The sequence below is a fragment of the Rhyacophila brunnea genome, unplaced genomic scaffold (genome assembly GCF_057557595.1).
Source record: "Rhyacophila brunnea isolate RB1 unplaced genomic scaffold, BYU_Rbru_1.0 scaffold_13, whole genome shotgun sequence".
Taxonomy (NCBI): Eukaryota; Metazoa; Arthropoda; class Insecta; order Trichoptera; family Rhyacophilidae; genus Rhyacophila; species Rhyacophila brunnea.
In genome coordinates, this window is record NW_028232785.1 from 14,107,267 (window position 1) to 14,243,644 (window position 136,378).

The following is a 136,378-nucleotide window of genomic DNA, read 5'->3' on the forward strand; positions in this document are numbered from 1 at the left end:
TTTACTAACACATATTTTTGTGATTTTCTCAAAGCCTGTGTGTTTGCGATTTCACTTATATTATGTACTTCACTACAATTCGGCCACATCATGGCCTGTTGTAATGTTTTAATGTATGAATAATTGAACACCGTTGAGTAGAAAGGTGCAATGTAGGTACCAAAAATACAAAAAAACATAATTTACGTAGAATCAATGACTTTAATATGGACGAAGCATCTGGAAAAAAATTACACTCACTTTTTTGTCGGGTCTGCCGAATGGCATAATCTGTTCCAACGCTATTACAATAAAGGTGATGTTGCTATAAATTCCCGATGCTTTTTGTCGGGTCTGCCGGATGGTTTGGTTGGAACGGGTTCGTTCAAATGAACAATGACACTAGAAACATTGTTCTAACGCCATTACAATAAAGGTCATATTGCTATAAATTTCAGATGCGTGATATGATATCGCATAATGGAAATTTCGTGACGTCTACTTATACATGTGCGAATGTCGCTATGCGCGAATTTACTTGCTAGCTACTGTATTGAGTGCGTTGTCCATTAATAATGTCATTGCGTATAATGGTATAATTATCATGCGTTAAATTGCAAAAGTGCTATGGCTCCAGAAGTAAAGAAAACATAATATTTATGATCGATCAACAAATGGCAGTGCCCTGTGTTGTACACCGTTTTTAATTTCATTTTTTATTATTTTTTTTCGTATCTATTATTGTTAAGTAGGTATATTACTTTTTTAAGTATTGTAACATATGAAGCAGAGGTAATATCGGAACTGCATTTTAAGTTTAAGTACTGAAAAAAATGAATAAATGTTTTAAACAAATAAAGTGTTTATGTTAATATCCTACACTTTTTATTTTTGGCACATAGCACCTTCCTACTCACAGTATTTAACTGAATTCATTCGGTTGTCTTACTAAAAATAATAATAACGTTGACAAAATATCTCGGTTGACATTTAAACACACATACCTACATAATGTTTATTGTTTGATTGAACAAGTATTTGTACAACAATATATGTCTTTAAATGTATAAAATAAATCACATCTGACAATTAAACTTGTTTGAAAAACTAACCTCAAACGTGTAGCTGTCATCGTCGCCAGACTCTTGTTTTACAGAAATATTAGCGTCCGAACTGTTTCTAAACGATATAGGCACATCTTCACAATGCAGCCCCTCTGGGTCAGTTTTAAATACACTTGGTTCGCATTTTATATCCATTTTTGTAAAAAAAAATATGTAGTAAGTATGACAAATTTCCTAGTCGGGTTGGGACAGCGCCATCTTTAGACCCTCGCCTAGCGCCTCTTGAGTCGGCAATAGTTTATGGTATATTAGTATATGGTAGGAGCCGTCAACAAAGTACCTAGTAGGTACCTACTTATTGATAATTCCATGTACCTAACCTAAAGCCTCAATTACATTGAGCTTCTTTACGAGCTGTTTGTTGGCGAATTTAAAAGCGGGCGATACAGCTACTGCGATTTGATGATTACACACAAAATTTTCCATTCGCTGAGAAGCCACAAGCCAACGACTATTTTGACAGAACGTACCTAGTTCGTTTTTTTACCGGGATGTTGCTATTGCGCTCTACTGCGCAGACGCAGTAGGCCGACACGCCGGCGTGTAGCTTGTAAAGTTAACCGGCTTTCAACTTTTCTCGGTAGATTGTTTACAATCTGCTTGTTAGCTTGTTCGATAATGACACCGGACGACTTTACAATCCGATAATAAATTCGCCAACAAACAGCTCGTAAAGAAGCTCAATGTAATTGACGCTTAACCTAACCATAGATACCAAATACCAGTATCAAGTACCGACACGTATTTTATAAATAACGACAAATCGCTACTACTACGACTCCTTTCTTAGTAATAATGGAGTTTTTTTTTTCTTTCATTTATGGTAGAATAATATTGTTTTGGAGTATGTACCTATGTGGGAATGTATTCATTTATTTGCAATTAGAATTTTTAAATCACTTAATTCCTTTTGGCTGTCCAAAAAAATATATTTTCATAAAGAAAACAGCGAACTGTTTTTTCCCCCGTATTTTATTCATGTTTTTTGTTTGTATTTTCTGTTAGGTATGTCATTTTAATTTTGTTACATAACGTAGGTACGTTAATTTCTGGGTTATTATCACTCACAACCAAATTGAAATTGAAAAATCGTAACTCTGTTTGCAATCAATCGTGAAGAACGTGCTTTTGCCAGTCCGTAGATATTTTTTTTGAAAACCTAACCTTACCTTACCTACTTACGTCCCACAGAACAGATTAATAAATAGGTATAATTCCGATAGGCTATATCCCAATACACTACATTTTGAATGTGTGAGTGTCCTACAAAAATGAACAATAGCAATAGTGTGTGTAATACACCAATATTAACTAAGCGTCAATGCATAAACCGAGAGCAGTTCGCAGCATTTATCGTGCTTTCACTGGTACGCATTTTTGGTCGGAAGAGGTAAGTTCCTAGGTGCAGAATTAAAAAGAGCCTCAGGATTTGCTACATACTCAATTCTTTATTGGGAGTAAACAAACAACCAATAGGTACATTTTTTTAACATGTGAGTACCTACCCGTAAAATGATAATAAATTGTTGCCTAAAATACTAACTTTTTCACGTTTAATAGGACGACAAAAAGATGGCAACACAGTCTCAGACTGTCCATGGATCACTGTTACCAACCGTACTATAGTTATAGTATTTGTACTATAATTTTGGTCCGCGTGCTATGTACGATATAAAATAGGTATAGCCCAAAATACTATAATTTTGAATATCGTACTATAATTTAATATAAAAGTACTATAATTTCGCATTTGCCATTTCGCAATCGACTCTTTCGGAAAATAGGGAACCTGAAGCCCGCGCCGAATATTTTTTCTTAAAACAAACGAGCTGATTATGAAAAATAGGGAACCTGCGGCCCGCGGCGAAATATTTTTCCTAAAAAAAACGAGCCGACTATGGAAAATTGGGAACCTGCGGCCCGCGGTGAAATATTTACACATTCTACAAAATTCTCCGTTTTTTTTTCTGAGAAACAAAAAACCTATACATTTTCAACAGATGACATTGCGTACTATACTTTATCCCCAAATACTATAATTTTGGAGGCTCTGTACTATAATTCCACTTTCAAAATATGGCAACACTGCTATGGATACACCACTCATTGTCTATGAACCACTCATTACTGACACATGCGTACCGTCTAAAGTCGTTCACGCGTTTTGTGTTAAATAATCAAAATGGACGTAAAACGCGAACCAAATGTCACAGAAGAGCAGCATTGCTTACTTAATATGCCAATAATGCACCCAAACAGCCCGGACATTGACATCAATGTAAAGGAAGAGAGTGTCGTCGATAATGGCAGTTGCTCTTTTGAGGTTAGTTTTTCTAAAGATTACTATAGTGAAATTTTGTTTATTAAATACATTTGAACATTGTCCACCACCATTGTAATTCACAGTCCTACGATGGCCGCGTGGCTAAATGGCCTACATGCGCCACATAGATCAAAATTGAGTTTTATGCCATTTTCAGAGGATATCCCTGGACATTCCTTAAACGTTGTAGATAATCTATTTAGGTATATAATTTTGAAGCCTTATTATCCTTTATATTTATTTTAAACATTTGATGACTGCATAAAGTATTTTTATTAAATAAAATAGGATTCTTTTAAACCTCTTTATAATGTTTTCGACTGTCCATGTGCAGTGGTGTTATGATTTTTTATATTTATTATTTTTTAAAAGCATTTATAAAACTATTAGTAAAATTTATGTCGACATTATTATGGTGAAATATTTACGATCAAAAATTATAATGATAATCTCTGTGATCCCAAATTTGACTAGAATTAGGCATTTTATTATTTAAAAAATAGGCAAGATTTACACATTTAAAGATAACTCCAAAGATACTGATTATAAGCTATGTTTTTGACCATTCAAATGTGATAAACATTCTACGAATAATGTTTGCTTTATAATAATTATTGACCTAAAAATAAGGTAGTATTTTTTTGAAATACGCCGTTTCTATTGGCATTCCCCAGTGGTTAAGCTACAACATACGGCCGTAGCCATACTTTGACAAACGATAAATAAAGTAGGGAGTAAGACCACGGTAACGCGCGTGTTTGAACATGTACCGTTTTTAAAAAAACATTTTTTTTCGCTTAGGTACATGTTCAAATAATGGTTATAATAATAAGGTTGTTGCTATACATCCAGTAGGGTAAGCTAGTTCGCATTAGGTGTGGTACTGCCACACCATCTATGATATCGACATTCCTTTCAATAATTATTTTATTGTTTATCTTTCAAATGTAATTAAATGGATCGAGTAAATTGGCTGTGTATTTAATCTAGTTGCTATGTGTTTTAGATTATGACATGTCAGTATTGTCCGGCAACTTCATCTTGGCTACGTGGCAAATCTGTGAACTACGTACAGCTAATCGAACTTCCGGTTTCAAATTAGGAACGCCCCCAAATTTTTCATTACATTTTTGACACTTCGTATTGGACGCATCTATCAATTTACGTAATTTGAAGCTTTTTATATTCAAAAGATGTCTAACACAATACGAAATGATGTTAGAATTATTATCAGTAAACTTTTGATTTATTGCGAAGAAGAAAAAGAGTCGTATTTAAAAGGTGAGCCTATACAATACTTTCAACAAGCCCATTTTACGGGTTCCTGTCATGTCAGGTATGTCAAAATTCAGTGTTGTAATACTAGAAATATTTCCCCAAATACTGGAAATTATGTTTGTATATTATAAAGTTATGTGTATCGTAATCTATTTTATTAATATTTTTAGACGTATAATAATTAAGTATAAATGATCATTAGTTAGTTAATGAATTGTCCTATTTTTTCCTAATTTTTAAACCGATAAGTAGGTACATATTGTTTTAAAATTTATGTAAGGTGGATATAATTTAATTTATAGAAAATTATTTTCACAGTATGTGTTTCTACAACAATTTTACTAAAAATACGATATAAAGACATCATTTGTAAATTATAAAACATGTGATTGGGTCATCAATATAATATTGAATATGTTATATCTTTCACTTCTACTTTTTTGCTCATAATTTGTGTTCTAGTTATTTAATTGATAAATACCTGCAGCAATATTATCAGTTAATGTGGGTTCAATGATACATTTTCTTCCAAATTCAATAATTACGCTGTAATAATTAACCTAATATAATAGTAATAATTAAGAGGTGAAATTATTTGAAAAAAAAATTCTATTGATATTTATTGAACAATAATTAGACTTATAAATTAATGTACTTATAAACTTACTGAGAATAGAATTGATATAAACTTAAAACCTAATTTCGCGGGATATGTTTGCTCAAAAAATGACAACACTGTGAAATATTCTATACGCGATAAGAGCGACTTCCTGTTGTTGCCTAAATAATGTTGTCGTACAGTAGTTAATATTATTAAGTTAATAGCAGTAGTTAATGACTTTTACGCAATTAATGGTATTAACGTTGTTTTTTGTCATTCTCTTCATAAACGAAAATCTGTTTTCACTCTTTGATAAATCATTATCATCATCAGCCTGAATCTATCCACTGCTAGATGAAGGCCTCTTCAAACTGCTTCCACTTCACTCGGTCCTGTGCATTGCGTTGCCACGTACTTCTGCAGAACTTTACCATTTCATCGATCCAGCGGCCTCTAGGTCTACCTTGCGGACGTTTATCACTTCTTAGATACCACTGGATGACTAGATTTGTCCAACGACCGTCTCTTCTTCTAGCTATGTGTCCAGCCCATCTCCATTTTAGGCTTTTAATAAACTCTATTACATCGCAAACCCTTGTCTGCTTCCTTATCCACTCATTCTTCTTTTTGTCCTTTCGCGTTATGCCCAGCATGCACCTCTCCATACCACGTTGTGCTACTCTCTTTTCTCTCTTTTACTTAGGGTCCATGTTTCACACGCATATGTGATCACGGGAAGCACACACTGGTTGAACACTTTGCGCTTTAGGCACAGTGGAAGGTCACCCTTGAAGATAATATTCAGGCGGCCAAAAGCTCTCGAGCCTAGCTTTACTCTGCCAACAATTTCATCAAATATACATCCATCTATAGACACTTGTTGTCCCAGATAAATGTAGCTTTTCACCTGTTCGAGCTGAGTGCCATTGGTGAGGATCTCTTTTTGGCCTGCAAAGCAGTTGAACATGACTTTCGCCTTTGTTACATTTATTTTCAAACCTACTTTGTTGCTTACTTATAAATACTTATATATTTAATAACTATTTACGTTTTGTTTGTTTTAGATAACCCCTGTATGCACCACTACGGCCAACGACCAGACTCCCATCTCGTCGTGGAAGATGACAGATGTAGAAGCACTTTACGATGACATACAGAATGACAAACAAGACATTAAGATAGAAATAAAAGAACAAAACAAAAAGAAAAAAAATCAAAAAGCTAATTATTATACTAGTAACGATTATAATATCCAGTATAGCCTTACACACCCTAAATTACTACTAAAAGCTGTTGTAAGGGTAGAAAATACTAGTTTTTATAAAGAAAATTTTGTGTGCTGTGTATGTTTTAACTTTTTTGCTTCTTTAGCATTGCTAAGTCTTCACAAAGCTCTTCATAAAAAAACAACGGTGAAAAATAAAAAGTTAATCTCTATAAGCACCATTAAAGCCAACGACTCGACTCCCATTTCGTCGTGGAAAACGGCAGATGAAGAAGCACTTTACGATGTCATAGAAATTGACGAACAAGACATCAAAGAACAAAACAAAAAGAAAAAAAATCAAAAAGCTAATTATTATACTAGTAACGATTATAATATCCAGTATAGCCTTACACACCCTAAATTACTACTAAAAGCTGTTGTAAGGGTAGAAAATACTAGTTTTACAAAAGCTCTACATAAAAAAACAACGGTGAAAAATAAAAAGTTAATCTCTATAAGCACTATTAAGGCCAACGACTCGACTCCCATTTCGTCGTGGAGTATGACAGATGAAGAAGCACTTTACGATGTCATAGAAATTGACGAACAAGATATCAAGAAAGAAATCAAAGAACAAAATGAAAAGGAAAAAAATACTAATAAAACTCAACATAAAAACACAATGTTAAAAATAAATAAGGATTCAAGCAAATTAAGTTGTGGAAAATGTAGTTTCTCATGTTCAAATGAAAGTACAATGCAATACCATAAAATAAAACATGCAGGAGGAAAACAATTTAAGTGTGATAAATGTAACCTTTCCTATAAACATTTGGCTTCCATGAAATCTCACCGCCGAGAAGTTCATTCTAGAAGAAACCCAATAAAATGTGATGAATGCAGTTACTCTACTATAAGGTGGAGCTACTTACGAATACACCGAATGACTCATTCTGGAGATAAGTCAATAAAATGTAAAGAATGTAATTACTCTTGTAGAAAAAATATTGACCTCGAAATACACCAGGTTACTCACCCTGCAAAATATCCATGGGAAGTGGTATCCATTGAGTTTGTGGGACCATACCCCATGACTTTGAAATGTAACTCATACCTATTGATCGTGACCGATACTTTCAGTAGATGGGTGGAGGCCTTCCCCGTAAAAGAGGCCACGAGCGCTGCAATCACAAAATTACTAGAGAACGAAATGTGGTGTCTGCACGGGTATCCACGAGTAATACTGACAGTCGGCGGAGTACAATTCTCCAACCGTATTTGGTTCGAAGCTCTGACCCGGTGGAGAGTCCAATACAGGACCGGTTTAAGACACCTATTTGACCAAGACGACCAAGAAATAAAGGAATACCTCCGCGTACACCTTATGGGCACTGATCACACCGATTGGGATACCCGCGTATCAGCAGTAGCCTACGCTCTGAGAGGACGGCCGAACTCCGTCACCGGCATGACTCCCAGCCGGGTATTACTAGGATACGACATCTTCCCACCAGATGAGTGGCAAGCCCTAATCAACCCTGAGGCCTCACGAAGCCTCGAAATAATAATAATTGACTGAATAATGAGATCACAAATGATATAACACCATTGTCAAAACCAGTGGCGAAGGGTGACTATTTGAATGAGGTAGGCTGTGGGAGTAACCATGCTTGTCAGATATATTTGCGGGAAATAAGAAGATAACCCAATATTACTACTGACGAATAGGTACGCTAAAACGAAGAAATTTCCAAAGCTTAATTGGTTTGTTATACTTAGTTCATAAAAATAAGCAATTAGTTTGAATTACTTATGTATCTAAACATTTATAAACGTAACATACGCTCAAAATATATAACCTATATCTATTAATATATCCGTTGTTGTATAATATATATTATGTTCCACAACAATTTATAATTTAATCCGTAAAACTAGACATTTTAAAATACTTATATATTTAAAACACAGACTTAGGTAGGTAGAATATCAAATTGTCTAATGAGTGAACTAATAAATAAATTAAAATCACGAGATAAATTATTTTATATTTTTAACAACATTCAAATACATATTTATGTAATTGAATCTCATAGAAATTATTTTTTAAATTATCTTCTTATTAATTATTTTGAATAAATGTGCTCTCGCGACATAAGCGCTAACGAAACAGCTTGTACATTTGTATGCGGAACGCCAGACATTTTGATATAATGAGAAAAAAACTTCATATTGAAAAACCCTTCTGTTCACGTGAAAATAATCTTATACAATATGTGAAGCGAAACGCGGTGTGTTCTATTTTTTTTAAACTTTCGAGAGATGCCATAGATGGTACTGATAGAAATAAGGGAAAAGATCGTATAATTATGACAATTATACTATAGATGTCTTTGGGCATATTGAATATATTATTATTTGTGATTATAATAAATACGTCAACATGAAAATAAAAAATATTTTTCTTAAGAAGGTAGACTTTAAATAATCGCCTAGTATGGAGTCTTCGCCACAGGTCAAAACTAGTATTGTAAAGTCTGGTATCGGTTTTAGATCCATTAACGTCTGAGGCGCCGACAAATTTGGAGGTCGTCTTGTAAAAATGTTGCCTCGCAATAAAGCAACCATCATTGAGTGTTAAAATAAAATAGTAGTTCTGATACCAGATTTTTTTAATTTATTGATTTTTTTTAAACTCAGATTTTTTAATATATACACCATTTTATGGTTTTCGTATTTGTTGAAAAAGCGATCACCTCATCTGGTTCATGAGAAACTGACACTAAAAATGGAAAACTTTCGAATAAATGCTCTGATAATTAATTGATAAAGACATATTTATTTTAGTATTTGTTTATACTGATAATTTTGCATTAACTAGTTATACGTAATATTGGTATGTTTTTAATCAATATTTGTAAAACAGTTTTAGCTCTTACTGACAAAAGATAATCATCTAATTATAATGTTATTCAATTTAGAAGTCATTGTTGCTTAAGAAACGACAAATTTAGGTACGCAATCATTTAAATAGTTCGGAAAAAAGAACCCCAATCTACGCATATGGAAATGTATAAAAATTTTAATAAAAAAGATAATCAAATATTCTACATATTTTTTTTGTAGTAGTGAAGTATCTCCGAATCCCTCGGCTAGCTCTGAGGGTGGGAGTGAAAGTTCATCAATGTATTAGAGCGGTGTAGTGGTCTCTCAGGATGGTCTTTTCACGAAGGGTCTGTTATGTTCAAAATGAACAATTATTTGATTCACTTATCTTCCAATGTTTCCTTTAAAACTTAGCTGCTTGCCGTTATTATAGTATTTCCTTAATAACCTGTTAATGTAATATTCTTGTTTTTTGCTATAATATAGTTTCGGTCAAGTACATATTTTGCTCTTTCATTTATTATTTCCCCTTTATTCCACACTGCTATATAATTATAATCTTTCACGGTAACAAGACCGTGTGGCGTCCAGGACTTTAATAAGTACATCTTTAATCATAGATTGCACGTGCCTTCAGCCGTGCAATTCCTTTTTGTATTCTATTTTAATTTTTTACAGTTGTCAGTTGCGAGGTTACGGAAGTAATTATTGTTCAGCTTGAAAAGGATGCACGTAACCCATTGCCTTTGCTTATCTCTTAGCTCAGCTCTTTAACTTTATACTTTATTCCATCCCATCTAGAGAGACGCTTTTCTCTTTTATTTTGTAGTTGTGACGATAAGGATCACAACTACAAAATGATAATATATCAGGTCTTCAAATAAAACTCGTTGAAAACAAATGCTTATATTGTCCACAGTCACAAATAGTTAAACAGAAATGTTTTAGTACCTATAGTCAGAAAATTGATTATTTATTCACAGGAATTAAATTGTTACCCGGATTTAACAAAAATAAAGTTAATGTTCACAGATTGTTCACAAGTTATTTAAAATCCACATAATACAAACAAAGTTATAATTATTGTTATTACACTAAATTATAATTAAGCGCACGGAGCCAGGAAGAAAGTCATTTTCTAACCGTCCTATAATACCTAATTGTAGTGTTTTTGTCAAAGAGATTAAAGGGAGGTGTCCATTTTTTTCCCGGCGCTCCATTGGCACGCAAGTCAGACGATTTACAGTCTTCGGACTTTTTTTTCGAGTGGAGCACCCCAGATCTGCGACCCCAGACCAGGCTCGTTGGATTTCAAACATGTTTGATATTTTACTCTCCGAGTTGCCAGACTTCGTCCGTCGATCACTATACAAATTCGATTTAACATTAATAAGCGATCATTCGGACCGAAAAAATCTGTAATTGTTTTAAACATTTTCATTGTATATTTTGTTAATAATTTACACATTAGAAAATGAGAGATTTACCAATATTTTTTTATTTGTATTTATGATGATTAATTTGATTAAACTGGCGCTAAGATCCATTTAGGTCCATGGCCGACTGCACAACCACCCTCCAGAAGTCTCTGTCCAGAGCTTCTCTTTTCCAGTCGGTCGCCGTTCAGCCGGAAACCCACTGGGACTCCCTACTAGACCCTGTAGAGAGCTCTGCTTTCTTCGCACCTTACAACGTGACCGGCCCATCTCAGCCTTCTTGCCCTCAGAATATTTCTGATCTTCGGCTTGAAAGACTCGTAAAGTTCGGCATTCTTACGAATGCGCCACCCTTGGTCCTCTTTAATTGGTCCAAGTATTCTTCGGAGAATTTGGTTTTCAAATACTTGGATAGCCTTTTCTTGTTTCTCCGTAATGCTCCAGGTTTCGCATCCGTAGAGAACTATAGGTTTTACGATCACGTTGTATACCCGAAATTTCGTTTTTCTGGACAGCAGTTTGGACCCAAATATGCTCTTCAATGCAAAGAACGCTCTATTTCCACTCTTCAGTCGGCAGGCAAGCTCTGTGTCAAGATCATTTGTTTCAGAGATCCCAGTTCCTAAGTACGTAACGTAAATTGTGCTACTTTTTCAAATATGGAATTGCCAACAATTACAATATTTACTGAGTTTCGGTTTTTTCTCGACACTCTTAGGTACTTGGTCTTCTCTGCGTTAACATGAAGATTAATTTTCTTTGTCGTGGCCTCCAATGCAGTGAAAATATCAACTTTATGTGCCTGATCATCGCCCAGGATCACCAGATCATCTGCATAGCCAAGAACTTTATGTGATCCATTCAGGTCGACTCCTCCGTCACTTTTGAGAGCTTCTCTCACTGCTTTCTCTAATGCAAGATTGAAAAGCAACGGTGATAGAGAATCGCCCTGCCTCAGCCCACCTGTCACCTCGAAGGATTCCGATACATCTCCTTGGATAAGTATCCTGCTTCGCGATCCTTCTGTACGTATCCTAACCAAATTGATAAGCTTTTCTGGAAACTGAAACTCTTTAAATATTTTCCAGAGAGTTCCTCTATGCACAGAGTCGTATGCAGTTTTAAAGTCAACGAAGAGACTGTGGACATCTTGGTTATATTCCACCTCTTTTCCAGTATCTGGCGCTGTTTAAAAATCTGATCCATTGTTGCTGCGATTTCTCCTGAACCCACACTGATAGTCACCCAGAGCAGCTTCTGCATAAGGCAACATTTTTGCTAGGACAACACTTGAGAGAACTTTATTCACTGTCGGTAGGAGAGATATGCCAAAATAATTTGTGCAGTTGTGCTTGTCTCCTTTCTTGAGGATTGGGCACACCAGTGACTCTCTCCATTCGTCAGGTATTCTCTCTTCTTCCCAGATTTGTTTAAACAACCCCAGCATGGAGTTGAGAAGAGCTTCCCCTCCGTGCTTGAGTAGTTCCGTGGGGATGTTGTCGTTGCCCGCCGCCTTATTGTTTTTCATTTGCCGAAGAGCTCCTTTGAGTTCTGCTCTGCTGGGTGGTGTAATAAGTGGTTCAGCTGTGTCAACAGTTGGAGATTCAAGTGAGATGGATGGATTGGAGCTTTGCAGTAAATCTTGGAAATGTGTTCTCCATACATTAAGAACTAAGTCCTTTTCCGCCACTATACTTATGAAATATTATTATTTATGACATTCATAAAATAAAATGTAAAAATTTTGTTGCTTTCAATGCTATATTATCGGAAGACAATATGTATTACGATAATCGCAATTTCTACTTTTGACAACTCGACTTTTTTATTCGTACGTTGATCAGTAGCAGAGCGTAGACAAATCGGACGTTTTACTGTCCTCGGACCTTTGGCTCGCCAATGGAGCGCTGGTATTAGGTTTTTGTACTATAAATTTCATCCACGTCATACTTACTAGGTATAGGTATAATAATTTTGAATTTTAGAAAAAAATGAATTTTTATCTTAAAGATTTTTTTTCGACATTAAAAAATACGCCAAAAGTACCTACTTAAATTTTGAAATATTTCCGAATTACCAATTGGCGCAAAGCAGTTAAAGCTAAGCTAGAAAGAGTTAAATAAAGCTAAAAACTATGTATATTGTGATTTCGCTGTTATTAATAAACTCATTTCTTTTTTGGGAGCAAAGAACAACCAATACATTTTTAACATGAATGTGAGTACCCGTACAATGATGATAAAATTGTTGCCTAAATACTAACTTTTTATAGATCACGTTTAACAGGGGACAAAAAAATGGCAATACTGTCTCAGACTGTCTATGGCAGTGATGCCAACCGTACTATAATTATAGTACAATATTATAATTTTAATTCCCCGAAAAATGTAAAATACTATAATTTTACACCAAATATACCAAAATACTATAATTTTAATGGATTTAAGACGAAAAATGTTCCCGTACTATATATTTTTCAGAAATACTATAACTTTTACGTCTTTGTACTATAATCCGTATATAAAAAGATGGCAGCACTGGTCTATGGATACACCCAGTGTTGCCAACCATACTATAATTATAGTATTTGTACTATAATTTAGGTCCACGTACTATGTACGATATAAAGTAGGTATAATACGCCCAAAATACTATAATTTTGAATATCGTACTATAATTTTATATAAAAGTACTATAATTTCGCATTTGTCATTTCGAAATCGATTCGTCTTCGGAAAATACGAACCTGCGGCCCGCGGCGAAATATTTTTCCTAAAAAAAACGAGCCGACTATTGAAAATTGGGAACCTGCGGCCCGCGGTGAAATATTTACACATTCTACTAAATTTTCTGAGAAACAAAAAACCTATACATTTTCTACGCGTACTATATTTTATCCCCAAATACTATATTTTTGAGGCTCTGTACTATAATGCCACTTTCAAAATATGGCAACACTGGATACACCACTCATTGTCTTTGAACCACTCAGCTCATCTTCTTATCTATGTCTCTGACACATGCGTTACCGAGTAAAGTCGCTCACGTGTTTTGTGTTAAATAGTCAAAATGGACGTAAAACGCTAACCAAATGACTTAGAATCCAACACAGAATAGCAGCATTGCTTAGATAATATGCCAATATTGCACCCGAACAACCCAGACATTAGCATCAATGTAAAGGAAGAGTGTGTTGACAATGCCAGTTGTTCTTTTGAGGTTAGTTTTTTGAAACATAACTTTGATGACATGTTTATTAAATATGTTACGCCGAATGTGCTAAATTGTCTATTACACGGAATGGGCAAAATTTTGCCTAATTCATCTAATAGTCAAGCCCGTTGCCTTATTCATAAATTAGGTAAATTATCTGCCGAGTGCGTGAATTCGCCAGGGTATGGAATTCTTAAACTGTCAACATGACAGTAGAAAAAGTAAATTTAATACGGATGGTTTTATTAGTTATAATTGGACATAATATAATATTATTATTATTAGGTTAGGTTATGTAATTCTGAATTCAACTGAATGTCCATTTTGAGGTTAGCTAACAAGTGTCAACAAACTATCAAATCATACTATCACAAACAAACAATCAACCATCGCAAGATTGATAACCAAGCACGAATCAAATCGCGAAAATACCTTTTAATAAAATTCTTCCGTCATCATATTATAGTTCTAATTTTTTTTGGGCATAGTAAATGGATATGAACCTCATTTAGTTATTGATTGGTATATTTTTATAATATTATCTATGACATCTGACACATTTAGTTAGTTTGATTAGTTGCAAAATACACCACCGGAGTGCGACCATCTATTTTGACCAATGCATGAGCATTTGACACATTTGGTTTAGTTTAAAAAAACACTACCGTAGCGCTATTATCTAATTTGCCCAATGCGTGAACTAGGCAGAAAAATTTCGACCGAATTCACGCACTTGGCAGATATTTTGCCCATTTCATGAAATAGTCAATTTCGCACATTCGGCGTAACAAATACATTTGAATATTGTTCACCACCATTGTAACTCACACCCACGATGGCCGCGCGGCTTAAGCGTCGGTCAATCGCATCATGGTTCCCAGGTTCGAATCCTGGATCTGGAAAGTACCTACACAATATATTGTTTTTTGAATTTTTGTATGAGTCAGAGTATGGACCTAATAGGTTGAGCGAGTGCCTGACATCCGTTTCTCATAAAAACAAAATCTGTTAATACAAACCTCCACTCTGTGGAGGCCCATAATATGATCTCATTAGGATCGAACGTGGTCGGAAAAAATGTAATTCACAAACGCCAAATTGCACGAAAAATGGAATTTAGACGCTCCTTGGTCAGTTTTGAAAAGGCTCAATATCTTAAAACTAACTCGTATAATCGTCATAATGACAAATTTCATGCTTTTATACATAAGTACACCGTTGCGTTGACGAATATCATATTTCAATATATTGTATTTTCAGTACATTGAAAAGAATACTGCCAATAGACATCTCGATGTCAAGGATGAACGTATTGAAGATACATCACTCCAAATCGATCATGATGACACACAGCCGGGTTGCTTTCATTCGGAATACAGGCCAGTAAATCAGGTAGGAAAAGTAAATTACAATGTTCGCTTTTAGGGCTTGTCCACGGCTCTAGACTAGGAAATCCAATCCCGGGATCCCGAGCTATCTTCGATACCTATGAATCCCGGGATTGGTAAACATAATCCCGAAGATTTCGGGATTGAATGTTTTATCAATTTTTATGGAAAATAAAATAAAAACGAAAATATAACTGAGAAAATACTTTTAATAACAAATAACTAAATTAGAAATAAACTGAGTTTGAATGAAGTTTCATTTATACCCATACGCAAGTTGCCGATTCATTTAATTTTTTCACATAAATTAATAGAAATAAGAAATATTGGAAAAAACAATGCTTCGCATTTTTAACAAAGTAATTCCACCATGATCTCATACGTTTTACGGCAGTTTCATATTTGGCTGACTAATTAGATTTATGAAGCGGAAAGGCCATACACCACGATTTGCTTTACTATTTTAAATCTCGCTAACCCATTCATTAAGTCTTTAACATCAGAAACAGCAATCTCATATTAAATTTATATTATTATTTATATTACAATATTATTTACTTCATTTTTACTTTCACTGAAGTATATACTCTTTAGTAACGCACAAGCGCATTTTTTTTGAAATGTTAATATTATAATTGTATATACCGTCACAGTTCTGGCAGAAGACACCAATTCAAAAAAATGACATATTGAGTTAGTACCAAAAGGTTCCTTATTTCAAACTTTACCGTCTGGAAACCTTCTTAATAAATAAACAGTCTTTATTTTAAAGTCATCCCTTTTACGATTACTTAATAAACTCACACGATAGACCATTATTTCAAACTTTTTAACAACTTCAAAGTCAAATTACCCAAAACTAGTATTCTCCAGTTAGTGTGTTCTGCCAGAACAGAGACGAACATCCACGTTTTAAAAAATCTTGTAAAAGATCTTCAGTATTATTTCTATCAAGTACAATTTTTTTGATCGTTTAAGCTAGTCAAGTCAAGTTTATATGATTCAACAGAAAATTTAAAAACGCTGTTTATAAAATGTTCTTTTTAAATATGTACCTATGAATAATTAATATAATAAATGTATTTTTAATTTCCAATATCGCCAATCCTTCATGCTTTTTAATATTCTTAATTCAGATGTATTAAAATAAATAAGATAATCTCTTTTTAATGTTTATAAAACCAACGATTGTTTATGAAAAACTCAAAGTAGTCATACATGCTAGTGAAATTTAGTTAATATTGTAGGTTTAGTAGGTTTGGAGGTATTTTCCTTTGAATAAAAATGAATAGCAAAGCAGGATACTGTATTAAACGCGCGGAGAGGCAAATCATGTTATTGTACGAAAAATACCACTAGAGGTTTCCCAAAGCTACGTATTTTGAAGGGCGAGGGGAGCAGTCAATTTTGTTTGGCATGCCGTTCAGTTTTGCCAATTATACTGTAATTATAGTATTTCTACTATAAATTTGGTCCGCGTACTATATACGATATAAAACAGGTATAGTACGCCTAAAATACTATAATTTTTAATATCGGAAAAAATATGTAAAAAATACTAAAATTTCGATATTTCCGTTCGATAAATTGGTGCAAAGTACTATAATTTCGCAATATAAGAATATTAGGAGAATTTGGAAAAGAATTGCTCGAAAAATGTAAAAAAATCGCTTGACTTCGGTTTTAAATGACATTTCTTGAATTCTTCGGTAAGCATTTTTGGTCGGAAGAGGTACCTAAATAAAAACGGGTCTCGGAGTTTCTTAAATTCTCCGTTATTTTTTTCTGAGAAACAAAAAACCTATACATTTTCAACAGATGACAACGCGTACTACTATTTTCCCCAAATACTATAATTTTGGAAGCTCTGTACTATAATTCCACTTTGAAAAGATGGCAATACTGATGCCGTTCCACGACGTTCCAACCTCTTCCAAATTCGATTGTCTACCGCAGCACGCGCCGCGCTAACGAGTACCAGCCTCATAGTGGCTCATATGTTTGTCTTGCTCCGCTCGACGTGGCCGCCCGTAGGCGGGACACGGCCTTAAGCCGAGCATTCACCATCTCAATTATGAAGAAATGGTAGAAAACATTCTTCAGACCCATTAATTGTTATCTTGCACTGAATCAAATGTGAACTTTTGCTAGCTGCTGGACTGCATTTATGAGCCACGGTTTACAGATACCACTCTACAAACGAGAACAGATTAAAAAAATTAAATGTAAAAGCCCTCGCCGTGGGCCTATATTTTGATGCAGGGTATTTTACAGCGATCAAGCCGTAAAACCCAAATATAACAAAGCACTTCGACGGCACTCAATATTGGATGCACATCATATTTACGTAAATACTGTAATGCATATTATCATTATTATACAGACGTAAGTATTGAAAATAGCATATTCTAACACATGTCAAAGATTATCTCATATTTTCCACACTCGAGATCCGTTGCCTGCTATACCACATCCCTGTGGCGAAGGGTGGAGGTAGGCTGTTAAGATCCGCCATAAATAGTGCACATTAAACTTTTTCAGACATACATATTTGTTTTCATTGAAATAAGACTACAATTCACAGAAAGTGTTGGTTAGTTTTTAAAATTAAATTAAACCCTGAGAAACCAAGCCATAATAGATAATAGTCAAAAAATACATGTCTATCTATAAAATATCTAAATTATGCAATTAAATCATACATATTTGAATATTTTAGATAGAACAATATTTTTTAGTTATTATAGTTTCGATTAGGCAGGGCTTAATGAAATAAAAAAAAAATGAACCAACAATATGTGTAATAATGTATTTTTAATCCAACGAAAACAAATAACTATGAATGAAAAAGTATGCACAATTTTGTCGTATCGCCCAAATTAGACCCAAACTATTATGGTTTCGTTTAGGCAGGGTTAATTGATTTTTAAAAACTAACTAACACCATCTGTAAATTGTAGTCTTAGTTCAATAAAAACAAATACATATTATGACTAACAAAGTTTAGTGTGCACTATTTATAGCGAATCTTAACAGCCTACCTCCACCCTTCGCCACTGCCACATCCAGTAGGGTAAGCCAGTTCCCATTAGCTGTGGTACTGCCACACAATCTATGCTTCCTTTCAATAATTATTTTATTGTTTATCTTTCAAATGTAATTAAATGGATCGAGTATATTGGCTGTGTATGTAATCTAGTTGCTAAGTGATTTAGATTATGACATGTCAGTAGTTAATAATATCATTGCCCAAAACGTAATAAAAAGGCCATATTACCTATATAGTTAGAGAAAGGTCACCTCTGCTCAAGCATACGCCACACGTATCCTGAGTTCTGTGATTTTATTTTTAAAAAAATCTGACGATTATAATGGTTTGCTGTGTTGTTAGCGAAGAAGAAGTTTCGTGACTTCATTGGTAGATCACCCATCTCGAGGCAAGCCAAATAATATATCAAACCAAAATTAATAATTTTTACGTTATTAATGGTATTAGCGTTGTTTCTTGTCATTCTCTCCATAAACGTAAAATCTGTTTTCACTCTTTGATAAATATTTAATAACTGTTTGCGTTTTGTTTGCTTTAGATAACCTCTGTAAGCACCATTACGGCACTCGACTCGAGTCCCAAATCGTCGTGGATGATGACAGATGTAAAAGCACTTTCAAATGACACAGATTGACGATCAAGGAATCAAACACGAAAATGAAGAGAAAAAAAATGTACAGGCTATTTTATCTACTAGTAACATTTATACTATTCAGTATATCCTTACACACCCTGAATTACTACTGGACGCTGTCATAAGGGTCGAAAATACTAGTTTTTATAAAGAAAATTTTGTGTGCTGTGTTTGTTTTAACTTTTTTTCATCGTTAGCATTGTTAAGTCTTCACAAAGCTCTACATAAAAAAACAACGGTGAAAAATAAAAAGTTAATCTCTGTAAGCACCTTTAAGGCCAACGACTCGATTCCCATTTCATCGTGGAGGATCATCCAGAATCAAAAAAGAAATTAAAGAAGAAAATGAAAAGAAAAAAAATATACAGACTATTTTTACTACTAGTAACAGTTATAATATTCAGACAGGCCTTAAACACCCTGAATTACTACTAGAAGCTGTTATAAGGGTTGAAAATACTAGTTTTTATGAAGGAAATTTTGTGTGTTGTGTTTGTTTTAATTTTTTTGCATCGTTAGCATTGCTAAATCTTCACAAAGCTCTACATAAAAAACAACGGTGAAAAATAAAAAGGTAATCTCTATAAGCATCATTGAAGCCAACGACTCGACAGATGAAGAACCACTTTACGATGACATAGAGATTGACGATCAAGACATCAAAAAAGAAATCAAAGAAGAAAATGAAAAGAAAAAAAATTTACAGGCTATTTTTTCTACTAGTAACAGTTATAATATGCAGGCAAGCCTGACACACCCTGAATTACTACTAGAAGCTATTATAAGGGTAGAAAATTCTAGTTTTTATGTAGAAAATTTTGTGTGTTGTGTTTGTTTTAACTTTTTTGCATCGTTAGCATTGTTAAATCTTCACAAAGCTCGACATATTAAAACAATGGTGAAAAGAAAAAAAAAAGCGTACAAGCAAAAAGAAAAAACATTTTGCAAAATATCCATACAAAGCTCCACATAAAAAAAAACGGTGAAAATTAATAAGAAGGTTTCAAAAAAATTAAGTTGTGAAGTATGCAGTTACTCATGTACAAAATCTATTCGTATGATACATCACAAAATGAAACATTCTGGAGAAAAACCTTTTAATTGTGTTGACTGTAATTTTTCTTCTATATATTTGAATTCTTTGGAATCTCACCAATTAATTCATTCTGGAGATAAGTTAATAAAATGTGACGAATGTAGTTACACTTGTAATACGTATGGTGATCTCGAAAAACACCACGTTACTCATACTGCAAACTTACCATGGGAAGTGGTATCCATTGAGTTCATGGGAACGTACCCCACGACCACGAAATTTAACAAATACTTATTGATCGTGACGGATACTTTCAGTCGATGGGTGGAGGCCTTCCCCGTACAATAGGACACGAGCGCTGCGATCACGCACTTATTAGAGAACGAAATGTGGGCCCAGCACGGGAACCCCCGACTTATACTGACTGTTGGCGGGAAACAAATTACCAACCCTATTTGGTTCGAAGCTTTGACCCGGTGGGGAGTCCAACACAGGACCGGCTTAAGACACCTATTTGATCAAGACGACCGAGAAATAAAGAAATACCTACGCGTACACCTTATGGGCACTGATCACAGCGATTGGGATACCCGCGTATCGGCAGTAGTCTACGCTCTGAGAGGACGGCCGAACTCCGTCACCGGCATGACACCCAGCCGGGTCTTACTAGGATACGAGATCTTCCCACCAGATGAGTGCCAAGCTCTAATCAACCCTGAGGCCTCACGAAGCCTCGACACAATAATAATTTACTGAATAAAGCATTTACTTATAGATAGAGTTGGGTATTTCCCGAGAAAATCTCAATCTCAAGATTCGGGATTTCCAAAAAAGAAATCTCGGGAATTCTCGAGATATCGGGAAATTTAAAAAAACCTGTAAAAATCCTAAAATCAGTGTAAAAACAGACAACTTCCAAAAAAATATGATTTTTTTCTATTTATGTAAGAAGACAAACAAAATAGAAGTAGGAAAACAAAAATAATTAAAAACATTTATTATTAAAATGAAATTTCAAAAAACACAGTCTGTCAATCGCTGCGTCTGACAATCGCGTACGCTTTTGAGACACAAACTTCCCGGATGGTGCAAAAATTGCGCTCATTTTGAGTCGACGTTGGCTTAATTGTGTCAAATGCCCCGATCAGTCTTTGAACGTTTCGTGTTTTTTGTCAATCTTTTTCATATAGTAAATCGTTTTTTCAATTAATATTTGATAATAAATTCCCAAAATGTTAAAAATTTCTATTCTCAAGTTTCAGGATGGAAATTTTCGAAAATTTCTCGAGAATGCCCGTCTGGAAATTCCCGAAACCCAACTCTCCTTATATATCAAAAATGATATAACACCATTGTCAAAACTAGTATTGTAAAATATGGTGTCGGTTTTAGATCCATCAACGTCTGAGGCGCCGACAAATTTGGAGGCCGTCTTGTAAAAATGTTGTTAAATAAAGCAACCATCATTGAGTGTTAGAATAAAACAGTAGTTCTGATGCCAGATTTTTTTAATTTATGGATTGTTTTTTTAAACTCAGATTTTCGATCACCTCGTCTGTTTCTTGAGAAACTGACACTAAAAATGCAAAACTATCGAATACATGCTCTGACAATTAATTGATAAATACACATTTATTTTAGTATTTGTTTCTACTGATAATTTTGCATTAACTTGTTATACGTATTATTAGTATGTTTTTAACGCTTTCGCTGCTGAAGAGATAATGAGATTTTAATTGCCCCCTTTAAAATGCACGTTAATTACATCGATCGGCCGCATGTGCGTGTGCGGGCACCGTGTGCGTCTTCCGCGTCCAAAGTATTAATCTATATTTACAAAAAACAGTTTTAGCTCTTACTGACAAAAGATAATCATCTGATTATAAGTGCTTACTGAAAACAGTTATTTTATTTTGAACTCATTGTTGCTTAAGAAATGACAAATTTAGGTACGCAATCATTTAAATAGTTCGGAAAAAAGACCCCAATTGGACATAGTTATGCAGAAAGTAGCCAGTCTACAATAAATAAAAAAATGAGATATGATATAGATCAGATGCTAGAAAGTTTTCTCTACGTTCTGCTGAAAATAGCCAAGCCGCAAAAAAAATATTCTTGAAATAAAATACTATTTACAATTTTGCATTTTACATACATTTTTAATATCATGTTTTTGCTAAAGTGCACTTTATCTCAGCTCGACATTATTGTGGACTGGCTACATTCTGCATAACTACATCCAATTTAAGCCTATGGAAATGTTTCAAAATTTGAATAAAAGTGATAATCAAAATAAATAGTCTACAGACTTTTTTTTCTAGTAAGACTTAATTTATTGGCAGTTTGTTAAATTGACGATCGCGCCCCCCTTTACTTGTATCATAGTAGGTGCCTACTTATACAAAATAAAGTATCGTAATATAACCAGGGCCCAAAATGGACCGGAACGCACCGGAGCGCTGTTCCGGTTCATAAAATCTACAAAATTATCGCTCCGTCTCGTGGAAATATTAATTTGACCGTCTGAGCTAGATATTTCACATAATAAAAAAATAACACACTTATTTTTATAAATCACATTTACAATGAATGTAGTATAGTATAATATAGTTGATATTTTCGTAATTATTGAGCACTCCGGTTCGTAAAATTTTCCATTTCGAGCGCTGAACATATCAGTGAATATATCAATTTGTAAATATATATGCCGTGTATATTTATTATATTTAAGGCTATACCTCAGTTGAGGCACGGTCTAAAAAGATCGTGGCTAGGCGATGCGCGGATTGCGGGTCGCGGGTGCAAATGACGCATGCCAAACGAAATATAATTTGTCATATAAATCCAACATGCATCGATTTAATGTTCTGTTTATTGTTCTATTAGTAAGGTTGAGACTGAACTGTCGAGCCGTGCGGACGTGTTTTTGCATCGCTATTATTTCGCTTTCGTTATCTTCAATTTTGACCCTGCTATTCACAAGTTTTTGATCCCGTTTCTTCACTAATACCTTTGCCTGCCCTTGGAATACGATTTGTGAAACTTGTGTCTGTTTTCCCCTTGGACTTTCCCGGGAATTGTGACTTTTAATTCGTTTAATAATAGTTACGTAATTACTGTAACAATAATATTTATTGTGCGATAAATCTTCGACGACTCTGCTATAAGGTTTTCTCGAGAGGTGACCTACTTGGGGGTCGTTCTGGACGAGAAGCAGACCTTTTTGAAGCATGATAAAGTAATTGTGGCTAAGGCCAACTCAACCTATCAGAAGGTTGCTCGCCTGGCGGGCAACAATTGGGGCCTAAAGCCTCGGGCCCTGAGAATCGCCTACGAGGCTATATTCATGGGCATCGCTGGCTATGCCTCCAGCGTGTGGCACACCAAAGCCTCGTTGACAATTGTGAAGAGGGCTCTGCTAAGCGGACAAAGGGCTGCTCTGAATGGCCTTACTCAGGCCTATAGGACCACATCTTCGGATGCCCTGGCGGTCCTTGCGGGGGTCTTTCCCCTCGACTTGCGCGTTCAAATTAGAGGATCGATCACTCTCCTTATGAGGAGGATCAATACAACTCTTGCCGGTGTCCCTCTGACACCGCCATCGAGAGTGGAGGGCGTGAGCTACAGAAAGACTATCTGAGCTGGTCTACAAGACCGCATATGCGGCATGGCAGGCGAGATGGGTGGCCTCCTCTAAGGGCCGCCAGACTTTTCTATACTTTCCAGATGTCTCGGTGAGACACATGATGAGGAGACTGGTGCCGACCCACTGGACTAGTGAATTCATGACTGGCCATGGAATCTTTGCGGCCAAACTGCAGGGGTTTGGTTTGGCAGGACATGGGTCGGGTTGCTCATGTGGACACGACCAGCAGGACGCAGAGCACGTCCTGTGGGACTGTCCACTTATGAACCACGAACGAGCGGAGTTGTTTGCCCGGGTCCAACCCCATTCGGGCCCAATAGGACATGCGGGCATGGTGGCAACCGAGGCCAATTTTGCGACCTTTACTAAATTCGCCAGAGCGTACGGGGGGCGGGACACTCTCGACTCCCCTTGCGACTCTTCAAATTAAAGTCACTCTGATAGTTGCCATATAAATTAACATCATGCATTCGCACTTCGGTGCAAGGTTGCATCACCAGTCCCGTGCGGCTCTGCTTGGGACAAAATGAGGGCTTAAATTCTTTGATCTGGCACACGTAAGGGTTATGTTAGCCGGCCGCGTATGACGTGGCTGCATATACATAACGTGAGCGGAGGTGGGAATTTTACACACCATGTTCTATTAGTAACAATAATATCTAATATATTCATTGACATGTTTTCTTTTTAAAGTAAATTAGTAACGTTTTTAGTCATCTTTACAAGATTTAAGAATTAATACGCCCGTCACCATCACGAAACAAAGTGACGTGCTTCTAGCTCGACGTTCTCTCTCAGAATGCCAGCGAGTCCAAAATTTCGTCGCGCCTATAGTGGAAAATTATTTGTCGTTTCACTGATGTATCACCTTAACTAACCGATTCGTGAGAATATTTAAAAATGAGCTTTAAACCTGCCACTCAGATTAAAAAGCTTCAATTATCTCATGAACTGAGTAAAAAGTAGGTATTATTTAAGCCATATAAAAATCCTGTTTTAAAGTATAGGTTCTAATAATTATTTCTCTTGATTATAAGTTAAAATTTGTTAATAATTAAGTAGGTAGATGTGAACAGGGGCGTAGTAAGATATTTTTTGACCAAGAAAAATGCGCTTCCTATGTACCTAGGTACCTAATAATTATTGTTCACTTAACTTGTATTTAGGTAGGTAGCTATATTGTACGAATTCGCATTAAGTATAAATATTAAGATATGAATAAAGCTACTATTTACAGATATAAATATAATATAGACACTTATTATATTTATATTCATTCACCAACAATTTTATATTATGACTTCACTCAGCGCACCACCTGAGTTCATCGTCCTCCAGGTATTAATAGGTACATACCTACTACAATAATTATTACTACACTATTTAATGGATACCTAATAAAAATGTTGTGACCAACAATATAAGTTCTTTGGCCGATTCTGACCAACAAAAGTGGTATGGTTTTTTCGTTAAGTAGGTAGGTACCTATATCTGGACATCAGCAAAATGTCAACCAGTAACGTCCCTAGACAAAATGCCGCCCCTCCTAGGCAGGGCCATAATGTAGCCCCATTTTTTTATACGACATTTTTTATTATCCGTGCTCGTGTCGTTTCTGGTCACCAAGGACATCGAAGGGCAACAGAAGTAAACTATTCATCGCAAACCCGACAAAAAAATCAGTCCTGTTAAACCTTTTACGTTAATAAATACAATATGTTGTTTTCAACCAATGCGATGAAATTTTGTAAAGGAAAGATATCATCATTATTAAGAAAGTACTCGATATAGTTAGCTTATTTCTATATATTGTACCTGTTGGGAATAGTGGATTGTTTTGAGGATCGTATATAAGCAACGTAATTTTAATATGCAATTAACTTTATTTATATTCAACTGCATGAATATTGTTTATACAGAAAGATTACATTTTATATGCGCCCGTTACAAATGACCGATGAGAACTAATTAGTATCACGCCGCACAAACACAGGTGCGGCGTAAGAGGGGGTATCTAGCAGCGTCAGCGACAGCTAGATGTAAACACGTACGTATTATTCTTATATTATTAATAATATTATTCTACTTGACAGCTATATTCTCTCAACAGTACCAAATTATTCTCCTCGATTTGCCGCTCTTTGAGTAACTACCGCCTCCAAGCAACGCTCAATCTGCCTACCCCCATGGGACGTCACTGAGATGTCAACTGTCAAGAAATGGAAACAAGGCGCCACGAATATAGGTACCTAATATTTTTTAAATTCGATTAGCTTCACAATATTATTATTATTATAATGAAATTACCACAATGTCATTAGACGCCAAGCAGCCTGCAAAATCTGGCCATGATAATATTGTAATATAATAGTATTATTATAATAGGTATGTAGGTATATAATAATATTTATTTGACTGATTTTGTTTTCTTCCATTTCGTATTTTGTTATGAGTTGTCAACACAGTGTGTAGGTATGAGACATCTCTGTCATTTTGTTTGTATTATTGTTCATCATTCTCGATTTTTGCTGTAAATTTTACGAAACCTGATTATCGTAATTATTTGTAATCAAAAAGAGTGGAGGTCCTTTTATAATAATCTTTAATCGGTTGGTGGTGAATTGATTTCTTACAGTTTTATCTAGTGGCAATACACTACGCAAATATTGTCTATGACATAATTTACGTATCAGCTTATCTACGACTCCGTTATTGTGACGTAACACGATATTCTTTCAGAACGAACGCTTTCAATGCGCAAAATGGACATAAAACGTCAAGGAGGTGACTTCGAACTGATGCAGATGGACTTACAGGGAAATAATCCAGAGACAAATAATACTCTGATCACACAAGAGTATGCAGATGATCCCAGCCACGCTGCTGAGGTTAGTTTTTCAAAGGTTATATTATTATATACCTGATAAATTGGTGTTTGTTTTTAGTCAATCGATAATATGTGTGTTATTGTGATCTTTTTTTTAGGATACGCATTCTCACAGAAAATCAACAAATGACGCCAGCGATATAAGTGAACAGGGAAAAAGTGTGTTTCCGAAAGAAATGTGTGGTTATTTCGGAAATGAAATTGGGAATTATTCAATAACCGTGAAAGGAAAGTATTTAACATTTTCACCGATTATAAATACTGTAAATAATTCGCCAGCAATGGTTATACCGTTGGATTTAGATAATGTAAGTTCGTTTTGACAGTATTACATAGTTTTGATCCATAGTCTAGAATCTAGGTAGTGCAATGCTCCCTTATTTCGATATAAGATGGAAATAAAACTGTAATAAACAAGGTGAAAGTCTCGATCACACTGGTAATATTAAGATTGTCATAATATATGGTGATTGGTATAAATGATAATATTATAAAGTGATGATCACGTCATAATATTATGTAAATCCCTTTTCATTGTCGTCAAATAATTCAAGCCGAATTCGCATAATAGACGTGAAATTGGCTGCGGAAAGCAAACCTATGTGCCCAGTCAATAACTCAATAAATATTTATTGGGAATACTTTGTCCGATGCAGTGTTGCCATACTTTTCTATGCTGATTATAGTACAAAGGCGTAAAAATTATAGTATTTCTGAAAAATATATAGTACAGGAACATTTTTAGCCTTGAATCCTTTAAAATTATAGTATTATGGTATATTTGGCGTAAAATTATAGTATTTTACAATTTTTGCGAAATCAAAATTATAGTATTGTACTATAATTATAGTACGGTTGGCATCACTGGTCCGATATTGAATTCTATTATAAAAACACTGTACCGTAGTAAAAAAATGGTTTTAGTTTATATTATCTATTTACTTATTTATTTATTCAGAAAAAGAGTATTACGGCATTCCAGCGATTGGCCAATGCGCCATAATACATAATAAATATAAAATTATGAAAATATCTGAATTAAGTACAAATTACAACTAATATAACAAGAAAAGACAGCATGTGTTTATGTAAATATTAAAGAAACGTGATAATATATACAATTATAAATTTAACCTATTTAACACGTCCACAAACATTATATAGTTAATAAAAAATAAATCAACCTTTATGGTGCCATCAATTAAGTTAATCGCACGATACATAGCATCATGAAACATAACATCTGTCCTGCGACGAGGTATCTTGAAGACCGTAGAGTATTTATATATAATTATTCAGTTTATACTGTGCAGTTCGGTTACTAATTCCAGACTTCTTGAGAATAAAATTTTTTGTAAGTACTTATATTATATTATAAGGGAATAAATATTTAAAAAAAGTGGCTATAATGCTAACGTGTGACGCGTTTGACGTCATAAAGAAGGTTCGTATCATTCAACCTGAATAAAACAAATCATTTAATGGGAAAGCTTTTCTGACGACTAATTGGTGATGCCAGTACTTAAAATTAATTAAATAACATATTAGTCTCTAAAACAGAAACACACTTTATGAAACGTCAACTTGTTAAGAAATTCTAGCCTATTGTTGTCTACAATAACACAGATTTAACAAACTGTCGTATTCATTTATTTTAAATGTACAAAATATAAATATTGCTTCAGGAATAGGTAGCCATTTAGTTAATTTATAAGATTTATAAGTATCACAAAAGTTTTTAAAAATAACTTGCCTAAAGCTTTTCATAATTGCCCACTTGTTTGATTGTATTCATGTCGACAGTATGATAATATTGTGACTTAGAGTTGACAATTGAACATATAAATTGATAAAATTTGTTAGGTACCTGATAATATAAAACCTGATCATTCCGGGTTGATTTAAGACAGTTTGCAGTTTAGAATCTCCGTTACAAAATATACCTAAATAAAATGAAAATAAATTTTTTGGTCTGACATGATAATAATTATTATAGGTAATGATATTAAATTGAACTCTTTGAACAGAAAATATGACTGGATTTTGAGATAATAAGATCAAAAGCGGCTTCTTGTTCGCGTATGGTTAGTTATGAATAATATGTATTGATTAATAATCTATAATATACATAATTCAAGTGATCTCCTATGGTGTAAATGTCTAAAATATTAATATGAACATCTCATGTTATATAAATGCCGAATAATGGTTATGATCACTTTGACAGATCGTCATTAGTCTAAGGATCGTCAGAATTGGTTTGACGTTTCATGTCAAACCATTTCTGATGGTCCGAGAACGGTTTGATTTTCAATGATACACTGAACCAAACGTCAAATCTCAAACCATTACCGGTGTACTTTCTACTCATACAATTTGTACGTCTATGGTTTAGTTTGATTTGTTTTGTTCAGGTTGAATGATACGCACCTAAACTAACAAAGCTGTGACGTCACTAATATTTAATTTTATGCATGCAAATTGGCATTATTTAGATTGAAGGTATTTTGGAATCTCATGCATACGGCTGTTATAGGATAAACTGATAATTATAACATACATGTTGATGCAGTAGGGGAATATCATATAATGTATTGTATTTTCAGTACATAAAAAATAACATTGCCAATAAACGAATCGATGTCGTGGATGAACTTTTTGAAGACACCTCACTCCAAATCAATTATGAAGACACACAGCAGGATTGCTTGCATTCAGAATACGGGCCAGTAAATCAGGTAGGAAAAGTAAATTACCATATTATTCGCTCCTAAGCCGAAAATTTACCATCTTAATTGCGAGAAATTGTAGGAAACATTCTCCCAACTTATTAATTATTGTTATATTGCACTGAGAAAGTGCCATCTTAAGATACAAAGCCTGAGTATATTTTTGCACAAGCATATTTCTCAAACAAGTGGTCCCACTGTTCAGCTGTCAAAATCAGATCCCAGATTACACACCTACAAATTTATCAGAAGAATGTGATGGGGGAGCCACTGTCGAAAACTACCCAATCACGTCTCGCAACTGGACAAAACCTGACATTCGAATTCTATTTTCAATATGGCGTCCTGTGGTGGTTTATAGTTATATTTTTTGTCATTCTTTATATAAGTTTGTAGGTCTATACCTGACATATTGATTTGCAAAACCACATAATTTTAAGCTCTCGTTTCGAATTGTAAATTTTAATACTTAACTTTCAATTTTTTTTATTTATACAACGTGATAGTTGCGAAAGGGCTTTTTCATAAACATAACGTCTAACTGGTGTAAAACAACATTTATAGAATTTTATGAGAACTTCAACGTCTTCGCCGAAAATAATATTTATTGATAATTACTAAAAATACGGTATATTTAACAATATTTAAGTCGTTTAATTAAATTTTGATAATCAAATCAGTGTCAATCAGTGACAAGGTTTGTCATTTTGAAAAGCATCTCGATAAAATAATATTAATATTTTTAACAAAGTATTTACGTAGTTGAAAATAATATTATCTATTCTGTTTATTATATACCTCCCAAGCGTATTTTGATATTCTATAATGTAGACTGAAGAGTATAAATAAGTTATTAGTTATTGTTGTTTTGAACTAACTGTCAATTTAGTAAGCATCTTACTGTAGGTATTACGATCATGCCCCCATATCCTGAAGCAGCCCCCTAGGCGGAGATGTTTGGCGGGCCCCCTACCTATCTCTAAGGTTAAAAGCCGTGTAATGTGCTACAATAGTGATCCCCAAATCGTATTCTGCGGAAATGCAAGCTTCTGGCGAAATAAATAAACTTGTAGTGTCGGCACGGTATCATATTAGGAAGCAATGATCGCGATCCCCTTTTTGTGATAGCCAATTAGTAACATGCGGCCTTTTGCCGTACTGGATAAATAGTCGTTTTATTAGCCAGGAAGCACACTAAAAATAATTGATAAAAAATAAAATTTATACGTGAAATAGCGCCGCAGGCGACTTTTTTACTATTAGCGCGAATTTGTAGTGTATGTTTATCTCGCTTAAGTGATTGACCCGATACGCCTGGCCCCTTCTAGCCCGGGCCCCCAGGCCCTAGCCCTGTCAGCCCCCCCTTTATGGGGGCCATTATTACGATATTATACACAGAAGAAGTTTACTTACTTTGATCGTCACTTCCAATTAATAATAATACAAAACCACCAAATCACATGAACTCCGATGTCTCCAAGATACGTTCATATAATCAGTTTATAACAGAATCAATAAAAATGCTCAGACAAGTGAACACGATAGACACGTGAGTATAAGCACAATGATAGGTCACCCATAGACAGCAGTGTGAAGGGGCTGGAGAGGTAGTACCACTCGTTATCGCCAAGTTTGCGAATACTTCTGCTTGTCCTTGAGTCGGCTGTGACTGAATCCAACGTACATTGAAAAACAACACGTTCTTTTGCTGGTCGCGAGATTGCATATTTGACCCACGGCTTACGGATACTGCTCTACCAACCAGATTACCGTATGTGCTTGAAACAACCTATGGTATGGACATTCCTTTCAATAATATTTTTGTTTATCTTTCAAACGTAACTAAGTCGATTGAGTATATTGGCTGTTGATGTAATCCAATTTCTATGTGTTTTAGATATGTGTCAGTAGTAAATAACATTGCTCAAAACATAATAAAAATGCCATCTATATACTTAGTGAAGTGGCTCCTTTTCTCAAGCACACGCAACATGTCATCTGCAAGGATGTAGCTAAATAAAGATCCCTTCTATATGTTAAGCTACAGTATGTAAGCATCCCTAAGAGAAAATTAGTCGGATAGAGCCACGGATAATATCCATACAGCCGAAAGTAAAGGAGTCTTAAAAATTTCTTTTGGACTCTCCACCATAAGGCCGTACTTCAACTGATGCGGGGCCCAAACGATAGACCCACTCTCAAGTCTGCTTCTGGAGATATAGAGAATTTTTAGTACTCTAGTAGTAGATCTCTAACAGATGATATACGCGAGAGAACTCTGCCATGCATCGAGTACTGAAAAAACAATACTCGTGAGGCTTTAGTAAACGATAAAACATTGCATTTATCAATATTGAAGTCCAGCTTGTTACGCCTGCCCCAATAAAATATATTATCTATAATATGAAGTTGGAGTTGACGACAATCGTCCAAGGTGACAACTTCCATGAAGAGTTGCAAGTCGTCAGCAAACAACAAAAACATAGCATTTTCAATTACAAATGCTATGTCATTTATAAAAATCTTGAACAGCAATGGCCCCAAGTTTGAGCTCTGAGGCAGACCAGAAAATGTTACAAATGTCTGTGACTGATGGTTTGCTGTGTATTAGCGAAGTTTTGTGACTCCATTGGTAGACCGCCCAGTTTAAGTAGGTTTTTACATTATATTTGGTCATTCTCGTCATACACGTAAAATCTAGTTTTCACTGTATTATGATATTTATACTTATACGTTTTGTTTTTTTAGTTAAGCTCTGAAAGCACCATTACGGCAATCGACTCGAGTCCCGAATCGTTGTGGATGATGACAGATGTAAAAGCACTTTCAAATGACATACAGATTGACGATCAAGACATCGAGAAAGAAACCAAAGAAGAAAATGAAAAGAACAAAAATGTACAGGCTATTTTATCTACTAGTAACAGTTATAATATTCAGTCTAGCCTTACAAACCCTGAATCGCTACTAGATGCTGTTATAAGGGTAGAAAATACTAGTTTTTATGAAGAAAATTTTGTGTGTTGTGTTTGTTTTAACCTTTTTGCGTCGTTAGCATTGCTAAATCTTCACAAAGCTCGACATATTAAAACAATGGTGAAAAGAAAAAGAAAGATTTCAAAGAGTTTAAATTGTGAAGAGTGTAAATACTCTTGTAGAAAAAAGTTTCTCCTCATAAAACATCAAAACACAAAACATCCTGCAAAATATCCATACAAAGCTCTTAATAAAAAAACAACGGTGAAAAATAAAAAGTTAATTTCCATAAGCACCATTAAGGTGAACGACTCGACTCCCATTTCGTCGCGGAGGATGACAGATGAAGAAGTACTATATGATGACATAGAGATTGATGAACGAGATATTAAGAAAGAAATCAAAGAAGAAAATGAAAAGAAAAAAAATGTTCATGCTATTTTATCTACTAGTAACAGTTATAATATTCAGGCTAGCCTTCCACACCCTGAATTACTACTAGAAGCTGTTATAAGGGTAGAAAATACTAGTTTTTATGAAGAAAATTTTGTGTGTTGTGTTTGTTTTAACTTTTTTGCATCGTTAGCATTGTTAAATCTTCACAAAGCTCGACATAAAAAAACAGCGGTGAAAATTAATGAGAAGGTTTCAAAAAAAATACGTTGTGGCAAATGTAGTTATTCATGTTCTCAATTTCCGACTATGAAACGCCACAAAAGGAACAGACATGAAGAAAAACCTTTTAAATGTGTTGAATGTAGTTACTTTTGCACAAAATACCCTGACCTCAGAAAACATCAGGTTACCCATCTTGCAAAATATCCATGGGAAGTGGTTTCCATTAAGGTCATGGGACCATACCCCACCACCACGAAATTTAACAAATACTTATTGGTCGTGACGGATACCTTCACTCAATGGGTAGAAGCCTTCCCCATAAAAGATGACACGAGCGCTGCAATCATACCATTACTGGAGAACCAAGTGTGGGGTCGGTACAGTTACCCACGAGTAGTACTGACACACAACTCTGAACGATTCATCAATCCCAGTTGGTTCCAAGCTTTAACCCTGTGGGGTGCCCAATACTGGACTGGCCTAAAATACCTGGCAAACCAAGCCGATAAAGAAATAGAGGAAGGCCTCCGCGTACACCTTATGGGCAGTGATCGCACCGCTTGGGATACCTTCGTACCGGCAGTAGTATACGCCCTAAGAGAACGCCGGAACGCTGTCACTGTTATGACACCCAGCCTGGCCTTACTTGGAAACAAGATCACTCGACCTAGCGAGTTGCAACCCCGGCTCACCCCCAGGGCCTCACTAGAACTCGACTTCAGGAGAGACACTATAGAAAACCGGGCAGCGTACCATAAGAGGAACAAAGGGTTGGTGAAGCCGGATGGTCGAGAGGCTAAGGCATATAAGATACTATCGGAGGTTGATGCCGATACGTTTTGGATAGACTATAAAGGACGACCGACTATGTTTAACAAAATCCAAATGTATAAGGGGCTTCCCACAGTTCCACCAGCAGACGTGGCACCAGAAACCGATACTGCCCCGACACCAAACCGGGCCTTACTAGGATACGAGATCCTCCCACCAAACGAGTGGCAAGCCCAAATCAACCCCGAGCCGAGTAAAGAACAGCCGACTATGTTTTACGTGACCCAAATGCCTGAGGCGCTTCCCACAGTTCCCTTAGCAAACGAGCCACCAGAAACAGACACCGCCCAGACTTCGAACGACCCTGCAGAGCCGACCACCCAAATCAACCCCGAAGCGTCACGAGGACTCGACTTCAAGAGAGACACAGACCTCCGCCTTAGATTAAACCAGGCAACGTCCCATGAGAGGCACCAAGAATCAGTGAAGCCGAATGCACCGGAATTCTCCACAAACGACGAAGTGTGCACCCGAGAGGCTGGGTCATGCAAGACATTGAAGGTTAATGCTCAAACGTGTTGGTTAGACTATAAAGGACAACCGACAATGTTTTACGTCATCCAAATGCCTGAGATGCTTCCCACAGTTCCCCCAGCAGTAGAGCCACCAGGAACAAACATCGCCCCGACTTCGAACGACCCTGCAGAGCCATCCACCTCTCAAACACAATCAATAGATGCGTTGAAAATTGTTTTTTCAATTTAAGTTAAATTATTGCCTCCTTCATATAACTTATGTGTTACCTATTCATTCTTTTTTAGGCGCTAGTTATAATGTGCACGTCTGCGCTAAATAATTTAACACTCACATCAATAATGTCTACCAAAAAGTATCGTGTCAACCTTCGGGGATCAATACCTATTCAAATACCGCTTTCTACTCACTCACACCAATAAAAGTGTCTCTACTACCAAATAATTTCTCCAGTTCTAGCAAAATACTGAAAAATTTCGTGAAGATGCGACGTAGTGTAAAGAGTCGAAAGAGATGAAGCACCCGAGACTGCGGGTCGAGGGAAACAAGTTAATATGAAAGTAGGTACTGTCATTTCCCTCCATTTTGGTAAGTGAGAAACAAACTTTCACTTTTATTTTTAGTATGGTTTTTCGTCTGGATTTTAGGATTTGGAGGTGAACAAATAACACACCGGAATTGTTTTGGAAACGGCAAGGTATATTTAAGTTAATATTATATAATAGTTACATTTTTAATAATTTAATTTTACGGAGGATGAAATTGGCGTGTTCGCGATTTAGCTCTTTGTAGCGTTCTGCGCGCCACCTTGTGTTTTCGCTTTTCAACGAGAGCCGTTGGCAAAAGACGGCGACGTTGCAATATCTCCAACGGTCATAATTTACGGGATATCCGGCTCGGCTCTGTTATTATTATTTATTTTCGTAATCAGCGCTTTACTATTTGTTGGGTTTGATACCGATTCGGGCCTTTCCAGATACACAGAGACATCCCCAAATGGGGTCCATACGGAGGTGCCACAGTACTTACTACTTTAATTACTAACCGACGTCACGGATCTCTCCAATATTTTTATGTTGTAACTTACTAATTGAACTCGCTAATAATTTTTAATTAACTATTTCTTTTATTCAACGAATAATTCACAAGATTTAAGAATGTACCATTTGACTCGTCACTGGTACATCCGCTAACCCTCTATCCTGCTACCTCTCTTATGGCTCTATGACATTGAGCTACTTTACACGATGCTCAGAAACCAACAAACTAGCGAGTTGAAACCGTCATTTTTGGTACTATTTTGACAGGATTTATTGAGTAGTTCGTTTTTTACCGGGAGTTCGCCACTATCGCTCTACTACACACGCCAACGTGTAGCGTGTAAAGGAGCCCGGCTTTCAACTTTTCTCGATAGATTGTTTACAATCTGCTTGTTAGCTAGTTCGATGATGACGCTGGGCGAGTTTACAAGCAGATCATAAATTCGTTGGCTTGTAGCTTGTGAAGTAGCTCAATGTCATGTCGGGCGCCAGTGTGCCCTCGGAGAATATTTGATGCGCCCCCAAGATACCATCAAATTATAATACTGTCACTCCACTGACAAGTTGAATTTCATAAACAATTGAATTTTACGAAGAATTAGAAAACAAAGTTTAGTTAATCGACCTCGGGTTTCTTACAGACATAATGGGCAAGTTTAATGATGTAAATCTAATGATGCAAGAAAAAAACACCACATTGCTGATATGATCAGTGCAGTAAATGCATTTAAATGTAAATTCGTCGCTATAGGATTGGTTTTTCGAATATCCGTTTTTGTCGAATTCAACCATTTAATAAATGCAGAATGGTTTTTTGTATATAAATGGACCAAAACCATCATTTTCTTTAAGTTGCTTTGTAATGAATACAGCATTCATATGTTGTAAAAACAACAATATAGGATAATGAAATTTGTTTTTCATTAACATTTTACATTATATTTGGTCTATTCGACAAACAAATCCTACAGAGACGAATTGGAATTATGAAAGAATAATCCAATAAAAAAAATCATTATCACATTTACCAAATCTTAAACATATTATTGAGAAATTGGGAGAAGAAAACTTTATTTGTACATCATATTATATTATAAAGATTATGATACTCTCATAAGAAAGCAGTTTTCTTCTACATAGATTTGAAGAATTTGTGTTTTTCGAACCAGTGGAGATGTTTTATAAATCCATTTAATATAACTGAAAATGATATACCCAGTATGATTTCAACGTATTTTGAAATTATATGTACCGAAGACCTAGAATTGGAAATAATAAATATACAACATGACACTATAAAGCACATTATAATAATATTTTTTTTTTGGAATATAGTCGAAGATAATAGTTATCCTAATTTAAGACAATGTGCATTAATAATATCTTCATTCTGTGCTACGACATATTCTTGTGAGTCTCTGTGTTCTAACATGAAATACTTTAAATCAAAACATCGACCAATCTGCACAGACCCTCACTTGGATAATTGTGTCCCTACATTTCAAAATCAGCCAAGTCCACATTTAGGTATTTTTTACTTTTTTGTTAATTGCTGAAGAACTACTGCTTTCTAACATTTCTGCATTATCAAATTGTGGAATTTATTAATTTTATTTTAAATATTCTATACTCGAAATAATAATTATAAACTTTCACCTTTGTGACTGTGTATTTGAGAAAACAAAAAGCTGTTTTTCTCCTATTCATATATTATGGACTTGGCTGATTTTGAAATCTAGCGACATAATTACTTAAGGACGGGTAATTCTAATTATGTACCTACCTGACTATTATAAGCTAGTTGCAGATTTACAGTACCAAGTGTCGCATTGATTTTTTTTGCATAGCATGTTTTCGTACTTATATAAATATATTAAGTAAGTAGTATGTACATTTAAATATAAGAACACCCATTTAAAAAAAAATAATAACAAATTTAAATTTATATTAATGTTGACAATTTGAATCTTGGTTTATTGTTTAACTTTTTTAGTAAGTATTTGTATTTTTTCATTTTAAAGTTTGAAATATTAGTTATAGATTTATGTAGATATGTATGTATCTTCTGTTAAATAAAAATAATTTATTGATTAATATGGTGTTTAATTTATAGTACTCCATATTATAATAATGCACATTTCTGTGATTTTCGGGGTTATTTATTTATTTATTTATAAAATAGTACTACGGCATTACAGCTATTGGCCAATGCGCCATAATACATAATAAATACAAATGTGTAAAAATATCTTAATTACAAATAACAATAAAAAGACAGCATGTGTAAATATTAATGAAATATGATAATTTATACAATTATAAATTTAACCTATTTAACACGTCCACAAACATTATATAGTTAATAAAAAACAAATCAACCTTTATGGTGCCATCAAATAAGCTAATTGCACGATACACAGCATCATGAAACATAACATCTGTCCTGCGACGAGGTATTTTGAAGACCGTGGAGCTACGAGTGATATTGGTGGGAAGATGAAAATTAATATTTGCCAGTATATAATATACGGATTGTAAATGAACCCACGAAGAAGTAAACAGAAATGCTTTAAAAGAACAATCACTCAATATCAAGATTTTAAGTTCTATTGGGATTTTTAATAGTTATCAGTTTTAAATAAAAAAAGTATTTATATATATATATTAATATGTATAGATATATTATGCGCCACCGGCGATGTTCAAAATTTGTATTGCACTCTTCGTGGCAACAAGGTTGCCGATCCCTGCACTAGACACTCTTAGCAATGTATTGATTTGACTGGACTTGCACCATTAGGATTCGACTTCCCCGAAGGCGTTTCAAGTCTTAGAGGATAAATTGATATTAATAATAATATCCATGTTGATGCATTGGGGGTAATAATATCATATATTATAATGTATTGTATTTTCAGTACCAAAGAATACTGCCAATAGACAAGTTGGTGTCAAGGATAAACTTGTTGAAGACACAGCACTCCAAATCGGTCATGATGACATACAGCCGGGTTGCTTGCATTCGGAATACAGGCCAGAAAATTAGGTAGGAAAAGTAAATTACAATGTTTGTTCTTAAGCCGAGTATTCACCATCTAAATTGCGAGAAATGGCAGAAAACATTCTCCCGACCTATTAATTGTTATCTTGCACTGAATCAAACATGCACTTTTGCTAGCCGCGGGACTGCATTTAAGTGCTCAGCCGTAGTGGTTTGGCGGGCGCGGTGGCGTCTTGCGAAACTCAAAAGTATAACCGTGTGTGAAATGTTCAGTGTCTTGTCTTGTCTTTTTGGGCATAATACACACGGTTATACGTTTGAGTTTCGCAAGACGCCACCGCGCCGCGCCCGCCAAACCACTACGGCCGAGCACTAAGAGTCACGGTTTACAAATACCACTCGACAAACCAGATATCCTTAGGTTCTGACCACAGAACACATTTAAAAATTCAAATGTAAAAGTCATCACCATGGACCAATATTTTGAAATAGGGTATTTTATAGCGGTCAGGCCGTAAAACCCAAATACCATAAAGCATGTCGACAGCACTCAATATTGGATGCACATTACTTTACGTAAATCAGCGATTCCCAAACTGGGGGGCGCGCCTCCCTCGGGATGCGCCGACTGTTGCAAAGGGAGGCTCAAAAAGTTTAACACAATAATGTAGCCACAGGTTTGCAGTCTGCAAGCGCATAGTTATAAGACGGCAGCTAGTTACAAACTACATAAAAACATACCTATAAAAGTTAGGTTAGGAAAAGATAAGAAGACTAATTTTATTATACCTCATTTCTATACTTACTATTGTGCATGGCCCCCACAAAAGGGGGACTGACAGGGCTCCAGCCTGGGGGCGCGGCATTGTGGATCGACCAGTTAAGTGAGATAAACACGCACCACAAATTCGTTCTATTAGCAAAAAAAGTCGCATGCGGTGCTCTTTCTGTTATGGAATATTAACATTTTATAATAAATGTGTATGTGTGATACAATTTGATGTGATTGTGTGGTGTGTGTGATAGATGATAATTCACACGTAGAATTTTATTTCATAATTATTTGTAGTGTATTTCCTGACTAATGAATATGGCTATATGGAAACAAAAACATTTGTTCAATTTCGGTTCAATCGAACTAAAGAATAAAATGATACTTTGTCAAGAAAAACAATGCAAGTAGGTACTGCTACCATTCGTAAGATCATATTTATGCGAAACGGAATTTGCTGCATTATATGCAATGAAATCCATATATCGAACCCGTTTATTAGAAAAAAGCACTTTGTGTAAGAATGTATTTAATGAAATAAAGGGGGGGCGCCAAGATTAGATTGTTTTAAAGGGGAGGCGTAGAACGTAAAGTTTGGAAACTACTGACGTAAATACTTTGATGCAGATTATTGTCATACAGACGTAACTATTGAAAATAGCATATTCTAACACGTCGCGAGTGGAGAACTACAAGGTTCTAAGTGTTTGTCCTTGACGAAACAAAAGTAACAATGTGGCGGCTTAGAATACTACTTCATTGTTGAGTTTGTTTTTTCAAGGACGAACACTTAGAACCTTGTAGTATTAGGCTCGCGACGTGTTAAAGATTATATTTTCCACTCTCGAGATCCGTTGCCTGTTATACCACTCCCAGTAGAGTAAGCAAGTTCCCATTTGTTGTGTTTCCTGGTACTGACACACAACCTATACTCTATAGACATTCCTTTCAATAATTTTATGGTTTATCTTTAAAATGTAATTAAGTGGATTGAGTATAGGTATTGGCTGTGTGTAGTACAGTTTCTATGTGTTTTAGATATATTGTCAGTAGTTAATATCATTGCTCAAAACGTAATAAAAAGGCCATACATGTACTTAGTGAAAGGGCGCCTTTGCTATACGCCATACGTATCCTGAATTCTATGGTTTTATTTTTAAAAAATCTGACAATAAAATTATAATGGTTTGCTGTGTTGTTAGCGAAGTTTCGTGAATCCATTGGTAGATCACCCATCGCGAGACAACAAGCCAAAAAAGATATCAAACCAAATTTAATGATTTTTACACTATTTATGGTATTAACGTTGCATTTTGTCAATCTCTTCATAAACGTAAAATCTGTTTTCACTCTTTGATAAATATTTAATAATTATTCACGTTTTGTTTTTTTTAGTTAAGCTCTGTAAGCACCATTGCGGCCCACGACCTGACTACCTACTATTTTTTCATCGTGGAGCTTGACAGGTGTAGAAGGACTTTACGATGACATGGATATTGACGAACAAGACACTAAGAAAGAAATAGAAGAACAAAACAAAAAGAAAAAACATCAAAAGGCTAATTATTATACTAGTAACGATTATAATATTCAATCCAGCCTTACACACCCTGAATTACTACTAGACGCTGTTATAAGGGTTTAATATCTCTTCAGTCGATGATTGTATTGAGTTACAATCTGACTTAGATAGAGTGTATAGATACTGTCAATTAAATCACCTTTATCTAAACGTCAACAAAATGCTTGTCAATAACATTCTCCAGAAGTATGAACCCCATCAACACAGAATACAAACTAGGAGTCGAACCCTTGAACCGCTGCTCTAAAATACGTGATCTGGGTGTCATAATGGATAATAAGATGAATTTTAACGCACATATCAATGAAACTATCAATAAAGCATTAAAATTACTAGGTTTTATTATTCGGATCTCTAAACCATTCAGATCACCTGATGTTCTGAAGGTACCTACTTTATTTCTCATATGTTAGATCCATAGTTAAGTATGCTTCTGTAGTGTGGAATCCACAGTAAGTTACATACATAAATCGTCTCGAAGCGGTATAAATCGATTTCATAAGTACGTCAATTTTAAAGTTTACTGTTATGATTAATCTAATAATTCTATTTCGACCGCTGCAACTTTTATGGTACCATCTTTGGAAAGTCGACGTTCTATATCTGATCAATATTTACTTTTTATAATTATCAATGGTTTTGTTGACTCACCAAACCTACTCGAAAGGGTGGGTTTCCATTGTCCATGGAGATTTACGCGAAACCAAACTTTGTACCATATCAGTCGTAGCGGTTCTAATTATGCACAAAACTCTTTTATTCGACGCTCTTGTTTAAATTATAATATGTATTTCTCCACCGTTGATCCTTTTAATTATTCACTTGTTTCATTTAAGCGCGCTATCTCCAAAAATTTGTATAAATATATATACTTATAATATATATTTTTTATGTTACTTTTTTTTGTAAGTATATAATTTAATTATTCATTAGTCTTCCTCATTTTTCTCATATAATTTTCTTATGTAATTTCTTTATATTTAAGCTCTATCTTGTTAGGCTTAACTATATTATAATGTATATATGGAAACTTTGCTGGTTGTAATAACTTTTCATTATTATATTTTAAATTTTTGTAATCAATATGTAACTGTTTGTTTCCTTAATAAATAAAATAAAAAAAGGTTGAAAAAAACTAGTTTTTATGAAGAAAATTTTGTATGTTGTGTTTGTTTTAACTTTTTTGCATCGTGAGCATCTTCCCAAAGCTCGACATATTAAAGCAACGGTGAAAATTAATAACAAGCATTCACGAAAATTAAATTGTGAAGAATGTTGTCTCTCATGTTCTCGAGTTCTTCGTATGAAATACCATACAAAGAAACATTCGGGAGATAAACCTTTTAAATGTATCAAATATAATAGCAAAATCGAATCAGTTGAAAAATCATAAAAACAATCTTTCTGTAAAAAATCCAATTAAATGTGATGAATGTAATTACTTTTGTGTTCGAGCTATTCAGTTAAAATACCACAAAATGAGACATTCTGGAGAAAAACTATTCAAATGTGGAAAATGTAATTTTACCTGTACATCTCCGAGTCAGTTGAAAAATCACCAAACGATTCATTCTGGAGCAAAACGATTTAAATGCGTTAAATGTAATTTTACTTGTACATTGGCGAGTCAGTTGAAAAAACACAAACGATTCATTCTGGAGCAAAACAATTTATTTAAATGTGTTAAATGTAATTTTACTTGTACAATTGCGAGTCAGTTGAAAAAAAACCATATGATTCATTTTGGAGATAAGTCAATAAAATGTGACGAATGTATTTACTCTTGTATTACATATAGTGACGGATACTTTCAGTCAATGGGTTGAGGCCTTGCCCGTAGAAAAGGCCACGAGCGCTGCAATTAAAAACTTACTGGAGAACGAAATGTGGTGTCTGTACGAGTAGTGCTGACAGTCGGCGGAGTACAATAATTCTCCAACCGCATTTGGTTCAAAGCATTAACCAGGTGGGGAGCCCAATACTGCACGGATCTAAGATACCTATTTGAGCAAGACGACCAAGATATAAAGGAAAGCCTCCACGTACACCTTATGGGCACTGATCACACCACTTGGGACACCCGCGTATCAGCAGTAGTCCACGCTCTGAGAGGACGGCCGAATTCCGTCACCGGCATGACTCTCAGCCGGGCCTTACTAGGATACGAGATCTTCCTACCAAACGAGTGGCAAGCCTAAATCAAACCCGAGCCGTCATGAGGACTCGACAGCAGAGACACTGACCTCCGCTTTAGAGAAAACCAGGCGAAGTACCATGAGAGACACAAAGGGTCGGTGAAGTCGGATGCTCCGGAATTCTCCACGAACGCCTAAGTGTGCCCCTGAGAGTCTGGGCCGTTTAAGACAATATCGGTTGATGCCCATACGTGTTGGTTAGACTTTAAAGGACAACCGACCATGTTTTACGTCATCCAAATACCTGAGGCACTTCCCATAGTTCCCTTATCAGACGAGCTCCCAGAAACACACCGCCCAGACTTCGAACGACCCGGCAGCCCGCCAAGCCGCAAGCATCTTCCGCCATAAAAACCGCGTCGGCAGTCCGCCAAGCCATAAGCATCTCCAGCCAGAAAAAACCGCGTCTACACCACACCCCGCCTAAACGACAATACCCTGCATAACTACGATATAATAAACTTTTTGCTAAAACTAAAACTTTTGATAAATTGCTCGCAGACTTTCTGTCCAAATCTGCAACTATCTTTTATGTTTCTATTTTTCGGCTACTCTAGTAAAATCACAATATTATAAGCATTCATTATTGCATAGGTACGCTGTTTTGTAACATGTATCAACTTATTGAAAATGAAAAACGGTGTCACTCTACAGACAATCCGTTGTTGTTCTTATGACCCAGGAGCCACATCTGCGGCACATTATGATCTAATCAAGCAGTCGCGTGAGATTGGCTCGCCATCATTACGAGTAGGTAACAGGGGCATTGAGTTAGCAGCGTTTGTGAGTGTACGAGACACGATAGATTAAAAATCTATATTTCCTTACACACTATGCGCTTCGCTATATTACAAAAGGTGCATTTAGACCAAAAGAGCTAAAACGTAGAGCCAGAGAATTCTGCTCCTGCTCGTTTGGTGTAAATGCATAGAGAACAATATCCGAAAAGTGCATTTAGACCAAACGAGTGAGAGCTTGAGTATTCTGTTCCTGCTCGTTTGGTATAAATTCATAGCGAATGCTCTGCCCTTTTCCCTCGTGTTCTAGGTACCTAGTTCCTTAATCTATCATTTATTTGTTCGCTCGGCCTATTCGCGTTTTTGGCTGGTCAATTTTTATTATCGTGATGACGAAGATTTAGGAATTAATAGTGCTGCTTTTATTGCCATAAGTACACCAATTAAACAAAAAAAAGAAGAAAAAAAGACGTTGGTGGATGACGTCAATATTGAATCGTAGAGAACACGTGGAGAATAATAATATTATGAGTGACATGCGTAAGCAATAAGAAAGTGGACAGTTTCGAAACTTCTGCAGAAAGCCATCGGAAGATTTTGACTATTTATAGGTACTATCTTAGATTGAAAAAAACATTTCAAAATATAATACTTACAACACAGAATCGATATGTGCACAGCAAAGGTAGCACTGACAAGGTATACGATTTTTTGGCAACTAGAGATTCGTATACAAACAGCATAACCGAAGTGTGTACTCCAATAACCGAAGTTTTAAAGGATTATGTTAAGGTAGGTTATATTAAAAGACGATATTTTAATGTAATAAAATGGACATTTTAATCCAATACAATAATCACAAAATTCAGAAAGGAACAGAAAACTATTTTTTCATTCGGTGCTAAAATTGTTGAGATATGCTTGCATGTTAACATTTTGAGTTATACGCAAGTTTGTAAATTATCTGCTGGCTCAAGTACAACAGTATTGTCTACCGATTAGGTTCTCCGTGTCTCCGTGTTAGCATCCTTTGTCTATCCTATCCACAGTTGATTAATTTTTTCCTTCGTTTGCAAGCGAAAAAAGTGAGTCTTACCAAATTGATACCTGGGACACTTATACAATAAGGAAGGTTTTTCATATTACATTATTCTTGTACATAAGTCAGCTATAGCTCCCTTTTGCAAACCTGTGATCAGTAAAGACATGAGCAGTAACATAGTAGTGCGTCATATTATGTTAAAAGTCATATTCACCCGCAAGACTAAACATACAAAACCACCGATTTGGGATCCAAGAATAGTCGTTGACTAGGTACCTCAAGAAAACAACACCACTAGTATAATATACAACTCATATGAAGTTTCACGCAGAACAGCTATAATATTATTACTTGCATCGGGACGACGGCTTCATGAACTTAGCAGATAATGGCCTAGTCGGTAATGGCGACCATAATATAATAATAAATTATTCTATGGCCAGTGTTTGGTTCCAAGACGGACACACAAGGCACCGTTAATCTGGATGGAAATTAAACGCTTCCAGTTGCCAAAACATCGATCAAGTATTTTTGCTACGGAAACATAAATCTGCGTTTCCAATTAGAGAAGAGAAAAAGGTGAAAACATTCCGGCATTATTTATTTCGTCAATAGGCCACACAAAACCTGCGACTCGAGCAGTCATCGGAAATTGGGTGAAGTCAGTACTCGCTGATGCAGGGGTACAGGAATCACTAGGCAGTAGTTAGAAAATTAGGTAGGTACCTACCCCATAGATGACATAGGTACTGCAGACATGTAATAATTGGCACCAGGAGGCTACCTTTAAATTGTTTTACCAGAGACCGATGGACACAGACTTCTACAGAGGGGAACGAAATATATTAACCTCTTTGTTCAGCCTGGTGCACTGGGTCTAAAAGCAAGGAATATCTTATACCTAATTCCCATGTTTGGTTTCATCCATTTTTATCTTGCAGGATATATCTTGCTTTACCAGGTGATAACAAACAGATAATATATCTCAAGGGACTTCGGAGCCAATAGCGAATAATGAAAGGAGTTTTACCTACCTACCATTACAACTCTTATTATTCTTGTTGACTCCAGGTGACCAGAGAACACCTAGCTGGTTTCCTTGAGATATATCAAAATGAATAGCACAGACAAAAAGGACGCCACCAACGAAAACATCAGTCCTGTCAGTCTGCTAAACAAGATGAGCACAGAGACCTCAAGAAAAAGGGGGTAAAAAGAGCCAGCAGAGAAGCACACAAGGCAAAAAATACGATCAACATCTCAAAGAACTTCAGAGTCAACAAGAATAATAAAAGTGTTAATGGTAGGTAAACTCCTTTCATTAATCAGTGGGTAGTTATTAATTGTAATATAATACCTACAACATTGATTTCTTACATTTTTATCAAGTGGCAATAATATCAGCTAATATTGTCTATGACGAAATGGCAACAAGGGTCCCAACACTTAGCATAGCATTTCTGGACTCCGTCGCTCACGCATAGTTATTGTGTTAAATATATTAATAAAAATGAACGTAAGACGCGAATCAGACGACTTAGAATCCAACACAGAAGAGCAGCATTGGTTAGATAATATGCCAATATTGCACCCAAACAGCCCGGACATTAACATCAATGTAAAGGAGGAGTGTGTTGACAATGAAAGTTCTTCTTTTGAGGTTAGTTTTTCGAAACATAACTATGATAAAATGTTGTTTACATTTGATATTATATTTTCCACAACCATTGTATTTCACAAACGTCAAATTGCAAGATGTAAAGTTTAACTTCGAATTAGTATTCAAGATCATTACATTATGTCATATTCCATCTGAAAATTGATCAAATCAAATGAAGTAAATATGGTAAATTGGAATTTAAGGGCTCCTTGATCAGTTTTTAAGCGGCTCAATATCTTTAAAATAGCCTAGACTACGCTCTAGATCAGTGATCGCCAAACGGGGGCATTTTCGGTAGCTCGCGTAGTATATTTTATCATATTTATATTACATATTGCCTCAACTGTAGAATCTGTATGGCATTTTGTCCCAATATAAAAGTATCCAATTTTAGTTCGAATTGCGCTCAAAATGAAGGCATGGTTTTGTTCTACCTTCTCATGTGAATCAACGTTTTCCACTATGAAGGTGGTTAAAATTAAATATAGAAACCAACTCATTGATGTACATCATGATATTTGCATTCAGATGGGAGTGACAAGGTACCTCCTCACCTAGAATTGAAAAATTGTGAAGGAAGGTGAATGCCATTCTTTTCACTAATTATTTTTACTTTACTCATTAATTTCAAGCTATTTTTCAATTATTATTTATTTTAACAATAAATAATTAAAGTACGGATTTTATGTTTTATTGGATGCCCGATCTCCTAATTTAATTTAAATAGTACTTATAATATTATTATGTATTGTATGATATGATAAAGGACGATTATAAAGAAGGAGTATGTATACGTAGCTCACCAGATAATTTCAATTTCTCAGTCACTTCTTCTTCAAGTAGCTCACATCCTTATTGAGTTTAGAGGCCACTGCTCTAGATAATGATTTTTTAACGACCTTTAAAATGCACGTCAATTACATCGATCGGCCGCCTGGTTATTACGCGCCAGGTGCGTCTTTAGCGTCCTAAGTACGGCGACGGGGGTATTACTTCTTAAATCGTGTAAGATGATTAGATGACTAAAAAATGTTAGGTACCCATTTACTTGAAAAAGAAAACGTGTCAATAAATATATTATTATTGTTACTAATATAACAATGAACAGAAAATTAAATGGACGCATGTTGAATTTTTGTGACAAATTATGTTTTGTTCTGCACGCGTCGTTTGCGTAATCTTAGCGTCGTAGTCACGATCGTTTTAGACTGTGTCCCAGCTAAAGTATAGCTTTAATAGATAAATACACAGTTATCACATAGTCACAGATACCAGCTATAGATATCTATTAGCGTGTTACAGAGTAGTCTTAAGGTTCAAATAGACTATATGACGATTGGGCACATATGTGACAAGAGCGTTTTCGTGTCTATGATCATATCTATGCCATTCCGTTTACACATGAGCCAATATATGTCAAAAAAATCTATGACAGAGGCATGGGCATAGATTCTATGACACCCGTATGTGCCAATCCGTTTACACACGATGCCGTAAAATCTATTGTGTCACATATTTGCCACTGATAAATACTACCAACATGACGCTTGACAAACTTTATGGTTGGTACGCCTTCATAAACGTCAAACAGATAATAATTATAAAACGAAATAAATCAGTACCTACCTAGGCTTGTTAGTGAGATTTTAAATTTATTTATCTATTTGGTTCCTGTCCATATCATATTATAATGCCGGCGGATGGAGCTACTGCCGCGGCAATCGTGGCATATTTATTGTTGGTAGACAATAAAAAACCAAGACGCAGACGAGTTTGGGTTCGTGAGTGGATTGCAAGACGGGAAACTCTCGGATGCTACAGTAATTTAATAAGAGAGCTAAGAGCTGAGGATACGGCAATGTATAAAAATTTTGTACGCTTGTCGCTGGAAGATTTCGATGCATTGTTGTTAAAGATACACACGAAAAAAACATCAGGAATCAAGAATTGAGATCACAACGATATGGAGTAGAGTATCTTTACCTAGCTTAATAGCCTAAACAAGTCATCAATTGAAAAGAGAACTGAGACTGAATGGTCATAGGATAATATTGTGTTTAATTTCACAGAGCATCTGTCTAATATAATACCAAGTTTCAGGAAGGAACGTACCTCAAGGCTGTCTACACTTTTGTGGATAGGTACCTAGGTACCTTTATACATTTCATAGAATAATAATATACTTTAAATACTTTGCAAAGAGAGCTCGTTATCTGAATTGGAATAGCTAGCCGCTAGAGAAACACTTAACTCGATGTGGAATGTCTAATAAAAATCGTTGCGATACTTGCTAAATTTGAAGTAGTGACGACAGCTATCGAGTCACAGCCAAGGAACTTCAGGAGGCCGAAAAACTTTCATCTCACGTGGTACCTGTCGCTGGTCCCTTGGCCACTCTTTGACGCCTTTTCCTTATTTTTATAGTCTTTGTATTGGCACCGCAAACTCTGCCATTTACGCGTGGCATCATCCACCGAGTACTGAGAACTGCTTTCAAGGCCCAAATCTTGTACGATTTGGACCCTGTTTTTATAATCAGTCAGTGTACAGTCCCACAATAGTGGATTACCTTCTACCAATCCAATTAAATTAATGATTATTTCATCCGTCCACTCCAACACGATTTTGCGACTTCTTCTGTCCATTTTTTACTAGGTATTGTTTCGTTTAGTAGTCAAGATTGTTAAGATGGCGTTTGAAATCAAAGACAGAAAAACACTTCCCGCGCGATCTATGACCCATAAACAATAATATATGACAACATGTTCGGCATAGATGTCACAGACATAAACTAGTGTCACACAAAATTACCGAGGTGTTTACACTGAGCCGAAAATCTATGACATAGAAGGCCGTCATAGATCGTTTGACATATATGTGACAGTCTATGACATCGTATTTACACTCTATGACACAGGACGCCAACATAAGAAACGGGTTTTTCGACATATATGTGACAGATCGTCATATAGTGTATTTGAACCATTAGCGATAGTGCCCATGAAACGGAGCGGATCGCGGCGACCGGGGCGCAATCGGCACGAGAAGCGTGAATACATAACCGTTATCACACGCCTCTTGCCGCGCATTACCTCTCACCTATGTAAAAAGTGGCGAATATAAACATACATGATAGATTAATGTTTGTTTTTAGTCAATCGATAATATATTTGTGTTATATAATATTGTGATCTTTTTTAGGATACACATTCTCACAGAGAATCATCAGATGACGCCAACGATATAAGTGAACAGGAAGAAAGTGTACTTCCGAAGGAAATATTTCGTGGTCGTCGAATTGTGAATTTTTTAATAGACGTGGAAGGAAATTATTTAACAATTTCACCGATTATAATTACTCTAAATAATTCGCCAGCAATAGTTAGACCAATTGATTTTGATAAGGTAAGTTACACAGACATTATTACAAGATTACTAAAAATATTCTTAGAGCTTAAACAATATAAGTACCTAGTAGGTAATTGAATTGTTCGATATATTTGAGTATAGATTAGTTTCCTCCGCTTAAAGAACATTATTAACTAATTTACCAAATATATTAAATAATTACAAGATTAAAAAAACTTTTTATATACAACGTTTTTCAATTTTCGTTGACTCACATAAACTTGACTTGACTAGCTTAAACGATCAAAAAAAATTGTACTTGATAGAAATAATACTGAAATGTCATTTTGACATTCATATTGATTTCCATAGTAACACACGTATATATTAATAATTTAGTTGCTAGGACCCCAGATCCATAGCAACCAATAATGGTGACGAAATAACTTTTCATACAAAACAGAATTAACTTAAAATGAATTCAATTCTACTTAAAGATGGCTAAAAGTATTAAAAAAATGCATTAGCATTGTGTTCTGATATATTCTCAAAGTCTCAAATGTCTAGCTAGCCTGGAACTAAGTTAAAAATCGTTTGCACCGGATAAACAACCACCGGACAAATAAGAATACGTCTTAATAAAAACGTTGGAAAAATATATTTTTATTTAATTTACCTATTAATAGATGACATGAATTAACATGACTTGGCATTGTTTACACTAGAGGTGAGTTGGAAATACTGTCACCAGTTTGTGTACTCAAGTATCGGATAAAACTACCCATACTCAGTACTTGTGGCCCAATACACTTGTGATGATATCATTACGAGCCCCTCGCTAGTTGGTACACTTTCAATGCTATTTACAATAAAAGCGTGCGAGCGAGACAGCACTTGAATACAATTATATTTTAATTTATTAGTCTATGCATGCGAATGACATCATCTTATATATAAACAATAGGTCATAAACTGTGAGGTGACTGAGTGACAGCAGTTTAAAACAATATATATATATAGATTATGTACAGGTATATTATGCGCCCTCGGCTATGTTCAAAATTTGTATTGCGCCCTTCATGGCAACAAGGTTGCCGACCCCTAAATCACTAGACACTCTAATGCCTCAAATACACTCTATGACGATCGGTCATATATATGTCGAAAAACCCGTTTCTTAAGTTGGCGTCCTGTCACAGGGTGTCACAGAGTGTAAATACGATGTCATAGCTGTCAAACAATATGTATGTATAATATGTCGGAAGGCATAGATTTGATCATAGACACTAAATCGCTCTTAGCATATATGTGCCCGATCGTCATTATAGTCTATTTGAACCTTAACAACGTAATGATTTGACTGGAGACACGTCGTCGCTGTAGGATTGGTTTGTCGAATAGACCAAATGTCAAATGTTCAAGAGACGAAAAACAAATTTGATTATCCTACATTTAAATACATGAAGGTATTTAAATTGTTGTTTTTACAGCATATCAATGCTGTTTTCATTACAAAACAATTTAAAGATAGGGTGGTTCTGGTCCATTTAGATTCAAAAAATCATCCTGCAATCAAATGTCGATTTCGACAAAACCGGATATTCGACAAACAAATCCTATAGCGACAATGTGTGACTTGCATCGTTAGAATTCGACTACTACTGAAAGCGTTTCAAGTCTTAGAGGATAAATTATTATTGATAATATTAATAATATCCATGTTGATGCATTGGGGTAATATCATATTATATTATAATGAATTGTATTTTTAGAACACTGAAAAGAATACTTCCAATAGACAAGTCGACATCAAGGATGAACTTGTCGAAGACGCACCATGCCAAATCGATTATGAAGACACACAGTCGGGTAGCTCGCATTCGGAATACAGCCCAGTAAATAAGGTAGGAAAAGCAAATTAAAATGTTCGCTCGTAAGCAGATCGTTGACTATTTTAATTATTGCATTCTCCCAACACATGAAATTGTTCTCTTCCACTGAATTCAACATACAACAACATGCACTTTTGCTAATGGCGGGATTGCATTTATAGCTCACCACTCACAAACACCGCTCCGCAACCATATCCTAGTACAGGGGTGGCGAACCTATGGCGCGCGAGATGAATTTGCACCGCACGCGAACGAAGAAACAATAATGACGACATTTGAGAAAATTGTCCAACCTGCGGCCCGCGGCGACAATATTTTCCAAAAAAACGAGCCGACTCTTTGGCACGTCAGACAGTCAAAAAATATTTTTTGGGAAATGTTGGCACGCGTATGCAAAAAGGTTCGCTAACCCTGTCCTAGTAGATACGGACACACAACCAATGTTATGAACATTCCTTACAATAATAATTTTCAATATATCTTTCAAATGTTATTAAATGGTTATGTAATCCAGTGGCTATGTGTTTTAGATGTACTCGTACCTAGTCAATAACATTATTAAAAAAAACATAGTAACGACACCATCTATATATTTAGTGAAATGGCGCCTTTTATCAAGCATAGTCAGTACGTATTCTGCAATGATCCAGAGTTCTATGATTTTAATGATTTGCTGTGTTGTTTCGTGACTCCATTGGTAGATCACCGACATCAAACCAAATTTAATGAATTTTACTCTATTAATGGTATTCTGGTTGTTTTTTTGTCATTCTCTTCATAAACGTAAAATCTGTTTTCACTGTTTGATAAATATTTGATAATCTTTCACGTTTTGTTTTTTTTTAGTTAACCTCTGTAGGCACCATTACGGCCAACGACCCGACTTCCATTTCGTCGTGGGTGGTGACAGATGAAGAAGAACCTTACGATGAGATAGATATTGACGAACAAGACATCAAGAAAGAAATAGAAGAACAAAACGAAAAGACGTTGTCGGCATCGTTAGTATTCTTAAATCATCACAAAGTTCGACGTAAAAAAAGAATAGTGAAAATGAATAAGAAGGCTTTAAGGGAATTAAGTTGTGAAGAATGTAGTTACTCATGTACATATGAAATTTCTATGAAATACCACAAAATGCAACATTCTGGAGAAAGACCATTTAAATGTGATGAGTGTGATTACTCTTGCATACGACCTAGTGAATTGAAAAAGCATCAACGGATTCATTCTAAAAACTATTTTGAAGATACTTATTCTAAAAAAAGGTTAAAATGTGTTCAATGTAGCTACTCATGTACACGGTCTTGTGTTATGAAAAACCACGAAATGATTCATTCTGTAGAAAAAATATTAAAATGTGGTAAATGTAGTGTCTCTTGTAATACACCAAGTGCACTAAAACTTCACATGGTGTCTCATTTGATAAAAAAAAAATTCAAGTGTGTTAAATGTAGTTACTCTTCGAAATTATTACGTCAATTGAGAAAACACGAAATGATTCATTCTGTAGAAAAATCATTAAAATGTGGTAAATGTAGTTTCTCTTGTAATACATCAAGTGCACTAAAACTTCACATGGTGGCTCATTTGAGAGAAAAAATATTCAGTTGTGTTAAATGTAGTTACTCTTCTAAATTATTGAGTCAATTGAGAAAACACGAAATGATTCATTCTGTAGAAAAATCATTAAAATGTGGTGAATGTAGTGTCTCTTGTAATACATCAAGTGCACTAAAACTTCACACAATGGCTCATTTGAGAAAAGAGCTACGAACATTCAGTGAAATGATTAATTCTGAAGAAAAATCATTAAAATGTGCTGAATGTAGTTACACGTGTAGTCGAAATAGTGATCTCGAAAAACACCACATTACACATCCTGCAAAATACCCATGGGAAGTGGTATCCATTGAAATCTTGGGACCATACCCCATGACCTCGATATGTAACAAATACCTATTGACCGTGACGGATACTTTCAGTCGATGGGTGGAGGCCTTCCCCGTAAAAGAGGCCACGAGCTCTGCAATTACAAACTTACTGGAGAACGAAATGTGGTGTCTGCACGGGTACCCACGAGTAGTGCTCACGCACAACTATAAACAATTCTTTAACCACGATTGGGTCGAAGCTTTAACCAGGTGGGGGGCCCAATACAGGACCGGTCTAAGATACCTATTTGACCAAGACGACCGAGATATAAAGGAAAGCCTCCGCGTACACCTTATGGGCACTGATCACACCACTTGGGACACCCGCGTATCAGCAGTAGTCTACGCTCTGAGAGGACGGCCGAACTCCGTCACCGGCATGACTCCCAGCCGGGCCTTACTAGGATACGACATTTTCCCACCAGACGAGTGGCTAGCCCAAATCAACCCCGAGGTTTCACGAGAACTCGACTTCAGCAAAGACACTGACCTCTGCCTCAGAGCAAACCAGACGGCGTACCGTGAGAGACAGCAAGGGTCGGTGATGCCGGATGCTCCGGAATTCTCCACAAACGGCGAAGTGTGCCCCCTAGACGCTAAGGCGTCTAAGATACAAGGACAACCGACTATGTTTAACGTCATCCAAATGCCTGAGGCGCTTCCCACAGTTCCCCCAGCTGACGAGCCACCAGAAACAGACATCGCCCTGACTTCGCATGACCCTGCAGAGCCGACCACCCGCCAAACACAATCAATAGACGCGTTGAAACTACGGCGGAACTCCATCACAGGCGAGTGGCAAACTCAATTGTTTCCTGAGCCCTCGGTAGGACTCGTCATTAGGATAGTCACAGAAGACGCTTCCTTATGAGCAAGCCAGACGGTGCATCGCGATAGGCTGTAAAGCCGGAAGCTCTGGAGTTCTCCACGACCGTTGAAGTATACACCGGAGAAACTGGACCATGCAAGATACTATTGAGGGCTTATCCTCATACCTATTATAATAAAATTAATTGGACGGACGATTATATTTTACTTCGACGGAATGTCGAAGACGCTTTCCATAATACAAACCTCTAGCAAACTAGCCACCAGAAACCGACACTGCACCGACTTTGAACGACCCTGACGGCTACAGATGTAGCTAGAAGAACTGTATTTAGATTTAAACCCTCCTCCCCGCCCTGTGAGTTACCCTTTCTTTTTTAGGCGCTAATATTGTATACGTTTCCGGTTATTCATTTTACTATCCGGAGAATTAAATTAAAGCGATGTCATTATTCTAATTACGAAGGAAATGTGACCGTTAACACCATATATTAATATTTAATGCAGTCTTACCAAAATAAACATCAAAAAGTTTGGCCCTTTGGTAGATGTCAGCAAAAAAAATATTTTGTCTGAAAATTTCAGTGCTGCAAATAATAATTATTCATTTACATTTTCTCATGTAAAAATATTACCCCATATTTACAATTCCAGCATGTAAAATTATTGCTTATATACCTATATTTATTTACTTATATATACAAATATTTGCTATTTTTTTTTAAATAATTACAATATTTTATTATACCGTATTATTTAACAGCTTGAAATTAGTTTTTTTTTTTTATATAAGTACTTACCTATTTTTTATTATTATCACTCCCAAACTCTCATCACATGTTTCAACCAAATGTGACAGAATAGCGTACCTAAATTACAGTTATTTTAATTAAAAAAAATATATATGAAATTCAAACTTCAAGACACCATTAAAAATAAAAATTGCGTTATAGTGAATATTTTTTTTAGTTAACTGTATAAGCTGGCGACCCCACAGAAAACCCGTCGCGACCGCCTTCGCGAAGGTTGGGAACCCGTGGTCTAAACAGTCATCTCGCTCGAAAGTTTAGCTTTGCCAAGAAAAGTGCTGTTAGCTTATTACCTTCCTCAGATAGCGGCGGGAAGCGTCTTGCGTATAGAATAGACACGCTGGATCCATACACATGTTTGTGAAAAGTGGTTTAGGTTTAGGACTCAGGTTATAGAAAGTATTGAGAATACTAGACTTGTTGAAAATAAATCTTAGTGAATATCGTCACCATGGAAGTGAATAGAGGTAATCCACATAAAATTCAAAAACGTTTTTATTTGACCAAACAATTTTTAAAATACTAAAGAATATTATGGTGAAGAAAAATAACTGATTCTTAACAGGAACATGTATTTCTATCAAATTTGGTAAACAATCTAATACACAAATGACATTCGTGAAGCTCTATTCACTCAACATGAAGGTTTAACATGACTGTATTTTTTTCGGGTTTGCGATGTCTAGTGTACTTCCGTGGTCTTTGGACATCACGTTCTTGATGACCAGCAATGACACGTGTAGTTTTGCGAATTATATTTGAATTATAGCTAGATTCTAAATTATCTTTTGTATGCAATTTTATATGTTGTTACTCTGTACCGGGACGCCAGAGGTAGGCAAAGTAGGAGAAAATGAATGCAAAACGGTGTGATACGAAAGGGGGTAATATTAAGTTATTATAAGTTTGTATAAGTACATTGTTGAATGTACCTTTTGTGGATTCAACGATGGTTTATAGTTTAAGGGCTTTCCAGTCATTATGCCTTCAGAAATCTGCAAGTCGTGGGACTTGAAAGCCGAGAGCGAAATATCACTACCACCACGGCCTCGAACATGACTTTAGGCAAATTGTTGAAGTTGTACTTCGTCGTGACCACAACGTAACTCTATAACGAAATACATAATTATGATACTGTTTTGTACTGGGGCATTGCCGACTAAAGTAGAAAGCCGATACATTCACAACGAGTGGTCCTATTTTTTCCGCCCCTCGTTGTTGTCTATGTATGATCTGTTATGGTTCTATAGAGTGCTCATACTGACGCGTCTGTCGTCTTAAAAAAATGGCCGTCCAAAGCGGTTATCTGATGAGAAAAATGCCATAATTGCCGTTTTAATTGCGGCAGGACATTGCTGACTCAAGTAGAAAGCCGAAACATTCACAACGACTGTTCTTACTTCCCCCCTCCCTCCCGTTGTTGTCTATGGGTGACCTGTCATTGTTCTATAGAGTGCTCATACTGACGCGTCTGTCGTGTTCACAGGAAATGGTTTGATTTGAAAAGATAAGTAACATGATAAATGATACACTAGCATTAACACCTTCTACAATGTACTTAATGCATAGATCAATGCTACCTACATATTTTTTGGAAATCGATATTACCACCGGTTTTTGTGTGAAGGACTAGTCTGACTTTGACAGCTGATGATATTATTCATAAACAATACTGATAGTTAATACCACATTTCTGAGTTCCCTGGTTAATACATTTGATTTGAGAATTTTTTATATTTCAATTTGAAACGAGAAAAGGCGAATCAATATTTCAAGGAATCAAGGATCTGATTTTGACAGCTGAAAAGTGGACCACTCGTTGCTTGTGCAAAAAGGTATGCTTAGGCTTTATTAATCTAAAGATGGCCGTGACTGGGGGTTGCAGGCAGTACATAGAATCTAAGTTTTCTATGAATAGAGTGCGTGTCTGAATTTTGGCGGAGATATGGGGTTCCGAAAAACACGCCCAGCGTGAATATTTCAGAGTCCAATTAAAAGTTACGAATTATTGCTAGAATCACAGTGTTGAAATTGATAAAAATTAAGTAATAATTTTATTTTGGAAGCGTTTTTGTATAAAACTATTTTATGCTTTGTTTTTTTTCTCTACTTGTTTTTTCTCCAACTGATTACTTGTACTTTTTACAACGTTTTTATTAGCTCGTATTTTTGTTTGTCCGGTGGTTGTTTGTCCAGAACAAATCTTGCAATCAATTTTTAACTAACTTCCCGACTAGCTAGACATTTAAAACTTTTAGCATATATCAGAACACGATGCCAATGCATTTTTTAATACTTTTGGCCATCTTTAAGCAGAATTAAATTCATTTTCAGTTAATTCTGTTTTGTATGGAAAGTTATTTCAGAAAAATCCGTAAAAAGTAAAAGACTATTATTGCTTGCTTAGGTGGTGGCTAAGTAACGTGCGTTACTATGGAAATCAAAATCACATTTCAGTATTCTATATTTGTTGGTTTTTTATGTACTTCATATCAAGTACAAGTTTGAGCATATTAATTCAATAGAAAATTTAAAAACGTACATAAAAAGTTCTTTTTATCTTGTAAATATTATTCTAAATGTCATGTTGTGAACTTCCTGAATCAATAATTCGTAATGTACCCAACGTGTATTTTTTAAATAAATAAATAATTAATTAAGTGTCCACGATCAAGTATTGAATAAAAGCCGCATATTATTAATAAAAAAATTATCTATAATTAACCCATCGAATAATGCTTGAATACTATTATAAAAATAAGTAAATGAATATTGTAACAAGTCAGTGATATTAAATAGTATCCGAACATTATTTAAATTATGCAGCTTTACTAGAATAAAATAAAACCAATGGCTCCCCAAATGTGGCCCAACTACGGTTTATTATGACTATAAATTGTGTAACTAATGTGACGTGTACCATTAACATAAACTACATTCGACAGAAACTAATTTCGACAATTCCTGATAAAAATAAAAACCATTTATTATTTGTATACTATCCGTGTTCTGAAAACAACACCAGGGCTAGCTAAAAACGCGAGATAAGTCAGTAAGTATGAACTAAGCTTAACAACACATTACTGGCGGACCCAAGTTTGGTTGAGTTTTAACCATGAATTGATACATTTTGATCTTCTGCACTTGTTTACAGGCAACACAAAATGATCCACTCCGGTGAAAAACTATTTACATATTCTGTGAAAGTGATTACTCGTGTAGGTAGGTACTTAATCTAGTATACTAATATTACATAATAGGTCTGGAGAATAGCCTTTAAAATGCAGGTTTTATGTTCACGATCATGTGGCATGAAAATATTACACAAAAGTAGGTACCTATTAGTGTTACCATCTTTTCGAAGTGGAATTATAGTAGAGTTTACAAAATTATAGTATTTAGGGAAAAAATTTAGTACGCGTTGTCATCTGTTGAAAATGTAAAGGTTTTTTATTTGTCAGGAATGAAAAAACGTACGATTTGAGAAACTCCGAGACCCTTTTTTATTTAGGTACCTCTTCCGATCAAAAATGCTTACCGAAGAATTCAAGAATTTTCATTTTAAACGAAAGTCAAGGGATTTTTGTACGTTTTTCGAGCAACTTTTTCTAAGTTCTCCTAATCTTTTTATATTGCGAAATTATAGTATTTTTTACATATTTTTCCGATATTTACAAATACAGTATATTGGGCGTACTCCTGTTTTATATCGTACATAGTACGCTGACCAAAATTATAGTACAGATACTATAATTATAGTACGGTTGGCAACACTGATACCTACTCTGAAAAATCTTTAACAATAAACAATGCAATTTTTATCATCTGGATTCAGGATGCATAAAATTCCACAGAATGACAAATTCTAAAAGATTGAAAAATACATTTCCTTGGCAGGTGTTAGGGGTGAATTAAAATACGGTATATTAGTTGCGGTCAGAATTCTATTCCGCTAATCGTATATATTTATAAATAAAGACTCAGTACAGCGAAACAATTTTTTTACTGCAGTATATCGTCCATTCAAGAAACGGAAAAGAGGCGTGAAATATTACCTATAGATGAAAATAAAAATCGTGCATTCTAAGGTAAAATTATTATAATGCATTATGTTAATAAACCTTACCTATTCATTATCAGGAATTTTATTTACATTTTAAATTTGATACATTTATTATGGATCAACTAACATGGCTGACCTCAGTCATGGCTGAGGATTGTGACAACCCTAGCCACCAAAACTTTCAGTAAACTTGGTCGCTCCAGCGCGCCAACGCGCTTCCTGTGCTTCGCTTTCTTTGGAGGCTACCCACAACCAATTGTCTCTCCAGGTCATCGGTCCGCACCGAACAATATGTCCAAAAAAACTGCAGAATGCGTCTCAGATATACTGTCGAGAGCTGCTCCTGTGACGTTGCAGACGTCACCAACGGGCTAATTAACATAACATCATAATTAGTGGAGAGGTTTTTCTCTCGCGGGCAACACTAAAATCCTGCGGTTGGCACTTCAAGCTTCCGGGTTGGATAAGTGGTGGGGGGATCGATGTCAGGCGATCGAATTTTGTTTGGATCTCTTTCTTTTCTGGTTGACCCTTGGGAACGAGAGGACGTGGGAGGAGCGATTCCCGCTTGGCGGGAACGCCAAGTGGCTGTAAATACATTTCAATTTCATTTTTTTAGTATTAATTAATTTTAAGTATTTGTTTTAATTATAACCTCACTCACATGTGGATATTTTGGTTTAAGTTAGGTTGGTTGCTGAGAACTTATTGTGTTAATATTTTAGTTTGCAGACGCCAATATTGTGTCTTTTGTATAACGTAAATATTAATGTATTTTAACATCGTCGTTTATGAACGGTGGTGATTTTTCTATGGCGTCATGTCGCCATTTTTGTACCATTGACTTTTAATTACATTTTCATTAAATACAGTGAGGTTAAATTATCACGGTGTTTCATTTAATTTAATTGTATCCCATAATATTATGTTCTTTTCTTTCATAGAAAAGGCTTTGGCGTCCAATAGAGTCAAGTTTTCAGTGCTCGCAATTAACTCCTGCAGCGGTATGGTAAACATTATCCATCGAATACCAATTGATTTCGATGGTCCTTTCCGTAACAGGATTGGAATTCATCAGATAGATAGTGTGGAAACCCAGTACCCTGAGCTAGCGGTGCCTGTTATCCACATAGCTTGGATACCAGTGTTAAATGGTGGTCGGTTGTTATTTTTCATTTAACACTCCTTTATCTGGCGTCTCTGGACAATTGACTGGTTCGTCCTGTGCTCGGTCGAAGAAATACGAAGCATTGTCATTGTCAATTTTACAAACGATTTGTTTTAAACTTCCAGTTGTTCACTCTTGATTTTATTATTTTAATATGAAACTTTACAAAAAATGTGAAAATTCAACTCTACCAATAGGTAATTGTAAATCATAATTAACTTTCACGGTGAAATATTAAAGCTATACCTACCCATAAAAATAAATCCCTCTGGGTATTTTACATGAATTTGGGATATCTTATAATACCATACCAGCCATAAAATAACATAATATTCACAATATTTTCCCGAACATTCAGAATGAATTACTTGATTTTTCAGTTTTACATTATCGGAACTGTCAGTACAATTTTACTGCTAAAGCCTGTTTTATTACAATAAAACTACTACCTATAAAATAACAATTTAAAAACATACAACAATGGCAATGTTTTATATTGTTTCACCACAGATAAAAAAACATGTGTAAATACACTGACGTGTAGACGTTTTTACCAGTAAAAGTTCACTCTTTCTACCAGAAGCGCAATGATACTACCGTGAAATTAATTTTTGATTAAAGCGCACAAACTACTAACGAAGATATCGTCGTTAGCAGGTGTCAAGATGCGTTGAGTTTCCTACCAGTGCCTGTGAATCAGAGCCTTATGCGGAATAAATTTAAATGTGAGGTACAAGTAGCGCTACGTCCAATTTTATTTTACCTATATTTATTACATTTAAGAGTTTATCGGCTGAAACAAATTGCCATTTGGTTCTAATTTCGACATGGAATACAACGGAAAAAATAATCTCACGTTAAAACAAATAATTGAAACTTGAAACATAAAAACGTTGTTTCCCGAAAATATTGAATTGTGGACTTGTCGCTTTTTGTAATAGACGTCTCATTTATATATGAGAATTTCCATACGTGGAAAAGTTTACAAACAATTGTAAAGGTTGTTTCCGGGAAGATGTATACATATACCTATAGTTTCTGACTTAATAGTGCATAAAATAATAAATATTGTAAGAAATAGTACAACATTACACTTCATTGTCAGGTAAATTAAATTTATTCATGTGGCAGCAGTTTGTCACGACAAAAACACAACTGACACGACAAAATGCCACGCAGAATCGGTCTTGTAGCCACCTTATTAAAGTACACTTTGTTTTGTTATTTGCACTGCCAAAACTGGGAGATATTAATAATATTTCGTCTCTAATTTAGCGACATATATTTTAAGTTTACTGGATGATCAATTTCGTAGGCGCTATCAAATCCGAAAACTATTTAAAACTGTTTTAGGGGAAGAGGAAGCTTTGTTATATGGATTTTATTTAGGGTTGTACGAGTGTTTATAATAATTTATCACCAAGTAGATTTTTATATTATTAATTATAACAATAAATTATTTTTACGAGTATGTGTGAGTTTGTGTCTTTTTAACGTATTAGACGTTTTGCACGAAAAAGAGCATTCATCACAATTATAAGGTTTTTCACCAGTGTGCGTCATATTGTGTAATCTCAATTGACTTATCCGCACACATGTATAAGAACAAACATCGCATTTATGAGGTTTTTCACTTGTATGTGTAATTTTGTGCTCATTCAGATGATACAATTGCGAACATTTATAAGAGCACACATCGCATTGAAAAGGTTTTTCATCGGTATGTGTCATTTTGTGTAATTTTAGTTGACTGATTCTGATACATTTATAAGAGCACGCGTCGCATTCAAATGGTTTTTCACCAGTATGTGTCATTTTATGTGTCTTGAGACTATTAATCCACGAGGTTCTATAGGGGCACACATCGCATTTAAATGGTCTTTCACCGGTGTGCATAATATTATGTATTTCTAACAGTCGAGAATTTTTGCATGTATACGAGCATTCGTCGCATTTATACAGTATTTCACCAATATGTTTCATTTGATGTCTTTTTAATTTATCAGCCGCTTTGCAGGAATATGAACACACATCGCATAAATATGGTTTTTCACCAGTATGGGTCATTTTATGCTTTTTAAGGTTGTGTTTTAAAGCGCAAGAAAATGAACAAGCTTCACATTTATACGGTTTTTCGCCAGAATGCCTCATTTTATGTCTTTTTAATGTAGTAGAAGAAGTGCACGAAAAAGGACAAACATCGCACTTATATGGAGTTTCGCCAGTATGTGTCATTTCGTGTACTTTTAAACGACGGGAAGTTTTGCATGTGAAAGGGCAAATACTGCATTTATGAACATGTGTCTTTTTATGTTTATTAAACTTGCTAGACAACGTGCATGAAAATGAACAGACATCGCATACGAATGCGTGGTCCTTGTTGGGGTTTTTCAATTTACATTGACTTTTATCAGTTTCTCTATCATTGTGAATAGTTTTGTGAATTTTTAAAGCTTGTAGAGAACTATAAATCGTATCACAGATGCGACAAATAAAATGGCGTCGAAAATGTTTCAAGGGTTTCAACTTAATTTGTATTACTTTTGAACAGTCCATTAACAAGACCTCTTGCTTGATGTTTTGTTTAATAATATTAATTATCGACTGTCGTGACGTATCTTGTATTTTGTTGGTTGCAGTCTTCAGAGATTTTGTAAGATCGTCCTGATTAATATACTGATCTTGCTGATGGCAATCAATAAGCTGATGAGGCATCTTATCAGCCAGTTCATCATCATCCACACGACTTTCTGGGGCACATCGCTGTATAAAAATATAAAAATATTAGTTCAATAGTAAATAATTAATGATTAAATATCACGAGTAAACATAAAAATCGTAGGAAACATTTTCAATTATTTATATGAAACCATTCCAATTTCAAAATTCATTATTATTTCGTTACTAAAAAACAAATGAAAAAAAATTACACGTCATTTTAGTTTAATAAACGTTTATATAACAATTCTCTATGACTGACAAAACCAAAATGTTTAAAGTCATTTTATAACAGTTTTCCTCTGTCAATTTATTAGTCCTACCTATTCATAATTTAATACATCGCTGTGTGTATTTAAAACGTATTTTATTGGGTTTATGATTCATTCCGAACCAAAAAAACATGAGGGTTTTTCACATGCGTGTTAAGTATTTTTTTAATATACTAGGACGGGGATGGCGAACTTATGGCACGCGAGACGGTTTTGCATGGCACGCCAATGTTTTATTTTGAAGAGAAAACGAATGACCTATTAAAAAAATACAAAAGTTTTACAAATAATTTTAAAATTAATGACGACATTGCCAAGCGTATTTTCTTCGGTTTTTAATATTATTTTTACGAATAATATTTACCTATCGATGCGCAAACGGAAATAACGAAATGCGTAAATGACAGATCGCATTGTATAAAAAATAGCATGCAAATACTACAAATTTCAAGAATAAGCATTACGCCTGTAAAATGAATGTAAATATATATTTTATAGGTCGGTCCTTAGGCTTTATGCGTCACACATAATATTATCGCACTGACCTCATCAGGCGGCGGGAGAAGCCGTCTCATAAACCTCTGATTATGATTGATTTACAATGCCAATCAGGTAATTAAAAATGAAAATATTCAATCAACAAACCTAATGAAATTTATCGACATTCGGTCAAATACAAACAGCTGATTGCTATTTTGCCTCAAAAATTATCGCTAAAATGGAAGAATATATGAAGGAAGTGTGGTTAAAATGCTTTCACGATTTCTTTGAACATGGAAAAAAATATTCAAAGAATAAAAAGGCTGGAAAGACGGCGAAAGATAGAATCTCAAGAACTCAATTGTAAAAATATATTTTCATTTTTTCCCTATGAAAAACTACTAGGCACGTCACAGACGAAAAATAATATTTGGGAAATTTTGGCACGCGTACGTTAAAAGGTTTGTCACCCCTGTACTAGGATATATTCTAACTCTCCTACGTGGGTTCACATATCACTACCAAATCTGACACCTCATCACAAGTTGTTTTTATAGTGATTATTAAAATAGTAATGGGTGTTTTGAAATATCAATGTATGTTAAACTGAAGAAATCCTCATCAACGGCACTCAAAAGGAGTCAAAAACCACATCAATCTTGGACAATAAAATTCAATTAACGGTATGATGAAATTATTCGCAGAATCAAACTGGCGTGGAGTGCATTTGGGTGCTTGCATCTTCAAGTGACTTCCCATAGTGTTTCAACCGTAATTAGCAATGTGTGTCACCAACGCTTACGTATTCGTGTGAAACAGACTCTTACTGTAAGAGAAATTAAAAAAATAAGAGTACGAATATGTTGGGGAAAGATCACAAAAGAAACCAATGAAGAAGAAAGCAGACAAGATTACGCGATGTGATAGAACTCGCTAAGAATATGAAATGCCAAAGGGCTGGAATATTATTCGGGAGTAGAAACACGCTGGAGAAATACGGTCATATAGTGGTACCCAGGGTAACTAAACAGCCACAGTGGCACCCTAAAACCCTCTCGTTAGATGAACTCATATAGTCCAGTGGATGTACGTCGCAGTGAAGAACTAGGGACCGAAAAGAGACCACAGCTGATGATGATAATATATTGAGCTTAATCAGTTAGGTACCTACCTGTGAATCATTCTCAATCTTCAACTGACATGAGCATTCGTCCAACTTTGGGAAGGGATTGTAGCTAAGACCCATCAGGTGTGTGCTTAGAGGGTCGACTTCTGATTTTATTTCCACGTCAGGTGTTATTTCAACCTTAAACAAAATAAAAATTAATCAAAATAAAACACAAAGACTAGATTAAAATACTATATTGGAAACGAATATAGATCATTCCATAATAATATGACTAAAGATCGTCACAATCGGTTTTTATTGTATTTGGTTTTTGCGGTATTAATGTGTATTTTGATCTCCACTCTATGAATATAATAGGTATAACAATATTTGAAGCTTTATGATTTAGTATCATTCATAATTTATGAAACTGGTTTTGACATTATATGTGCTTTTACAATACGAATGTGTTGTTTGCGAGAACTGAACCAAACTAGCTGACGCCTCTGTTGGATTGTGTCGGTGACGTTGGTGAAATGACTGCATACGTGTTAAGGCCGGTTCGGACCGGTCGAGTGATTTAGTAGAGTGGCGAGTGATTTAGTGAATTAGTAACTGAAAAGTGTCCGAACGCAGTGCATTAGTGAGTGTCAAAATGAACAGAGCGACGAATATTTCAAAAAGGACACCATTCGCGCGATACGAGAGTGCTGCCGTCTGTCAGATAAAATTGTAACTTAAAAAAGAATTCGAATGACAAGACACAAAAACAGCGTTGACGTAATTGAATTGATTTATGCTCCAAATTGCTCCTGAATACCAATTTACATAGGATACCTATTTAATTTTTGTGATTTCATAAATTTTTGTATGCTTACCTATGTATTTTTTAGTTTGTTTAGGTAATAAAGAGGTACTGTATGCTCCATGGTCCATACTGACTATACCAAATAAACGGAACGATAAATGAATGTGACTTATAATTATTAATATGAACACTAGGATAATGTGTACCTACCTTTTTACCTATTCTCAATAACAAAAAGTTTGTGAAATATTCTTATTATTTATCAACAAATTATCCACACTACCTGCCGACATGACATAATATTCTTCATACTGAGTTTACAAAATAAACGGAATAATAAATTAATATAACTTATAAGATACTTTACCTATCCTCAATAACAAGCTTTCTGTGAAATATTGCCATTTATCTACAGATCTATCAATACACGTTCGCGACGGTTGTAGTAATGGTTTGTCGCATTGAAGTATAATTATAAGTTATATTATTTCGAGTAGTATCTTCGCTCCAACGCTGTGCCATTTTTACGGCAGTCGGCGACTAATGAACTCGCCTGTTCAGACTTGTTTCGTGGCTTGTTTAGTAGTTAGTGAGAGGTGGTGGGGGTCGCTGCTACAAAATAATAGAATAAAATGTAACGACTGGACTGATGATTTTACTAAACTACTCGACTAAATTTTTCTGTTCAGAAACGTTTATTTACCAAATCACTCGCTTCCCGACTAAATCACTCGAACAGTCCGGACAAGCCTTTAGTGCCTTTAGCTACATGTGAATTTATAATACATACCTACCTACAGACAGATGTCGTTAGAAAATTATAAAAATTATGTCAGCTTTACATAATCGCCTAGTATGTTATATATTATAGCAGTGGCGAATGGTGGAGGTAGGCTGTTAAGATCCGACATAAATAATGCACACTAAACTCTATCAGTCATACGTAAGTATTTGATTTCATTGAACTAAGACTACAATGTGCAGATACTTTTGGTTAGTTGTTAAAAATCGATTAAACCCTGGCTTAACCAAACCATAATAGTTTTGCTAAGATGGGCTATCCGAAAAAAAATAGTGCATACTTATATTATGAATTACCTAACAGATGATGTTGGCTAGTTTTATTAAATTTATTAAGCCTTAACCTAAACCGAACCATAATTTTTTTTTTATATCTACACAATGTCCAAAATTATGTATGATTTTTTGGTATAATTTTAGATATTTTATAGATAGAAGAATAGTTTTTAACTATTATCTATTATGGCATGGTTAACACAGGGTTTGATTGAATTTTAAAAACTAACCAACACTATCTGCACATTGTAGCTTAGTTCAATGAAAACAAATAAGTACGTATGATCGAGAAAGTTTAGTGTGCACTGTGTATGTTGGATTTTAACAGCCTACCTCCACCCTTCGCCACTGTTATATATTATGTATGCCAAAAATACAATGAGTGACATACCTGATTAACTGGTTTGCATTCAGAATAGGAGCAACCTGGTTGTGGATCTAAATAATCAAATGGGCTTATCTTATCTTCAGCAATCTCTTTCTTAATGTCAGTCTCCGATTTTATATTGATGAGGTCGGTTTTATAATTCTGAAAATGCATTAAAACTTATTATAAATTGTGGTGTTACTGATAAAAGTTGGTAAATCTCGAAATCAGCTATGGAGGAATTGCAATTTGAAGTTTGACATGCCCTCTAAGAAGGAATAATGTTGATGTCTTTGTGCTTTATGAGCATGTTCTATATATCTGACGACTTAGAATTTTTCTAGCATAGCTCCCTGTCTCTTAAGGCTATACTTTAGCTGAGGCATGGTCTAAAACGATCGTGACTACGCGACACGCAGATTGTGCCATCGACGCGTGACGAACAAAACATAAATTGTCATAAAAATTCAAGATGCGTCCTTTTAATGTTATGTTTATTGTTATTTAAGTAATCATAATAATATATTCATTGACATGTTTTGTTGTTCGAGTAAATACTAAACGTTTTTTAGTCATCTTCACACGATTTAAGAATTAATTCCTCCGACGCCATCACAAAATAAATTGGTGTGCGCACAGGTAGACTATCGCTCTCCGATTGGCAACGCTTGCGAAATTACGTCCCACCTATTGCTGAAAAATATTTGCCGTTTCACTGAAGTATGGTCTTAACGTCTGTATACATTAACATAATATGTTTTCTCGGTACAGTTCGGTTATGAGGAATACAGCGGAAAAGACATTTTGATATTACGCGATATACTGGATTATTTGTTAGTTTGGATTAGTTTAGGTTAGTTTAGTTTAGGTTGGGTTAGGTTAGGTTAACCTAACAATAATCCAGTATATCCGCTATTTTCTAATTGTGTTTTCCGCTGAATTCCTCATAACCGAACTGTACCGTTTTCTCTTATGCGTTACAGATAATCCTAGTGAAATATATATAATAATATTATGCTAATAAATACACACACTCATATTTCGAGAACACTAATGTACTTATACGTAAGTGTACAAGAATATTTGAAGGGTAACAAAATACATAAGTAAGGCATGTTAAACAAACCTCGAAACTGCAACCATCATCATCACTGATATTTTCTTTCTTTATATTACATGCGTTTGGGCTGTTTGGTTGAAATATTGGTACATCTGACCAAAGCTGCTCTTTTGTATCAGATATTAAATCATTGTGTTCGCGTTTTAAATCCATTTTACGTATTTGAAACAATAAAATGACACGGAGTAGGTACCTAGTCCAGAAAAAGAGTATAGTGACAGTCGTGACAACAGGCGCGTGACCATAAACAAAGCGATTCTATAGTGTTGCCACTACGATAATAATAATATTATTAAGTTCGTTTTCATTTTGCAAAATCATATCAAAACAAAATAACGATTTTCTAACATTGACACCTTGTATCTGACATTCAATATTGTTGATAGGGGGTAGTAAAAATGTTATACATAAACTATATTAGAAGCAGACTGCAGGCTGGAGTACGCGATGCAATTAATAGACGTTGCCAAACAGCTGAAATGGAGATGGGCGGGGCACATTGCTCGTCGAAAGGACGGCCGCTGGACAAAAATGCCGTCATCCAATGGTACCCAAGGGGCACGAAACGGCCACAGGGTCGCCCTAAAAGCCGCTGGATTGACGACCGAGAGTTGGAGGAAACTTGGGGGGGCCTTCATCCAGCAGTGAATCGACCTCGGCTGATGATGATGACATTAACTATTAAATGATATTAAATAATAAAAAAAAATATAGTGTTATATAAATAAACTAAATTATTTTTGCACTAAGCGTATTTTTGTTTTTATTTAATATCATATAATTTTGTATAACATTTTAACTACCCCCTCTGTCAAAGATATTGAATGTCAGATACGAGGTGTCAATGTTAGACAATCGATATACCAACACAGACAGTGGCGAAGGATTGAGGTAGGCTTTTAAGATCAGATATATTTAGTGCACATTAAACTTTGTCAGTAAAGTTATCAGCCAGTGGGAGTTTAGTACCCACAGCCCCCGTTGATCAATAAACTGATCATGTAGGTAGGTACGTAGTAGTGAAGAACTAGAGACCGAGAAGCGTGGATGCAGCAGTTAGGTGAGGCCTTCATTCAATAATGGATTGATCCTGGCTGATGATCTTTGCATACAAAGCAGTTAGGTATTTACCTTCATTGTGTTATCTTATTTAGCTGAGCTTGTGACGTTTACTAATATATAAATAATTATTATTGACGTAGAGGTGACCAGTTTAGTATGTCCCTGATAACTATAACTATCTAAATAGGGAGCATCAGAGTTGATTATTCTCCCAAGGTGCAAAACCAACCTGCCACTAGTAATTCCAATTGGGAGGGCGATAGCTACGAGGGTGGGTCAATAATTCCTTAGAAAAAAGCATTAAAACAGTTTTTATTTTTGTATATTTTTTTTATTTCTCAACATAATCTCCTTGGAGCTCAATACACTTGGTTAGACGTTTCTCAATTTTTTTTAAACCGTCAGAAAAATAAGTTTTCGGAAGGTCCTCAAAATAAGCATTTGTCCGATCGATGACTTCTTCATTTGAAAAAAAACGTTGTCCACTTAGCCATTTTTTTAAGTTTGGGAAAAGGAAAAAGTCACTGGGGGCTAAATCTGGCGAATACGGTGGGTGGTCGACCAATTCGAACTTCAATTCTTCAATTTTAGCCATTGATCGTAAACATGTGTGAACACGGGCATTGTCCTGATGAAAGAGGATTTTTTTCCTGTTTAATTTCCTGTTTTTTAGCTGGTCCAATAAAGATGCATAATAATCCCCTGTTATTGTTTTTCCTTTTTCCAAATAGTCAACGAAAATAATTCCACGTGCATCCCAAAATACAGTAGCCATAACCTTACCAGCTGATTTTACGGTTTTCGCCTTCTTTGGACATGGTTCGCCTTTCGCAATCCACTGCTTTGACTGTTCTTTCGTCTCGGGAGTATAGTGGTGTATCCATGTTTCATCTACAGTCACAAAGCGACGAAAAAATTCATCCGGATTGCGTTGCATGAGCGACAACAGGGCTTTAGAGGCCACCACCCTATTGCGTTTATTGTCGACTGTGAGCAAACGCGGCACCAATCTTGCAGAAATTTTTTTCATGCCCAATTTGTCATGTAAAATAGAAATGACGCTACCTTTTGAGATCCCTGTAACCTCAATTATCTCACTCAACTTTAATCTTCGGTCACTTAACACCATATCGTGGATTTTATTGATCATTTCTGGTGTAGTCACCTCTACAGGACGTCCTGAGCGTGGTTCATCCTTTGTTGATGTTCGACCACGTTTAAATTCATTTAACCAGTTATAAAAAATAGTTGCAAGTGAAGGAGCAGATATGCCGTGAACTAAATCCAACTCATTTTTTATTTCCTTTGCTGTTAACCCTTTTATATTAAAATGTTTAATAACAGCTCTAAACTCAATTTTCTCCATTTTTGTAAACAAGCAATTTTTTTTTTTAAATGTACGAGAAACACACAACAACCCGACCAATCTGATTGAAACTTCGCAGCATACTGAATCGGTAGTGCCGCTGCATGAAAACAAACCGCTTACAGTACTAGTCGCGCCACCTGTCGGCTTTTCTAAGGACTTATTGACCCACCCTCGTATTTTCAACTAAATTCCTTCAGGTGTTGATATATTCCACTTGCGTGGTGAGTTTAGATAGACGCTATTTTATTAATATTATTCTAAAATAGGGTCTCCTTAGCAAACACGGTGTACTTCTTTGAACTACTATAATATAATAATAATTATTGTATTTTCACTGCGTTTGTATGACGTGTATATTAATATGTTCTCTTTTTATATTATCATTTTTATCCCTTTCATTGGGTAGGTGGGTACTTTTGTTTCTTCTTTATAATACTGTTTCATATCGTGAACGTCTTAAACTTATAATTTGTACAATATGTTAAATAAATAAATTGAATTGAATTGCCTATTTTTAATCCTCAACGTCATATTTTTAATAATTGTATTGTGATAATGTTTAAATTATTTCATTATAGACTGACTTATTATCTTATTGATCCTTAAAGTGTTAGGTACCTACAACTTGATTCAACGTAAAAAAATATTGAACGAAATGTATTGTATTTATTTTCCACTTGCTGTAAATAATTTATTGTAAACGATAGCAACACTGTTCCAGCTATATTATCTATGGTTACAGATGTTTATTTTATGTGTCAGCGTGTTACTTTTAATACCTACTTACGAAAAATGGAGGTAAAGCGAGAACCAAATGACTTCCAACCTGATGCAGACGAGCAGCATTGGTCAGAAGTGCCAATATTGCATTGTGGCAGCCCGAACCCTAACATATTATTCATAAAGAAAGAGGACATCGATGACGAGGAATGTAATTTAGAGGTTAGTAGGTGTTTAAAACATTTGTTTTCTACCTACATATTTACATTTTCAACACGTCCTATATTTTTTGCCGAAATACTATTATTTCTTGGACCGCGTACTATAATTCGATGACAAAAAGATACTTAGCTGAATTCAACAATGGCGACTGACAGCTTACGACGGCGCACAACTAGTTACAATCACCGAAAGTTTAGGTATAGAAAGGCAGTTAACTCCCCCTTCCAATTGGAATCACCAATGGCAAGTTAGTACCTACTTCCCATTTAGAGAACAAATAACTTATTCTCCCGATTACGGAGATGGTTATCAGGGACACAGGTTAATATTAGCAAGAATGGCATAGTTATTATTTACACCGCGTATAAGTCGAAAAAAATACGTGGCCAAATGGGTGGCTCAGAGTGATTGAGTATGGATCGAGTCATTGCCGACTGAAGAGGTGGTGGTGATCGAGTCCAATTTTCATAAAATTCATTTTTTTTTTATTTCAATGGCTAGATAAAACAGATTTCTATATTGTGTGTTATATCACAATCGTAGTTCTTCAATTTTCCGCATAATTGACAATACCTACGAATATTGATAAGACATCAAATTGAATGTGAATCATGTCCATTTTAATTCGTCAATTACATTGAGTTACTTTACGAGCTGTTTGTTGGCGAATTTAAAAGCGGGCGATTCAGCTACTGCGATTGTGATGATGACACACAAAACTCTCCATTCGTTGAGAATCCAACAAGCTATCGACTATTTTGACAGAACGTAGTTTGTTTTTTTACCGGGAGTTCGCTACTACGCTCTACTGCGCAGACGCAGTAGACCCACACGCCGGCGTGTAGCGTGTAAATTTGACCGGCTTTCAACTTTTCTCGGTAGATTGTTTACAATCTGCTTGTTAGCTTGTTCGATGATGACGCGACTTTACAGGCAGATTGTAAATTCGCCAACAAGCAGCTCGCAAAGTAGCTCAATGTCTATGACGCTTAACAGTTCCTTCAGCAGTATAGAGAGGTATTTGCTAACATTAATTTACTAATATTAAAAAGGTCTGAATACCTATGCTTTATGTTTCGAATATTTATTTAAATAATTGATCTGTGTACTATCTAAATAAGATAAGTAGGTAGTAAACATTCCTCAATTTTACAGAAGGAGATTTAACTTTAGGTTCTAATATCTCAGGATTCATTTTAATGGGCTTAATCCATAATTATTGTGAACCACCCAAATATAGATATCTTCTGGTAGGTATTTAGACTGAAGCGAATGTAAGTGGTAATAGGTAATTATCGTATTTGAAACTAGTTATAGCTTTCCACGTGAAATATGAAGAAATATTCAGATAAAGAATTATACGTAGGTACCTAAGTATTTCCATTAAATTAGTTTTGAAAATTGACAAAATAGACAGCGGTTGGATCTAGACGTGCTACCTCCGCTTCACTTTACCATTGCACCGCAACTAACTATCTGACAACTTTACGTATTTAGTTATAATTCCAAATTATTAATTGCTAGAAACACATTCCCATCACGTCACGTGACCAGACGTGATATATTAATAAGAAAATTCAACAATAAAAACTGATAACCTACAAAAACATTATTTTAATTGATGCTATTTATAGCACCCTTCCAAACTCCTTCCTCTTCCTCTTCCTTCCACTTCTTCCACTACCTCTCTTATTGTTCACCCAAAGCATTTCATAACCTAACCACACGCGCCGTTACCTTATTTACGTACCTTAATTTTTCTCACATCTCAAATCTGTCCGGAATTTTGTACATTTGCAGTTGGCAATAGCACAGTTCACTGTGAGACGTTGTGTCGGTAATAGATGGTTGTAAATCATTGAGATCAAATTAATTTCTAAATAAAACACTTAAAATACGTATTACAAACATCATATCGTATTTAATTTGTAATATGCAATTCTGGTCGGTGCTCATAAGTGTCAAGTAGTACCTATCAAATATTTCAAAAATAATAACAGCGTTCTTGCCAGATATTTAATAGCTACCAATTAATATCGATTTACTAATGTTCTTATTGGACCCAATTAAATTTGAAATGAACATTGCTGTCAAGCCCTCCGCATGAACCGATTTTAGTGAGTAATGTTTTACCAAGTGCATAGCCAACACGCCAGTGTTGCCATAATATAATTAATAAAAACATCGCTTGTAAAATTATAACATTGGAATAAATATTCGATATCTGGCAACACTACCACACGCACACTGTCACACATATTTTCGAATAACCCATGGAAGGGTCGCGGAGGAAGCGTGAAGGGGGCGAGGCAAGTGCGTGAAAAAGTTCGTCATGTTTTGAACGACAAACACATGCAAAAGCTCTATCTATATTCTTCTATAATATTGCTGTCTACTATGATCGATGAATAGCGTGTATAGCTTATCTCAATGCTATTCGGTCATCTTTTCTCGGTGAGACAGCCCTCAGTAATCGTGTACATGTAGTAGTCTTTCTACTTAAGTAGGTACTTTTGAAACAGGTTGGCTATGCTGTTCAAATTAATGTCGCAATACTGACGAAGACATTGTTTAAGATTATAAATAATTACAAGATAAAAAGAACTTTTTATATTCATCGTTTTTAAATTTTCTGTTGAATTATTATGCTCAATATGCTCAACCTTGTACTTCATATAGGGTAAATAAAAAACAAACAAACAAACAAATAAGTACCTATAGAATACTGAAATGTCATTTTGACATTTCATTTTGATTTCCATAGTAACGCACGTATAGGTATATTAATAATTTAGTTGCTAGGACTGCCCCCTTAGCAACTTAAAATAGTCTTTTACTTTTTACGGATTTTTCTGAAATAACTTTCCATCCAAAACAGAATTAACTGAAAATGAATTCAATTCTGCTTAAAGATGGCTAAAAGTACCTACCTATTAAAAGAATGCATTGGCATCGTGTTCTGATATATTCTAAAAGTTTCAAATGTCTAGCTAGTCGGGAAGTTAGTTAAAAATCGATTGCAAGATTTGTGCTGGACAAACAATCACCGGACAAACAAGAATATGAGCTAATAAAAACGTAAAATAGTGAACAAATCAAAATTGTCACCTCTATCTTCATGTACCTACCTAAGTACTCACGTTACAAACTATTTCTTTCACAGAACTCCAAAACGTACGAGGCCAACATAAAATCTGAGATTAATTCCCAACGAATCGACTCCAAGGACAGAATTATTGAAGGCGGAATAGTACACCAAATCCATATTGATGAAGTACAGCCTTGTTGCTCCTATTCAGTGACTAAGCCTGGAAATCAGGTATTTTACCACGTTTTTCTTAGCTGGTATTCTTGTTTGTCCGGTGATTGTTTATCCAGATTGTTTATGCATCTTGCAATCGATTTTAACTAACTTCCTGACTAGCTAGACATTTGAAACTTTTAGAATATATCAGAACACGATGCCAATGCATTCTTTTAATACTTTTAGCCATCTTTAAGTAGAATTGAATTCATTTTCAGTTAATTCTGTTTTGTATGAAAAGTTATTTCAGAAGAAATCCGTAATCCAATCTACTATTATTGGTTGCTAAGGGGGTGGTCCTAGCAACAAAATTATTAATATATACGTGCGTTACTATGGAAATCAAAATGACATTTCAGTAGTATTCTATATTTGTTTGTTTGTTGCAAAATAGCAAAAAAATGATTTGTTGACAATATTGCCTTATATGTCCTAAATTAATAATACTCACATAGAATTGTCAAGTTTATATGATTTAACAGAAAATTTAAAAACATAGTAAGTATATAAAAAAATCTTTTTATCTTGTGGGTTCAGAGATTAATTTATCGATGCCTAATATCGTTATTATAACCAGTTCTATTTAAAGTTTAACATGAACATCGTAATAATAAACTATTCTCTTTAGTTAAGAATGTTGCATTCTTTTATTGAATATTTTATAGATATAATTTTTAAAACATTTCTGCGAAATATATAACTACTAGATAAAATAATTTTGAAAAAAATACGACACCCAGCAGAATTTACACCTGTGCCACCCGGGACTCGCGCGCATGTCCCCCACTGCTAAGATATTCGTGTCTTATCTAATTGCGATAGTGTTAACAATAACGTTTTTACAATATTCTCTAAAGCGCTTTCTAGATAATGGCGTTTCTTATTGGAACTCAGGTTTTGTATTTTAAATCATAGTATTATGCCGAGCGACCATCGCGTCAGTTTATGATGTCGTGGGCCCCAGGTTCGAATCCTGGATCTGGCAAATATACATGTTGTTTTTGGCGGATTGACTCTGTAGCGGCCCATAAGATCTTCTTAGGATCTGACATGGTCAAAAAAAATAATTACCTTAGATTAATTTCTATCCTGCGTCATGATCAATTCAATTTTTTGTTATAACGTACTTGTACTTGCTAATATTTTAATAAACTGTTATCTTTATTTTGAACAATAATGTAGGTTCATAATTTGAAAACACTTTAGAGAAATATATAACCACTAGAAAAAATCATTTTGGGCAGGGTTCGAATCTTGCTAACTGTCGTTTATATATTTCTCAGAAGCGTTTTTAAATTGTGAATTTTTAATTACTCATATTATATTTATCTTGTTTTTTAGATTATTTCTTCAAACGTCATTCAGACAAATGTTCTGGGTCTCAACTCATCTAGGAAGATGACTGAAGTACAAGCACCTGGTGATGATATACATATTGCAGAACACGATATTAAAGAAGAACTCGTAGAATATAATGAAAGGTTTATAAATTCAGATGCTATATGTCGCTCTGGTAAACGTTATGAAATTCAGTCTAACGTGACTTATCCTGAGTTAGTAGTTGTATTAAAGATAGAAAAAACGTATTTTTATAAAGAAAATTTTGTGTGCGATATGTGTTTTAGCTTCTTTGCATCGTTAGTATTGCTTAAACTACACAAAATGTTTCATGAAAAAGCAAGGAGACAAATGACTTCTTTTGAGTCATTTAAAAGTATAACATTTCATAACACGAATTCATACAAAGTGACTCAATCTGAGAAAAGTCTATTTAAATGCAATGAATGTAATTTTTCATCTTTACTACCTAGTAGCATGAAATCCCATAAAAGTACTCATTGTAATGAAAAACGGTTTAAATGTGATACTTGCAATTATAGTTGCATACTTTCAAATGTCATGAAAAGACATAAAATTACTCATTCAGGCGAAAAACCATTTAAATGTGATTTATGCAATTACTCCTGCTCTCTTTCGTTTAATTTAAAAGTACACAAACGAACTCATTCTCGAGAAAAACCATTTAAATGTGATGTATGCAGTTTATCATTTATAACTTTAAGTAACATGAAAAAACATAAGTATACTCATTCTAGTGAGAAACCGTTTAAATGTGATGAGTGTTCTTTCCAATCTTCACGATCTGATCATATGAAAGCACACAAAATGACCCATTCTGGAGAAAAGTTATTTAAATGCAATGAATGTAATTTTTCATCCATTCGAGCTAGTAACACGAACTTACATAAAATGACTCACACTGGTGAAAAGCGACTTAAATGTGATAAATGTAGTTATAGTTGCATCCATTCAAACAGCATGAAAATTCATAAAATTACCCATTCTGGTGAAAAACCATTTAAGTGTGATATTTGCAATTACTCCTGCTCACTTACTTTTAACATGAAATTACATAAACGGACTCATTCTCTCGAAAAACCATTTAAATGCGGTGAATGTTATTTATCGTTTATAAGTTCTAGTAAGATGAAATTACATAAAGTTACTCATTCAATTCAAAAACCATTAGAAAGTACTAAATAAAATATTTCATTCGAAAAATCTGATTACTTTTAAATAACCAAAATGACACATTACCTTGACAAACTATCTAAATGCGATATCATCGATTTAGTTTAAATTTGTCTATCTAGCTATCTAAGTTTTTACAAAATTACACATTCTTGTGAAAAGCCATTTAAATGTGACAATAATGCAGTTCCACGTGCACACGATCTGGTAGTTTGAAATTACCAAAAATATTCTTACTGGCGAAAAGCATAATTTAAAAAAAAACTGTTATAATATGGCGTTTTCTAATATTTTATGTTTATATTAAAAACAAGTGTAATTACAAAATATTTTCACTCTTTCCTTTTACCATGAACATTAAAATGTCTCATAAAATACATCTAAATATAAACCATAATATTACCATTATTAAGTGTTATTAAGTGATCATAATAATATATTCATAATAAAAATATCAAAAACCGTACCATTTATTTTTCCTGCATACATGTTAGTTGGCCAATTATGGTCACTTTATCCCTATATTTCCCACCTACCTCAAATCCCCAGTTATTGTTGCAAGACTACCGATCATCAGTCGACCGTGATGAAATAGCTACAATTAATTCAAATTACTTGAAGACAAGTTTGCGGCGGCTAGTTACAGCTAGACCGTCGCGAGTAAAGCATAAAGCGCAAACAGACTGATTCAGGAGTTATTCGTGGACCACGGCCGGGTCAGCTTGATATAGTGTGACCGTCGTCCAAGCGATAATTCTGAATACCTGGCAAGCCGTGATAACTGCTCTTGTCGTTCATCAACCTCATAAATTATAATAATATCCATAATATATTTATTATTCATAAAAATTGAAACGTCAAATGCCGCGCACCGGGACACCCAACAAACAATCCCGTGCGTATAATAGTGTAACCAGACCACGTCGCCAGCCTCAACAGCAAAAAAGTCAGTGCCTGGCATCTTAACGTAACCCCGCCTCCGAGAATACATATCCACCATCACAATCATTCGGTCACATTATAGTCCACTCTGAAAAATGCAACCACATTGTATAACACATCAGCGAAGGGTGGAACTAGACTGTTAAAATACGCCATAAATAGTGCACATTAAACTTTGTTGGGCATACTTATTTGTTTTTATTGCACTTAGTCTACAATAATTATTAAATTTACTGATGGTGTTGGTTAGTTTTTAAAAACCAATTAAACACTGCCTAAACCAACCCATTAATTACTTATTAGGTAATTGGTATATTATAAGCGATACGACAAAATTTTGCACACTTTCATTCATATTTATTTTTCGTTGGATTAAGAATACAATATCTCTTCGATCATGTCCGATCCAAGTAGGATCATGTGGGCCTCCACAGAGTAGAGGTTTGTATTAACAGATTTTGTTTTTTTTACGAGAAATAGATGTCAGCCACTTGCTCAACCTATAGGTCCATACCCTTACTCACACATAAATTTAAAAACAATATGTGTACTTGCCAGACCCAGGATTCGAACCTGGGACCCACGGCGTGATAGTCCAACGCTTAAGCCGCGCGGTATATTAGGTACAATTATAATATTATAATTGTTGGTTTGCTATAAACTATAATTAATTCTGAATATCGGAGAAATTTCACTAAAATAATTTCGATATTTCCGTACTATAATTTCGCAGGATAAAAAAATTTGAAGAACCTAGAAAAACATTGCTTGAAAAAAGTAAAAAAAAGCCCTTGACTTTGATTTAAATTTGAATACGTCGGTACAGCCCACTAACTTATCTGAAGAACGGTCAAAAATGGCTCTATGACCTACCATATGGACGATATATTGAATAGGTAAAACATCCGAATGGATTCTCAGTTGAGAGTCTTGATTGGGTTGTTTTCGATTGTGGCACTTTAAGCGTTTTTAAATAAAAAAAAAAGGTGGTTGGGCCATTTATGTTCCCATTCCACTCCGTATCTCCTCACCTTCCTCCTAATCCCCATTGTTATTGTCACCAGAGAATGTATAAGCAATTATGCATCATGAGAGACATTCAGTTGTATCTCGACAGCGGACGCATGCGGGCTTCTAATAGCTTTCCGTCGCTTAAGTGATTGACTCAATAGATACAGACTCATTCATCATCATTATATCATTCACCATCATAATCGTCCATAAAACCATGTCACAAAGTGCGGGAGTGTACGAACCGGGTGACCCAAAACAACGATACCGCCCGAGTGACAGTTGAAACCAGACCACGAAGCCAAAAAACATCATCACAAAGGTCAGTGTCTGGCATTCTGTTCCATCGTCCCCGCCCCTAGATCCGATCTCCTCATCTTCCACAAAATAATTACAGTCTTCTTAAAAAGCTCAACCAAGGGTGCTCGGAATTTATCAAACTATCCCTTATTTTTTTTGTGAAGCAAAATACCTATACGTTTAATAAATGTAATTAATATAATATGAAAACGCGTAGGTACTATAATTCGGTGACATAAAGATCAAAGATGGTAACACTGGTAGGCACTGAAATGAAGTGATATTTTTGTCTATGCTCCAACATATCGGTTTATAATATTTTGTCGTTTGCTTCCTCCTGCCCTAGATTTTTAGCATAAAAACCTAAAATGGATGTAAAACGTGAACCAGATGTATACGAGCCTTCTGCAGAAGAGCAGGATTGGTTAGGTCTACCAATATTGCAACCAAACAGCCAGAATCCCGACACCCATATTAAGAGAGAGATTGCTGAAGATGAGACTTGTATTTTCGAGGTTAGTTTTAGAAAACTTTCCAATTAGGTACCTACTTATTCATGACATTAAGGCCAGTTTCAGACGGGACACCAGTGTCGCGCTCGATATAATATAGGAAGCCTTTGTATTCGAATTAACAGGCCTTTGTATTATGTTTATAAACGCCCCAGAGCTAATGAGTCAACGCATAATTTCGCGTTATAAATTATAACATAAAACTGTCTGTGGTAATAAAAACAAGTGTATTGGCGGCTTGAGATTGTAGCGGCCGACGGAAAAGAGTACCGGACACGCGTTGACTCTTTAGCTATAGGGCGTTCATAAACATAATACAAAGGCCCCTTTATTCGAATACAAAGGCAATTATATATGAGGGCGACACCGGTGTCCCATCTGAAACAGGCCTAAGACAAGATAAGGACTCTTGTAGACCAATGTGTATTCGAATGGTTTTATCGAAACTCACGCGTATTTTTATATGTTTATCATCATCACAGAACAGATTAATAAATAGACTTCCGATAGGCTATATTCCAATACACTTCATTTGGGCTCAGGGTTTTGAATGTGTGAGTTTCCTACGAAAATGAACTACGTATTATGGACGTGCACTAAATAGTGTTGCAATCATCAACTACTAGATGAACGTCAACGCAAAAACCGAAAGCAGTTATGACGTATTCATGACACGTGTTTTAGTTGATACCCGTATTCTTCCACATTCGAGATCGGTTGCCTGCTTCTCCACATCCGTTAGGTATTTCAGTTACTATTATTTCTGAGTTCCCTGAACATCATCTTCAGCCGGGGTCAATCTGCTGCTGGATGAAAATCTCCCCTAGCTCCCTCCACTCTTCTCAGTCCTTAATATATCCATTGAACTATATTTGTTCGTCCATCCAGCTGGTTTTAGGGCGACCCTGTGATATCTTAGTTGCCCCCTGAGTACCGCATGTCCAGCACATTGCCATTTTCATCTGCTCAGTTTATTTTGTGATATTTTATGTTATGGCCACACGCACCTTTCGATTACGATTATTTCTTTATTTGTTATTCCACTAACTTGATTTACCTGTTCTTTTATTTTAATTAAATTCGATGAAGAAATTCCGATTCACCTGATGGTATTTTATTCTTCGAGGACAAGTCAATGTAAAATCATTAGCTGTTAGTTTCCAATGATTTGATCACCGTTGTTAAGACGGTACTTCAGTGAAACGGCAAATAATTTTCAACTATAGGTGCGACGAAATTTTGGACTCGCTGGCAATCGGAGAGCGAACGTCGAGCTGTGAACACGTCAATTTGTTTCGAGATGGCGACGGGGGTATTAATTCTTTAATCGTGTAAAGATGACTAAAAACGTTACCCATTTACTTGAAAAAGAAAACATGTAATGTAATATATTAATATTGTTACTAATAGAACAATAAACACAACATTAAATGGACGCATGTTGGATTTATATGACAAATTATTGTTCGTTCGGCACGCGTCATTTGCACAATCCGCGCATCGCCTAGCCACGATCTTTTTAGACCATGCCTCAACTGAAGTATAGCCTTAAGGTAGGGACAAAAAAAAAAGGGATGTGACCGAAAATAGTATGTTACCTAATCTACGGTGTATTGTTTTTTTTTCAGTTCTCTAAAACAAACTCGGCAGACATAAAATCTTTCACTGATTTTCAACGTGTTGACTTAAAAAGGGAGTTTGTTCGGGAAACTAATAAATATGAGCCCCAGCCCGGATGTTCTAATTCAGAATACAGGCCACTAAATCAGGTACTTACACACTACTGTATTAATTTTATATAATATCGATGCTTATAATTAGTATCTTTAGAATTATCTTCAAGTGTGTTAATATTGCCCATTTTTTGAATAATAAAATGCCTAATTCTTGTCAAATTTGGGATCACAGAGATTATCAATATCATTTTTTATCGTAAATATTTCACTATAATAATGTCGACATAAATAATACTAATGGTTTTATAAATGCGTTTAAAAATTAATAAATGTAAAAAATCTTAACACCACTGCACATTTATGCATTGAAATATGACTATACTCTAAAAAATTAGAGCGAAAGGTTTAAAAAAAATACTATTTTATGTATTAAAAATACTTGATGCAGTCATCAAATGTTTAAAATAAATATAAAGGATAATAAGGCTTTAAAATTATATAAATAGATTATCTACAACGTTCAAGGAATGTCCAGGATCATGCTTTTAAAATGCAATAAAAGCTCCATTTTGACCTACGCTGAGCATGTACATGAGCAATATCGACAAAAATTGGACATACAATATCTTTGCACTAAGCCATCGACATATTGTACTGAATACTGTAATCTTTCATAGTAATAGATCTCAGGTAGTTTCCAAAATTTTATAATAAATTGTCAATGACATTGTAATGAAACTTCGCCCACGGTGGCCGCGCGCTTTAAGCGTTGGACTATAACGCCGTGGGTCCCAGGTTCGAATCCTGGGTCTGGCAAGTACACATATTGCTTTTCAATTTATGTGTGAGTCAGGGTATGGACCTAATAGGTTGAGCAAGTGGCTGATATCCATTTCTCGTAAAAAACAAAATCTGTTAATATAATCCTCCACTCTGTAGAGGCCCATATGATCCTATTAGGATCGGTCATGGTCGGAAGAAGACATTGTCATGAAAACAGACTAGTACCAGCGAAAATATACTTAGGTATCATGACTACAAACATAATATAGTATATAAATAGACAGCGGCTCTCGTGGTGTAGTGCGTAAGGTGCTAGCCTTTCATCTAGGAGCTCCGATTTGATCCCGGTGAGGCCAATATATTTATGTAATTTTCTCAACGCCTGGGTGTTTGTGATCGATACACTTATATCACTAAATATACTGCTGTTAAACAGCACTACTGTCATTGGCCTACTAGGTATATATATTTCTCGTTTTATGCATGCGCTAAAATCACAAAATCACAGATTCTCTGTCTACAGTTAGTAGAGGTGAGTTGGAAATACTGTCACCAGTTTATGTACTCAATTTTCGGATGAAACTACCCATACTCAGTATGTGTGGCCCAATAAACTTATTCCAAAAAACGTGTGATGATGTCATCGCGAGTCGGTGTTCTGTGTATTCGCCAGTTGGTAGACTTTCAACACTATTGACATTAAATGCGCGCAAACGAATTAACACTTATATAGAATATAGGTATATTTTAATTTATTAGTCTATTGCGTTCGAATGTTTGAATAATAGGTCATACATTTTGTGTCGCAGCACAGTGTTAGGCTTGTTATACGTTTTATAAATTTAAAATGTGTTTTTAAATTTTATAATAAATGGGACTTTTCGACAAGCGGAGCTCAGCATATTTTTAGCGATTATATTGAAGCCGATACACAGTCTGAGTTCCCTGAGCCGATACGTATTTTAAAATACTAATAATATGGAGTTGGTTTTAGTTTCAGTTGAGTATGAAACTTTTGTCGCATACGCACGCCAAACGCTCTATATTATAGTATTCCAAATACTAGTAAGTATTTTGGAACAAGTTTCTCTACTAAGTATTTTTTTATACTGGTAGTAAGTATACTTAGTCTTCAAATTCGACCAGTTTTCCCATATCTAGTCTACAGTGTATTATTATTGTTTCAGACGTCTCAAATAGGCATAGTCAATATAAAATCTGAAACTGATTTTCAACAAATTGAGTTAAAGGACGAAAGTGTTAAAGGCTCAATACTCCAAAACAGTCTTTATGATCCACAACCTGGATGTTCATATTCGGCAAGCAAGCTAGAAAAACAGGTACAATACTTGCTTTGTTTAAAATTTTAATTATTACATATTATGAATTTGTTTTTTTTATACTTACTACATCGCAGTGGCGAAGGGTGGTGGTAGACTGTTATATCGGACATAAATAGTGCACACTAAACTTTCTATGTCAAAGGTGAGAGCACCCACATCCTGAAGCGGGCCCCCAGGCTGGGATCTTTGGCGGTACTCCATACCTATCGCTTAAGATAAAGGCAGCGTGATGCTCTACAGTAGGTATACCGAATGGTGTACGCGATAAAATCAATGTGTTTATTTAGTGTTTTCTGCATATTTTAATATGTCCATTTGAATTTTGGAGTTGTCGAGTGTCGATACACAATTAAAAATTAAATCGTATAACCACATAATTTGAAACACAAACAATAGCGCCAGAGGCAACTTTTTTTTACTATAAGAGAGAATTTGTGATGTGTGTTTATATCACTTATCTGGTCGACTCACCACGCCAGGCCCTTCCTGAGCCCAGGCTCCCAGGCTAGAGCCCTGACAGCCCCCCTTTTGTGGGGGCAATGGGTGAAAGTCTTGAGATAAGCCTCGATGAAAATAGTCTTAGTAAACCAGTGATTCTCAACTGCGTGTGGCGGAATCGTATGGTTCCGTGAGTAGTGCCATGAGTTCCGCGAGAATTTCCAGAAAGTATTTGGTAATAAAGGTTTTAAATAATCGATTTGTTTAGATAATGTTGCTTGATTAGCGTCAAATGCATCCTTGTAGTATTTACATAGTGAAAGTTATAGTTAAAAAATATAATTGAATAAGTTTTAAGTATATATTTTACGGAATACTACCAGAAACGTCCAGTTTAGGTAGGAAGTGTTACCAAACGAAAAAATCCCTGGTCCGCGACAATTTCAAATTCCAAATCCACAATCTAATCAAACTCCTCACTAGGAGGGCCCCGACCAAAGGTTTGGTTTCCCGCCGTGCGAGATGGCGTTCTCGCTTGACCGATGGTTTCTAAGAAGGGCCTCTCCGGCCTATTCGCGCCCAAATTTACAGTTCGAAGCTGCGACAAATAACTCGCCCCACACCTCTCGCATCCCGCGCCTTCCGAGCGTGAAAGTGCGCCGATCCCTTAGATATGTGATTTAGATAATGGTCGGGCAGTGCAAATTCTCCGGCGAAAGTGGAAGGTACCTAGTGCCACGTGCTACGCGCCGCGTGGATCGCGCGACTTTACGCAATACAAAAATGCAGGCCGCGCTTGTTCCTAGTTCTTTTCAATTAAGTGAACCCCTTTGTCCCTGTCCGACCCTGTCCGAAAAAGTGCTTGGACGTCAATGCCGCTGGGATGACCAAACGTGTGCTCAAAAATAACCACAAAAATGTGTCTAAGATAAGATCCTTGTTGTAGCCTATATTGTAAAATTATCGATGTTTGCCTATGTGTTAGCTTAAATAAATTGCTGTTCCACGTGGGACTGTCAAATCAAAAAAAATGTGTTTTATCATAAATTAAATCCCGTGATGTCCACACCCCCAATCGAAGTAATGCAGGTGAAGAATCCCGCCAGTCCACATGTGATTCCTCATTCTGCTCGGTATTAGTAGGTTATGCATTATTCTTGGGGCAGCACATTATAAAGCGAAAATTATTAAGGAAAAGAATGCGAACAATGTAGGTAACTTTAGAAAGTAGATCCCCTTGAAATTACATTCAATGAATGTGAAATCAGAATATTTATGAATTTATTTATATCTAAGTTTATAAGATAATATTTTACCCATGTAGAAGGTAATACAATTTCAGACTGCAGATAGAGACCATTCTGGATTTCATGTGGTGGGGATTTCCTGAGATCTTACAAACTATATATTATCTTCTAAGAGTTCTATTGCATTATCTATTTAACATGCTGATTTTTTTAGATTACCTCTTCTGACATGATTCTGGCGAACGTAACAGGTCTCACATCTTTTTGGAGGATACCTTGTGATAACATACAAATTGAAGAATGAGATATTAAGAAAGAAGCCGATGATCATAATGAACACTTAGTGAATATATACGCTATCTGTCGCACTGGTAAACGTTATGATATGTATTCTGAAGTGATAAACCCTAAGTCATTAGAAGCTGTTATAAAGGTAGAAAAAATGTCGTTTTTTAAAGAAAATTACGTGTGCTGTGTTTGTTTTAACTTTTATGCATCGTTAGAATTACTAAATATACATAAAGTGTTTCATAAAAAAGCAAAAATGACTTCTCCGGAGACATTTAAATGTATGCAATCTCGTAATACGAAATCACATCAAATGTTGTCTCCTTCTGGGAAAAAAATATTTAATTGCAATGAATGTAATTTTTCTACGTTACGATCGGGTAATTTGAAATTACATCAAATGAGTCATTCTGGTGAAAAGCGATTTAAATGTGACATATGTAGTTATAGTTGCATTCATACAAGTAGCATAAAAATACATAAAATGACACATGCTGGTAACAAACCATTTAAATGTGACGAATGCAATTACTCGTGTACACATTCAGGTAACTTGAAATTACACAAACGGACTCATTCTGGTGAAAAAGCATTCAAATGTGATGTGTGTAATTTATCATTTGTAACTTCTAGTAACATGAAAAAACATATGATAACTCATTCTACTGAAAAACCATTTAAATGTGATGAATGTAATTTCTCGTGTGCACGATCTGAGTACATTAAGTTACACAAAAAGACTCATTCTGGTGAGAAGCCATTTACGTGTGATAAATGTAATCATTCGTGTTTACGGTTAGCTGACATGAAATCTCACAAATTAACACATTCTAATGAAAAACCCTTTAAATGTGATGAATGTAGTTTCTTATGTATACAATCTACTAACATGAAAATTCACAAGATGAGTCATTCTGGTGAAAGGCCATTTAATTGTGATATATGTAATTTTTCATGCTTAAAATCTGCTAACTTAAAATTACACAAAATGACTCATTCTGGTGAAAAACCTTTTAAGTGCGACGTATGTCATTTCTCATGCACACAGTCTAGTAATATGAAATCACACAAAATGACACATTCAGGTGAAAAACCATTTATCTGTAAGTACTGTAATTTTTCCTGTATTACATCTAGTAGCATGAAGTTACACAAACTCATTCATTCTGGTGAAATGCCATTCAAATGTGGGGAATGTAATTTCTCATGTAAACAGTCTGGGACTATGAAATCGCATAAAATGACTCACAGTGGTGAAAAGCCATTCAAGTGCGACGAATGCAATTATTCGTGCATAACAGCTGATAGTTTAAAGAAACACAAAAGAACTCATTCAGGCGAAAAACCATTTAAATGTAGTGAGTGTAATTTCTCATGTTCATGTGCTGGTTCTTTAAAAACACATAAGATGAAACATTCCGGCGAAAAGCCATTTAAATGTGATGAATGTAATTTCTCATGTATTACGGCTGGTAACTTGAAAACACATAAATTCACCCATTCCGGTGACAAGCCATTTAAATGTGATGAATGTGATTTCTCGTGTATACGATTTAGTAGAATTAAATTACATAAAATGATTCATTCTGGTGAAAAACCATTTAAGTGTGATGAATGTAATTTCTCATGCACAAAATCTGCTATCATGAAATCACACAAAATTACTCATTTTCTTAAAAAATAAAAATAATCTGTTAAAATGTTTTTAAATATCATAAGTGCTCACTAAACAAAATGATTAGTTCTGATATAAAGACATTGACTTTTTATAAGTTGGCCTAATAACTGTATGATAAGGTGCATTACTATAATATATACAGTTAAACTATCATTTGGATACTATTTTTACTCTTTTATATGCCTATAATTCTCATTACTTCATGTGTTGAAATCGTTTATAGTCAGGGTTGCTAAGTATACATTTTTATTTTGTTAATAATGTTACCTATCGATTTGAAAATAGCATTCTGATGTTCAATTACAAATAGAAACGTAAAAAATTGTTATCGTCGATCAACTTTACGAAATAATTTAATTAAATCGCACCATTTTGCTTATCGATTGGCTTATATCGCCCATCCAGAACAAAACAACCATATCTGCAAATTCATAGTTTTGAGTAAATCGCATTTGAAGTTTTTCAACCACTTAAAATACTCTTTTCATATCAATTATCTCAGGTATGAAGATATTTTTTTTTGTTTCCACAGTAAAATAATGTGCTTCAAACTACTTTCAGCAAAAAAAACTGAAAATATGTTTTTAAAGTCTTATTTTAGCACTTGTGGTCTTTTTACACTAGATATTTTGGTAATGACCTACAATTTTATGCATTTGTGTTGCAATGAAAAATATTTACAATGAAAGGTTGTGTTTATTTTTATAAAAAAATATACATTGGAATTACTTAAATGCTAGTACAAAAAATATGTTAATTTATGTAATATATTTTTTGTATTATTAATCCTTCCTTTATGCGTCTATATTTTGACTTAAGACTTCAGAAGTATGGGTCACGATACAATTACGTTGTCTGACATGTTCTCCCATTTCCCAAAATGTTGTGTTGATAACAACTTGACATTGATGTGATAACTTAGTTTTACACTTAAGTTTACAATTATAGCATACAATTACAAGCTCTACCATATATCGTCCTCTGGACATCATTTTTCTCAGATAATTACGATGATATTGCAATATAAATGTAAATGAATTATACAGTTCCGTGTGCTAACCAACTAACAATTCAGATATTGTGCGCGATTTTTCGCGCGTAACAGTTACTTCGTAGATCAAAAACAACGCAACTGCACTTCTGGTTCATTTGCACTCAACATTACCCATTGACTTGAGTGAAAAAAGAACATATCGCGACATGTGTTGTTTTTTTATTGTAAATATTTCAAATTTGTTAAATATATCAAGCATCAAAATTGAATAGGAGTGACTTGCAGTAGTGATGTTTTTACACTACAATTTTGTGAATCCGACGGAAATTTTTGCATTTAAAACAGGAAATCACAATTTTAGCACTTATGGTTGTTTTGTTCTGGATGGGCGATATTTCTTTAATGGATTATAGTAGTCTATGGATACTTCCTTCAGCTAGCGCTACAGACTATTCAGCCCATGGTCGACTCCACAACCGTCCTCCAGAAGTCTTTTTGTCTTCAGTCGATCACAGTAGTTGTAATAGATCACACACTACTGTAATCGATGCAAATTATATTTTCTCAAATACCCTATATATATATATAATATATCATTTATCCAGTTCTAAGGTTTAATGTAGGCGGATATTGTTTATACAAATACATAAATATGTATCTAGGTAGTGTATCTCTACATTTACCCATCGAATTATTAAATTAGAAATATATGGTACTCGCTTGCTCAACCTATTGGGTCCATAGAATTATAATATCGTTTGATAGCGTATAGTATAAGTTATTGAAATACAAATTGTATGCCTTGTTGTCTTACATTAAAAAATGGTTTTCTATATAATATTTTTATTCAAATTTTTTTATCATATAGGTATCCTATTAGTATATTTTTGTTTTACTTCACATAAGAACATACTTTTACTGTTTAATTATTATAGAAATAGAAAATGGGTATAATATACGTAATAAATATAATTGATTATTATTAATTGTCTTATGCATTGCCTCATAACTGCTCACCGACTGTGACCATTATTGAAATTACGTTACATCGCTCGAGATCCCAGCCAGAGACTGCACCCAGTTCCCAATAAATTTGAGTTCCCAGATTTACCAATTTCTGTATTATTTCTCTGAAATTTAGTGATAATATGCACTGGGTTTACCTGTATATTATATGAGTGTAAAGATCTCAGAAATCAGAACTTTAAAACATTTTCTCGATCTATTAAACCAAGTTATGCATTTGACCGACCAAAATGGTTAGTCTCTGCAATACTTCGCAACGGCATATAGGTGGGTATAACACTAGTTATCGACCAGTAACTCACACTGACCCCCGGGCGACGTACTAGCCAGGGCGGCTGATAAATCTTATTCCCCACCGACGCCTTAGCTATCTCTTTTATCGTTTGAGTTCATCGTTTTACCATCATGTTTACCATTTAATTCTTGTGCAGTCAGTTACCTCACGGCAAATTGAAAGGAAAACCAAACAGACCTAGCTAAATTCACAAAATACATCACCACATCCGGCCAAATACCAAATTAGATGGCGCACACCTAAGACACAGACCTAAGGCGAATCAACCACTGAGGACGCTGATATTATATAATGCCAATGAACACTCCTTCAATAAATCCCCAACTGGCACATCCATACCTGGGTTAAAACGACACTACATGAACACAACTGCATAGTAGGTATTTTATAAAACTGTCCAGACACACAAGAAAGACTATCTCGTGCATGAACATGAATAAAGCTTCCCTCGACGGTATATAATATTATGATGAAGGAGGTAAGGGCTCAGGGATTATCACAAGCACCTAAAAGCCATTTAGACACATTATTAGACTCAGTTTACTCAACAAATATACTTATTCGAGATGTCCCACTTGTACAGAGTTTTCAGTATACCGTAACATTGTAATGATACAATAATACAATTTATTTAGGTGTATACATATTTATTTATTTATCTAACTTATGTATGTAGAAAAAAATACAAAGTTTAAAATTAGAGCTGAGAAATTCATGTAAATACTACAACTTCACCATGTTCAAACTTTAGAGATCACATGAGCCTCCACAGGATTTACGAGAAATGGATGTTAGCAACTTGCTCAACCTATTAGGGTTTAGGTAATAGACCTAGGTTTCGGACTTGGCTAACGTGGGCTGTATTGGAATAAAATTCATTTAAAGATTGTTAATAATAACATAAAATGCACCACTTCTATATTTAAAAGTGCCTCACTATTAAAGGGTCTTCTACTAGATATTCAAATCTGTCACAAATCCATTAAAATAATTCATTACATTCCTACGAAGCGATTTTTTTCCATATAAATGTAAGCGAACGATATTGGCGCTATACGTTTGGTAGGGTGTGCAACGGGTTTGAGAATATGTGTCGCTGAGTTTCAAAACCCGCTATAACATTTTTTCATTATGTTGAGAAAATCAATTTGATGGACACATTGAGTTTGTTTCATAAATGACAGTTAATCTTAGCGGCTTTTGAAAGAGGCGATAAAGTTTTTATGTAGAGATAGATTTTAATAACGATATTATAATATATCTTAATTATTTCAAAAAAGTGTTATAGCGGATTTGAAACTCACCGTAATTTCTAGGAACTATTTAAGACATGTTTATGATATTTGCAATATTACGTGACTCTTTAAAAACCTATTTTTAAATAGGGCAACAAGGATATCGAAAAAGTCTTCATTTCATTAAAATATGAGATGATGAACTTAGTTTTTGACTTCAGAAAAACTAACATATTAGATAGTAGACATACCAATCTTAACGCGAAGGTTTATAATTTGGAGACACAGATATATGTTTCAGATATACAAGATCAGTGCAGTCACAATATAACAATAAGTGGTGGTTTGAGAGCCTGGAATATTGAAAGTACGTTTGCATATTCAAACAAATAACAATTTTCTGACGTATATATACCTACTGCTGGATGAAAACCACTCCAAGCTGAATTTACTTATCTGTCTTGTGCGTTGCTATGTACATAATTTCGTAGAACTTAGCCTATTCATCGATCTAGCGACTTCTAAGTTTACCTTGCGGTAGTTTTGTACCTCTTGGATACTTACTATCATAAAACCTGAAATATATTGATGAAATCTAATCTGGTCGGAATGTTGGAAGTTTTACGTAGTAGATTTTTGGGTTTCCACCGTGTGTCTTTCTTCCTTCTATACTCGACGTTTCGGGCTCGTTGCAGAGGCCATTATCAAGAGATGATATGTTTTACGTTGAAAATGTAGTGTAGGTATGTGAATGTAAACGTTGCTCTAAGAATGTCAAAAAGAATCCGATTAGCTAAGAGCAAACGATGCTCAGAGTAATCTGTCAATCGTTACGACCAAGGATACCGGCTCGAATATTGGACTTTGCTGATTGTGCCGGAAGCCATGATGTTTTTAACCGTAATCCATCATCCCTATTAATATTTTCAGGGTTTTTATGGATTTCTCATATCTACACTACATTTTCATCATAAAACATATCATCTCTTGATAATGGCCTCTGCAACGAGCCGAAAACGTCGAGTAAAGAAAGAAGAAGGACACACGGTGGAAACCCAAAAATCTACTACGATAAAAAACAACCGTGAAAGCCTCAAACATTATATTGGGAGATTTAGATTGCGATAATATTTAGATGGAGTGACACGGGGTATTCTAGTTGTCAGAATCCCTGTATTTAAGAAAAAAATACCGGTATCGAATCGACGACTTGGAGATTATTAACTATTTTTTTCGGTTTTTAACCAGTGTGAGTAGATATATGTTTTTTAAAGTAATACGACGTATTGCACGAATATGCACATGAATCGCATTTAAATGGTTTCTCGCCAGTATGAGTCAATTTGTGTAATTTTAGAGTACCACTCCGAGATGTTTGATAAGAGCATACATCGCATTTGTACGGTTTTTCACCTGTATGCGATTTTTTGTGTAATTTAAGAGCACTGCTGTACAAACTTTGAAAAGAACATATATCACATTTATTCGGTGTCTCGCCGGTGTGCGCAATTTTGTGTAACCGAAGACTGTTAATATGCGAACATTTATATGAGCATACATCGCATTTATAAGGTTTTTCGCCGGTATGTTTCATTTTATGTAATTTCAAAGTGCCACTACGCGAGCTTTGATATGAACACATATCGCATTTATATGGTTTTTCGCCAGTATGTGTCATCATGTGTAATTTGAGATGACTATTCTGCGTACTTTTATAAGGGCATAGATCGCATTTAAATGGCTTTTCACCAGTATGCGACATTTGATGCCTTTTGAATTCGTGAGACGATATGCAACTGGAAGAACATATATCACATTTATATGGTTTATCACCGCCGTGGGTTAGTTTATGTAATTTGAGACTATTAGCGTACACGCTTGCATAAGAACAAACGTCGCATTTAAACGGTTTTTCACCGGTATGTGTCATTTTATGTTTTTTCAATTCGTTTGATGTTTTGCACGAATACGAGCATACATCGCATTTATGTGGATATTCTTTAGATTGGCGACTCTCAATATATTTTCTAAGAATCAATTCACCATTATTAATATTTGCCTCATTGTGGAGAGTTTTATGACTTCTCAAGGAATTTTTAGATTCAAAAACTGCATCACAAATACCGCAAACAAAATTACGTTGAAAATAAATTAATTTTCTTAATTTAATACGTACAACCTTTGGGCGATTCGTCGATAAAATTCTCTGTTGGGTTTGTTCATATTTTACAGTTTTCATTGAGTTACTGTATAACATTTCGTGTTTGATTTCATTGCTTGTAGTTTTCCGACGATTGTTGAGATCGTCCTGATAGCAAGATTTCTTGTCAGCCAGTGAATTATCATTCCTATCGGGATGTCTCGGGCGCTGGGTAAAGAGAAAATAATATGTTTACATCGTATGTACAAGTAATAATATTCGTCACTGTTTTGGCAGAAGACACTAATTCGAAAAAATGACACACTGAGTTAGTTATACCAACATGTTCCTTATTTCAAACTTTACCGTCTGGAGATCTTCTTAATAAATAAACAGTCTTTATTCTAAAGTCGTCATTTTTACGATTACTTAATAAACTCACATGATAGACCATTTTGAACATTTTAACAACTTCAAATTCAAATTACTCAAAACTAATATATTGTCAGGCTATTTTATTTATGTGAGGATGGAGTACGTATGAACGTCTAATTAAATTATTCAATGACTTCCGATTGGCTCTGTTGTTCTATACACAATGCGGCTATCGGCAGCTGTCGAAAGTAGTTACAGCTTAATACATACATATGATAAACTGCCGTCGATAGTGTGTGTATTGAGTATTGAATAGAACCACTGAAGCGTAAAGTGTTTACTTTTTGTCAATACGTACGTGCTACATATGCTCTTGTACGTCTGTACGAAATGTCTGAGATACTAAACTAGACTATTAAGCTTTGAGAATCAATATGTCTACCGAATCTTAGGGGTACATTGGCACGACCGCGTTACAAACGCTCAAGTTCGTGATCGTATACGTGAGTTTCAAACAAATGTTGAGTACGAGGCATGGGATTAATTGTTTAATTTGTTTGCAGGAAGATTGAAAAGCAGTAGCTAATCATCACAGTAGTCTTCCATAGATGTTGACGTAGCGTTAAAAAGATAATTACCCGATCTGTCGGCCTCGAATATGAACATCCAGCCACAGATTCGTCATGTGTGAATTGATGCGATTTAGATGAGTCTGGCTGACAAATGGGTTCTTCCTTTATGTTATGGATTTCTATCATAGTACTCTGAAATAAAAGCAAAAGACAAAATTTGGAAAGGCGAGGTGAGCTAGCTGCCAATGCAGGATCAAGTCATAAAAGAGACATTTATTGAAATACACAGAGATGTAAAAGAAATATGTCTAAACAAAGCAAATAATTACAAGATAAAAATAACTTTTTAATATATAACGTTTTTAAATTTTCTGTTGAATCATATAAACATGACTTGCTAGCTTAAAATATCAAAAAAAAAAAATCTACTTGATAGAAATAATACTGAAATGTCATTTTGATTTTCATAGTAACGCACGTAGGTATATATTAATAATTTAGTTGCGAGGACCATCCGCTTAGGAACCAATAATGGTGTCGAAATAACTTTTCATACAAAACAGAATTAACTGAAAATGAATTCATTCTACTAAACTTAAAGATGGATAAAAGTATTTAAAAAATGCATTGGCATCGTGTTCTGATGTATTCTAAAAATTTCAAATGTCTATCTAGCTAGTCGGGAAGTTAGTTAAAAATCGATTGCAAGATTTGTACTGGACAAACAAGAATACAAGGTAAGAAAAACGTCGTAAAATAAAAATACATGCATGCATTAATATAATATCTACATTTTTCAGATAATTTCACTGTCGACATAAACAATGTACACTAAACTTCGTCTGTCATACTTTTTTTTTCATTGAACTAACAATACAATTTGCAGATGGTACTGGTTAGTATAATTCAATTAAACCCTTCCTAACCAATCCACAATAGATTATATATGCTATGGGCGATCCGACAAAAATAGTGCATGCTTTTTATTTGTTTTCGTTGAATTAGTAATACATCATAATATTACAGATGGTGTTTGTAAGTTTTTTTTATTTATTAGGTCCTTTATAACTAAACCATAATCGATAAAAATATTCTTCTATCTATAAAATATGTAATTTAATAGCATAATTTGAGATTTTTTTTATAGATAAACAAATATTGTTTTACTATTACCTACTACGGCTTGGATTAGGTTAGTGTTCAATTTGATTTTAAATACTAACAAACACTATCTACACAGTGACGTCCCTAAACAATATGCCGCTCCTAGGTAGCGCCAAAATACCGCTCCATTTTTTTATACAGTATTTTCTATCATCCCGGCATGACTCCAATATCTAATAAATATGTTGTATGGATAGGTACATTACTAACAAAATAAAAACTATTAAATCTAATTGAAATGCTATCTCTACTCCAGTCTACGGTATCAGATACATTTAAAAATACAACTGAAAACTTTCAGAACTCGAAAATGACTAGTAAAAATATTTGGATAAATTACTTTGGTACCTAAGTATGTACCTACCTATAATTCAAATATAATTCGCAAATCTGCACATGCCATTGCTGGTCAAAAAGGGCGTGACGTCCAAGTACAACGGAAGTAAACTAGACATCGCGACCCCGACAAAATAATTACAGTCCTGTTAAATCTTAAGTAGGTACATTTTGTTTCTAACCAGTGAGCTGAACTTTTGATTTGAAAGATATAAGTTTAGGTACTTACCTATTTCTCTACACTTATATCTAATGATTCTTCTCGATTCGCCGACCTTCGAGTAACTGCCGCCCCCAAGCGACGCTCAATCTGCCTACCCCCACGGGACGTCACTGTATCTACACAGTGTGCACAATTTATGTCGGATCTTAACAGCCTACCTTCACCGTTTGCCACTGGTATAGATGTGCTAATAAGAGTTGAGGCGAAGACAATACTTACACAGACGCATCAGGTGTTTCAATTTTTTAAATCGAAGTATACGCATGTTGTCCTCTTTTCGCTATAAGTGCAATAAGTAGGCGTAAGCAAGACAAACGGCTGTTTCGTGTAGACGTTGCCTCAAAAATGCACCTATACACACAATCTTTCGTATCTGTGATCGCCTCAACTCTGGCTGAGAAACCTGTACGCATAGGCGAAACCGGATCGCAAAAACGACTTAAATGGAAATGTCTAAAACTTACGTATTATATTTACATGGGAATTCTGAAGCGTTATAAATTAACAACAACACTTGCGTTTTCCCATCACAAAGAAACTTTAATTATTGATTTTACTGTTGTTTACCTTATTCGATGGAGTATTCTGTGAACTGGGCCTTCCAACCGTTTTAACGTGGTAAGTTTTTGGGACCTGTATATCGTGAAAATCCTCTTCATCACAGATTTCTCTTTCGCGTTCCCCGGGTTCAATTTTAACATAGACGGGATCGAAAGGATTGACCTGAAAGTAAAAAAACAAAACATGTACACATGTATCAGAAGCCCAATGATGGAATTGCTTATGTCGAATAAATAGATCACTATTATTCATTAAATGCGCTTGTTTTCTCTCATATATTATATCTCGTCACCTCACTATTAAAACCTCGTAAGTCTGTTTGAGAAGAATGTTGAGGGGAAGGAAAAAACGTAATAATACAAACAATATTTTTTAAACACTTTTCTAATCTATGAATCTGCTCACTGGTTGTGACATACGAGGTTTTAATTCCATGCTTGAAACCACGAGACCTACGAGTTTTTAAAATTACTATATAGATGGACAGCATACTAGTCTAGAGAACCGAAGTTTTGATATAAATTAAAATGTTTTTTTGTTTAAATTTCATCGAACAAAGTTTATTTTTTCCATAATATCAGACTAACGAGGTCTTAATAGTAAGGTGACGATTGGGAATAAACAACTCAAGCCGTGTCAGCATTATGATCGGAGATATTAAATAGCTGACCGTAATTACGAATTCCTTAATATCCATTGCACGTAGTGTGCTGCAATAATTATAATTTCCACAATTTCCGTTTTTTCCATATCGTTAGTCATATCCAATTATCACAACCTCGATATAAATAGGTGACTCAATTTTATTATAACACTCAAGATATTATTTTGATTGTGAGTACGTCAGTAAATAGCGGATCACAATTGATTTGGTTGGCCATTCGATTATAACTTCCCGGAATAAACTCATCGCACCGTATTGTCATTACACTTATTATATTGTACCGATTATACATACCCTTGTATTAAACAGTAAATAAACTCTAGCTCAGGGATAGTCAACCTGGTCCATACCGCCCACTAGTGGGCGTTCCAGCTTTCATGGCGGGCGGTAGGGGTTTGAAAACCAAATATTTAATTACATACTTAAATGTAATTTCATCAGACTTCATACATGTATGCAAAGTATAAATAAAAAGATAGATTTAATGAAAGTAAGCTGTTTTATAAAGATTTATTCTGCCAAAATTAGCGAAAGTCTGACATAAAGTATTTGGTAAGTAATTACTATCATATCCTTTAAATTTCTGTAATAAATTTTATAAAGTTAATTTCCTACTTTATAAATCACTATTACTGTGGAACCGGTGGACGGTTAAACAATTAAACTACTAACATAGGTACAAAAGTGGGCGGTAGATATAAAAAGGTTGACTACCCCTGCTCTAGCTCCTCCATCATACCGTACAACTTTAATATTACTGTCTTTCATCTGCAACACCTGTCCATCGCCGGAGTGGACTCAACCACGGAACTGAATTACATAACGGGTGTGGAGAAGCAGGCAACCAATCTCGAGTGTGGAAGAATATGCGATAAACTTAAACACGTGTAAAGAATACGATCTTCGTCCGTTCTGACTACCTACTGCTATCGTTTTATGAACTGACACTCATTCACTATTGGTTTATTTGAAAGTTAAGTAGTTAAGTAAGGAAACACACACTATTGCACGTCATATTCGTAGGACACACATTCAAAACCCTCTGTCAAAATGTAGAATAACCTATGGAAATTCTATTTATTAATCTATTCTGTGACTCCTACATAATACCTATATATAGGTAATTAAATTATTAACTTTGAAGTCAACTAAATCTGGATACCTACATTACCATATAATATTTTACCATTAATAACGAAAACTCGACTATTATAATACGAGCGTGACCAAAACCATAATAATTAATCATGGATTATTTAGGTACCTAATAAACGTAATGCAATAATGACATTAGGTTGATCGTAGTAGATTTTTGGGTTTCCACCGCGTGTCCTTCTTTATTCGACGTTTCGGGCTCGTTGCAGAGGCCATTATCAAGAGATGATATGTTTTATGATGAAAATGTAGTGTAGGTATGAGAATATAAACGTTGCTCTACGAATGTCAAGATGAATCCGATTAGCTAAGAGCAAACGTTGCTCAGAGTAATCTGTCAATCGTTAGGACCAGTATTAGTGGATTTTGCTGATAGTGCCGGAAACCATGACGTTTTTAAACGTAATCCATCATCCCTATTAATATTTTCAGGGTTTCTATGGATTTCAACCCGATTTCATCCCGAAACGTCGAGTAAAGAAGGAAGTAGGACACACGGTGGAAACCCAAAAATCTACTACGATGAAAAACAACCGTGAAAGCCTCAAACATTATACATTAGGTCGATATTTACGGAACCAATGTCAAAATAACAACCGTACAATTTTGTCGAGTTATAACTAATACTGATTAATAGTAGGTATACATTTTTAATGAAACAACTAATAACTGACCTCTGAATTGCAGTTTGCATCAGCATTCTCTTGTTTTATGTAACAATGGCCGTCAGGGTTATTTGAACGTTCTATGGGAACATCAAACCAAACTGGACTGGTTTGCTTCCATTCGATATCAAGCTCGGGGTCTTCTGGTTCACATTTTATGTCCATCTTAAGTTTTAAATAATACCTACTTGTGACAGTGAGATACGCGTGACGTCTACACGCAATTAAAGTTATACCATAGACACGTGAAACAAAAAATAAAGTGCTGAAAGGTGTTGCCCTTATAGTAAAATGCCTCAGCCTTTAACTTTACCTGCGCGCAGGGTTATCTAAATAGAAACCAAGTACCTACTTACATAAATGTTCGATATTTTTATTATTAATGCCTTATTTATTTTTAACAGCCGATTGCCGATTTAATTGCGGCAGGAGAATTTTGAAGTCCACTCACAATCTTAGACATAAGGCTTCTTGTCAATTTTTATCTCCAAAAAATTGACAAATCTATGCTATTTAATGGAAAAGCCCCTGGAAAACGGTGGGCTCTGAATTTTTTCCAATGATATAAAGATAAGCTACCGTTCGGTCTACCCAAAACATTAAACGGTCAAGAGCCGAAAAATATCTGAAAAATGGCAAAATATTTTAAAAATCTCGAAGTGCCAGTTAAAGATATTTCATCTGGAAGTATTTTAAACTATGATTAGACGAACCTCTGTGATAATCCCGGCAATTCAAAGTAAGTAGATGTTTCGACGAGGGAATAAATATACCGAAAGAGTCCTCAATCGTTCGAAAGGACGAATTTCCATAATGTTTTCAGTTTTAATGGATGGGCAATGTCTACCTCCATATCGTCGCCCCAAAAGCAAAAGGGCACTTGTGCATAAATTGAATACCTACGTGTATTAATTAAGGCGCTAAGTACCAAAATAATAAAAACTGACATTTTTATAGAAAAATGTTCTACATACCAACGCCAATAACTTCAACTATAGCCTAAGTGCCTCAAGCAAGTAAAAAAAATACAGCAAAATAATTATACCTGTCGACGTTGTAAGTCCGTTGGCATGTTTTATTTATAACGGTGTAAGTAGCACTGCAGTGGTCAACGGCATTCAATATAAAATAGCTAACGATGGTGTGTTGATACTTGCTAGTTCTTAATACTTAAAATTATAGAAGCTGCCGTGATTGCTTCACACTATAAAACTACATTTTTCAAAAGGTCTGCTTCATGAAATTTTACTGCAATGACTCGGTATTTTGTAACTACCGGCAATACTACTTTTTGGTACTTAGAGCCTTATTTAATACACGTATTCAATTGAGTTTTGAGAAAGACGCATTTTAAGGGCGGACGTACCTAACCGATTTTTTTTAAACGGTACATGTTCAAACACGCGCGTTACCATCATTTGACTCCTTATTTCAATTATAGTTTGTCAATTTATGGCTACGGCCGTATGTTGTAGCTTAACCACCGGGGAATGCCAAAAGAAATTGCGTATTTCAAAAAAACACTACCATATTCTTAGGTCAATAATTATTATAAAGCAATCATTATTCATAGGATCTTTATCACACTTGAATGGTCAGACATAGCTTATAATGAGTATCTTTAAAATTATCTTCAAATGTGTTAATCTTGCCCATTTTTTGAATAATAAAATGCCCAATTCTTGTCAAATTTGGGATCACAGAGATTATCAATATAATTTTTTATCGTAAATATTTCACTATAATTATGTCGATATAAATTATACTGATGGTTTTATAAATGCGTTAAAAATTAATAAATGAAAAAATCTTAACACCATTGCACATTTATGTACTGAAATATGACTATATTCTAAAACATTAGAGCGAGAGGTTTAAAAGTATACTATTTTATGTAATAAAAATACTTTATGCAGTCATCAAATGTTTAAAATAAATATAAAGGATAATACGGCTTCAAAATTACATAAATAGATTATCTACAACGTTTAAGGAATGTCCAGGATCATGCTTTGAAAATAGAACAAAAGCTCCATTTTGACCTACGCTGAGCATTTTACCATTGAAGTGTTTTTTAGAGTGAAAAAAAATCGTGAAATGGTTATTATTTAATATTTTGAAATGAAATTTGGAACACATGTGACCTAATTACTCAAGATTGAAATGCAATTTTTTATTTTTAATAGGTCTTAAGTCACGTGCTACCATTTTCCTATATGCCTATATGCATTAATGAATAGCTTTATCTTCATCTTTTGATTTGCGAGCGTCCACTTTACGCTTATTGTGATCTTCCAAAATATTTAATTGGGCCTCTTTGTCCGCTGCTAACATATTTTAAAAATTTTCACAAGTGCCCTTTTTCTGCAACGAAATTATTTTTTTTGTACAAAGGCCCTTACTCACTTTTAAATAATTACACATGTTACCTTTTTCCTATATTATTTTTGTAAACATTGCACATAGCTCATAAAATCGTGTACATGTTACCTTTATCCTATACATTAAATGAATGTCAGTTTACAAATACACAAGTACCTAGTAAGAAACCTTTATTTTCTTTTCTCAATTGCGAATTCATGGGTTTTGCTTCACAAATGCCGTTTTGCCCATAATGTAGAGAAAAAAATTACGAAAAACTGCATTCATAACTCAAAACCGTCAAAATTGCACATGTGCCCTTTTCTTTTGGGGCGACGATATTAATATGTAGTCTACAAACCTGAAATTTTTTATGGAAACAGTGGTTTTCAAAGAGAGTCCAAAAGAAATTTTTGAGACTCCTTTACTTTCGGCTGTATGGATATTATCCACTTACATACTGTAGCTTAAAATTTAGAAGGGATCTTTATTTAGCTACATATTTTTTCAGACTTACACGCGGCGTAAATTTAATCTCTGCCGTTCTCGGTGGTGTTGGCTTGTGTGTCTCTGATAATTACCTTAGGAATCGAGGGCATCCGTTGTTTGTTCTCCCAAGGTGCAGGACTAACCTGCCATTAGTAATGCCAATTGGGAGGGCAATAACCATGTTTAATGACATCGCTTCGGATATTGATATATTCCACTTACGTAAGGTGAATTTAGGTGGACGTTGTTTTTAAGTTTTTAAGATAGGGTCTATCAAAGTTCACTCTATGTGCGTCCATCTACTTTTATTTTTGTTATTTTATTTTATTACTTATTGTATTATTAACAACTCACATTTCTCTGTATTTTTATTTAAAAAATTAATTGTTAACACTTATCGTGAATGCTTTAAATTTATAATATGTTATGTTCATTATACATGTAAAATAAATAAATTTGAATATGAATTCAAATGGACCAAACCAGGCAAGATATAATTGGACGAAATCCGGGTGGTTTGACCACGTAATCTTTGAGGACTGGTTTGAGTCTGTAGTCTAGAGTCATGGGCTCACAAAAAATCCGGACCTAAATTGTCATAGGCGATAATCTAATGTCCCATATTATAAATATATCGATTATTGAAATGTGGGAGAGGTATAATATTAAATTAATATTTCTTTCACCAAATTCCACACACCTTACTCAGTCGCTTGGCATGTTATTTTTCGGCCCATGAGAGTGGCGAAAAATTCCTCTTAACTATACCTACAATTATTGATTACTGTTACTGATTCATTAAATAGATACCACTTTCCATATTATATGTTGTGACAATTAATGCAAACTATTGAATTGTCAAAGAAACCAAAACCTATAAGTGTTATACCGGTCTAAGGTACAAATATATATTATATTTAAGGCCTGAAGATGCCCAAAGTTAAACTCTGGCCTACTAAAACCAATCTTTATTGAAGAGTATAATATATCAGAAAAAAACGTTATTAATATATCTTGTTTTTTTACTTGCGTATGTAGATCATTTACACCCACGGTGGCCGAGCGGCTTAAGCGTTGGACTATCACGCCGTGGGTCCCTGGTTCTGACAAGTAGGTACACATATTGTTTTTCAATTTGTGTGTGAGTCAGGATATGGACCTAATAGGTTGAGCAAGTGGCTGACATCCATAGTTCGTATTTTTAAATCTAGGTTATTTACTTTTATATCTGAATGTAAAATAAACAGTAAATATTTCGCGAAACTTCATGTGGTAAGAATTGAAATTTACCTATTATTTTTGTTTTATAGTGTATATAATTATTATTTGGCATCTGGGGCCTTATGTTGTAACTTGCGAGTTGAAGTCGCCCGGTCAACATGACGTCATATGACATCATTGTGACGTACTACCGGAGTAATTCAAAGCGTTCGAGAAATTAACGCTACTCAAATACTGGCGTTATCCATTGTCCCCATATACAAATAGGTGTTTCAGCATAATACTATCTATGGTGAGTGGTGTGCGTTGGGCGGCTTGCCTCGAGCGTGTATTGGCTTACGTCACAATTACGTCATGTCTTCGGGTGACTTCATGTCACAAGTTATAACATAGGGATGCTGTAGGTAAATCTAAATTCAGTCCTCTCACTAATTTTATTACCATGAAACACATCACCTCCTTCCTATCTACATAAATGTAAATTTTACAGGAGGAACAAATATTTAAAAATAAACTATTTTTCCAGGTGATATAAATTAATAATTTATTTTCAGATTTTATTAAGGAATACATAGGCCTTATTGGCATAAACAAAATATTGACACAATAATAAGTATTGCACTTAGAAGCTATCAGCTCTTGTAATCATAGAATATTAAGAAGACAGTCATGTTTTAATTTACTTTATTTTGAAAAAAAATTAAAGGTTAACAGATATATAAGACTTATTTTTAATTACAATGGAATTAAGTAGGACAATAATAATTACTATGTGTATCTACTAGTTAACCTAATATTTAAAAACAAGACATTTTACAAAAAAATTCAGTAATGTGGGATTGAATCATAATTGAAACGAATGAGCATCGGTAAGAATTCCTCTTTTCAACTGTTGCAAATGATTAGATGTTTCATTTGTGATAGTTTTTTTTATAATATACAGGTTTGTATTCTTCTATATATGTATTATATAACATAAGCAGTACAAGCACATCACAGCAGTACAGCACAAGCAGTATCTAATGAAAGGGCGAACTTTGGCCGCTGTTGCACGGTTTGACCAGGCTGATATTAGTCCAAAATTTGTATTTGATCTTATTACAACACTTTATTGGATTCATTTATTAGACAATAATTGTATAAATAGGTATTTGACATAAATAACTTAATAGTATGGGATCTGTAACAAGAATTTCGCTATTCAACCCAGATGCTCAATATATTATATTATATTGGTTACTGAATAGACAATTATTTTATTGTGATAATATATTATAATATTATCCACAATAACAAGGGAGAGTACCTAATCAATAGATTTTACACAAAAGCATCATAACTATCGATCGTAAGATACATCACAATTTATATTATTACTTTACTCCACATTGTGGGAAAACACCTTTTCTTTAAAATCACACAATAAATCTAATCTATAATCGGTACTTTATACTAAAATGAATCCCTAAGTTAATGATATAAATCATCCTTTGCCATTTTTCTTTTATTTTGTTAACTGTCAATTCATGGTGGAACTGTATTGTTTGGTTTAATAAAACGAAATTTTTTTTGTAGTACTTATTCCACTTTAATAAATAAATTTGAACCGGTTTCGTCCGCCTCAGTTGAAAATGTCCTTCTGAGGCGGGCGACACCGGTCTAAATTTATGTATTATAGTGGAAAAAGTACTATTAAAAAAATGCGTTTTATTAAATCAAACAATACAATGCAGTTCCATCATGAATTGACAGTTAGCAGAATAAATGAAAAATGGCAAGCGATGTTTTATATCAATAAATATATAGAAAAATAAAGAAACAAATACTTTGTTTCTTCAGAAATTTGAGCACATGTAAACTTTGCTTTGATCCAAGCCCATTGTATTAAAAAAGGTAAAAAAAGCTTCATTGCTGAAACTTTCATGTCTCTTTCTCACGAAACCTTTCACCACCACAAGAGTAAAAGAAATAACTATCGTTTTTTGTTGTCATTCTTCTCTTATTATGTTTTACTGTATCTTTTCACCCCTAGGACATTGATTCACTTCAAATCGTAACTTTTTATTTAAACTATTCTTCCTTAAGCTCCTGGACGCCCATGGGTCTCCTCTTCTGCCTTTAGCTTACTTCTCCATGATGCACTGTACCCAAGGTGTTGCGTTATTCGTTGTTGGCCCAGTTTCAATAAATATAGAAAAACACTCTGACGCCTCAAGTGGGTCTTAGTTAGTTCCAGTGTCGGATCACTATTAGAGTTAAATATTTTAAGAGACAAAATATTAAATAAGACTGTTGATTAAAATATTAAGATATTTTTACACCGAATGAGTAATCTTGTGTCTCTTAAGGGCACTAGATTGTGTACAAGCGTAACTACATATATCACATTTAAACGGTTTTTCTCCAGAATGAATCATTTCGTGTCTTTTTAAGGTATAAGAATATGAGGTAGTGTAATTACATTCTTTACATTTAAATGGCTTTACTCCAGAATGAAGTATTTGGTGTTTTTCAAAGTCGACAAAACGTATGCATACGAAATTACATTCAGCGCATTTAAATGGCTTTTCCCCAGTATGGGTTATCTTATGTGACGTCATGTCACCAGATTGTATGCACGTGAAATTGCATTCGTCACATTTGAATGGTTTTTCTCCAGAATGAGTCATCTTGTGTAATTTAAAGTTGCTAGATTGTATACATGAGTAACTACATTCACTACAATTGAATTTCTTTTCTCCAGAGTGAGTCATTTCATGTTGTTTCAGGTAATTAATGCTTGTAGTAGAGTAATTACATTCTTTACATTTAAAAGGCTTTTCACCAGAATGAGTCATTTTATGTAACTTCATGAAACTAGAACGATTGCAAGAGTAATGACATTGTTTACATTTAATTGCTTTTTTTCCAGAATGAATTATTTGATGTTTTTTAAAGTCTATAAAACGTGTGCATTTGAAACTGCAATTGGCACATTTAAATGGCATTTCTCCGGAATGAGTCATCATATGATATTTCAACTCACGAGATTCTATGCACGAGAAAGTACATTCATCACATTTAAATGTTTCTTCTCTAGAATGAGTCATTTTATGTAATTTTAATTGACTTGCTTGTATACATTGGTAACTACATTCATTACATTTTAATGGATATTCTCCAGAATGAGTAATTTTGTGTGATTTCAATTGATGAGATTGTTTACAAGAGTAATTACATTCATCGCATTTAAATGGGTTGTCTCCAATATGAGTCATCTTGTGTTTCTGCAGCGAACTAGATTGTATACAAGAGAAACTACATTCGACACATTTAAATGGCTTATGTCCAGTAATCTCGTGCTGTTTCAGTGCACCAGCTGTTTTACAAGAGAAACTACATTCAGCACATTTAAATGGCTTATCTGCAGAATGAGTCTTCTGATGTTTTTTCAAGTCACAAAACTGTATACAAGAGTAACTACATTCAAAACATTTAAATGGCTTTTCTCCAGAATGAGTCATTGTGTGGTATTTCATATTACTAGATATTGAACACGAGAAACTACATTCTTTACATTTAAATTTCTTTAAACGCGTATCATTTGGTTTCTCATGTGAAGTTTTATGAAGGTTTAGTAATGCTAACGATGAAAAAATGTTGAAACAAACGCAGCACACGAAATTTTCTTTATAAAAATGAGTTTTTTCCACCTTAAGGACAGCTACTAATAACTCGGAATTTGTAGGGCAAGACTGAATAGCCTTTTTATTGTGTTCTTCGATTTCTTTCTTAATATCTGTTTCGTCAATTTGTATGTCACAAAAAGGTGCTTCTACATCTGCCATCCCCAATGATGAAATGAGACTCCTTTCCTTGACCGCAATGATGCTCGCAGCGATAAACTAAATAATTACAACACAAAAAGAACTTTTTATATACCACGTATTTAAATCGTGTATTAAATCATATAAACTTGACAATTTTATGTATTAATAAATACTTTTTTTAATTTTTTTTGATGAATTTTCTCATTAACTTGAAAGAAAACGATCAATTATCAGTTTATCGTCTTTTGTAAATCTGCTGCTGCCGCTGAACGTTTAGAATAATATACATCTCGAAGACGTTGAAGTCTAGCTTCATGCTCTTCTTGAGTCTCATTGGCTCGTGATTGAGCTGATCTTGCTCTTTGGCTATCGAGTCGAGAAGCACGCTCGGAAGCTGTCTGAATCATTCTTTCTTTTTTCTTTCGCTCTTTATCAATTATGCGCTGCGCCATTCGCTGCTCTTCTGTCGCTTCATTTTGGCGCTTTCGCCGCTTAGCTAAACGTAAAGCACGACTCACCTCATCCTCTTGTTGACGTTTTTCCTGTCGCCTCTTGTTCTGCTTTTCTAATCGCCATTTACGCTGCGTTTCGGTTTCGTCGGCCATCTTGTGTGACGTTCAATAAAAGTAAAACATATAAATATAACAAAATAATTTAGGACAAATAAGGCAATGGTATTTAATTATCCTAAAACAAATCATTTTTCTGCTATTTTGGCAGATTTAATTGATATTAAAGTGATTTCAATAGCTTAAACGATCAAAAAAACTTGTACTTGATATGAAGTAAAAAACAAACAGAAAACAACAAAGCGAGTTAACTCTTTTTTCAAAATTGTCGAACATCATTCCGCAAAATTGCAAGCATTGAATGCGATCGAAGCGCCACCTTGCGGATTTTTTCCGAACTAACTTTCCATACAAAACAGAATTAACTGAAAATGAATTCAATTCTGCTTAAAGATTGCTAAAAGTATTAAATGAATGCATTGTCATTGTGTTCTGATATATTCTAAAAGTTCCAAATGTCTAGCTAGTCGGGAAGTTAGTTAAAAATTGATTGCAAGATTTGTACTGAACAAACAAGAAAGCGACTTAATAAAAACGTGGTAAAATACAAAATGTAAACAATTAGAATACAATAATCAACTAAACATTAAATCGACAATAACAAGTTACTCATATACTAAAAAACACACAAGAATGTCAGATATTTATTATTAATAATGCATTATTTTCTAAAATATGAGAAACACACCTAGTTAAGTAGTCTAGATAAAGTAATGATCCTACGATCAATTTATGAGCCATCCGCATACCTCGACCATATCCGATCCAAATAGGATCATATGGGCCTCCACAGCGTAGAGGTTTGTCTTAAGGGCGGACGTGCTCAGCGTGGGTCAAAATGGAACTTTTTTTCTATTTTCAAAGCATGATCCTGGACATACCTTAAACGTTGTAGATAATCTATTTATATAATTTTGAAGCCTTGTTATCTTTTATATTTATTTTTAACATTTGATGACTGCAAAAAGTATTTTTATTACATAAAATAGTGTTCTTTTAAACCTTTCACTCTAATGTTTTAGAATATAGTCATATTTCAGTACATAAATTTGCAGCGGTGTTAAGATTTTTTACATTTATTAATTTTTAAACGCATTTATAAAACCATTAGTGTAATTTATGACGAGATAATTTTAACACCGCTGCACATTCATGTAATGAAATATGACTATATTCTGAAACATTAGAGCGAGAGGTTTAAAAGAACACTATTTTATGTAATAAAAATACTTTTTGCAGTCATAAAATGTTTAAAATAAATATAAAGGATAGCAAGGCTTCAAAATTATATAAATAGATTATCTACAACGTTTAAGGAATGTCCAGGATCATGGTTTGAAAATGCAATAAAAGTTCCATTTTGACCTACGCTGAGCATGTCCCCCCTTAACAGATTTTGTTTTTTTTTTTACGAGAAATGGATGTCAGCCACTTGCTCAACCTATTAGGTCCATACCCTGACTCACACACATATTGAAAAACAATATGTGTACTTGCCAGACCCAGGATTCGAACCTGGGACCCACGGCGTGATAGTCCAACGCTTAAGCCGCGCGGCCACCGTGGGTGTCATCCGCATACATATAACCATTTTTACAGATGTTTTTTTTTTGTTTCACCAAATGGAACAAACTTCGATTTTACCATGGTAATGGTATCGAGGTACATAGACAGTGAATAATTTGAGCTCCAATTTCACTCTGTATATAGGTTTTCCTAGGATAGTTTTTTAGTGTACGGCCTGAGTGGACAGCGTTTGGCGGGCGTGAGCGGCACACACAACTCAAACGTATCTAATACCACACACCACTCAGGCCGTATACTTATCTTTTTTTAAATTTTGCATAAAAGTATGTTTTAATAATTATTATTATTGTATTCGGTGAAAGATAAAATTGTTCATTACATATCTCGCAATCAAATGGTCAATGATCTATTTGGGAGAGGACATGGTAACATGAGATTTTTTTTACCTGATTTACTGGTCTGTATTCGCCGTACGAGTAAACCAGTTGTGCGTCTTCATTGTCCACTTGTGATGGCGTGTCTTCAACAAATTCATCATTAATTTCAACTCGTCTACCGGCAAAATTCATTTGAAAGCACTGAAAAGATGGTAAAGTATTATACTATAATGATATAATATAGATGATATGTAATGGTTTGTATCCATTCCTCGCAATAACAATAAGTTTGTTACATTAATATCTACCCTATGGAGATCAAATGACAGTAGCGAAGGGTGCACATTAAATTTTGTTAGTCATACGTATTTGTTTTTATTGAACAAAGACTACAATTTACAGATGGTGTTGGTTAGTTCTTAAAAATCAATAATTATACCCTGCGTAAATCAAACCATGATGGTTTTGGTATATTTTGGGCAATACAATAAAATTGTGCACACTTTTTCATTCATAGTTATTTTTGTTTTCGTTGGGTTAGGCATAAATGATTAGGTACACATATTGTAAGTACATTTTTTTTTAAATTCATTAGGTCCTGCCTGAACCAAATTATAATAGATTAAAACTATTTTTCTATATATAAAATATCCAAAATTATGTATGATTTAATGGCATTATTTTAGACATTTTTTAGATAGATGAGTATTTTTTACTATTATCTATTATGGCTTGGTCTTCGCAAGGTTTAATTGAATTTAAAAAACTAACATCTGTAAGTAAGTTGTAGCATTATTGAAATTTAAAAAAATACGTATGAGTTTAGTGTCACTATTTATCGCAGATCTTAACAGCCTACCTCCACCCTTCGCCACTACCAAACGCTCTGTTTAGGAGCGAAGATGATAATTTACTTTTCCTACCTGATTTACTAGACTGCGTTCCATGAATGAGCAACTGGGCTGAGTATGTTCATAATCGATTTGGCGTGACGTGTCTTCAACAAATTCATCCTTGATTTCAACTCGTTTATCGGCAAGGTTCTTTTCAAGGTACTGAAAAAACAATACATTATAATATATTACCTAGTTATATGATAAAAGGTTTGATTTTACCCTCATTGTGTCAACATGGATCAAAAACTTTGACGCTATGAGTGTCAACTATATCTTTAATTAAAGGCCTAATGACACCAGCAGATTCACAGACCCAACCTGATTTAACAATCGTTGTGAGTAATCATCGAATTTAAATAGCAATACATTCAGCTACCGAATCAATCCTGTTGACGCTTGATTTGACTGTTTCACAATATACGGTCAGTTGCTAGTGTACCTATTTTATTGGTCATTTTTGATGAAATACTCAATAGTCTTCCGTTCATTGTCAGTTCGTCACCAATCAGTTGTTACAGTGACCTATAAACTTATCTAAAGAACGATCAATAATGGAACCTCGAACTACCATATGTACGCCATTTTGAAAACGTCATTCGAATGTCAGATTCTGTCCAGTTTTGAGTCTTTATTGGATAGTTTTCGACAGTGGCTCCCGGCTATGGCCCCCACATCCTGAAGCGGGCCCCCAGGCCAGAATCGTTGGCGGGCACCCCTACCTATTGCTAGGGTTAAGGGTAATGTGATGCTCTACACAAGCGTTGTCCAAATAATGGTTTTCCAGGTAAAGTTAAGTGTCTGCAGTGTATTTTTAGCATTTTTTTATATTTTTTAATAAATCCACTTGAATTATGGAGTATTTGAATATCATCACACGATTATAAAAATTTGTATCACACAACGACATGTTTTAAAATGTTAATATTTTTTAAGGAAAATAGCGGCAGGTGACTTTTACCATTGGAACAAATTTATGATGTGTGTTTATCTCACTATTAGGTCGACCCGTCACGTCGGCCCACCAGGCTAGAGCCCTGTCAGCCCCCCCCCCCCCCCTTGTGGGGACCATGGGCTTCCCCATCCATTCTTTAGACGGTGTACGGCCTGAGTGGACAGCGTTTAGCGTAGTAACCACAACCACTCACCACTCGGGCCATACACTAATTTTTTTTTAAATTTTGCATAAAAGTATGTTTTAATAATTATTATTGTATTCGATGAAAGATACAATTGTTCATTACATATCTTGCAATTAAATGGTCAATGATCAACTTGGGAGAGGTCATGGTAACATGGGATTTTTTTACCTGATTTACTGGTCTGTATTCGCGGTACGAGCAACCCAGTTGTGCGTCTTTATTGTCCACTTGTGATGGCGTGTCTTCAACAAATTCATTCTTAATGTCAACTCGTCTACCGGCAAAGTTCATTTGAAAGCACTGAAAATATGATAAAGTATAATACTATAATGATATAATATACATAATACAGTGGCGCACCCAGAGGGGGGGCAAGGGGCCCTGGCACCCCCCAAACATGAAAATTATCAGAATGATTTTAAACATTGAAAGCCAATAAACTATACCTTAGGCTTAGACAAATAAAAGCACGGCAAAAAAAATGATTTGTAATTCTCCAGCACCCATTTTAGAAAAAAATAGTTTTAGTTAGGTTAGTTCTTAAAAATCAATTATACCCTGCGTAAATCAAACCATAATGGTTTTGGTATATTTTGGGCGATACAATAAAATTGTGTACACTTTTTCATTCATACTTATTTTGTTTTCGTTGGTTTAGGAATACATTATTAGGTACACATATTGTTAGTACATTTTTTTTAAATGCATTAGGTCCTGCCTGAACCAAACTATAATAGATTAAAACTATTTTTCTACAAATAAAATATCCAAAATTATGTATGATTTAATGGCATTATTTTAGATATTTTATAGATAGACGAGTATTTTTGATTCTATTAAGGCATGGTCTTCGCAGGGTTTAATTGAATTATCTGTAAGTTGTAGCATTATTGAAATTTAAAAAAATACGTATAACTGACAAAGTTTCGTGTGCACTATTTATCACAGATCTTAACAGCCTACCTCCACCCTTCGCCAAATGATCTGCTTAGGAGCAAACATGATAATTAACTTTTTCTACCTGATTTACTAGACTGCGTTCTGAGTGTGAGCAACTGGGCTGAGTATGTTCATAATCGATTTGGCGTGACGTGTCTTCAACAAATTCATCCTTGATTTTAACGCGTCCATTGGCAAGGTTCTTTTCACGATACTGAAAAAACATTACATTATAATATATCATCTAGGTATACGATAAAGGGTTTGATTTTACCCTCACAGCGTCAACATGGATCAAATACTTGGACGCTATGAATGTCAATTTTATCTTTTATTAAAGGTCTATTACACCAGCAGATTCACAGACCCAACCAGATTCAACAATCGTTTAGATGTTGTTACAGTCAGGGCATTGGAGCGGAGCTCGGAGCAGGAGCACAGAGCAGTGGAGCAATGGGGTTTTACCCGGAGCTTCAAAAAATTGTATTGTTCCACTGCTCCGGATGTTCTTTTATTATTACATTTTCGTCCTAAAATCTAATCCAATGAAAATATTATATTTGACACTTTGCAACAATGGAATTATTTAACACTACCCAGTGATAAATAACTTCACTTTTTTGACAGATAGTAAAAGACGATTTGCTGCCGGAATTATGTTTAATAGAATTAATAATGAAAAGGACGAATAATATAAGCACCTTATTTCAAAATAACTTATACTTATACTATAACTTAACATTTGTATAATTATTATACATTGATATACTACTGGATGAATCATATGCTTCTTAAAATGACGCCCGATTTTCAGCGACTCGGCCTTTGTTAAAACTTACCGGGTAAGCCCGATCTAGCTTGCATCTTACTCTAACTAATAGTCAGCGCATGACGACTTGCTCTGTCTGCTTTGCGTTGCAGCACCCTTAGGTTCACTATTCCAAGAACGCAAATTTAGTTTTACAGCCAGGGCAATACGGGTGAAATTCGGGAATCCATGTTATCGGTCTTAACACATTATACCTACAAGGAAATATTATAAGACGATTGTCGTAATATCTTTTGTGGTACATTTTTAAAATGACACTTGTATGGGAACTGCTCATCTAGTAGTATATCAATGAAATTATAATATAATATATATTAAAACTTTTTACCCGGAGCGGAGCAGACCCAGATGCGGAGCTGAGGCAAGCATTAGGCCCCGGAGCGGAACAACTCAAAAAATGGTCTGCTCCAACCCTCTGGTTACAGTGACGTACAAACTTATCTAAATAACGGTCAAAAATGGAACTACGAACTACCATATAGACGACATTTTGAAAACGTCATTCTTATGTCAAATTCTGTCCAGTTACGAGACGTGATTGGGTAGTTTTCGACAGTGGCTCTCCCATCCATTATTTAGACATGTTTGTAGGTCTGTACTTTAAATGCCAATATTTAACTATTAGAGATGGTATTAATAATTATTTAGACAAGTTGCTGATTGTATTTACTAGGATATTATTTTTGTTTTGTATTATTATTGTCTGTTAAAATAATGAATAAAGTCAGTCACCTTTCATTATGCAAACATCAAAATTTGTGTTTGATGTGAAACGCAATACAGGACGCGCCACGTGTGGCCATACTCGGAAGCTCAAGATTAATTTCGATATTTTCGTGCGTTCTTATAGTAGGAATTGATCCAATTCAACTACCTATAACTCTAGGGAACGACTCAAACGTGACTTTTTACGATCTTGACAGACGGTCGGCCTGGTAATCTACCAATGTAATTTGATCTTTAGACTTGAACTGTTTTCGGGAGAGTTCGAATGTATCTAAGTATCCATTGGTAAAATTTATATATGTTACGCCCAATGTGCGAAATTGACTATTTCATGAAATGGGCAAAATTTTGCCTAAATCATGAAAAATGCAAGCCTGTTGCCTTATTTATGAATTAGGCAAAATATCTGCCAAGTGCGTGAATTCGGTAGTAATTTTTCTGCCTAGTTCATGCATTGGGCAAATTTACTATCTAATTACGCTACGGTGGTGTTTTTGCAACTAATCAAACTAACCAAATGTGTCAAATGTCATTGATTATATAAAAATATACCAATCAATAACTACAATCACGTTCATATCCATTTTATATAACCAAAAAAAATCTAGAACTACAATATGATAACGGAAGAATTTTATTTTAAGTTATTTTTACAATTTGATTCGTGCTTGGGTATCAATCTTGCAATGGTCGATTGTTTGTTTGTGATAGTATGATTTGATGGATTATTGACACTTGTTAGCTAACCTCAAAATGGACATTCAGTTGAATTCAAAATTACTAAACCTAACCTAATAATAATAATATTATATTATGTCCAAGTATAACTAATAAAACCATCAGTATTAAATTTACTTTTTCTACTGTCATGTTGATAGTTTAAGAATTCCACACCCTGGCGAATTCACGCACTCGGCAGATAATTTACTAAATTCATGAATAAGGCAACGGGCTTGACTATTGTATGAATTAGGCAAAATTTTGCCCATTTCATGTAATAGTCAATTTCAGTAATATATAATTATAAGGTACACTACAGTCACATCACTGTGTTAAAGTAACTATACAACAAGGGTTTCAGGTATATCTGATCGTTTACCGAGACTTTACTGCCCTTAAGTCCGGTCACAGCTAAATAATTGTGCACTTTAGTATAAAATCATGAATTTTTCAATACCTACATATTCATTGATTTCAAAAATTGCTTAAACAAATTTAATTTCATATGTTTACACGTGTCCCGAAATTTGTACCTACGTATACAGTTCGCCGTATCACACTTCACCGTGAAAAATTGTATCGAAAATATATGGTCGTATATTAAAGACCGTCCAACCTCTTTGGGTCGTATAGTACTGACATAGTTACAATTCATATCTAAATAGAACACGGTTTTTGTTGGTTGACAGGAAGCCAGCGGCAAACAATTTTTGAAAATAGTCGACATATCTACTGGATTATTTGTTAGGCTAGGTTTTCATTCTTAAATTCATGAATTTTACCAAAATCGGCTATGAAAATTGGCGTGGTACTCGGCTTCCTGTAAACTGACTAGTGCCTAAAGCGTCAATTATATTGAGCTTCTTTACGAGCTGTTTGTTGGCGAATTTATAATCTGCCTGTACAATCGCCCAGTGTAATCATCGAACAAGCTAACAAGCAGGTTGTAAACATTCTACCGAGAAAAGTTGAAAGCCGGTCAACTTTACACGCTACACGCCGGAGTGTGGGCCTACTGCGCCTGCGCAGTAAAACGAAGTAGTAACATCCCGGTAAAAAAACGAACTACGTTCTGTCAAAATAGTAACTAGCTTGTTGGCTTCTCAGCAAATGGAAAGTTTTGTGTGTAATCATCAAATCGCAGTAGCTGAATCGCCCGCTTTTAAATTCGCCAACAAACAGCTCGTAAAGAAGCTAAATGTAATTGACGCTTAAGAGGTGTTTTAATAAAGCAGGGCTTCGGAATTTCTCGAATTCTCTGTTGTTTATGTGACAAACAAAAAACTCTCATTTTCAACACGTCCTATAATTTTTGCCGAAATATTATAATGTCTTTGACCGCGTACTATAATTTGATGACAAAAAGATATCATAATTCCATGGCGACTGACAGATAAAGACGACGGAGAACCAGTAAAAAGCATCAAAGTCCGTAAAATACAATTACGGTGACCAAAATATCAAATTTATTCAAGCGATAAACAAAAATGCAAAATAATAGTAACGTTTCGAAAAACTAACCTCAAAAGTGTCACTAGCATCGTCGACTTTCTCTTGCTTTATTATAATGGTAGCGTCCTGGTTATTTGGGTGCAATATTGGCACATCAAACCAACTCTGCTTTTCTGTGTTATATTCGCAATCATCTGGCTCGCGTTTTACGTCCATTTTGATTATATTTAACAGAGAATGACATATGCGGACAGGTGAGCACCGACTCGTCATGGACGATAATAAAAATGGCGTGTATTGCCACTCGGTAATAATCAATTTTATATTTATATTCTGTACAAACTAAAAACCACAATAAAGGAGTTTTGTAAAAGTCGATAATGTACAATGACAAATTATTATTATTGTATCTAGATTAAGAAAAAAATATTAATTTGATTAAATACCTGTTATAATAAAATTATGATTATTATTGACTACCTGCCTGACATCTTGTTATAATTTTTCATTATAAAAATAATGGACTACCAACACAAATCAATCGAACATGTGACCCATTATAAATATTTAGGTACATGGGTCAATGAGAAATGGGACCAGTCTCAGGAAATAAAAACTAGAATTGAGATCGCAAGGAGCGCCTTTCTCAAAATGAGACGCCTCCTTAGCAATCGAGATCTTAACCAAGGTCTGAGTCTGCGTATGGTACGTTGTTATGTGCTCTCAATTCTTTTCTATGGTATGGAAGTATGGACGCTAAACCAAGAGATGTCACGGAGACTTGAAGCTTTCGAGATGTGGCTGTATAGACGCATCCTCAAAATTCCTTGGACTGACCGGGTGACAAATGTTGAAGTTCTCAATCGGATGGGGAAGGACCGAGAAGTTCTACGTAGTATCAAAACCAGGAAACTACAATACCTCGGCCACATTATGAGGGGACAAAAATACAGCATTCCCCAACTTGTCATTCAAGGAAAGATCAATGGGAAGCGTAGCAGAGGCCGGCGCCGCATTTCCTGGCTTAAGAACCTCCGTGATTGGTACGAGTGCAGCTCCACCGAACTGTTCCGGGATTAGCAGACGACAAATATAAGATCGCCTTGATGGTGGTAGACCTCCGCTAGGGGATGGCACAATAAGAAGATTACCTATTCCTAGTAGGTACTATCTAGTTTTATGACGTGTACAAAATATCTCTGGTATTACTGATAGGTATACCTACTTAAGTGCCTATAGCAGAATTCTATCGTGATCTAGCTAGAATAGTGGTTCTTAACCTGGGTTCGATGAGTCAGTCTCAGGGGCTCGGGGGAGGTCAAGATACACACCCGACTTATATGCTTCGTGATGACACCCCTCGCTTGGCCATCATTAGCTGCAGGTGTTAACGCAACATCACTACTTGGCCTATCTGTGCTGAATACCTCGATGAAATTATTGAAATTCAGCAGAGTCACGTTCAACAGTAACTCTTCAGAACAACAACGCTCTCAACGTTTTGGTGTCAACAAAATGGTAACGTACCCTGTTATTGCTAAGAAAGCTCTGGAGATTTTCATACCGTTTGTTACAACATATCTTTGCGAGCAATCCTTTTCGAGGATGCTGGACATAAAAACAAAGAAAAGGAGCAGACTTTGTTGCGCAAATGACATGAGAGTGGCGCTTGCCAAGGTAAAGCCGCGCATTTCTGGTCTCTGAAAGGCAACAGCAGAAGTCACACTGATTTGCAGTAAATATTCATTATTATGTTTTTGTGTGAAAAGCATGTTTTAATGGTTTTATTCTTTGAACACAGTGATGTGGTTCATTTTGTGCAACAGTAAAATATATACCTATGTTTTGAATTTGAAAAAAAACATATTTTATTTTTCCAATTAAGAAGGGTTCGGTGAATGCGCATATGAAACTGGTGGGGGTCAGTACCTCCAACAAGGTTAAGAACCACTGAGCTAGAATGATGTGGACGGGTCTTTCGTCCTAGAGAGTACTAGGTACTCCTGTCGTATATTATCTAAAAATAATAATATATTACCTATGTTTTGACGTCACGCGAATACGGTTGTACGTCGTGTTTGTTTTTATTTTAAATGCAGTATTTAGACTTCATGCAGTGTATTTAATTGTACATAAACTACTATAGCTACGAAATAATTATCTAAAAAAATGTTTTGTGGCGTTTGACAGCAACAGTAGGTAATTTGTGGACTCAATATTGAGTGGTTTATATTATGCATGGACCCCACATCCTGAAGCGGGCCCCCCAATCTACCTCTAAGGAGGCAGTGTAATGTTCTATAGTAGTGTTTCCTAAATGATATTCCGTGGAACTCCAGGTTTCCGCGTAAAATAAAGGGTAGTCCGTGTATTTTTTAGCGATATTTCGTATTTTCAAATAAATCAGCTTGGATTGTCGGCACCAGCATCATATTATGAAGCACTGAGCGCGACCTTATTTTGTGATAGGTAGCCAAGTTACATCTGACCCTTCGCCATGTTGGATAAATAGTCATTTTCATTAGTCAGGAGAGACTACAAATAATTATAAAATAAAATTCTACTCATCTTATGGCCCGCAGGCGACTTTTTTACTATTAGAGCTTATAAATTTACGATGTGTTTATCTCATCTAGTTGATCTGCCACGTTGGGCCCACAGGCTAGAGTCCTGTCAGCCCTCCCTTTGTTGGGCCATAATATTATGAAACATAAACTTTAATTATACGGTTATATTTAGAATTTCTTAAGTTACGTTATAGCAACATATTCACAAACCTTTAATTACAATATGTAGGTAATAAATGAACGAAAATGTGTAGTCAATATTATCGTAAGGTAAATCGGTGAATGTCATGACGTAAAATTTCTCATTGTTAATGTTCTTGTCTTTGTTAATAACAATGTAACAATGAGTTGGTTCCTATTTTAAAGCTATTGCATTAATTGATTTTTTATGTTTCAGGGGCTCTATTTACTGAGAGTTACTGCAAATAAATCAAAGACGTCCAGCAGATTTTACTTTTTACCCAAGACAGGCATAAAAAGGTGTACTTAAGATTTTTTTACCAAAAAGTATTGCGTTAATCGTCAGTCGAAAAGACCCTTCGCGAAAAGACAATCGCGAGGGATGGTTTCCAATCCTGGTGTCCTAATGAATTTGAATTTCCATGCGCCTGTCAATTACCTACGTGGTCGCAGTCATGATTTATTCTGGATTGGAACCGTTTCCTCGTGTCAAGCCTATCAGGAACCATTAGCGAGGGGTACAAGACTAGTAAATGCGCTCCCTAAAGACATAGACATTTTCAATGATGTACTTTGCATTTTATTTTTGAAACTGTATTTTTCTGTATAAAATTGTTTATTTTTCGTTCTCAAAAATTATATTTTTCTCTATTAAATTGTACTTAAGTATGTTTTGATTATTTTTTTTTTGTTATTATTATTGTTATTATATATAATATATTTCTTTTTCTATATTCTCTTCTCTCTTGTGAGGGTAATGTTTGACTTATAATGTAAATGTCATGTTGTGTACGTCTTGAATTTAGATTTGTTATGTCCACAATGTTTTGTATTCTTAAATAAATAAATAAATAAACATAAAAATATTGTATGTGGTCACCGCCATCTTTAGATTAATAAAGCTTGAGCATAACTTTTTGGACAAGTAACGACTGGTCCACTGTCATACTATTTATTGACAACGTACTTGCAAACAGAGTTTGGTATTCTATAATAACTGAAAAGTATAATAATAAGTTATTAGTTATTGTTGTTTAGAATCGACTGACACATTGACAAACGTCCTAGTGTATTATGATTTTATTATATACGGAAGAAGTGTACTTACTTTGATCGTCACTTCAAATTACACATAACCACTAAATCAGATGAACTCCAAGGTCTCTAAGATACGTTAAAATAATCTGAAAGAAATCTGAAACTAAAACGCGTCAGTATGAGCACTCTATAGGCAATGACAGGTCATCCATAGACAACGGGAGGGGCGAAAAGTAGGACCAGCGTGTAATGTATCGGCTTCCTTCTTCAGTGGGCAATGATCTGGTATAATATAATATAATTATTATAGTATTGTGGAAAGTCTGAGCCAGGAAATAAATCCACTAAAGCTCGGTTGAAGAAAGTGAAGGAACATATTGAGAGTTCTCCAGTAATTTCGTACCATTTCTGTCGCAAGTCAAACAATAGCTTGACCGCTGTTTTACCTCGTATTTTGTTTGCTCGCAGCATTTTACAACGTTTTTATTAGCTCGTATTCTTATTTGTCCGGTGGTTGTTTATCCAGTACAAATCTTGCAATCGATTTTTAACCAACTTCCCGACTAGCTAGATATTTGAAACTTTTAGAATATATCAGAACACGATGCCAATGCATTATTTCAATACTTTTAGCGATATTTAAGTAGAATTTTGAATTCATTTTCAGTTAATTCTGTTTTGTATGAAAAGTTATTTCGGAAGAAATCCGTAATCCAATTCACAATTATCGGTTGCTAAGTGGGTGGTCCTAGCAACTATATTATTAATATATACCTACGTGCGTTACTATGGAAACCAAAATGACATTTCAGTATTCAATATTATTTGTTTGTTTTTTATTTACTTTTTTTTTTTACAAGTACAAGTTTGAGCATATTGAGCATAATAATTGAACAGAAAATTGTTGAACGTTGTATATAAAAAGTTCTTTTTATCTTGTAATTATTTAATAATACCTTTAAATCTGTTTAAAATCAGTTAACAATGCCAACTGAAGACAAATACGTCTACTGCAAGGATGTTGTGTCAGTTCCTGAAAAAACCTTACTTCTGGCGCTCTTATTAGTTTAAAAATAGAACGGCTTGAAGAACAAATTACTAATACCTATTGTTCGTGTCAGTGCGTAAGTCTCCCCCCCCCCCCGCCGCTAAGGTCCGTCGCTTCAACGTCCAAACCGAAGCTGAAGACTCTAATTACATACACCAACATTATTAATTGGCGTTAATAACCATTAACTACGGTCAACAACTCAAAAAGACTCGACGATAATCATCATCATCAGGGGCGCGACAACCCGGTGTGGGTCTTGGCCTCCTCCAACAGCTCCCTCCACCTGTCCCTATCCAGGTTGGTTGCTTTCCAATTTGGAACCCCTAGAACACGGCAGTCATTGACAGCTCTATCCAACCAGTGAATCTTGGGGCTGCCTCTTCTACGCCCGATTGGATTGCCGGACATCACTCTCTTTACCGCTTCATTTTCATTCATACGGTGCACATGACCTAGCCATCGCAGTCTCCCAATCTTAATTGATTGAACTGCGCCGCAATCTTCGTATAGCCCGTAGAGCTCAGCATTTTATCTCCTCCTCCTATTGGTGCCGTCCCTGATCGGTCCATATATACGGCGGAGAATTATTCTTTCAAAAATGTTCAGGGCTCGTTCATTTCGCAGAGTTAATGTCCAGGTTTTCAATGCGTAGGTGAGCACTGGCTTTAAAAGTGTTTTATAAAGAGTGCTTTCAGTTCGGCGAGATAGTATGCGGGACTTAAAATGTCTTAACAGGCCAAAGTAGCATTTATTCGCAGACATTATTCTCTTGTTGATTTCTTCTGTGATATCATTATGTCGGATTACAAGAGAACCAAGATATATGAAACTGTCGACCGTATCAAACTTGTATGCACGGATATCTAGCTTTGGTGCGCCTTCTCGCGGTGTGACATAGACAGGCATGTATTTAGTTTTTGCCTCGTTTATTTGTAAGCCCATTCTTTTGGCTGAGGCTTCTAGTGCTGTGAATGTCTTTTTCAACGCCAATTCTGATAAAAAAAAGAGAAAGGACTCGACGATCCGTGTTACTAATGCAACGTTTCGAGTAACTGGATCGTAATTTTTTTAAGACGAAACCTTTGCGAAGGAAACATCGGGAAATTGAGATGTCTCTCCCAAGACCTCGATGTCTCTGAAGCCTGAAGGGACACTGGTATCCGAATATAAGGACGACTTATCTCTTGGATTATCTCTCCATTTATCGTAAAAAATCTGTTAATACAAACCTTCACTCTGTGGAAGATCTTAGGATTTTTATTCTTGCTATAGTAATAAAAATAGACAAGGAAATTGTTTCTTGGTTGCACATCAAATACTTACGGCATGAGTTTGACAGTTAGTTTATAAGTACCTTTTCTTATAACGATGACTTTCAAACCCTGGGCGAGGTCGGCCACCAATCCTACCCCCCATTAAAATACTTGTACAATGAACTCAGTATATAACTAAGTTAAAAAAAGAGATTTACTAAAGCTGTGTGATACTGGATCAATTCCTAGGGGCGGCAGGTTATATGAAAGTATGTTGAAGAAGGAAAGTATGGTGAAAAAGTATGGTGAGGCAGGCTGGTAATCAATTTGCGGCAAAATTTCTACGTTAACTTTGTATTATATGGGTACGTTATAATGACCAAATAAATCCTCCGTGATGCCCTGCATTTTTTTTATCACGTCGCTATTTCTCGAAAGTTGTCGGCTATTGTAGGCCTGCTTCATTCAGTTGTATGAGAAAGTCGATTTCTTGCCCCTCTTTTTATTTAATACCTCTATGATCAATTCCTCAGATCACTTTAGGAAGAAACGATGCAAGTTAACTCAGCGGAACCAAACTTATATTCTGAATATGAAGCAAAGTATTAATTTATTTTAATGTATATTTTTACTAGGTAACATGTTGTCCTTTTTTATATAAAGAAACTTAAAATGTAGCTATGTTGTATTTTCCCTCTAGTATTCTGAATGCACTCAAAATAATATAGTCAATTTGAAATTAAATTACGTATATTTCATTTTTGTCTCAACTTTATTCAAAAAATGTCTTATCTGCATTTTATTTTATATAATTTATTGTAAAATTTATACGGGGCATTCATGCGCAAAGCATGATGCAATAAAATGCGTACTTAAGTCATACACATTTCCAGCAAAAGGTGGAGCTAGCAACATTGCACTAATATAATATAAATAATTAACGTTATCAAAAAATTGAAACCTAAAAAGCGTAAGAAATTTCTGCCCAACAGATAAAATGAGTGGCGCCCAATTTTTCTATAGTCCACACCACAATAATTGGTTGGTTGCGATTGTCCATGACTTCTTCGTCCACATGAAATACGAGAAGAGAAAGGATTACATAAACAACAAACAGGCCGATTCGATATGTACAGAGATTTAATAGATTTATATGAAGTCACGATTTACATGAAATTAAATAAATTAAACTATTTTTGCACCAGAATGGGTTTTTCCGTGTTTTTTTAGGTTAGAAGAACGTATGCAAGAGTAGTCACATTCTTTACATTTAAACGGTTTTTCTCCGGAATGAATCATTGCATGTGGTTTCAAGGCACTAAACTTTACACATGAGTAACTACATTTATCACATTTAAATGGTTTTTCTCCAGAATGAGACATCTTGTGTCTTTTCATATCAGTAGATTGTTTACAAGAGTAACTACATTCTTCACATTTGAATCGTTTTTCTCCGGAATGAGACATCTTGCGCCTTTTTACGTCACCAGAATCTGAAGAATGAGACAATTTATGTTTTTTCAAGGCACTTGATTTTACACATGAGTAACTACAATTGTCACATTTAAATGGCTTTTCTCCAGAATGGGTCATCTTGTGTCTTTTCATGTCAGTAGACTGTATACAACAATAACTACATTCTTCACATATAAATGGATATATTCCAGAATGAGTGATCTTATGGTATTTCATACCTTCAGGTCGTGCACATGAGAAACTACATTGATCACATTTAAATGATTTTTCTCCTGAATGAATAATCTTGTGTCTTTTCATGTCACTTAAATGTAAACAAGAGTGACTACATTCATCACATTTAAATGGATATTCTCCAGAATGAGTAATTTTATGTTTTTTCAAAACACTTGATCTTATAGATGAATAATTGCACATGTCACATTTAAATGGCTTTTCTCCAGAATGAGTCATCTTGTGTCTTTTCATGTCACTCGATTGTATACAAGAATAACTACATTCATCGCATTTAAATGGATATTCCCCAGAATGAGTCATTTTGTGGTAATTCATACCATCGGATCGATCACATGAGAAACTACATTCATTACATTTAAATTGCTTTACAGAAGTTTTAGTTATTCTTGCTATTATTTCTTTATGTAAGGCTTTGTGAAGGGTCAGTAATACCAAAGATGAAAAAAACTTAAAACAAACACAACACACAAAATTTTCTTTATAAAAACTAGTATTTTCTACCCTTATAACAGCTTCTAGTATAAGGCTTGTCTGATTATTATAATGTTTACTAGTATACGCATTATTTACATTTTTTAAAGTTTCAATATGTTCCTTTCTTTCTTTCTTAATGTCTTTTTTGTCAATCTGTATGTCATAGGAAGCTGCTTCTGTATCTGACAACCTCCATGACGATTCGCTGGCCATAATAGTGCTTGTAGCGACAAACTGTAAAACAAAGCGTAAATTTTATTATTATTGAAGATTTAAGAATTTCGGGTTTGTATTGTGGAGAATGCATAATATTGAAAAACGTGTATAACATCTTCTTCTCTTCTTCGGCATCTGCCTCTATCCAGCTCTGTTCACACCTGTTTCTCTCTAATTTATGACAACTAATGTCCTTTAAATCCAACTCGACACTTGTCTTCCGGCTTCATGCATTTTCATGCATTACGTCTCGCGTGTGCTTGATTAAAAGCGTCCATTCTCTAAATACGAGTTGCCTAGTCATAACTCACTTATTCCAAAAATCGAGTTTTAGCAAAAATCACCAGAGCACTGTTTTTTGTAAGTATTGAACTCCCTTGACTATTAATGAGTGAGTCGATTTGCATTTTTTTTTAAATATTATATCGTAGGTTACTACCAAAAGTGAGTAAGTCGATAATTTAGGTATTTATAGTTAACAACGAGTTATGTGTCTATAATGTAAATATATTTATTAGAATAAAAAATCAGGACCATCCGATATATGCATAAAGAGAATTTAGTATTATGTCCGATTTTAGAAGGCATCTCAAACTTCAAATTGCAAATTCTTCATAATATTTTTTTGAGACTTACCAACTTTTGGCAGTCATACCACGAATATTATAATATAATACTTCAAAGGCCGCAGACACAACATACTATGAGAAATAGAGCACCCTGATTGGTTAGAAACGCATTAATGACGGAACTCACATTATTCATTGGAAAATGTGAGTAATGACACCAACAGTCAACTTTGTCAACGATTTACACATAGTTTAAAGTGGATTTTATAGCCAACTATTTTTCTTTATACAGTATTAATGCCTTTATAATCACTTGGTTTATTAAAACTCAAAAATGTGAGTTATGACTCTAGGAGACTCATATTATATGGATTGCCTCATTACTTATATTGACTACAAACGTGGATAAGTTGTATCTAAAACACAGTCACTCGCTTAAAATATATAGTCAATATACTGAATACTTGATTACATTTGTAAGATAAACCATTATTAATGAAAAGTCCACAAAATAATACATAAATTTATAAATAGCTAGATGGATGGTATACCACATAGAAAAAAATAATATTGTACGATAACATAGTAATTTTATTACCTGATCTCCTGAGCTGAAATTGGAATACGAGCAACCTGGCTGTGTGTCTTCAAAATCAACTTGGAGCGATGTCTCTTCATCAAATTCATCCTTAACGTCATCTCGTCTATTGGCAAGGTTCATCTGAAGGCACTGAAAAATACAAAAGAGTATGAAACTAAATGATTATTGTTATTCAACAAATAATTCGCAAGATTTAAAATATAACGTACTTTTATAGAACATACATAATTTAAAAACACTTCTGCGCATCTATTCTATCAATAAGGCGGCTATCGAGGGTATTTTATCATATTTATGTATTGCGGTATTATGGTTATTCTTACAAAGCCGTCTATATCGCTCTAAAAGTTAACATAGCTAAGAAGTGCTGTTAAAACATAGCACTTATTGTAACAATTATTATTACAGGTATCTCAATACATATTTGGTTAGGAGCTGAAATAAGGAATAGGCAGTGTAGGTTGGTTTAACTCCCAAATTAATAACTCCTGAAATGAATCCTGGTTTTATTATCTCCTTCCAAATACTACTTGAATATTTTTCATAATCATGCTTATGAGGTTTATTGTGCAATGCATGACTCGTTTGTAAATTATAAATAATTGATTTTAATTTGAACAATTATGCAGTTTTTAATAGTTGAGCAAGATTGATTTTCATACAAACAACTTTTGTGCATATCATACCAAACTAAAATAGCATTATTTATTAATTTGCGATATTATTGATTAATTGAATTAAATAATTTTGCTAAATTAGCTTTTTGTTGAAATTTGATTGACTCGCATAAATCGCTTGTTTTGCAATTTTAAAAATATTATGTTGCAAGATACATTGTAGTTATAAATTAATGGTTTCCTGCCAAGTCATGCATGGGTATAGACCCTAAACAAATGATAAACTACTCTTGATAGCCACCGATAGCGGCCAATAACAGCTTTGCGTATAAAATAGATATACTGAGAAATATATTTTAACTACTTGAAGAAATCTTTTTGATAAAATAACGACTCCCAGAAAGTTCGAACCTGCGTCCATTGGGATTTGCGCCCGTGTGCAACCATAGTGGTTGCATCCAATTGCGATGTAGTTATCTACTGGTCTTTACAATATTCTAGATCAGAACTCGTCTCGCTGTTCTTTAAAAAGTGTAGCATAGAGGTCAGTGCAGCCGACCCGAATCCCGCGAAGCGCTGGTGGTAATTTACTTATCCTACCTGATTTACAGGCCTGTATTCCGAATACGAGCAACTGGGCTGTGTATGTTCATAATCAATTTGGCGTGCTGTGTCTTCAAGTTCATCCTTGACATCGACTAGTCTATTGGCAAGGTTCTTTTCAATGTACTAAAAATACAATACATGATCATATATGACAAGGAATTTAATTTTACTATGTATATAATTGAAACGCTCTTATGATATTAACGGCCCACATGTTTCAGCGTAGGTCAAAATGGAGCTTTTATGGTATTTTAATAGCACAACTCTGGACATTCTTTAAACGCTGTAGATAATCTATTTATATCATTTTGAAGGCTTATTATCTTTTATATTTATTTTAAACGTTTGATGACTGCATAAAATATTTTTAATACATAAAATAGTATTCTTTTAAACCTCTCGCTCTAATGTTTTAGAATATAGTCATAGTTCAATACGTTCATGTGCAGTGGGGTTAAATTTTTTTAGGTTTATTAATTTTTAAACGCATAAACAAAACCATTAGTAAAATTAATGTTAACATTATAAAGTGACATATTTACGATAAAAAAATATATTTTATAATCTTTTTGATCCCAAATTTGACAAGAATTAGGCATTTTATTAGTCAAAAATGGGCACGATTAACACATTTGAAGATAATTATTATAAGCTATGTCTTTGAACATTCAAATCTTATAAACATCCTTCGAATAATGTTTACTTTATAATAATTATTTACCTAAGAATAAAGTAGTATTTTTTTTGAAATACGCCATTTCTATTGGCATTTCCCAGTAGCTAACCTACAACATACGGCCGTAGCCATAAATTGACAAACGATAAATGATGTAGGGAGTAAGATCATGTACTTAACCAATTTTTTTTAAAGGTGCATGTTCAAACACGCGCGTTAAACAATTATAAAGGATAATAAGGCTTCATAATTATATAAATAGATTATCTACAATGTTTAAGGGATGTCCAGGGTTTTGCTATGAAAATACCATAAAAGCTTCATTTTGACCTACGCTGCGCATGCGGGTCCTCAATAAGATTAGTTTTTTCTTTAAGACTTCCGCTGCCTTCAGGAGAAATCAAATGTGTTCTAGACCTATCGGTACAAGTGACACCACGCAACCGAGCACACCGGTTAGTCACGCCACGACAAGACAAGTTTAGACACGGTTAGTCACAGTTGTTTACATTGATGTTTATGTAACAAACAAAATAAACACTTATTTTTATATCCGTGTATGGCGTGGATATTATGTTGATAAGCCTAAAAACATCAATTCTCACGGCAGTTATTTGTACGTTTGGCTTTCTATGCCATACACGGATATAATATAAATAGGTATGTTTGCAATGAACCTGCAATGCAGTCACTTGTACTAGCTAATTTAGTCAATGACAGTTGCTTAAAATTTATACAGTTAGGCCCCATCTCTATAGAAGACACATTCCCAACCTTTTTTGAGTCGTGACCCTATTTTATAGTAGGTAGCAACCCTAATAAATTAAAAAAAAACGGTAAATAACAATACAAAAAGGCCACAATTTACATAGACTTTACTGCCCTTGGTTGGGTGATGTAGCAGGAAATAACAGATGCATTTTTGTAGAAAAGCATGAAATTGGTCATAATATTGTACGCGTTATTTTTAAGACACTGAGACGCTTCAAAACTGACCAAGGAGCGCCAAAATTGCAATATCGTATAGGTATTTACCGTCCGATTTAATTGATATTCAGTTTGAATATGACTTCGTAATGATCTTGAATGGTAATTTGAAGTTAAACTTTACATTTTGGAGTTTTACGTTTGTGAAATACAATGGTGTCAGACAATATTATATCAAATGTTAAATAGATACATAAACAACGTTTCAAAATAGTTATGTTTCGAAAAACTAACCTCAAAAGAGCAACTGGCACTGTCGATATTCTCTTCCTTTACATTAATGTTAGCGCCAACGGTGTTTGAGTGCAATATTGGCACATCTAACAAACTCTGCTCTTCTGTGTTAAATTCGAAATCATCTGGTTCGCGTTTCACGTCCATTTTGTTTAAATTTAGCATAGTATTATTATAAACGTCAACGTCATTAACAAGACGACGCACCGCCATCAGTCTTTAGTGGGCAATGGACGACGCGCAATGCATTTTATCATAGACAATAATAATGCATTAAAGAGGCTAAATGCCATCATTAATTTTTGTCACCGAATAACACCGTGGCACAAGAAATTATTTTATTTCGGTAAAAAATTATAATACCTTCGCTTTGTCATTAGTTATAATTACAATTAATATTTACCAAAAAATACTAGAGAATGTGAGAAATTGCGAGGATCTTTTTTCAATTCGCATCGTTTTCTGATTAAAAATGCTTAGATATCGGCGAATAAATTCAATAAATTCCATTTTAAATGTCAAAGACTCTTTTTCTAATGCGATATTAGGTAATTATAATAGGATTTAAGTCAATGATTTCATTATTACGAAGTCTAGCTTTAAAAAAAATTGAAGATGCATCGAGCAGCGATGGAAATAATACCACCTATGCTAGGTAGGTACCTACTCACCATTTTTGCGAAAAGAATACTTACTAGCACTTACTAGGTACCGCACCTTAGATTAGTTAGTACCGCACACATTATTATGATTTTTCCTTAAGCGGTTTAAAAAGCATGGGTTGATTTAGGCTATAACAATCATAACACGTAATTTTATTATTAAGAGTAAAGTTATGAACAAATTATTGATTATCAATCGAACTGACAATGGTCTCTTCTCCGTTCGCATACGTAGGTATATTTTTTAGAAAGGCCATAATATATATCCCTCGGCTCAACGATTCCGGTACCTGAGCTGAGAAAGAAACAAAAAAAGGGCTAATACTTTTGATAGGGAGGACGTTATAATGAGACGTTACTGGTAGCATTTAAGGGGGAAGGTCACGATGGCGACATCATGAAACAACGACAGCATGCCGAACATGCGTTTTTCATAAATTGCAATAAACAACCCTAACCTAACATTGCTGCTGAGTTTGCTACCTAGTTGTTTATCGTATACATTGACCCTACAAGGGGGAGGCTGACAGGGCTCTAGCCTGGAGGCGCGGGCTTAGGAGGGCCAGGCGTGGTAGGTCAACCAGTTAAGTGAAATAAACACACACCGCAAATTTGCTCTAATAGTAAAAAAAGTCGCCATTTATTACACGAATAGAATTTTATTATATAATTATTACTTTTAGTATGTTTCTTGATTAATAAAAATGACTATTATTTATCCAACATGCCGAAGGGCACATGTTGCTTGGCTACCACAAAAAGGGTTGCGATCTGTGTTTCATAATATTATAATGGAAGGAAGAGTATAGGTCTGTTACCGAAAGTTGAGGCGATCACAGATTGTGTGGATTGATGAATTTCTGGAGAATAATGTATTCTTTAACAGGTCATCTGTTTTTTTTGATAAAATCGATTTATTTTCCTAAATCAAAACAAGGAATCTCCTTTTTGAAAAGTCAATTCAAAAATTTAAAACACCTGTTTGTAAACAATGCGTCAGTGTGAGTATTATAGTCACCGCAACACTGGTTGTACTACCTACATTAATAAATTTTAAATGAGTTTTAGGTACATTATTTCGTCGGTCCCAATTAAAAAAGTCGGATCTGCAAAATGCTACTTTTCAGTACGAGCAATCAAAGATGTTTTTATCCATAAAATCGTTAATTAATGAAATATTGTTACCAAATTTAGAAAAAAACACTTATTTTTAGGTGGTTCAAATATATATATTACAATTTTTGAGAATTACGTATAAAAACTCGAGAAAAGTCACATGCGACATCTTTAACTGGAATAAATTAAGTAATTTTGTCAGAAGTGTCAGTTATGACAATTTTAATGGGACTATGTTAAAATTAATATGTCGAATGTGTCAGTTCCGACTATTTTAACTGGAATTTGATGAAAATTTCATGTCGGATCTGTCGAATAAAGCAATTCCAAGTACTTAATTTAAAGAATGTATGTATAAAATCGAAATCACAGATATAAAAATAGCTACTTACAAAAAAGAAAACATAATCATAAAATTTACATTGTAAACATAAAAAATATACCTTATAATCATAAAAACTGGACATTGTTGTAGCTTAATAAAATTCCTATATATTTAAGTATCTTTTTTAACTTAAAAATCCGCAAAAACTATAGTTAGTAATAGTTAACTTGTTTTTTGTCACTATTACTATCAATTGTATCCTCCGCTTGTATATTTTAGAATCTTTCAATATGGGCGAGCTCCATGTAAAAGTTGTGATATTTTCTGGAATAAGATTACTCTTACACATATCTTGCAAATCTTTATACTTATAGTAACTGACAGGAAGTGAGCCATCATAAGCTTCCTTCAGATCAAATTCTCTTGAAAATCTGAAAGTGTTTCGTGTTGCACATCTTAGCACAACTATAGCTTTTACAGGTTCACTTAAATCATATTTATACTCAATCGTGTCGCATTGTTGTGCATTTACCTTTAGTTCTGTTACACGAGTCAATTACATAAATTCACGAAGTATTTTTTGTCCAATTTTTGTTTGCGAGTAATGATTTAAAATCCTATAGGTTAATCATTGTAAAGACTTTCTTTACTATGTATGGTTCACCTTCAGCTTTTGCCCAACGGATTAAGCAATACCTACCACTTCTCAGGAACATGCAAACATTTTGCGATCACTAGCTCTTTCAATGGTTGAGTGGACGCTGGCATTCTCATTCTGAGTGTGGTCCTTTTCCATAAATCTATGAGTAATGGTGACATTGCACTCCTTGGCTGCAAGCATATAATGGGTAAATACGATGCGGTTTCTATTCTGACCACCACAATTATTGTCGGACCAAAATCTATATTCTTTTACACCGATAAATGATGCGGTTCTTTTATAAAATTGTACAGACAACTTACTGAAAACCTCATTTGCTCCCTGTTTTGCAATTCCTTCGCGCCACATATAAAAAGTTCCGATTTTCATTGCTTTTCATTTAAAGTTGGTAATTTTCTTTTGTAATAAAAAATACGTTATACTTCCCCATGAAGAGTCGTAAGTACTTTTTGAAAGTCAAATATAACGATTACAATACTTTTACTCTGTAAAGCCTCGTTTGTATCTTCATTTTTAAGTGTGCGATGTGCCTTCCTAAGGGCTAAATGCTTTCCCTGTCTTTTTTTGTCTTCGTCTGTTGGACCGGTATTGACCGAAAATGCATGACAAAAGCAATCTTTTTTTGGCCGGTGAAATGCTATATTGAACTTTTCATTTACAATATCTCTGTATTACCCTTTGGTTAGTGACTTGTTAGAATATTTATTCAGACCAGACCATTTATAAAGACAAACTACTCGCGATATAAATTGAACATTCAAGAGTCACTTAGTTTACAGTTTATTAGAAACTTTTCGAATATAATGCGATTCTACCAGAGGAAAACAGTTTACGTGATCGCATATGCTTTTCACCATCTCGTTATCTATGACGGTTTTTTTATGGTCGTATTTACCACGTTGATCAGGCTCAATATTATTATCTCCATAATATTTCTTCCAAGCAGTGCTTATAATATTACGTTTTCCAGATGAAATAGTATTCAGAAACATAGTCTTACAAAATATTTATTTTTCTTATCCTCAATAGGCAGATAATAAACAAATGTATTTCGACTATCATGCTTGGTGACTTCAGTTGTTTGACGATGCTTCAGAATTTCCTCGGTATATTTTACGTCTAGAGACCAAAATTTGTGAAAAATGTGTAAGCGTTGCTCTTCAGAAAAAAAATCAAAGCACTTCAGTCGGCATTTTGGCATGGATTCTTCAAACATTTTTCACTAGCTGAAAAATAAAAATATGTAAATAATAAATAATAATAATAAATAAAATATCATTTTTAACGATATATTAAACAAAATAATGAAGAATAATATGTAAATTAGCCATTTTATAGATATTGCCCGTAACCCTCAAAAGTTAGTTTAAACATTTTAATAAAAAAATAATTTAATCAAGGAACATTGTCGGTACTATAATAATTTTAAAACACCAGTCCCATTAAAACTGTCGGTTCTACCACTTAACACAAAACAGAATTGTTGATGTACACTGAAAATAGTCGGTTGTACCACTTATGACATTAAGCATAAAGTTTTGTCCAATTAAAAACGTCGGATGTCCCAAATCCGACAGAGATCTTATTAAAATGTAAGTTAAAATAGTCATATCTTCCACAACCGACATTATTACTTGGAAACACCTAGTTGTGAACTATTTTTAGTAAATGTAAAATTATGACAATTATAAAATATCCACTTATTTAATTTTATAAGAATGCCAGTTAAAAATAATATTTTAGTAATATTTTACTTAACCTACCTTTCCTGTCAGAATGACCGTTGAGATTTGAATTTTCAGTGTTCATTTCTTTCTTTTTCTCCGGGAATTTGTCACTTTACTTTGAGCCTAAAGCATTCTTTAATATCCTTTGTGACCTATTGCTTGCCATGATGAATAAAAATACGGATTATAGAAACTTTTCTAAACTTTTATAAAAATATCCGTCTGTCCGGTGAACATAGCAGCAACTGTCAGATCCAACGCATCTTGCTCACCCGCGCCCAGCCAACAATGTCGGTTGGTAAGAACCGACATTGCTATTCGGACACTGTCGGTAGATCCGTCATTTTTAACTTGAGTATCTCGGAATTTTTCAAACAAACAAAAAAAACTGTGATTGTGGTATAAATGTTTAAAGTGTTTAAATAACTTTTACGTAATAATCCAAAAATGACAAAAATTCAGATCCGACTTTTTTAATTGGGACCGACGATTTTATAACGAAGGGAAAAGTTAAGATTTTTATAAAGTGAACCATTTAACGTTGAAATAGAGCTTATACGATATTTTTTAGTACTTACCTAATTATTACTATATCTGACTCCCTCTTGCATAAAACATATTCTATCGTTTTCTTTTACTCTCTCTCTAACGCTGTCATAACTCGACTGGAAATATATTTTTTTGTCGAAACTGATTCGTCGCTTGGGGGCGGCAGTTACACAAAGGGCGGCAAATCGAGGAGAATCATTGGGTATATATAGAAACACAACACATAAGCTTAGTAAAAACGGAAAATTTCCATGAACAAATTCAACTCACTGGTTAGACAATTACTATACCAGTTTTAATATGACTATAATTATTGTCGAGTTCGCGATGTCCAGTTTACTTCCGCTGTCCTTGGACGTCACGTCCTTATTGTACAGCAATAACACGTGCAGATTAAATATTTGCCAGTCACTCGCGAGTTTTAGCAGTTAGTTGTCAGGTGTATTTTTGAATGTATTTGAAACCGTGGACTCGCAATATTGTCTATTGAAGCAGAGATTGCATTTAAATTAAATTTATTGGTATACCTATATCTTGTCAGTAATGTATCCATACAACACATTTCTTAGATATTGGAGTCATGAAAGGATGAGAAAAATACTCTGTAAAAAAAATGTGGCGGCATTTTGTCTAGGGACGTCCGTCTTCACCCCTATGTGGTAGAATTATAGAAGGTATCACAATAGGAAACCACGCGTATGTTGTGGCAGCAAATAACTTATAATAAAGGTAGCTAAGGGATGCCTTTATTCAGCAGTGGATCGAAGTGTACTGAAGATGATGAGAGGAAGAAATGTAAGAATTATCAAAAATATATAAGTGATAACAGTGAATAACAAAAAATATGGTTGAGTGAGTATAAGAATATTTAATTTTAAATTAAGGAATATATTTTAAACATAAAGTACGCATGAGTTTTTACGCATATTTAAATGACGCATCAACATATTAAAAGATGGCGACTCAACATTCAAATAACCCATAGTTTTTCGCACCACAATATCAGACCTTATTTGTTTTTTAGAAATATCTACATAACAATTTGCAAAGGACTTAATTGCGTTTTTATATACCTACTAATAAAAGTTCTGTCGGTAAAATGTTACTAGTTATCAAAATTAAACATGAAAAATTAATAGATTTTGTTACCAGACAAAAAAAAGAGAAGGCCCCGGCGTGACAGTTTCAAATTCTAGATCAACGATTTAACATTAATATCAAAACACCTCCCCAACTAAAAGGTTGCACAGCCCTACCTCACAAACATTATCTTTCAAAACGACGATGCGAATCTCGGGTATCCACGGTCACAAAGGGAAGTACCTGCCTACGACCAAGGGCATTTACAGTCACTCACTCCGCACTGAAAAATACCACGTCCAAATTGCACCTCCCGCCGAACGACACCTGATCTCCGCAACCCCCCGCCTACCCCTGAATAGGCAACCCAACCCTGACTGCTGCAGCAGCCTGAAGAAGCCTGGGATGTGATGACACCCTACCGGAACCGGCTACCCCTCCAGAATCGTTGGCACTTGCTGAGGGTATCTCGCAAGACGCACTAGAAACCTCGACGACACCCACCCCACAACCACAAAACGTGCCTAATGAAAACCCTAGCAATGTATTACCAACGCAAGCCCGCATAACTCGCGCGCTGTATTAGAAAAATTTTCTTTGCCCTATAACCACATTCCATTCGCTTTACATGATCGCTGATATAAAATTTGAAACAAATTGGAGTAGGGAGGCTTGTTACCAGACAAAAAAAGAGAAGGCCCCGGCGTGACAGTTTCAAATTCTAGATCAACGATTTAACATTAATATCAAAACACCTCCCCAACTAAAAGGTTGCACAGCCCTACCTCACAAACATTATCTTTCAAAACGACGATGCGAATCTCGGGTATCCACGGTCACAAAGGGAAGTACCTGCCTACGACCAAGGGCATTTACAGTCGCTCACTCCGCACTGAAAAATACCGTAATTCGTGCGAGTTTTTGTTAAGCAACTTCATCCCTTACCCCGCGAGGGGGAAGCGTCCCTTGAAAATAGTTTTTGCGGACAGTTCGAATCTACCTACAACGAAGTGATGACATAAAACCAGCGTCACGCTGGCGGCGGTATCAGCCGTGCAATGGCGTGATCAACCGTGCTTCTAGCCAATTACCAAACCAATTTTTAATTATCAATAGACATTGTGATGAATATCAAAGTGCCCGCAAAATTAAATAAGGTGCAAACGCGTCCATGTGAAAAAGAATGCAAAGTGAAGTGTTGTCTATTCGAACGCCGCGTGCCCGCTGGCTACCGACATACTCCGCGTGGTCCCT

At 34.8% G+C, this 136,378-nt stretch overlaps 4 protein-coding genes and 4 long non-coding RNA genes across 9 annotated transcripts in view; 4 read left to right on the forward strand and 4 right to left on the reverse strand.

The window, feature by feature from the left end:
* The window catches only part of LOC147076576 (uncharacterized), an 8,218-nt gene extending 6,893 nt beyond the window's left edge, over positions 1–1,325 (reverse strand). Inside the window, exon 1 of the long non-coding RNA XR_015069654.1 lies at positions 1,092–1,325. This is a non-coding gene — a long non-coding RNA (uncharacterized LOC147076576). The remainder of the gene's footprint in view (positions 1–1,091) is intronic.
* A 12,504-nt stretch (positions 1,326–13,829) lies between these two features.
* On the forward strand, positions 13,830–20,018 carry LOC147076577 (uncharacterized). The gene is made up of 3 exons (XM_085941289.1): positions 13,830–14,053; positions 15,308–15,439; positions 19,023–20,018. The coding sequence occupies exons 1-3, from the start codon at positions 13,970–13,972 to the stop codon at positions 19,116–19,118; spliced, it is 312 nt and encodes a 103-aa protein (XP_085797415.1). The 5' UTR covers positions 13,830–13,969; the 3' UTR covers positions 19,119–20,018.
* Positions 20,019–26,516: 6,498 nt separating this feature from the next.
* Positions 26,517–34,675, forward strand: LOC147076578 (uncharacterized). Of its 2 annotated transcripts, none has more exons than XM_085940341.1 (4): positions 26,517–26,703; positions 26,786–26,995; positions 29,294–29,425; positions 32,165–34,675. In XM_085940341.1, the coding sequence occupies exons 1-4, from the start codon at positions 26,554–26,556 to the stop codon at positions 34,544–34,546; spliced, it is 2,874 nt and encodes a 957-aa protein (XP_085796467.1). In that variant the 5' UTR covers positions 26,517–26,553; the 3' UTR covers positions 34,547–34,675. The 2 variants fall into 2 exon arrangements, with proteins under 2 accessions (XP_085796467.1, XP_085796468.1); XM_085940342.1 differs by having other exon boundaries at positions 26,517–26,688.
* An 11,451-nt stretch (positions 34,676–46,126) lies between these two features.
* Positions 46,127–54,389, forward strand: LOC147076579 (uncharacterized). The gene is made up of 4 exons (XM_085940899.1): positions 46,127–46,344; positions 49,546–49,749; positions 51,465–51,596; positions 52,431–54,389. Exons 1-4 carry the CDS (start codon positions 46,195–46,197, stop codon positions 54,387–54,389), a joined length of 2,445 nt encoding a protein of 814 aa, XP_085797025.1. The 5' UTR covers positions 46,127–46,194.
* A 17,112-nt stretch (positions 54,390–71,501) lies between these two features.
* Positions 71,502–77,800, forward strand: LOC147076580 (uncharacterized). Its single transcript, XR_015069655.1, has 3 exons — positions 71,502–71,709; positions 74,873–75,028; positions 76,355–77,800. It is a non-coding gene; the product is annotated as an uncharacterized LOC147076580 (long non-coding RNA).
* Positions 77,801–90,599: 12,799 nt separating this feature from the next.
* LOC147076581 (uncharacterized) lies at positions 90,600–99,386 on the reverse strand. Its single transcript, XR_015069753.1, has 4 exons — positions 99,178–99,386; positions 96,691–96,846; positions 94,467–94,592; positions 90,600–93,681 (listed from the first exon to the last, which is right to left on the reverse strand). It is a non-coding gene; the product is annotated as an uncharacterized LOC147076581 (long non-coding RNA).
* Positions 99,387–107,137: 7,751 nt separating this feature from the next.
* On the reverse strand, positions 107,138–116,512 carry LOC147076582 (uncharacterized). Its single transcript, XM_085941290.1, has 6 exons — positions 116,292–116,512; positions 112,578–112,709; positions 111,725–111,856; positions 110,445–110,576; positions 109,591–109,722; positions 107,138–107,653 (listed from the first exon to the last, which is right to left on the reverse strand). The coding sequence occupies exons 1-6, from the start codon at positions 116,493–116,495 to the stop codon at positions 107,279–107,281; spliced, it is 1,107 nt and encodes a 368-aa protein (XP_085797416.1). The 5' UTR covers positions 116,496–116,512; the 3' UTR covers positions 107,138–107,278.
* A 6,568-nt stretch (positions 116,513–123,080) lies between these two features.
* Positions 123,081–129,193, reverse strand: LOC147076583 (uncharacterized). Its single transcript, XR_015069656.1, has 3 exons — positions 129,005–129,193; positions 125,882–126,013; positions 123,081–124,732 (listed from the first exon to the last, which is right to left on the reverse strand). It is a non-coding gene; the product is annotated as an uncharacterized LOC147076583 (long non-coding RNA).
* Between the last annotated feature and the right edge of the window lie 7,185 nt (positions 129,194–136,378).

Excerpts from the sequence above, each read along its gene's own strand:
- LOC147076577 (XM_085941289.1), top strand. The coding sequence starts at position 13,970 with ATGCCAATATTGCACCCGAACAACCCAGACATTAGCATCAATGTAAAG. Across the intron at positions 14,054-15,307 it reads ATGCCAGTTGTTCTTTTGAG|TACATTGAAAAGAATACTGC; the intron begins GTTAGTTTTTTG and ends TTGTATTTTCAG. Across the intron at positions 15,440-19,022 it reads AATACAGGCCAGTAAATCAG|ATAACCTCTGTAAGCACCAT; the intron begins GTAGGAAAAGTA and ends TGTTTGCTTTAG.
- LOC147076578 (XM_085940341.1), top strand. The coding sequence starts at position 26,554 with ATGCGCAAAATGGACATAAAACGTCAAGGAGGTGACTTCGAACTGATG. Across the intron at positions 26,996-29,293 it reads TACCGTTGGATTTAGATAAT|TACATAAAAAATAACATTGC; the intron begins GTAAGTTCGTTT and ends TTGTATTTTCAG. Across the intron at positions 29,426-32,164 it reads AATACGGGCCAGTAAATCAG|TTAAGCTCTGAAAGCACCAT; the intron begins GTAGGAAAAGTA and ends TTGTTTTTTTAG.
- LOC147076579 (XM_085940899.1), top strand. The coding sequence starts at position 46,195 with ATGAACGTAAGACGCGAATCAGACGACTTAGAATCCAACACAGAAGAG. Across the intron at positions 46,345-49,545 it reads ATGAAAGTTCTTCTTTTGAG|GATACACATTCTCACAGAGA; the intron begins GTTAGTTTTTCG and ends GATCTTTTTTAG. Across the intron at positions 51,597-52,430 it reads AATACAGCCCAGTAAATAAG|TTAACCTCTGTAGGCACCAT; the intron begins GTAGGAAAAGCA and ends GTTTTTTTTTAG.
- LOC147076582 (XM_085941290.1), bottom strand. The coding sequence starts at position 116,495 with ATGACGAGTCGGTGCTCACCTGTCCGCATATGTCATTCTCTGTTAAAT. Across the intron at positions 112,710-116,291 it reads ATGCTAGTGACACTTTTGAG|TATCGTGAAAAGAACCTTGC; the intron begins GTTAGTTTTTCG and ends ATGTTTTTTCAG. Across the intron at positions 110,577-111,724 it reads AATACAGACCAGTAAATCAG|TACCTTGAAAAGAACCTTGC; the intron begins GTAAAAAAATCC and ends TTGTTTTTTCAG.